The sequence below is a fragment of the Schistocerca gregaria genome, unplaced genomic scaffold, assembly GCF_023897955.1.
Source record: "Schistocerca gregaria isolate iqSchGreg1 unplaced genomic scaffold, iqSchGreg1.2 ptg000378l, whole genome shotgun sequence".
Classification (NCBI taxonomy): Eukaryota; Metazoa; Arthropoda; class Insecta; order Orthoptera; family Acrididae; genus Schistocerca; species Schistocerca gregaria.
This window is the reverse complement of record NW_026061824.1, coordinates 12,022,508-12,166,686: the sequence shown is the minus strand read 5'-3', so window position 1 is coordinate 12,166,686 and position 144,179 is coordinate 12,022,508.

The window sequence follows — 144,179 nt, the reverse complement described above, 5'->3', positions numbered from 1 at the left end:
TGTAGTAAAAACCTGAGAAATCCGTCCGTTTTCCTCATTTGTTATCGAATCGACTTAAAGCCAGATCGTCACATTGGCTGCTCTTCTCTCTGAAACGGTTGTACTTATCGTCTGCAAGCTATGTCGCGTGATGCGGTATGCGGAGACACTAAAAGCACCATAGTAGAACACAGATGAAGCTTCTAAGTTGATGTAATAGCCAGTAAGAAGTAGTACACTTCAAGTTTTAGGTATCGATTATTGACTTTTTAGCTGGCTTTGGTGCCTTGGACATGAGCTATAACCTTAAAATTCGGCATGAAAGGAGGACTAGCAGCCGAGTTGCACGGGAGAATGTGAAAAGTGTTCATATGTAGTAAAAACCTGAGAAATCCGTCCGTATTCGTCATTTGTTATCGAATCGACTTAAAGCCAGATCGTCACATTGGCCACTCTTCTCTCTGAAACGGTTGTACTTATCGTGTGCAGAGCTATGTCGCGTGCTGCGCTATGCAGAGACACTAAAAGCACCATAGTAGAACACAGATGACACTTCCAAGTTGATGTAATAGCCAGTAAGAAGTAGTACAATTCAAGTTTTAGTTACTGATTTATGACTTTTTAGCTGGCTTTGGTGCCTTGGACATGAGCTAGGACCTTAAGATTCTGCATGAAAAGAGGACTAGCAGCCGAGTTACACAGGAGAATGTGAAAAGTGTTTATATGTAGTAAAAACCTGAGAAATCCGTCCGTTTTCGTCATTTGTTATCAAAACGACTTAAAGCCAATTCGTCACATTGGCTGCTCTTCCCTCCGAAACGGTTGTACTTATCGTCTGCAAAGCTATGTCGCATGCTGCGGTATGCGGAGACACTAAAAGCACCATAGTAGAACACAGATGAAGCTTCTAAGTTGATGTAATAGCCAGTAAGATGTAGTACAATTCAAGTTTTAGCTACTGATTATCGACTTTTTAGCTGGCCTTGGAGCCTTGGACATGAGCTAGGACCTTAAGATTCTGCATGAAAGGAGGACTAGCAGCCGAGTTACACAGGAGAATGTGAAAAGTGTTTATATGTAGTAAAAACCTGAGAAATCCGTCCGTTTTCGTCATTTGTTATCGAATCGACTTAACGCCAGATCGTGACATTGGCCGCTCTTCTCTCTGAAACGGTTGTACTTATCGTCTTCAAAGCTATGTCGCGTGCTGCGGTATGCGGAGACACTAAAAGCACCATAGTAGGACACAGTGAAGCTTCTAAGTTGATGTGATAGCCAGTAAGAAGTAGTACAATTCAAGTTTTAGGTATTGATTATTGACTTTTAAGCTGGCTTTGATGCCTTGGACATGAGCTACGACCTTCAGAATCTGCATGAAAGGAGGATTAGCAGCCGAGTTGCACGGGAGAATGTGAAAAGTGTTCATATGTAGTAAAAACCTGAGAAATCCGTCCGTTTTCGTCATTTGTTATCGAATCGACTTAAAGCCAGATCTTCACATTGGCCGCTCTTCTCTCTGAAACGGTTGTACTTATCGTCTTCAAAGCTATGTCGCGTGCTGCGGTATGCGGAGACACTAAAAGCACCATAGTGGAACACAGATGAACCTTCTAAGTTGATGTAATAGCCAGTAAGAAGTAGTACAATTCAAGTTTTAGGTATCGATTATTGATTTTTTAGCTGGCTTTGGTGCCTTGAACATGAGCTAGGATCTTAAGATTCTGCATGAAAGGAGGACTAGCAGCCGAGTTGCACGGGAGAATGTGAAAAGTGTTCATATGTAGTAAAAACCTGAGAAATCCGTCCGTTTTCGTCAATTGTTATCGACTCGCCAGATCGTCACATTGGCCGCTCTTCTCTCTGCAACTGTTGTACTTATCGTCTGCAAAGCTATGGCGCGTGCTGCGGTATGCGGAGACACTAAAAGCACCATAGTAGAACACAGATGAAGCTTCTATTATGATGTAATAGCCAGTAAGAAGTAGTACAATTCAAGTTTTAGGTATCGATTATTGACTTTTTAGCTGGCTTTGGTGCCTTGGACATGAGCTGTTACCTTAAGATTCTGCATGGAAGGAGGACTAGCAGCCGAGTTGCACGGGAGAATGTGAAAAGTGTTCATATGTAGTAAAAACCTGAGAAATCCGTCCGTTTTCGTCATTTGTTATCGAATCGACTTAAAGCCAGATCGTCACATTGGCTGCTCTTCTCTCTGAAACGGTTGTACTTATCGTCTGCAAAGCTATGTCGCGTGATGCGGTATGCGGAGACACTAAAAGCACCATAGTAGAACACAGATGAAGCTTCTAAGTTGATGTAATAGCCAGTAAGAAGTAGTACACTTCAAGTTTTAGGTATCGATTATTGACTTTTTAGCTGGCTTTGGTGCCTTGGACATGAGCTAGGACCTTAAGATTCGGCATGAAAGGAGGACTAGCAGCGGAGTTGCACGGGAGAATGTGAAAAGTGTTCATATGTAGTAAAAACCTGAGAAATCCGTCCGTTTTCGTCATTTGTTATCGAATCGACTTAAAGCCAGATCGTCACATTGGCCACTCTTCTCTCTGAAACGGTTGTAGTTATCGTGTGCAGAGCTATGTCGCGTGCTGCGCTATGCAGAGACACTAAAAGCTGCATAGTAGAACACAGATGACACTTCCAAGTTGATGTAATAGCCAGTAAGAAGTAGTACAATTCAAGTTTTAGTTACTGATTATTGACTTTTTAGCTGGCTTTGGTGCCTTGGACATGAGCTAGGACCTTAAGATTCTGCATGAAAAGAGGACTAGCAGCCGAGTTACACAGGAGAATGTGAAAAGTGTTTATATGTAGTAAAAACCTGAGAAATCCGTCCGTTTTCGTCATTTGTTATCGAATCGACTTAAAGCCAATTCGTCACATTGGCTGCTCTTCCCTCCGAAACGGTTGTACTTATCGTCTGCAAAGCTATGTCGCATGCTGTGGTATGCGGAGACACTAAAAGCACCATAGTAGAACACAGATGAAGCTTCTAAGTTGATGTAATAGCCAGTAAGATGTAGTACAATTCAAGTTTTAGCTACTGATTATCGACTTTTTAGCTGGCATTGGAGCCTTGGACATGAGCTAGGACCTTAAGATTCTGCATGAAAGGAGGACTAGCAGCCGAGTTACACAGGAGAATGTGAAAAGTGTTTATATGTAGTAAAAACCTGAGAAATCCGTCCGTTTTCGTCATTTGTTATCGAATCGACTTAAAGCCAGATCGTCACATTGGCCGCTCATCTCTCTGAAACGGTTGTACTTATCGTCTGCAAAGCTATGTCGCGTGCTGCGGCATGCGGGGACACTAAAATCACCCTAGTGGAACACAGATGAAGCTTCTAAGTTGATGTAATAGCCAGTAAGAAGTAGTACAATTCAAGTTTTAGGTATCGAATGTTGACTTTTTAGCTGGCTTTGATGCCTTGGTCATGAACTAGGACCTTAAGATTCTGCATGAAAGGAGGACTAGCAGCCGAGTTGCACGGGAGAATTTGAAAAGTGTTCATATGTAGTAAAAACCTGAGAAATCCGTCCGTTTTCGTCATTTGTTATCGAATCGACTTAAAGCCAGATTGTCACATTGGCCGCTCTTCTCTCTGCAACGGTTGTACTTATCGTCTGCAATGCTATGTCGCGTGCTGCGCTATGCGGAGACACTAAAAGCACCATAGTAGAACACAGATGAAGCTTCTAAGTTGATGTAATAGCCAGTAAGAAGTAGTACAATTCAAGTTTTAGGTATCGATTATTGACTTTTTAGCTGGCTTTGGTGCCTTGGACATGAGGTAGGACCGTAAGATTCTGCAAGAAAGGAGGACAAGCAGCCGAGTTGCACGGGAGAATGTGAAAAGTGTTCAAATAGAGTAAAAACCTGAGAAATCCGTCCATTTTCGTCACTTTTATCGAATCGACTTAAAGCCAAATCGTCACATTGGCCGCTCTGCTCTCTGAAACGGTTGTATTTATCGTCTGCAAAACTATGTCGCGTGCTGCGGTATGCGGAGACACTAAAAGCACCATAGTAGAACACAGATGAAACTTCTAAGTTGATGTAATAGCCAGTAAGAAGTAGTACAATTCAAGTTTTGGGTATCGATTATTGACTTTTAAGCTGGCTTTGATGCCTTGGATATGAGCTAGGACCTTAAGATTCTACACGGAAGGAGGACTAGCAGCCGAGTTGCACGGGAGAATGTGAGAAGTGTTCATATGTAGTAAAAACCTGAGAAATCCGTCCGTTTTCGTCATTTGTTATCGAATCGACTTAAAGCCGGATCGTCACATTGGCCGCTCTTCTCTCTGAAACGGTTGTACTTATCGTCTGCAAAGCTATGTCGCGTGATGCGGTATGCGGACACACTAAAAGCACCATAGTAGAACATAGATGAAGCTTCTAAGTTGATGTAATAGCCAGTAAGAAGTAGTACAATTCAAGTTTTAGGTATCGATTATTAACTTTTTAGCTGGCTTTGGTGCCTTGGACATGAGCTAGGACCTTAAGATTCTGCATGAAAGGAGGACTAGCAGCCGAGTTGCATGGGAGAATGTGAAAAGAGTTCATATGTAGTAAAATCCTGAGAAATCCGTCCGTTTTCGTCATTTGTTATCGAATCGACTTAAAGCCAGATCGTCACATTGGCCGCTCTTCTCTCTGAAACGGTTGTACTTATCGTCTGCAAAGCTATGTCGTATGCTGCGGTAGGCGGAGACACTAAAACCACCACAGTAGAACACAGATGAAGCTTCTAATTTGATGTAATAGCCAGTAAGAAGTATTACAATTCAAGTTTTAGTTGTCGATTTTCATTTTTTAGCCGGCTTTGGTAACTTGGACATGACCTAGGACCTTAAGATTTTGCATGAAAGGAGGACTAGCAGCCGCGTTGCACGGGAGAATGTGAAAAGTGTTCATATGTAGTAAAAACCTGAGAAATCCGTCCGTTTTCGTCATTTGTTATCGAATCGACTTAAAGCCAGATCGTGACATTGGCCGCTCTTCTCTCTGAAACGGTTGTACTTATCGTCTTGAAAGCTATGTCGCGTGCTGCGGTATGCGGAGACACTAAAAGCACCATAGTAGGACACAGTGAAGCTTCTAAGTTGATGTGATAGCCAGTAAGAAGTAGTACAATTCAAGTTTTAGGTATTGATTATTGACTTTTAAGCTGGCTTTGATGCCTTGGACATGAGCAAGGACCTTAAGAATCTGCATGAAAGGAGGATTAGCAGCCGAGTTGCACGGGAGAATGTGAAAAGTGTTCATTTGTTATCGAATCGACTTAAAGCCGGATCGTCACATTGGCCGCTCTTCTCTCTGAAACGGTTGTACTTATCGTCTGCAAAGCTATGTCGCGTGATGCGGTATGCGGACACACTAAAAGCACCATAGTAGAACATAGATGAAGCTTCTAAGTTGATGTAATAGCCAGTAAGAAGTAGTACAATTCAAGTTTTAGGTATCGATTATTAACTTTTTAGCTGGCTTTGGTGCCTTGGACATGAGCTAGGACCTTAAGATTCTGCATGAAAGGAGGACTAGCAACCGAGTTGCATGGGAGAATGTGAAAAGAGTTCATATGTAGTAAAAACCTGAGAAATCCGTCCGTTTTCGTCATTTGTTATCGAATCGACTTAAAGCCAATTCGTCACATTGGCTGCTCTTCCCTCCGAAACGGTTGTACTTATCGTCTGCAAAGCTATGTCGCATGCTGTGGTATGCGGAGACACTAAAAGCACCATAGTAGAACACAGATGAAGCTTCTAAGTTGATGTAATAGCCAGTAAGATGTAGTACAATTCAAGTTTTAGCTACTGATTATCGACTTTTTAGCTGGCCTTGGAGCCTTGGACATGAGCTAGGACCTTAAGATTCTGCATGAAAGGAGGACTAGCAGCCGAGTTACACAGGAGAATGTGAAAAGTGTTTATATGTAGTAAAAACCTGAGAAATCCGTCCGTTTTCGTCATTTGTTATCGAATCGACTTAAAGCCAGATCGTCACATTGGCCGCTCATCTCTCTGAAACGGTTGTACTTATCGTCTGCAAAGCTATGTCGCGTGCTGCGGCATGCGGGGACACTAAAATCACCCTAGTGGAACACAGATGAAGCTTCTAAGTTGATGTAATAGCCAGTAAGAAGTAGTACAATTCAAGTTTTAGGTATCGATTATTGACTTTTTAGCTGGCTTTGATGCCTTGGACATGAACTAGGACCTTAAGATTCTGCATGAAAGGAGGACTAGCAGCCGAGTTGCACGGGAGAATTTGAAAAGTGTTCATATGTAGTAAAAACCTGAGAAATCCGTCCGTTTTCGTCATTTGTTATCGAATCGACTTAAAGCCAGATTGTCACATTGGCCGCTCTTCTCTCTGCAATGGTTGTACTTATCGTCTGCAATGCTATGTCGCGTGCTGCGCTATGCGGAGACACTAAAAGCACCATAGTAGAACACAGATGAAGCTTCTAAGTTGATGTAATAGCCAGTAAGAAGTAGTACAATTCAAGTTTTAGGTATCGATTATTGACTTTTTAGCTGGCTTTGGTGCCTTGGACATGAGGTAGGACCGTAAGATTCTGCAAGAAAGGAGGACAAGCAGCCGAGTTGCACGGGAGAATGTGAAAAGTGTTCAAATAGAGTAAAAACCTGAGAAATCCGTCCGTTTTCGTCACTTTTATCGAATCGACTTAAAGCCAAATCGTCACATTGGCCGCTCTGCTCTCTGAAACGGTTGTATTTATCGTCTGCAAAACTATGTCGCGTGCTGCGGTATGCGGAGACACTAAAAGCACCATAGTAGAACACAGATGAAACTTCTAAGTTGATGTAATAGCCAGTAAGAAGTAGTACAATTCAAGTTTTGGGTATCGATTATTGACTTTTAAGCTGGCTTTGATGCCTTGGATATGAGCTAGGACCTTAAGATTCTACACGGAAGGGGGACTAGCAGCCGAGTTGCACGGGAGAATGTGAGAAGTGTTCATATGTAGTAAAAACCTGAGAAATCCGTCCGTTTTCGTCATTTGTTATCGAATCGACTTAAAGCCGGATCGTCACATTGGCCGCTCTTCTCTCTGAAACGGTTGTACTTATCGTCTGCAAAGCTATGTCGCGTGATGCGGTATGCGGACACACTAAAAGCACCATAGTAGAACATAGATGAAGCTTCTAAGTTGATGTAATAGCCAGTAAGAAGTAGTACAATTCAAGTTTTAGGTATCGATTATTAACTTTTTAGCTGGCTTTGGTGCCTTGGACATGAGCTAGGACCTTAAGATTCTGCATGAAAGGAGGACTAGCAGCCGAGTTGCATGGGAGAATGTGAAAAGAGTTCATATGTAGTAAAAACCTGAGAAATCCGACCGTTTTCGTCATTTGTTATCGAATCGACTTAAAGCCAGATCGTCACATTGGCCGCTCTTCTCTCTGAAACGGTTGTACTTATCGTCTGCAAAGCTATGTCGTATGCTGCGGTAGGCGGAGACACTAAAACCACCACAGTAGAACACAGATGAAGCTTCTAATTTGATGTAATAGCCAGTAAGAAGTAGTACAATTCAAGTTTTAGTTGTCGATTTTCATTTTTTAGCCGGCTTGGTGACTTGGACATGACCTAGGACCTTAAGATTTTGCATGAAAGGAGGACTAGCAGCCGCGTTGCACGGGAGAATGTGAAAAGTGTTCATATGTAGTAAAAATCTGAGAAATCCGTCCGTTTTCGTCATTTGTTATCGAATCGACTTAAAGCCAGATCGTGACATTGGCCGCTCTTCTCTCTGAAACGGTTGTACTTATCGTCTTGAAAGCTATGTCGCGTGCTGCGGTATGCGGAGACACTAAAAGCACCATAGTAGGACACAGTGAAGCTTCTAAGTTGATGTGATAGCCAGTAAGAAGTAGTACAATTCAAGTTTTAGGTATTGATTATTGAATTTTTAAGCTGGCTTTGATGCCTTGGACATGAGCTAGGACCTTAAGAATCTGCATGAAAGGAGGATTAGCAGCCGAGTTGCACGGGAGAATGTGAAAAGTGTTCATATGTAGTAAAAACCTGAGAAATCCGTCCGTTTTCGTCATTTGTTATCGAATCGACTTAAAGCCAGATCTTCACATTGGCCGCTCTTCTCTCTGAAACGGTTGTACTTATCGTCTTCAAAGCTATGTCGCGTGCTGCGGTATGCGGAGACACTAAAAGCACCATAGTGGAACACAGATGAACCTTCTAAGTTGATGTAATAGCCAGTAAGAAGTAGTACAATTCAAGTTTTAGGTATCGATTATTGATTTTTTAGCTGGCTTTGGTGCCTTGAACATGAGCTAGGATCTTAAGATTCTGCATGAAAGGAGGACTAGCAGCCGAGTTGCACGGGAGAATGTGAAAAGTGTTCATATGTAGTAAAAACCTGAGAAATCCGTCCGTTTTCGTCAATTGTTATCGACTCGCCAGATCGTCACATTGTCCGCTCTTCTATCTGAAACTGTTGTACTTATCGTCTGCAAAGCTATGGCGCGTGCTGCGGTATGCGGAGACACTAAAAGCACCATAGTAGAACACAGAATAAGCTTCTATGATGATGTAATAGCCAGTAAGAAGTAGTACAATTCAAGTTTTAGGTATCGATTATTGACTTTTTAGCTGGCTTTGGTGCCTTGGACATGAGCTGTTACCTTAAGATTCTGCATGGAAGGAGGACTAGCAGCCGAGTTGCACGGGAGAATGTGAAAAGTGTTCATATGTAGTAAAAACCTGAGAAATCCGTCCGTTTTCCTCATTTGTTATCGAATCGACTTAAAACCAGATCGTCACATTGGCTGCTCTTCTCTCTGAAACGGTTGTACTTATCGTCTGCAAAGCTATGTCGCGTGATGCGGTATGCGGAGACACTAAAAGCACCATAGTAGAACACAGATGAAGCTTCTAAGTTGATGTAATAGCCAGTAAGAAGTAGTACAATTCAAGTTTTAGTTACTGATTATTGACTTTTTAGATGGCTTTGGTGCCTTGGACATGAGCTAGGACCTTAAGATTCTGCATGAAAAGAGGACTAGCAGCCGACTTACACAGGAGAATGTGAAAAGTGTTTATATGTAGTAAAAACCTGAGAAATCCGTCCGTTTTCGTCATTTGTTATCGAATCGACTTAAAGCCAGATCGTCACATTGGCTGCTCTTCCCTCCGAAACGGTTGTACTTATCGTCTGCAAAGCTATGTCGCATGCTGCGGTATGCGGAGACACTAAAAGCACCATAGTAGAACACAGATGAAGCTTCTAAGTTGATGTAATAGCCAGTAAGATGTAGTACAATTCAAGTTTTAGCTACTGATTATTGACTTTTTAGCTGGCCTTGGAGCCTTGGACATGAGCTAGGACCTTAAGATTCTGCATGAAAGGAGGACTAGCAGCCGAGTTACACAGGAGAATGTGAAAAGTGTTTATATGTAGTAAAAACCTGAGAAATCCGTCCGTTTTCGTCATTTGTTATCGAATCGACTTAAAGCAAGATCGTCACATTGGCCGCTCTTCTCCCTGAAACGGTTGTACTTATCGTCTGCAAAGCTATGTCGCGTGCTGCGGCATGCGGGGACACTAAAATCACCCTAGTGGAACACAGATGAAGCTTCTAAGTTGATGTAATAGCCAGTAAGAAGTAGTACAATTCAAGTTTTAGGTATCGATTATTGACTTTTTAGCTGGCTTTGATGCCTTGGACATGAACTAGGACCTTAAGATTCTGCATGAAAGGAGGACTAGCAGCCGAGTTGCACGGGAGAATTTGAAAAGGGTTCATATGTAGTAAAAACCTGAGAAATCCGTCCGTTTTCGTCATTTGTTATCGAATCGACTTAAAGCCAGATTGTCACATTGGCCGCTCTTCTCTCTGCAACGGTTGTACTTATCGTCTGCAATGCTATGTCGCGTGCTGCGCTATGCGGAGACACTAAAAGCACCATAGTAGAACACAGATGAAGCTTCTAAGTTGATGTAATAGCCAGTAAGAAGTAGTACAATTCAAGTTTTAGGTATCGATTATTGACTTTTTAGCTGGCTTTGGTGCCTTGGACATGAGCTAGGACCTTAAGATTCTGCATGAAAGGAGGACAACCAGCCGAGTTGCACGGGAGAATGTGAAAAGTGTTCAAATAGAGTAAAAACCTGAGAAATCCGTCCGTTTTCGTCATTTTATCGAATCGACTTAAAGCCAAATCGTCACATTGGCCGCTCTGCTCTCTGAAACGGTTGTATTTATCGTCTGCAAAACTATGTCGCGTACTGCGGTATTCGGAGACACTAAAAGCACCATAGTAGAACACAGATGTAGCTTCTAAGATGATGTAATAGCCAGTAAGAAATAGTACAATTCAAGTTTTAGGAATCGGTTATTGACTTTTTACCCTTGTTTGGTGCCTTGGACATGAGCTAGGAACTTAAGATTTTACATGCAGGAGGACTAGCAGCCGAGTTGCACGGGAGAATGTGTAAAGTGTTCATATGTAGTAAAAACCTGAGAAATCCGTTCGTTTTCGTCATTTGTTATCGAATCGACTTAAAGCCAGATCGTCACATTGGCCGCTCTTCTCTCTGAAACGGTTGTACTTATCGTCTGCAAAGCTATGTCGCGTGCTGCGGTATGCGGAAACACTAAAAGCACCATAGTAGAACACATATGAAGCTTCTAAGATGATGTAATAGCCAGTAAGAAGTAGGACAGTTCAAGTTTTAGGTATCGATTATTGACTTTTTAGCTGGCTTTGGTGCCTTGGAGATGAAGTAGGACCTTAAGATTCTGGATGAAAGGAGGAGTAGCAGCCGAGTTGCACGGGAGAATGTGAAAAGTGTTCATATGTAGTAAAAACCTGAGAAATCCGTCCGTTTTCGTCATTTGTTATCGAATCGACTTAAAGCCTGATTGTCACATTGGCCGCTCTTCTCTCTGAAACGGTTGTAATTATCGTCTGCAAAGCTGTGTCGCGTGCTGCGCTATGCGGAGAAACTAAAAGCACCATAGTAGAACACAGATGAAGCTTCTAAGTTGATATAATAGCCAGTAAGAAGTAGTACAATTCAAGTTTTAGGTATCGCCTATTGACTTTTTAGCTGGCTTTGGTGCCTTGGACATGAGCTAGGACCTTGAGATTCTGCATGAAAGGAGGACTAGCAGCCGCGTTGCACGGGAGAATGTGAAAAGTGTTCATATGTAGTAAAAACCAACCTGAGAAATCCGTCCGTTTTCGTCATTTGTTATCGAATTGACTTAAAGCCAGATCGTCACATTGGCCGCTCTTCTCTCTGAAACGGTTGTACTTATCGTCTGCAAAGCTATGTCGCGTGCTGCGGTACGCGGAGACACTAAAAGCACCATAGTAGAACACATATGAAGCTTCTAAGATGATGTAATAGCCAGTAAGAAGTAGGACAGTTCAGTTTTAGGTATCGATTATTGACTTTGTAGCTGGCTTTGGTGCCTTGGAGATGAGCTTGGACCTTAAGATTCTGGATGAAAGGAGGAGTAGCAGCCGAGTTGCACGGGAGAATGTGAAAAGTGTTCATATGTAGTAAAAACCTGAGAAATCCGTCCCTTTTCGTCATTTGTTATCGAATCGACTTAAAGCCGGATCGTCACATTGGCCGCTCTTCTCTCTGAAGCGGTTGTACTTATCGTCTGCAAAGCTATGTCGCGTGCTGCGGTATGCGGGCACACCAAAAGCACCATAGTAGAACATAGATGAAGCTTCTAAGTTGATGTAATAGCCAGTAAGAAGTAGTACAATTCAAGTTTTAGTTGTCGATTTTCATTTTTTAGCCGGCTTTGGTGACTTGGACATGACCTAGGACCTTAAGATTTTGCATGAAAGGAGGACTAGCAGCCGCGTTGCACGGGAGAATGTGAAAAGTGTTCATATGTAGTAAAAACCTGAGAAATCCGTCCGTTTTCGTCATTTGTTATCGAATCGACTTAAAGCCAGATCGTGATATTGGCCGCTCTTCTCTCTGAAACGGTTGTACTTATCGTCTTCAAAGCTATGTCGCGTGCTGCGGTATGCGGAGACACTAAAAGCACCATAGTAGGACACAGTGAAGCTTCTAAGTTGATGTGATAGCCAGTAAGAAGTAGTACAAGTCAAGTTTTAGGTATCGATTATTGATTTTTTAGCTGGCTTTGATGCCTTGGACATGAGCTACGACCTTAAGAATCTGCATGAAAGGAGGATTAGCAGCCGAGTCGCATGGGAGAATGTGAAAAGTGTTCATATGTAGTAAAAACCTGAGAAATCCGTCTGTTTTTGTCAATTGTTATCGACTCGCCAGATCGTCACATTGGCCGCTCTTCTCTCTGAAACTGTTGTACTTATCGTCTGCAAAGCTATGGCGCGTGCTGCGGTATGCGGTGACACTAAAAGCACCATAGTAGAACACAGATGAAGCTTCTATGATGATGTAATAGCCAGTAAGAAGTAGTACAATTCAGGTTTTAGTTACTGATTATTGACTTTTTAGCTGGCTTTGGTGCCTTGGACAAGAGGTAGGACCGTAAGATTCTGCATGAAAAGAGGACTAGCAGCCGAGTTACACAGGAGAATGTGAAAAGTGTTTATATGTAGTAAAAACCTGAGAAATCCGTCCGTTTTCGTCATTTGTTATCGAATCGACTTAAAGCCAGATCGTCACATTGGCTGCTCTTCCCTCCGAAACGGTTGTACTTATCGTCTGCAAAGCTATGTCGCATGCTGCGGTATGCGGAGACACTAAAAGCACCATAGTAGAACACAGATGAAGCTTCTAAGTTGATGTAATAGCCAGTAAGATGTAGTACAATTCAAGTTTTAGCTACTGATTATTGACTTTTTAGCTGGCCTTGGAGCCTTGGACATGAGCTAGGACCTAAGGATTCTGCATGAAAGGAGGACTAGCAGCCGAGTTACACAAGAGAATGTGAAAAGTGTTCATATGTAGTAAAAACCTGAGAAATCCGTCCGTTTTCGTCATTTGTTATCGAATCGACTTAATGCCAGATTGTCACATTGGCCGCTCTTCTCTCTGCAACGGTTGTACTTATCGTCTGCAATGCTATGTCGCGTGCTGCGCTATGCGGAGACACTAAAAGCACCATAGTAGAACACAGATGAAGCTTCTAAGTTGATGTAATAGCCAGTTAGAAGTAGTACAATTCAAGTTTTAGGTATCGATTATTGACTTTTTAGCTGGCTTTGGTGCCATGGACATGAGCTAGGACCTTAAGATTCCGCATGAAAGGAGGACAAGCAGCCGAGTTGCACGGGAGAATGTGAAAAGTGTTGAAATAGAGTAAAAACCTGAGAAATCCGTCCGTTTTCGTCATTTTTATCGAATCGACTTAAAGCCTGACTGTCACATTGGCCGCTCTGCTCTCTGAAACGGTTGTATTTATCGTCTGCAAAACTATGTCGCGTACTGCGGTATTCGGAGACACTAAAAGCACCATAGTAGAACACAGATGTAGCTTCTAAGATGATGTAATAGCCAGTAAGAAATAGTACAATTCAAGTTTTAGGAATCGGTTATTGACTTTTTACCCTTGTTTGGTGCCTTGGGCATGAGCTAGGAACTTAAGATTTTACATGCAGGAGGACTAGCAGCCGAGTTGCACGGGAGAATGTGTAAAGTGTTCATATGTAGTAAAAACCTGAGAAATCCGTTCGTTTTCGTCATTTGTTATCGAATCGACTTAAAGCCAGATCGTCACATTGGTCGCTCTTCTCTCTGAAACGGTTGTACTTATCGTCTGCAAAGCTATGTCGCGCGCTGCGGTATGCGGAAACACTAAAAGCACCATAGTAGAACACATATGAAGCTTCTAAGATGATGTAATAGCCAGTAAGAAGTAGGACAGTTCAAGTTTTAGGTATCGATTATTGACTTTTTAGCTGGCTTTAGTGCCTTGGAGATGAAGTAAGACCTTAAGATTCTGGATGAAAGGAGGAGTAGCAGCCGAGTTGCACGGGAGAATGTGAAAAGTGTTCATATGTAGTAAAAACCTGAGAAATTCGTCCGTTTTCGTCATTTGTTATCGAATCGACTTAAAGCCTGATTGTCACATTGGCCGCTCTTCTCTCTGAAACGGTTGTAATTATCGTCTGCAAAGCTGTGTCGCGTGCTGCGCTATGCGGAGAAACTAAAAGCACCATAGTAGAACACAGATGAAGCTTCTAAGTTGATATAATAGCCAGTAAGAAGTAGTACAATTCAAGTTTTATGTATCGTTTATTGACTTTTTAGCTGGCTTTGGTGCCTTGGACATGAGCTAGGACCTTAAGATTCTGCATGAAAGGAGGACTAGCAGCCGCGTTGCACGGGAGAATGTGAAAAGTGTTCATATGTAGTAAAAACCAACCTGAGAAATCCGTCCGTTTTCGTCATTTGTTATCGAATTGACTTAAAGCCAGATCGTCACATTGGCCGCTCTTCTCTCTGAAACGGTTGTACTTATCGTCTGCAAAGCTATGTCGCGTGCTGCGGTATGCGGAGACACTAAAAGCACCATAGTAGAACACATATGAAGCTTCTAAGATGATGTAATAGCCAGTAAGAAGTAGGACGGTTCAGTTTTAGGTATCGATTATTGACTTTGTAGCTGGCTTTGGTGCCTTGGAGATGAGCTTGGACCTTAAGATTCTGGATTAAAGGAGGAGTAGCAGCCGAGTTGCACGGGAGAATGTGAAAAGTGTTCATATGTAGTAAAAACCTGAGAAATCCGTCCGTTTTCGTCATTTGTTATCGAATCGACTTAAAGCCAGATCGTCACATTGGCCGCTCTTCTCTCTGAAACGGTTGTACTTATCGTCTGCAAAGCAATGTCGCGTGCTGCGGTATGCGGAGACACTAAAAGCACCATAGTAGAACACAGATGAAACTTCTAAGTTGATGTAATAGCCAGTAAGAAGTAGTACAATTCTAGTTAAATGTATCGATTATTGACTTTTAAGCTGTCTTTGATGCCTTGGATATGAGCTAGGACCTTAAGATTCTACATGGAAGGAGGTCTAGCAGCCGAGTTGCACGGGAGAATGTGAGAAGTGTTCATATGTAGTAAAAACCTGAGAAATCCGTCCGTATTCGTCATTTGTTATCGAATCGACTTAAATCCGGATCGTCATATTGGCCGCTCTTCTCTCTGAAACGGTTGTACTTATCGTCTGCAAAGCTATGTCGCGTGATGCGGTATGCGGACACACTAAAAGCACCATAGTAGAACTTAGATGAAGCTTCTAAGTTGATGTAATAGCCAGTAAGAAGTAGTACAATTCAAGTTTTAGGTATCGATTATTAACTTTTTAGCTGGCTTTGGTGCCTTGGACATGAGCTAGGACCTTAAGATTCTGCATGAAAGGAGGACTAGCAGCCGAGTTGCATGGGAGAATGTGAAAAGTGTTCATATGTAGTAAAAACCTGAGAAATCCGTCCGTTTTCGTCATTTGTTATCGAATCGACTTAAAGCCAGATCGTCACATTGGCCGCTCTTCTCTCTGAAACGGTTGTACTTATCGTCTGCAAAGCTATGTCGTATGCTGCGGTAGGCGGAGACACCAAAACCACCACAGTAGAACACAGATGAAGCTTCTAATTTGACGTAATAGCCAGTAAGAAGTAGTAAAATTCAAGATTTAGTTGTCGATTTTCATTTTTTAGCCGGCTTTGGTGACTTGGACATGACCTAGGACCTTAAGATTTTGCATGAAAGGAGGACTAGCAGCCGCGTTGCACGGGAGAATGTGAAAAGTGTTCATATGTAGTAAAAACCTGAGAAATCCATCCGTTTTCGTCATTTGTTATCGAATCGACTTAAAGCCAGATCGTGACATTGGCCGCTCTTCTCTCTGAAACGGTTGTACTTATCGTCTTCAAAGCTATGTCGCATGCTGCGGTATGCGGAAACACTACAAGCACCATAGTAGAACACATATGAAGCTTCTAAGATGATGTAATAGCCAGTAAGAAGTAGGACAGTTCAAGTTTTAGGTATCGATTATTGACTTTTTAGCTGGCTTTGGTGCCTTGGAGATGAAGTAGGACCTTAAGATTCTGGATGAAAGGAGGAGTAGCAGCCGAGTTGCACGGGAGAATGTGAAAAGTGTTCATATGTAGTAAAAACCTGAGAAATCCGTCCGTTTTCGTCATTTGTTATCGAATCGACTTAAAGCCTGATTGTCACATTGGCCGCTCTTCTCTCTGAAACGGTTGTAATTATCGTCTGCAACGCTGTGTCGCGTGCTGCGCTTTGCGGAGAAACTAAAAGCATCATAGTAGAACACAGATGAAGCTTCTAAGTTGATATAATAGCCAGTAAGAAGTAGTACAATTCAAGTTTTAGGTATCGATTATTGACTTTTTACCTGGCTTTGGTGCCTTGGACATGAGCTAGGACCTTAAGATTCTGCATGAAAGGAGGGCTAGCAGCCGCGTTGCACGGGAGAATGTGAAAAGTGTTCATATGTAGTAAAAACCAACCTGAGAAATCCGTCCGTTTTCGTCATTTGTTATCGAATCGACTTAAAGCCAGATCGTCACATTGGCCGCTCTTCTCTCTGCAACGGTTGTACTTATCGTCTGCAATGCTATGTCTCGTGCTGCGTTATGCGGAGACACTAAAAGCACCATAGTAGAACACAGATGAAGCTTCTAAGTTGATGTAATAGCCAGTAAGAAGTAGTACAATTGAAGTTTTAGGTATCGATTATTGACTTTTTAGCTGGCTTTGGTGCCTTGGACATGAGCTAGGACCTTAAGATTCTGCATGAAAGGAGGACAAGCAGCCGAGTTGCACGGGAGAATGTGAAAAGTGTTCAAATAGAGTAAAAACCTGAGAAATCCGTCCGTTATCGTCATTTTTATCGAATCGACTTAAAGCCAAATCGTCACATTGGCCGCTCTGCTCCCTGAAACGGTTGTATTTATCGTCTGCAAAACTATGTCGCGTACTGCGGTATTCGGAGACACTAAAAGCACCATAGTAGAACACAGATGTAGCTTCTAAGATGATGTAAAAACCAGTAAGAAATAGTACAATTCAAGTTTTAGGAATCGGTTATTGACTTTTTACCCTTGTTTGGTGCCTTGGACATGAGCTAGGAACTTAAGATTTTACATGCAGGAGGACTAGCAGCCGAGTTGCACGGGAGAATGTGTAAAGTGTTCATATCTAGTAAAAACCTGAGAAATCCGTTCGTTTTCGTCATTTGTTATCGAATCGACTTAAAGCCAGATCGTCACATTGGCCGCTCTTCTCTCTGAAACGGTTGTACTTATCGTCTGCAAAGCTATGTCGCGTGCTGCGGTATGCGGAAACACTAAAAGCATCATAGTAGAACACATATGAAGCTTCTAAGATGATGTAATAGCCAGTAAGAAGTAGGACAGTTCAAGTTTTAGGTATCGATAATTGACTTTTTAGCTGGCTTTGGTGCCTTGGAGATGAGAGTAGGACCTTAAGATTCTGCATGAAAGGAGGACTAGCAGCCGAGTTGCACGGGAGAATGTGAAAAGTGTTCATATGTAGTAAAAACCTGAGAAATCCGTCCGTTTTCGTCATTTGTTATCGAATCGACTTAAAGCCTGATTGTCACATTGGCCGCTCTTCTCTCTGAAACGGTTGTAATTATCGTCTGCAAAGCTGTGTCGCGTGCTGCGCTATGCGGAGAAACTAAAAGCACCATAGTAGAACACAGATGAAGCTTCTAAGTTGATATAATAGCCAGTAAGAAGTAGTACAATTCAAGTTTTAGGTATCGTTTATTGACTTTTTAGCTGGCTTTGGTGCCTTGGACATGAGCTAGGACCTTAAGATTCTGCATGAAAGGAGGACTAGCAGCCGCGTTGCACGGGAGAATGTGAAAAGTGTTCATATGTAGTAAAAACCAACCTGAGAAATCCGTCCGTTTTCGTCATTTGTTATCGAATTGACTTAAAGCCAGATCGTCACATTGGCCGCTCTTCTCTCTGAAACGGTTGTACTTATCGTCTGCAAAGCTATGTCGCGTGCTGCGGTATGCGGAGAAACTAAAAGCACCATAGTAGAACACATATGAAGCTTCTAAGATGATGTAATAGCCAGTAAGAAGTAGGACAGTTCAGTTTTAGGTATCGATTATTGACTTTGTAGCTGGCTTTGGTGCCTTGGAGATGAGCTTGGACCTTAAGATTCTGGATGAAAGGAGGAGTAGCAGCCGAGTTGCACGGGAGAATGTGAAAAGTGTTCATATGTAGTAAAAACCTGAGAAATCCGTCCGTTTTCGTCATTTGTTATCGAATCGACTTAAAGCCAGATCGTCACAATGGCCGCTCTTCTCTCTGAAACGGTTGTACTTATCGTCTGCAAAGCAATGTCGCGTGCTGCGGTATGCGGAGACACTAAAAGCACCATTGTAGAACGCAGATGAAACTTCTAAGTTGATGTAATAGCCAGTAAGAAGTAGTACAATTCAAGTTAAATGTATCGATTATTGACTTTTAAGCTGGCTTTGATGCCTTGGATATGAGCTAGGACCTTAAGATTCTACATGGAAGGAGGACTAGCAGCCGAGTTGCACGGGAGAATGTGAGTAGTTTTCATATGTAGTAAAAACCTGAGAAATCCGTCCGTTTTCGTCATTTGTTATCGTATCGACTTAAAGCCGGATCGTCACATTGGCCGCTCTTCTCTCTGAAACGGTTGTACTTATCGTCTGCAAAGCTATGTCGCCTGATGCGGTATGCGGACACACTAAAAGCACCATAGTAGAACATAGATGAAGCTTCTAAGTTGATGTAATAGCCAGTAAGAAGTAGTACAATTCAAGTTTTAGGTATCGATTATTAACTTTTTAGCTGGCTTTGGTGCCTTGGACATGAGCTAGGACCTTAAGATTCTGCATGAAAGGAGGACTAGCAGCTGAGTTGCATGGGAGAATGTGAAAAGTGTTCATATGTAGTAAAAACCTGAGAAATCCGTCATTTTCGTCATTTGTTATCGAATCGACTTAAAGCCAGATCGTCACATTGGCCGCTCTTCTCTCTGAAACGGTTGTACTTATCGCCTGCAAAGCTATGTTTTATGCTGCGGTAGGCGGAGACACTAAAACCACCACAGTAGAACACAGATGAAGCTTCTAATTTGATGTAATAGCCAGTAAGAAGTAGTACAATTCAAGTTTTAGTTGTCGATTTTCATTTTTTAGCCGGCTTTGGTGACTTGGATATGACCTAGGACCTTAAGATTTTGCATGAAAGGAGGACTAGCAACCGCGTTGCACGGGAGAATGTGAAAAGTGTTCATATGTAGTAAAAACCTGAGAAATCCGTCCGTTTTCGTCATTTGTTATCGAATCGACTTAAAGCCAGATCGTGACATTGGCCGCTCTTCTCTCTGAAACGGTTGTACTTATCGTCTTCAAAGCTATGTCGCGTGCTGCGGTATGCGGAGACACTAAAAGCACCATAGTAGGACACAGTGAAGCTTCTAAGTTGATGTGATAGCCAGTAAGAAGTAGTACAATTCAAGTTTTAGGTATTGATTATTGACTTTTAATCTGGCTTTGATGCCTTGGACATGAGCTAGGACCTTAAGAATCTGCATGAAAGGAGGATTAGCAGCCGAGTTGCACGGGAGAATGTGAAAAGTGTTCATATGTAGTAAAAACCTGAGAAATCCGTCCGTTTTCGTCATTTGTTATCGAATCGACTTAAAGCCAGATCTTCACATTGGCCGCTCTTCTCTCTGAATCGGGTGGACTTATCGTCTTCAAAGCTATGTCGCGTGCTGCGGTATGCGGAGACACTAAAAGCACCATAGTGGAACACAGATGAACCTTCTAAGTTGATGTAATAGCCAGTAAGAAGTAGTACAATTCAAGTTTTAGGTATCGATTATTGATTTTTTAGCTGGCTTTGGTGCCTTGAACATGAGCTAGGATCTTAAGATTCTGCATCAAAAGGAGGACTAGCAGCCGAGTTGCACGGGACAATGTGAAAAGTGTTCATACGTAGTAAAAACCTAAGAAATCCGTCCCTTTTCGTCATTTGTTATCGAATCGACTTAAAGCCAGATCGTCACATTGGCCGCTCTTCTCTCTGAAACGGTTGTACTTATCGTCTTCAAAGCTATGTCGCGTGCTGCGGTATGCGGAGACACTAAAAGCACCATAGTAGAACACAGATGAAGCTTCTAAGTTGATGTGATAGCCAGTAAGAAGTAGTACAATTCAAGTTTTAGGTATGGATTATTGACTTTTTAGCTGGCTTTGGTGTCTTGGACATGAGCTAGGACCATAAGATTCTGCATGAAAGGAGGTCTAGCAGCCGCGTTGTACGGGAGAATGTGAAATGTGTTCATATGTAGTAAAAACCTGAGAAATCCGTCCGTTTTCGTCATTTGTTATCAAATCGACTTAAAGCCAGATCGTCACATTGGCTGCTCTTCTCTCTGAAACGGTTGCACTTATCGTCTGGAAAGCTTTGTCGCGTGCTGCGGTATGCGGAGACACTAAAAGCACCATAGTAGAACACAGATGAAGCTTCTAAGATGATGTAATAGCCAGTAAGAAGTAGTACAATTCAAGTTTTAGGTATCGATTATTGACTTTTTAGCTGGCTTTGGTGCTTTGGACATGAGCTAGGACCTTAAGATTCTGCATGAAAGGAGGACTAGCAGCCGAGTTGCACGGGAGAATGTGAGAAGTGTTCATATGTAGTAAAAACCTGAGAAATCCGTCCGTTTTCGTCATTTGTTATCGAATCGACTTAAAGCCAGATCGTCACATTGGCCGCTCTTCTCTCTGAAACGGTTGTACTTATCGTCTGCAAAGCTATGTCGCGTGCTGCGGTATGCGGAGACACTAAACGCACCATAGTAGAACACATATGAAGCTTCTATGATGATGTAATAGCCAGTAAGAAGTAGTACAATTCAAGTTTAAGGTATCGATTATCGACTTCTTAGATGGATTTGGTGCCTTGGACATGAGCTACGACTTTAAGATTCTGCATGAAAAGAGGACTAGCTGCCGAGTTGCATGGGACAATATGAAAAGTGTTCATATATAGTAAAAACCTGAGAAATCCGTCCGTTTTCGTCATTTGTTATCGAATCGCCTTAAAGCCAGATCGTCACTTGGCCGCTCTTCTCTCTGAAACGGTTGTACTTATCGTCTGCAAAGCTATGTCGCGTGCTGCGGTATGCGGACACACTGAAAGCACCATAGTAGAACACAGATTAAGCTTCTAAGTTGATGTAATAGCCAGTAAGAAGTAGTACAATTCAAGTTTTAGGTATCTATTATTGACTTTTTAGCTGGCTTTGGTGCCTTGGACATGAGCTAGGACCTTAAGATTCAGCATGAAAGGAGGACTAGCAGCCGAGTTGCACGGGAGAATGTGAAAAGTGTTCATATGCAGTAAAAACCTGAGAAATCCGTCCGTTTTCGTCATTTGTTATCGAATCGACTTAAAGCCAGATCGTCTTATTGGCCGCTCTTCTCTCTGAAACGGTTGTACTTATCGTCTGCAAAGGTATGTCGTATGCTGCGGTAGGCGGAGACACTAAAACCACCACAGTAGAGCACAGATGAAGCTTCTAATTTAATGTAATAGCCAGTAAGAAGTAGTACAATTCAAGTTTTAGGTATCGATTATTGATTTTTTAGCTGGCTTTGGTGCCTTGGACATGAGCTAGGATCTTAAGATTCTGCATCAAAAGGAGGACTAGCAGCGGAGTTGCACGGGACAATGTGAGAAGTGTTCATACGTAGTAAAAACCTGAGAAATACGTCCGTTTTCGTCATTTGTTATCAAATCGACTTAAAGCCAGATCGTCACATTGGCTGCTCTTCTCTCTGAAACGGTTGTACTTATCGTCTGGAAAGCTTTGTCGCGTGCTGCGGTATGCGGAGACACTAAAAGCACCATAGTAGAACACAGATGAAGCTTCTAAGATGATGTAATAGCCGGTAAGAAGTAGTACAATTCAAGTTTTAGGTATCGATTATTGACTTTTTTGCTGGCTTTGGTGCCTTGTACATGAGCTAGGACCTTAAGATTCTGCATGAAAGGGGGACTAGCAGCCGAGTTGCACGGGAGAATGTGAAAAGTGTTCATATGTATTAAAAACCTGAGAAATCCGTCCGTTTTCGTCATTTGTTATCGAATCGACTTAAAGCCAGATCGTCACATTGGCCGCTCTTCTCTCTGAAACGGTTCTACTTATCGTCTGCAAAGCTATGTCGCGTGCTGCGGTATGCGGAGACACTAAAAGCACCATAGTAGAACACAGATGAAGCTTCTAAGTTGATGTAATAGCTAGTAAGAAGTAGTACAATTCAAGTTTTAGGTATCGATTATTGACTTTTTAGCTGGCTTTGGTGCCTTGGACATGAGCTAGGACCTTAAGATTCTGCATGAAAGGAGGACTAGCAGCCGAGGTGCACGGGAGAATGTGAGAAGTGTTCATATGTAGTAAAAACCTGAGAAATCCGTCCGTTTTCGTCATTTGTTATCGAATCGACTTAAAGCCAGATCGTCACATTGGCCGCTCTTCCCACTGAAACGGTTGTAGTTATCGTCTGCAAAGCTATGTCGCGTGCTGCGGTATGCGGAGACACTAAACGCACCATAGTAGAACACATATGAAGCTTCTATGATGATGTAATAGCCAGTAAGAAGTAGTACAATTCAAGTTTAAGGTATCGATTATCGACTTCTTAGATGGATTTGGTGCCTTGGACATGAGCTACGACTTTAAGATTCTGCATGAAAAGAGGACTAGCTGCCGAGTTGCATGTGACAATATGAAAAGTGTTCATATATAGTAAAAACCTGAGAAATCCGTCCGTTTTCGTCATTTGTTATCGAATCGCCTTAAAGCCAGATCGTCACTTGGCCGCTCTTCTCTCTGAAACGGTTGTACTTATCGTCTGCAAAGCTATGTCGCGTGCTGCGGTATGCGGACACACTGAAAGCACCATAGTAGAACACAGATTAAGCTTCTAAGTTGATGTAATAGCCAGTAAGAAGTAGTACAATTCAAGTTTTAGGTATCTATTATTGACTTTTTAGCTGGCTTTGGTGCCTTGGACATGAGCTAGGACCTTAAGATTCAGCATGAAAGGAGGACTAGCAGCCGAGTTGCACGGGAGAATGTGAAAAGTGTTCATATGCAGTAAAAACCTGAGAAATCCGTCCGTTTTCGTCATTTGTTATCGAATCGACTTAAAGCCAGATCGTCATATTGGCCGCTCTTCTCTCTGAAACGGTTGTACTTATCGTCTGCAAAGCTATGTCGTATGCTGCGGTAGGCGGAGACACTAAAACCACCACAGTAGAGCACAGATGAAGCTTCTAATTTGATGTAATAGCCAGTAAGAAGTAGTACAATTCAAGTTTTAGGTATCGATTATTGATTTTTTAGCTGGCTTTGGTGCCTTGGACATGAGCTAGGATCTTAAGATTCTGCATCAAAAGGAGGACTAGCAGCCGAGTTGCACGGGACAATGTGAGAAGTGTTCATACGTAGTAAAAACCTGAGAAATACGTCCCTTTTCGTCATTTGTTATCGAATCGACTTAAAGCCAGATCGTCACATTGGCCGCTCTTCTCTCTGAAACGGTTGTACTTATCGTCTTCAAAGCTATGTCGCGTGCTGCGGTATGCGGAGACACTAAACGCACCATAGTAGAACACAGATGAACCTTCTAAGTTGATGTAATAGCCACTAAGAAGTAGTACAATTCAAGTTTTAGGTATTGATTATGACTTTTTAGCTGGCTTTGTTGCCTTGGACATGAGCTAGGACCTTAAGATTCTGCATGAAAGGAAGACTAGCAGCCGCGTTGTACGGGAGAATGTGAAATGTGTTCATATGTAGTAAAAACCTGAGAAATCCGTCCGTTTTCGTCATTTGTTATCAAATCGACTTAAAGCCAGATCGTCACATTGGCTGCTCTTCTCTCTGAAACGGTTGTACTTATCGTCTGGAAAGCATTGTCGCGTGCTGCGGTATGCGGAGACACTAAAAGCACCATAGTAGAACACAGATGAAGCTTCTAAGATGATGTAATAGCCAGTAAGAAGTAGTACAATTCAAGTTTTAGTTATCGATTATTGACTTTTTAGCTGGCTTTGGTGCCTTGGACATGAGCTAGGACCTTAAGATTCCACATGAAAGGAGGACTAGCAGCCGAGTTGCAGGGGAGAATGTGAAAAGTGTTCATATGTAGTAAAAACCTGAGAAATCCGTCCGTTTTCGTCATTTGTTATCGAATCGACATAAAGCCAGATCGTCACATTGGCCGCTCTTCTCTCTGAAACGGTTGTACTTATCGTCTTCAAAGCTATGTCGCGTGCTGCGGTATGCGGAGACACTAAAAGCACCATAGTAGAACACAGATGAAGCTTCTAAGTTGATGTAATAGCCAGTAAGAAGTAGTACAATTCAAGTTTTAGGTATGTATTATTGACTTCTTAGCTGGCTTTGGTGCCTTGGACATGAGCTAGGACCTTAAGATTCTGCATGAAAGGAGGACTAGCAGCCGAGTTGCACGGGAGAATGTGAAAAGTGTTCATATGTATTAAAAACCAGAGAAATCCGCCCGTTTTCGTCATTTGTTATCGAATCGACTTAAAGCCAGATCGTCACATTGGCCGCTCTTCTCTCTGAAACGGTTCTACTTATCGTCTGCAAAGCTATGTCGCGTGCTGCGGTATGCGGAGACACTAAAAGCACCATAGTAGAACACAGATGAAGCTTCTAAGTTGATGTAATAGCCAGTAAGAAGTAGTACAATTCAAGTTTTAGGTATCGATTATTGATTTTTTAGCTGTCTTTGGTGCCTTGGACATGAGCTAGGACCTTAAGATTCTGCATGAAAGGAGGACTAGCAGCCGCGTTGGATGGGAGAATGTGAAATGTGTTCATATGTAGTAGAAACCTGAGATGATCCGTCCGTTTTCGTCATTTGTTATCGAATCGACTTAAAGCCCGATCGTCACATTGGCCGCACTTCTCTCTGAAACGGTTGTACTTATCGTCTGCAAAGCTATGTCGCGTGCTGCGGTATGCGGAGACAATAAAATCACCATACTAGAACACAGATGAAGCTTCTAAGTCGATGTAATAGCCAGTAAGAAGTAGTACAATTCAAGTTTTAGGTATCGATTATTGACTTCTTAGATGGATTTGGTGCCTTGGACATGAGCGAGGACCTTAAGATTCTGCATAAAAGGAGGACTAGCAGCCGAGTTGCACGGGACAATATGAAAAGTGTTCATATGTAGTAAAAACCTGAGAAATCCGTCCGTTTTCGTCATTTGTTATCGAATCGCCTTAAAGCCAGATCGTCACATTGGCCGCTCTTCTCTCTGAAACGGTTGTACTTATCGTCTGCAAAGCTATGTTGCGTGCTGCGGTATGCGGAGACACTAAAAGCACCATAGTAGAACACAGATGAAGCTTCTATGATGATGTAATAGCCAGTAAGAAGTAGTACAATTCAAGTTTGAGGTATCGATTATTGACATTTTAGCTGGCTTTGGTGCCTTGGACATGAGCTAGGACCTTAAGATTCTGCATGGAAGGAGGACTAGCAGCCGAGTTGCACGGGAGAATGTGAAAAGTGTTCATATGTAGTAAAAACCTGAGAAAACCGTCCGTTTTCGTCATTTGTTATCGAATCGACTTAAAGCCAAATCGTCACATTGGCCGCTCTTCTCTCTGAAACGGTTGTACTTATCGTCTGCAAAGCTATGTCGCGTGCTGCGGTATGCGGAGACACTAAAAGCACCATAGTGGAACACAGATGAAGCTTCTAAGTTGATGTAATAGCCAGTAATAAGAAGTACAATTCAAGTTTTAGGTATTGGTTATTGACTTTTTAGCTGGCTTTGGTGCCTTGGATATGAGCTAGGACCTTAAGATTCTGCATGAAAGGAGGACTAGCAGCCGAGTTGCACGGGAGCATGTGAAAAGTGTTCATATGTAGTAAAAACCTGAGAAATCCGTCCGTTTTCGTCATTTGTTATCGAATCGACTTAAAGCCAGATCGTCACATTGGCCGCTCTTCTCTCTGAAACGGTTGTACTTATCGTCTGCAAAGCTATGTCGTATGCTGCGGTAGGCGGAGACACTAAAACCACCACAATTGAACACAGATGATGCTTCTAATTTGATGTAATAGCCAGTAAAAATTAGTACAATTCAAGTTTTAGGTATCGATTATTGAATTCTTAGCTGGCTTTGGTGCCTTGGACATGAGCTAGGACCTTAAGATTCTGCATGAAAGGAGGACTAGCAGCCGAGTTGCACGGGAGAATGTGAAAAGTATTCATATGTAGATAAAAATTGAGAAATCCGTCCGTTTTCGTCATTTGTTATCGAATCGACTTAAATCCAGATCGTCACATTGGCTGCTCTTCTCTCTGAAACGGTTGTACTTATCGTCTGGAAAGCTTTGTCGCGTGCTGCGGTATGCGGAGACACTAAAAGCACCATAGTAGAACACAGATGAAGCTTCTAAGATGATGTAATAGCCAGTAAGAAGTAGTAGAATTCAAGTTTTAGGTATCGATTATTGACTTTTTAGCTGGCTTTGGTGCCTTGGACATGAGCTAGGACCTTACGATTCTGCATGAAAGGAGGACTAGCAGCCGAGTTGCAGGGGAGAATGTGAAAAGTGTTCATATGTAGTAAAAACCTGAGAAATCCGTCCGTTTTCGTCATTTGTTATCGAATCGACTTAAAGCCAGATCGTCACATTGGCCGCTCTTCTCTCTGAAACGGTTGTACTTATCGTCTTCAAAGCTATGTCGCGTGCTGCGGTATGCGGAGACACTAAAAGCACCATAGTAGAACACAGATGAAGCTTCTAAGTTGATGTAATAGCCAGTAAGAAGTAGTACAATTCAAGTTTTAGGTATGTATTATTGACTTCTTAGCTGGCTTTGGTGCCTTGGACATGAGCTAGGACCTTAAGATTCTGCATGAAAGGAGGACTAGCAGCCGAGTTGCAGGGGAGAATGTGAAAAGTGTTCATATGTAGTAAAAACCTGAGAAATCCGTCCGTTTTCGTCATTTGTTATCGAATCGACATAAAGCCAGATCGTCACATTGGCCGCTCTTCTCTCTGAAACGGTTGTACTTATCGTCTGCAAAGCTATGTCGTATGCTGCGGTATGCGGAGACACTAAAACCACCACAATTGAACACAGATGATGCTTCTAATTTGATGTAATAGCCAGTAAAAATTAGTACAATTCAAGTTTTAGGTATCGATTATTGACTTTTTAGCTGGCTTTGGTGCCTTGGACATGAGCTAGGACCTTAAGATTCTGCATGAAAGGAGGACTAGCAGCCGAGTTGCAGGGGAGAATGTGAAAAGTGTTCATATGTATTAAAAACCTGAGAAATCCGTCCGTTTTCGTCATTTGTTATCGAATCGACTTAAAGCCAGATCGTCACATTGGCCGCTCTTCTCTCTGAAACGGTTCTACTTATCGTCTGCAAAGCTATGTCGCGTGCTGCGGTATGCGGAGACACTAAAAGCACCATAGTAGAACACAGATGAAGCTTCTAAGTTGATGTAATAGCCAGTAAGAAGTAGTACAATTCAAGTTTTAGGTATCGATTATTGATTTTTTAGCTGTCTTTGGTGCCTTGGACATGAGCTAGGACCTTAAGATTCTGCATGAAAGGAGGACTAGCAGCCGCGTTGGATGGGAGAATGTGAAATGTGTTCATATGTAGTAGAAACCTGAGAAATCCGTCCGTTTTCGTCATTTGTTATCGAATCGACTTAAAGCCCGATCGTCACATTGGCCGCTCTTCTCTCTGAAACGGTTGTACTTATCGTCTGCAAAGCTATGTCGCGTGCTTCGGTATGCGGAGACAATAAAATCACCATACTAGAACACAGATGAAGCTTCTAAGTCGATGTAATAGCCCGTAAGAAGTAGTACAATTCAAGTTTTAGGTATCGATTATTGACTTCTTAGATGGATTTGGTGCCGTGGACATGAGCGAGGACCTTAAGATTCTGCATGAAAGGAGGACAAGCAGTCGAGTTGCACGGGACAATATGAAAAGTGTTCATATGTAGTAAAAACCTGAGAAATCCGTCCGTTTTCGTCATTTGTTATCGAATCGCCTTAAAGCCAGATCGTCACTTGGCCGCTCTTCTCTCTGAAACGGTTGTACTTATCGTCTGCAAAGCTATGTTGCGTGCTGCGGTATGCGGAGACACTAAAAGCACCATAGTAGAACACAGATGAAGCTTCTATGATGATGTAATAGCCAGTAAGAAGTAGTACAATTCAAGTTTGAGGTATCGATTATTGACTTTTTAGCTGGCTTTGGTGCCTTGGACATGAGCTAGGACCTTAAGATTCTGCATGGAAGGAGGACTAGCAGCCGAGTTGCACGGGAGAATGTGAAAAGTGTTCATATGTAGTAAAAACCTGAGAAAACCGTCCGTTTTCGTCATTTGTTATCGAATCGACTTAAAGCCAGATCGTCACATTGGCCGCTCTTCTCTCTGAAACGGTTGTACTTATCGTCTGCAAAGCTATGTCGCGTGCTGCGGTATGCGGAGACACTAAAAGCACCATAGTAGAACACAGATGAAGCTTCTAAGTTGATGTAATAGCCAGTAAGAAGTAGTACAATTCAAGTTTTAGGTATCGGTTATTGACTTTTTAGCTGGCTTTGGTGCCTTGGATATGAGCTAGGACCTTAAGATTCTGCATGAAAGGAGGACTAGCAGCCGAGTGGCACGGGAGCATGTGAAAAGTGTTCATATGTAGTAAAAACCTGAGAAATCCGTCCGTTTTCGTCATTTGTTATCGAATCGACTTAAAGCCAGATCGTCACATTGGCCGCTCTTCTCTCTGAAACGGTTGTACTTATCGTCTGCAAAGCTATGTCGCGTGCTGCGGTAGGCGGAGACACTAAAACCACCACAATTGAACACAGATGATGCTTCTAATTTGATGTAATAGCCAGTAAAAATTAGTACAATTCAAGTTTTAGGTATCGATTATTGAATTTTTAGCTGGCTTTGGTGCCTTGGACATGAGCTAGGACCTTAAGATTCTGCATGAAAGGAGGACTAGCAGCCGAGTTGCACGGGAGAATGTGAAAAGTATTCATATGTAGATAAAAATTGAGAAATCCGTCCGTTTTCGTCATTTGTTATCGAATCGACTTAAAGCCAGATCGTCACATTGGCCGCTCTTCTCTCGGAAACGGTTTTACTTATCGTCTTCAAAGCTATGTCGCGTGCTGCGGTATGCGGAGACACTAAAAGCACCATAGTAGAACACAGATGAAGCTTCTAAGTTGATGTAATAGCCAGTAAGAAGTAGTACAATTCAAGTTTTAGGTATCGATTATTGATTTTTTAGCTGGCTTTGGTGCCTTGGACATAAGCTACGACCTTAAGATTCTGCATGAAAGGAGGACTAGCAGCCGCGTTGCACGGGAGAATGTGAAAAGTGTTCATGTGTAGTAGAAACCTGAGATATCCGTCCGTTTTCGTCATTTGTTATCGAATCGACTTAAAGCCCGATCGTCACATTGGCCGCTCTTCTCTCTGAAACGGTAGTACTTATCGTCTGCAAAGCTATGTCGCGTGCTGCGGTATGCAGAGACAATAAAATCACCATAGCAGAACACAGATGAAGCTTCTAATTTGATGTAATAGCCAGTAAGAAGTAGTACAATTCAAGTTTTAGGTATTGATTATTGACTATTAAGCTGGCTTTGATGCCTTGGACATGAGCTAGGACCTTAAGAATCTGCATGAAAGGAGGATTAGCAGCCGAGTTGCAACGGAGAATGTGAAAAGTGTTCATATGTAGTAAAAACCTGAGAAATCCGTCCGTTTTCCTCATTTGTTATCGAATCGACTTAAAGCCAGATCGTCACATTGGCCGCTTTTCTCTCTGAAACGGTTGTACTTATCGTCTTCAAAGCTATGTCGCGTGCTGCGGTATGCGGAGACACTAAAAGCACCATGGTAGAACACAGATGAAGCTTCTAAGTTGATGTAATAGCCAGTAAGAAGTAGTACAATTCAATTTTTTTGGTATCGATTATTGATTTTTTAGCTGGCTTTGGTGCCTTGGACATGAGCTAGGACCTAAAGATTCTGCATCAAAAGGAGGACTAGCAGCCGAGTTTGAACGGGACAATGTGAAAAGTGTTCATATGTAGTAAAAACCTGAGAAATCCGTCCGTTTTCGTCATTTGTTATCGAATCGACTTAAAGCCAGATCGTCACATTGGCCGCTCTTCTCTCTGAAACGGTTGTACTTATCGTCTGCAAAGCTACGTCGTATGCTGCGGTAGGCGGAGACACTAAAACCACCACAATTGAACACAGATGAAGCTTCTAATTTGATTTAATAGCCAATAAGAAGTAGTACAATTCAAGTTTTAGGTATCGATTATTGACTTTTTAGCTGGCTTTGGTGCCTTGGACATGAGCTAGGAACTTAAGATTCTGCATTAAAGGAGGACTAGCAGCCGAGTTGCACGGGAGAATGTGAAAAGTATTCATATGTAGTAAAAACCTGAGAAATCCGTCCGTTTTCGTCATTTGTTATCGAATCGACTTAAAGCCAGATCGTCACATTGGCCGCTCTTCTCTCTGAAACGGTTGTACTTATCGTCTGCAAAGCTATGTCGCGTCCTGCGGTATGCGGAGACACTAAAAGCACCATAGTAGAACACAGATGAAGCTTCTAAGTTGATGTAAGAGCCAGTAAGAAGTAGTACAATTCAAGTTTGTGGTACTGATTATTGACTTTTTAGCTGGCTTTGGTGCCTTGGACATGAGCTATTACCTTAAGATTCTGCATGAAAGGAGGAATAGCAGCCGAGTTGCACGGGAGAATGTGAAAAGTGTTCTTATGTAGTAAAAACCTGAGAAATCCGTCCGTTTTCGTCATTTGTTATGGAATCGACTTAAAGCCAGATCGTCACATTGGCCGCTCTTCTCTCTGAAACGGTTGTACTTATCGTCTGCAAAGCTATGTCGTATGCTGCGGTAGGCGGAGACACTAAAACCACCACAATTGAACACAGATGATGCTTCTAATTTGATGTAATAGCCAGTAAAAATTAGTACAATTCAAGTCTTAGGTATCGATTATTGAATTTTTAGCTGGCTTTGGTGCCTTGGACATGAGCTAGGACCTTAAGATTCAGCATGAAAGGAGGACTAGCAGCCGAGTTGCACGGGAGAATGTGAAAAGTATTCATATGTAGATAAAAATTGAGAAATCCGTCCGTTTTCGTCATTTGTTATCGAATCGCCTTAAAGCCAGATCGTCACTTGGCCGCTCTTCTCTCTGAAACGGTTGTACTTATCGTCTGCAAAGCTATGTTGCGTGCTGCGGTATGCTGAGACACTAAAAGCACCATAGTAGAACACAGATGAAGCTTCTATGATGATGTAATAGCCAGTAAGAAGTAGTACAATTCAAGTTTGAGGTATCGATTATTGAATTTTTAGCTGGCTTTGGTGCCTTGGACATGAGCTAGGACCTTAAGAATCTGCATGGAAGGAGGACTAGCAGCCGAGTTGCACGGGAGAATGTGAAAAGTGTTCATATGTAGTAAAAACCTGAGAAAACCGTCCGTTTTCGTCATTTGTTATCGAATCGACTTAAAGCCAGATCGTCACATTGGCCGCTCTTCTCTCTGAAACGGTTGTACTTATCGTCTGCAAAGCTATGTCGCGTGCTGCGGTATGCGGAGACACTAAAAGCACCATAGTAGAACACAGATGAAGCTTCTAAGTTGATGTAATAGCCAGTAAGAAGTAGTACAATTCAAGTTTTAGGTATCGGTTATTGAGTTTTTAGCTGGCTTTGGTGCCTTGGATATGAGCTAGGACCTTAAGATTCTGCATGAAAGGAGGACTAGCAGCCGAGTTGCACGGGAGAATGTGAAAAGTGTTCATATGTAGTAAAAACCTGAGAAATCCGTCCGTTTTCGTCATTTGTTATCGAATCGACTTAAAGCCAGATCGTCACATTGGCCGCCCTTCTCTCTGAAACGGTTGTACTTATCGTCTGCAAAGCTATGTCGTATGCTGCGGTAGGCGGGGACACTAAAACCACCACAATTGAACACAGATGATGCTTCTAATTTGATGTAATAGCCAGTAAAAATTAGTACAATTCAAGTTTTAGGTATCGATTATTGAGTTTTTAGCTGGCTTTGGTGCCTTGGACATGAGCTAGGACCTTAAGATTCTGCATGAAAGGAGGACTAGCAGCCGAGTTGCACGGGAGAATGTGAAAAGTATTCATATGTAGATAAAAATTGAGAAATCCGTCCGTTTTCGTCATTTGTTATCGAATCGACTTAAAGCCAGATCGTCATATTGGCCGCTCTTCTCTCGGAAACGGTTGTACTTATCGTCTTCAAAGCTATGTCGCGTGCTGCGGTATGCGGAGACACTAAAAGCACCATAGTAGAACACAGATTAAGCTTCTAAGTTGATGTAATAGCCAGTAAGAAGTAGTACAATTCAAGTTTTAGGTATCGATTATTGATTTTTTAGCTGGCTTTGGTGCCTTGGACATAAGCTACGACCTTAAGATTCTGCATGAAAGGAGGACTAGCAGCCGCGTTGCACGGGAGAATGTGAAAAGTGTTCATGTGTAGTAGAAACCTGAGATATCCGTCCGTTTTCGTCATTTGTTATCGAATCGACTTAAAGCCCGATCGTCACATTGGCCGCTCTTCTCTCTGAAACGGTAGTACTTATCGTCTGCAAAGCTATGTCGCGTGCTGCGGTATGCAGAGACAATAAAATCACCATAGCAGAACACAGATGAAGCTTCTAATTTGATGTAATAGCCAGTAAGAAGTAGTACAATTCAAGTTTTAGGTATTGATTATTGACTATTAAGCTGGCTTTGATGCCTTGGACATGAGCTAGGACCTTAAGAATCTGCATGAAAGGAGGATTAGCAGCCGAGTTGCAACGGAGAATGTGAAAAGTGTTCATATGTAGTAAAAACCTGAGATATCCGTCCGTTTTCCTCATTTGTTATCGAATCGACTTAAAGCCAGATCGTCACATTGGCCGCTTTTCTCTCTGAAACGGTTGTACTTATCGTCTTCAAAGCTATGTCGCGTGCTGCGGTATGCGGAGACACTAAAAGCACCATGGTAGAACACAGATGAAGCTTCTAAGTTGATGTAATAGCCAGTAAGAAGTAGTACAATTCAATTTTTTTGGTATCGATTATTGATTTTTTAGCTGGCTTTGGTGCCTTGGACATGAGCTAGGACCTTAAGATTCTGCATCAAAAGGAGGACTAGCAGCCGAGTTTGAACGGGACAATGTGAAAAGTGTTCATATGTAGTAAAAACCTGAGAAATCCGTCCGTTTTCGTCATTTGTTATCGAATCGACTTAAAGCCAGATCGTCACATTGGCCGCTCTTCTCTCTGAAACGGTTGTACTTATCGTCTGCAAAGCTATGTCGTATGCTGCGGTAGGCGGAGACACTAAAACCACCACAATTGAACACAGATGAAGCTTCTAATTTGATGTAATAGCCAATAAGAAGTAGTACAATTCAAGTTTTAGGTATCGATTATTGACGTTTTAGCTGGCTTTGGTGCCTTGGACATGAGCTAGGAACTTAAGATTCTGCATTAAAGGAGGACTAGCAGCCGAGTTGCACGGGAGAATGTGAAAAGTATTCATATGTAGTAAAAACCTGAGAAATCCGTCCGTTTTCGTCATTTGTTATCGAATCGACTTAAAGCCAGATCGTCACATTGGCCGCTCTTCTCTCTGAAACGGTTGTACTTATCGTCTGCAAAGCTATGTCGCGTCCTGCGGTATTCGGAGACACTAAAAGCACCATAGTAGAACACAGATGAAGCTTCTAAGTTGATGTAAGAGCCAGTAAGAAGTAGTACAATTCAAGTTTGTGGTACTGATTATTGACTTTTTAGCTGGCTTTGGTGCCTTGGACATGAGCTATTACCTTAAGATTCTGCATGAAAGGAGGAATAGCAGCCGAGTTGCACGGGAGAATGTGAAAAGTGTTCTTATGTAGTAAAAACCTGAGAAATCCGTCCGTTTTCGTCATTTGTTATCGAATCGACTTAAAGCCAGATCGTCACATTGGCCGCTCTTCTCTCTGAAACGGTTGTACTTATCGTCTGCAAAGCTATGTCGTATGCTGCGGTAGGCGGAGACACTAAAACCACCACAATTGAACACAGATGATGCTTCTAAGTTGATGTAATAGCCAGTAAGAAGTAGTACAATTCAAGTTTTAGGTATTGATTATTGACTTTTAAGCTGGCTTTGATGCCTTGGACATGAGCTAGGACCTTAAGAATCTGCATGAAAGGAGGATTAGCAGCCGAGTTGCACGGGAGAATGTGAAAAGTGTTCATATGTAGTAAAAACCTGAGAAATCCGTCCGTTTTCGTCATTTGTTATCGAATCGACTTAAAGCCAGATCGTCACATTGGCCGCTCATCTCTCTGAAACGGTTGTACTTATCGTCTGCAAAGCTATGTCGCGTGCTGCGGCATGCGGGGACACTAAAAGCACCATAGTAGAACACAGATGAAGCTTCTAAGTTGATGTAATAGCCAGTAAGAAGTAGTACAATTCAAGTTTTAGGTATCGATTATTGATTTTTTAGCTGGCTTTGGTGCCTTGGACATGAGCTACGACCTTAAGATTCTGCATGAAAGGAGGACTAGCAGCCACGTTGCACGGGAGAATGTGAAAAGTGTTCATGTGTAGTAGAAACCTGAGATATCCGTCCGTTTTCCTCATTTGTTATCGAATCGACTTAAAGCCCGATCGTCACATTGGCCGCTCTTCTCTCTGATACGGTAGTACTTATCGTCTGCAAAGCTATGTCGCGTGCTGCGGTATGCAGAGACAATAAAATCACCATAGCAGAACACAGATGAAGCTTCTAATTTGATGTAATAGCCAGTAAGAAGTAGTACAATTCAAGTTTTAGGTATTGATTATTGACTATTAAGCTGGCTTTGATGCCTTGGACATGAGCTAGGACCTTAAGAATCTGCATGAAAGGAGGATTAGCAGCCGAGTTGCAACGGAGAATGTGAAAAGTGTTCATATGTAGTAAAAACCTGAGATATCCGTCCGTTTTCCTCATTTGTTATCGAATCGACTTAAAGCCAGATCGTCACATTGGCCGCTTTTCTCTCTGAAACGGTTGTACTTATCGTCTTCAAAGCTATGTCGCGTGCTGCGGTATGCGGAGACACTAAAAGCACCATGGTAGAACACAGATGAAGCTTCTAAGTTGATGTAATAGCCAGTAAGAAGTAGTACAATTCAATTTTTTTGGTATCGATTATTGATTTTTTAGCTGGCTTTGGTGCCTTGGACATGAGCTAGGACCTTAAGATTCTGCATCAAAAGGAGGACTAGCAGCCGAGTTTGAACGGGACAATGTGAAAAGTGTTCATATGTAGTAAAAACCTGAGAAATCCGTCCGTTTTCGTCATTTGTTATCGAATCGACTTAAAGCCAGATCGTCACATTGGCCGCTCTTCTCTCTGAAACGGTTGTACTTATCGTCTGCAAAGCTATGTCGTATGCTGCGGTAGGCGGAGACACTAAAACCACCACAATTGAACACAGATGAAGCTTCTAATTTGATGTAATAGCCAATAAGAAGTAGTACAATTCAAGTTTTAGGTATCGATTATTGACGTTTTAGCTGGCTTTGGTGCCTTGGACATGAGCTAGGAACTTAAGATTCTGCATTAAAGGAGGACTAGCAGCCGAGTTGCACGGGAGAATGTGAAAAGTATTCATATGTAGTAAAAACCTGAAAAAACCGTCCGTTTTCGTCATTTGTTATCGAATCGACTTAAAGCCAGATCGTCACATTGGCCGCTCTTCTCTCTGAAACGGTTGTACTTATCGTCTGCAAAGCTATGTCGCGTCCTGCGGTATTCGGAGACACTAAAAGCACCATAGTAGAACACAGATGAAGCTTCTAAGTTGATGTAAGAGCCAGTAAGAAGTAGTACAATTCAAGTTTGTGGTACTGATTATTGACTTTTTAGCTGGCTTTGGTGCCTTGGACATGAGCTATTACCTTAAGATTCTGCATGAAAGGAGGAATAGCAGCCGAGTTGCACGGGAGAATGTGAAAAGTGTTCTTATGTAGTAAAAACCTGAGAAATCCGTCCGTTTTCGTCATTTGTTATCGAATCGACTTAAAGCCAGATCGTCACATTGGCCGCTCTTCTCTCTGAAACGGTTGTACTTATCGTCTGCAAAGCTACGTCGTATGCTGCGGTAGGCGGAGACACTAAAACCACCACAATTGAACACAGATGAAGCTTCTAATTTGATTTAATAGCCAATAAGAAGTAGTACAATTCAAGTTTTAGGTATCGATTATTGACTTTTTAGCTGGCTTTGGTGCCTTGGACATGAGCTAGGAACTTAAGATTCTGCATTAAAGGAGGACTAGCAGCCGAGTTGCACGGGAGAATGTGAAAAGTATTCATATGTAGTAAAAACCTGAGAAATCCGTCCGTTTTCGTCATTTGTTATCGAATCGACTTAAAGCCAGATCGTCACATTGGCCGCTCTTCTCTCTGAAACGGTTGTACTTATCGTCTGCAAAGCTATGTCGCGTCCTGCGGTATGCGGAGACACTAAAAGCACCATAGTAGAACACAGATGAAGCTTCTAAGTTGATGTAAGAGCCAGTAAGAAGTAGTACAATTCAAGTTTGTGGTACTGATTATTGACTTTTTAGCTGGCTTTGGTGCCTTGGACATGAGCTATTACCTTAAGATTCTGCATGAAAGGAGGAATAGCAGCCGAGTTGCACGGGAGAATGTGAAAAGTGTTCTTATGTAGTAAAAACCTGAGAAATCCGTCCGTTTTCGTCATTTGTTATGGAATCGACTTAAAGCCAGATCGTCACATTGGCCGCTCTTCTCTCTGAAACGGTTGTACTTATCGTCTGCAAAGCTATGTCGTATGCTGCGGTAGGCGGAGACACTAAAACCACCACAATTGAACACAGATGATGCTTCTAATTTGATGTAATAGCCAGTAAAAATTAGTACAATTCAAGTCTTAGGTATCGATTATTGAATTTTTAGCTGGCTTTGGTGCCTTGGACATGAGCTAGGACCTTAAGATTCAGCATGAAAGGAGGACTAGCAGCCGAGTTGCACGGGAGAATGTGAAAAGTATTCATATGTAGATAAAAATTGAGAAATCCGTCCGTTTTCGTCATTTGTTATCGAATCGCCTTAAAGCCAGATCGTCACTTGGCCGCTCTTCTCTCTGAAACGGTTGTACTTATCGTCTGCAAAGCTATGTTGCGTGCTGCGGTATGCTGAGACACTAAAAGCACCATAGTAGAACACAGATGAAGCTTCTATGATGATGTAATAGCCAGTAAGAAGTAGTACAATTCAAGTTTGAGGTATCGATTATTGAATTTTTAGCTGGCTTTGGTGCCTTGGACATGAGCTAGGACCTTAAGAATCTGCATGGAAGGAGGACTAGCAGCCGAGTTGCACGGGAGAATGTGAAAAGTGTTCATATGTAGTAAAAACCTGAGAAAACCGTCCGTTTTCGTCATTTGTTATCGAATCGACTTAAAGCCAGATCGTCACATTGGCCGCTCTTCTCTCTGAAACGGTTGTACTTATCGTCTGCAAAGCTATGTCGCGTGCTGCGGTATGCGGAGACACTAAAAGCACCATAGTAGAACACAGATGAAGCTTCTAAGTTGATGTAATAGCCAGTAAGAAGTAGTACAATTCAAGTTTTAGGTATCGGTTATTGAGTTTTTAGCTGGCTTTGGTGCCTTGGATATGAGCTAGGACCTTAAGATTCTGCATGAAAGGAGGACTAGCAGCCGAGTTGCACGGGAGAATGTGAAAAGTGTTCATATGTAGTAAAAACCTGAGAAATCCGTCCGTTTTCGTCATTTGTTATCGAATCGACTTAAAGCCAGATCGTCACATTGGCCGCCCTTCTCTCTGAAACGGTTGTACTTATCGTCTGCAAAGCTATGTCGTATGCTGCGGTAGGCGGGGACACTAAAACCACCACAATTGAACACAGATGATGCTTCTAATTTGATGTAATAGCCAGTAAAAATTAGTACAATTCAAGTTTTAGGTATCGATTATTGAGTTTTTAGCTGGCTTTGGTGCCTTGGACATGAGCTAGGACCTTAAGATTCTGCATGAAAGGAGGACTAGCAGCCGAGTTGCACGGGAGAATGTGAAAAGTATTCATATGTAGATAAAAATTGAGAAATCCGTCCGTTTTCGTCATTTGTTATCGAATCGACTTAAAGCCAGATCGTCATATTGGCCGCTCTTCTCTCGGAAACGGTTGTACTTATCGTCTTCAAAGCTATGTCGCGTGCTGCGGTATGCGGAGACACTAAAAGCACCATAGTAGAACACAGATTAAGCTTCTAAGTTGATGTAATAGCCAGTAAGAAGTAGTACAATTCAAGTTTTAGGTATCGATTATTGATTTTTTAGCTGGCTTTGGTGCCTTGGACATAAGCTACGACCTTAAGATTCTGCATGAAAGGAGGACTAGCAGCCGCGTTGCACGGGAGAATGTGAAAAGTGTTCATGTGTAGTAGAAACCTGAGATATCCGTCCGTTTTCGTCATTTGTTATCGAATCGACTTAAAGCCCGATCGTCACATTGGCCGCTCTTCTCTCTGAAACGGTAGTACTTATCGTCTGCAAAGCTATGTCGCGTGCTGCGGTATGCAGAGACAATAAAATCACCATAGCAGAACACAGATGAAGCTTCTAATTTGATGTAATAGCCAGTAAGAAGTAGTACAATTCAAGTTTTAGGTATTGATTATTGACTATTAAGCTGGCTTTGATGCCTTGGACATGAGCTAGGACCTTAAGAATCTGCATGAAAGGAGGATTAGCAGCCGAGTTGCAACGGAGAATGTGAAAAGTGTTCATATGTAGTAAAAACCTGAGATATCCGTCCGTTTTCCTCATTTGTTATCGAATCGACTTAAAGCCAGATCGTCACATTGGCCGCTTTTCTCTCTGAAACGGTTGTACTTATCGTCTTCAAAGCTATGTCGCGTGCTGCGGTATGCGGAGACACTAAAAGCACCATGGTAGAACACAGATGAAGCTTCTAAGTTGATGTAATAGCCAGTAAGAAGTAGTACAATTCAATTTTTTTGGTATCGATTATTGATTTTTTAGCTGGCTTTGGTGCCTTGGACATGAGCTAGGACCTTAAGATTCTGCATCAAAAGGAGGACTAGCAGCCGAGTTTGAACGGGACAATGTGAAAAGTGTTCATATGTAGTAAAAACCTGAGAAATCCGTCCGTTTTCGTCATTTGTTATCGAATCGACTTAAAGCCAGATCGTCACATTGGCCGCTCTTCTCTCTGAAACGGTTGTACTTATCGTCTGCAAAGCTATGTCGTATGCTGCGGTAGGCGGAGACACTAAAACCACCACAATTGAACACAGATGAAGCTTCTAATTTGATGTAATAGCCAATAAGAAGTAGTACAATTCAAGTTTTAGGTATCGATTATTGACGTTTTAGCTGGCTTTGGTGCCTTGGACATGAGCTAGGAACTTAAGATTCTGCATTAAAGGAGGACTAGCAGCCGAGTTGCACGGGAGAATGTGAAAAGTATTCATATGTAGTAAAAACCTGAGAAATCCGTCCGTTTTCGTCATTTGTTATCGAATCGACTTAAAGCCAGATCGTCACATTGGCCGCTCTTCTCTCTGAAACGGTTGTACTTATCGTCTGCAAAGCTATGTCGCGTCCTGCGGTATTCGGAGACACTAAAAGCACCATAGTAGAACACAGATGAAGCTTCTAAGTTGATGTAAGAGCCAGTAAGAAGTAGTACAATTCAAGTTTGTGGTACTGATTATTGACTTTTTAGCTGGCTTTGGTGCCTTGGACATGAGCTATTACCTTAAGATTCTGCATGAAAGGAGGAATAGCAGCCGAGTTGCACGGGAGAATGTGAAAAGTGTTCTTATGTAGTAAAAACCTGAGAAATCCGTCCGTTTTCGTCATTTGTTATCGAATCGACTTAAAGCCAGATCGTCACATTGGCCGCTCTTCTCTCTGAAACGGTTGTACTTATCGTCTGCAAAGCTATGTCGTATGCTGCGGTAGGCGGAGACACTAAAACCACCACAATTGAACACAGATGATGCTTCTAAGTTGATGTAATAGCCAGTAAGAAGTAGTACAATTCAAGTTTTAGGTATTGATTATTGACTTTTAAGCTGGCTTTGATGCCTTGGACATGAGCTAGGACCTTAAGAATCTGCATGAAAGGAGGATTAGCAGCCGAGTTGCACGGGAGAATGTGAAAAGTGTTCATATGTAGTAAAAACCTGAGAAATCCGTCCGTTTTCGTCATTTGTTATCGAATCGACTTAAAGCCAGATCGTCACATTGGCCGCTCATCTCTCTGAAACGGTTGTACTTATCGTCTGCAAAGCTATGTCGCGTGCTGCGGCATGCGGGGACACTAAAAGCACCATAGTAGAACACAGATGAAGCTTCTAAGTTGATGTAATAGCCAGTAAGAAGTAGTACAATTCAAGTTTTAGGTATCGATTATTGATTTTTTAGCTGGCTTTGGTGCCTTGGACATGAGCTACGACCTTAAGATTCTGCATGAAAGGAGGACTAGCAGCCACGTTGCACGGGAGAATGTGAAAAGTGTTCATGTGTAGTAGAAACCTGAGATATCCGTCCGTTTTCCTCATTTGTTATCGAATCGACTTAAAGCCCGATCGTCACATTGGCCGCTCTTCTCTCTGATACGGTAGTACTTATCGTCTGCAAAGCTATGTCGCGTGCTGCGGTATGCAGAGACAATAAAATCACCATAGCAGAACACAGATGAAGCTTCTAATTTGATGTAATAGCCAGTAAGAAGTAGTACAATTCAAGTTTTAGGTATTGATTATTGACTATTAAGCTGGCTTTGATGCCTTGGACATGAGCTAGGACCTTAAGAATCTGCATGAAAGGAGGATTAGCAGCCGAGTTGCAACGGAGAATGTGAAAAGTGTTCATATGTAGTAAAAACCTGAGATATCCGTCCGTTTTCCTCATTTGTTATCGAATCGACTTAAAGCCAGATCGTCACATTGGCCGCTTTTCTCTCTGAAACGGTTGTACTTATCGTCTTCAAAGCTATGTCGCGTGCTGCGGTATGCGGAGACACTAAAAGCACCATGGTAGAACACAGATGAAGCTTCTAAGTTGATGTAATAGCCAGTAAGAAGTAGTACAATTCAATTTTTTTGGTATCGATTATTGATTTTTTAGCTGGCTTTGGTGCCTTGGACATGAGCTAGGACCTTAAGATTCTGCATCAAAAGGAGGACTAGCAGCCGAGTTTGAACGGGACAATGTGAAAAGTGTTCATATGTAGTAAAAACCTGAGAAATCCGTCCGTTTTCGTCATTTGTTATCGAATCGACTTAAAGCCAGATCGTCACATTGGCCGCTCTTCTCTCTGAAACGGTTGTACTTATCGTCTGCAAAGCTATGTCGTATGCTGCGGTAGGCGGAGACACTAAAACCACCACAATTGAACACAGATGAAGCTTCTAATTTGATGTAATAGCCAATAAGAAGTAGTACAATTCAAGTTTTAGGTATCGATTATTGACGTTTTAGCTGGCTTTGGTGCCTTGGACATGAGCTAGGAACTTAAGATTCTGCATTAAAGGAGGACTAGCAGCCGAGTTGCACGGGAGAATGTGAAAAGTATTCATATGTAGTAAAAACCTGAAAAAACCGTCCGTTTTCGTCATTTGTTATCGAATCGACTTAAAGCCAGATCGTCACATTGGCCGCTCTTCTCTCTGAAACGGTTGTACTTATCGTCTGCAAAGCTATGTCGCGTCCTGCGGTATTCGGAGACACTAAAAGCACCATAGTAGAACACAGATGAAGCTTCTAAGTTGATGTAAGAGCCAGTAAGAAGTAGTACAATTCAAGTTTGTGGTACTGATTATTGACTTTTTAGCTGGCTTTGGTGCCTTGGACATGAGCTATTACCTTAAGATTCTGCATGAAAGGAGGAATAGCAGCCGAGTTGCACGGGAGAATGTGAAAAGTGTTCTTATGTAGTAAAAACCTGAGAAATCCGTCCGTTTTCGTCATTTGTTATCGAATCGACTTAAAGCCAGATCGTCACATTGGCCGCTCTTCTCTCTGAAACGGTTGTACTTATCGTCTGCAAAGCTATGTCGTATGCTGCGGTAGGCGGAGACACTAAAACCACCACAATTGAACACAGATGATGCTTCTAAGTTGATGTAATAGCCAGTAAGAAGTAGTACAATTCAAGTTTTAGGTATTGATTATTGACTTTTAAGCTGGCTTTGATGCCTTGGACATGAGCTAGGACCTTAAGAATCTGCATGAAAGGAGGATTAGCAGCCGAGTTGCACGGGAGAATGTGAAAAGTGTTCATATGTAGTAAAAACCTGAGAAATCCGTCCGTTTTCGTCATTTGTTATCGAATCGACTTAAAGCCAGATCGTCACATTGGCCGCTCATCTCTCTGAAACGGTTGTACTTATCGTCTGCAAAGCTATGTCGCGTGCTGCGGCATGCGGGGACACTAAAAGCATCATAGTAGAACACAGATGAAGCTTCTAAGTTGATGTAATAGCCAGTAAGAAGTAGTACAATTCAAGTTTTAGGTATCGATTATTGATTTTTTAGCTGGCTTTGGTGCCTTGGACATGAGCTACGACCTTAAGATTCTGCATGAAAGGAGGACTAGCAGCCACGTTGCACGGGAGAATGTGAAAAGTGTTCATGTGTAGTAGAAACCTGAGATATCCGTCCGTTTTCCTCATTTGTTATCGAATCGACTTAAAGCCCGATCGTCACATTGGCCGCTCTTCTCTCTGATACGGAAGTACTTATCGTCTGCAAAGCTACGTCGCGTGCTGCGGTATGCAGAGACAATAAAATCACCATAGCAGAACACAGATGAAGCTTCTAATTTGATGTAATAGCCAGTAAGAAGTAGTACAATTCAAGTTTTAGGTATTGATTATTGACTTTTAAGCTGGCTTTGATGCCTTGGACATGAGCTAGGACCTTAAGAATCTGCATGAAAGGAGGATTAGCAGCCGAGTTGCACGGGAGAATGTGAAAAGTGTTCATATGTAGTAAAAACCTGAGAAATCCGTCCGTTTTCGTCATTTGTTATCGAATCGACTTAAAGCCAGATCGTCACATTGGCCGCTCTTCTCTCGGAAACGGTTGTACTTATCGTCTGCAAAGCTATGTCGCGTGCTGCGGTATGCGGAGACACTAAAAGCACCATGGTAGAACACAGATGAAGCTTCTAAGTTGATGCAATAGCCAGTAAGAAGTAGTACAATTCAATTTTTTTGGTATCGATTATTGATTTTTTAGCTGGCTTTGGTGCCTTGGACATGAGCTAGGACCTTAAGATTCTGCATCAAAAGGAGGACTAGCAGCCGAGTTTGAACGGGAGAATGTGAAAAGTATTCATATGTAGTAAAAACCTGAGAAATCCGTCCGTTTTCGTCATTTGTTATCGAATCGACTTAAAGCCAGATCGTCACATTGGCCGCTCTTCTCTCTGAAACGGTTGTACTTATCGTCTGCAAAGCTATGTCGCGTCCTGCGGTATGCGGAGACACTAAAAGCAGCATAGTAGAACACAGATGAAGCTTCTAAGTTGATGTAAGAGCCAGTAAGAAGTAGTACAATTCAAGTTTGAGGTACTGATTATTGACTTTTTAGCTGGCTTTGGTGCCTTGGACATGAGCTATTACCTTAAGATTCTGCATGAAAGGAGGAATAGCAGCCGAGTTGCACGGGAGAATGTGAAAAGTGTTCATGTGTAGTAGAAACCTGAGATATCCGTCCGTTTTCGTCATTTGTTATCGAATCGACTTAAAGCCAGATCGTCACATTGGCCGCTCTTCTCTCTGAAACGGTTGTACTTATCGTCTGCAAAGCTATGTCGCGTGCTGCGGTATGCGGAGACACTAAAAGCACCATAGTAGAACACAGATGAAGCTTCTAAGTTGATGTAATAGCCAGTAAGAAGTAGTACAATTCAAGTTTTAGGTATCGGTTATTGAGTTTTTAGCTGGCTTTGGTGCCTTGGATATGAGCTAGGACCTTAAGATTCTGCATGAAAGGAGGACTAGCAGCCGAGTTGCACGGGAGAATGTGAAAAGTGTTCATATGTAGTAAAAACCTGAGAAATCCGTCCGTTTTCGTCATTTGTTATCGAATCGACTTAAAGCCAGATCGTCACATTGGCCGCCCTTCTCTCTGAAACGGTTGTACTTATCGTCTGCAAAGCTATGTCGTATGCTGCGGTAGGCGGGGACACTAAAACCACCACAATTGAACACAGATGATGCTTCTAATTTGATGTAATAGCCAGTAAAAATTAGTACAATTCAAGTTTTAGGTATCGATTATTGAGTTTTTAGCTGGCTTTGGTGCCTTGGACATGAGCTAGAACCTTAAGATTCTGCATGAAAGGAGGACTAGCAGCCGAGTTGCACGGGAGAATGTGAAAAGTATTCATATGTAGATAAAAATTGAGAAATCCGTCCGTTTTCGTCATTTGTTATCGAATCGACTTAAAGCCAGATCGTCATATTGGCCGCTCTTCTCTCGGAAACGGTTGTACTTATCGTCTTCAAAGCTATGTCGCGTGCTGCGGTATGCGGAGACACTAAAAGCACCATAGTAGAACACAGATGAAGCTTCTAAGTTGATGTAATAGCCAGTAAGAAGTAGTACAATTCAAGTTTTAGGTATCGATTATTGATTTTTTAGCTGGCTTTGGTGCCTTGGACATAAGCTACGACCTTAAGATTCTGCATGAAAGGAGGACTAGCAGCCGCGTTGCACGGGAGAATGTGAAAAGTGTTCATGTGTAGTAGAAACCTGAGATATCCGTCCGTTTTCGTCATTTGTTATCGAATCGACTTAAAGCCCGATCGTCACATTGGCCGCTCTTCTCTCTGAAACGGTAGTACTTATCGTCTGCAAAGCTATGTCGCGTGCTGCGGTATGCAGAGACAATAAAATCACCATAGCAGAACACAGATGAAGCTTCTAATTTGATGTAATAGCCAGTAAGAAGTAGTACAATTCAAGTTTTAGGTATTGATTATTGACTATTAAGCTGGCTTTGATGCCTTGGACATGAGCTAGGACCTTAAGAATCTGCATGAAAGGAGGATTAGCAGCCGAGTTGCAACGGAGAATGTGAAAAGTGTTCATATGTAGTAAAAACCTGAGATATCCGTCCGTTTTCCTCATTTGTTATCGAATCGACTTAAAGCCAGATCGTCACATTGGCCGCTTTTCTCTCTGAAACGGTTGTACTTATCGTCTTCAAAGCTATGTCGCGTGCTGCGGTATGCGGAGACACTAAAAGCACCATGGTAGAACACAGATGAAGCTTCTAAGTTGATGTAATAGCCAGTAAGAAGTAGTACAATTCAAGTTTTAGGTATCGATTATTGATTTTTTAGCTGGCTTTGGTGCCTTGGACATGAGCTAGGACCTTAAGATTCTGCATCAAAAGGAGGACTAGCAGCCGAGTTTGAACGGGACAATGTGAAAAGTGTTCATATGTAGTAAAAACCTGAGAAATCCGTCCGTTTTCGTCATTTGTTATCGAATCGACTTAAAGCCAGATCGTCACATTGGCCGCTCTTCTCTCTGAAACGGTTGTACTTATCGTCTGCAAAGCTATGTCGTATGCTGCGGTAGGCGGAGACACTAAAACCACCACAATTGAACACAGATGAAGCTTCTAATTTGATGTAATAGCCAATAAGAAGTAGTACAATTCAAGTTTTAGGTATCGATTATTGACGTTTTAGCTGGCTTTGGTGCCTTGGACATGAGCTAGGAACTTAAGATTCTGCATTAAAGGAGGACTAGCAGCCGAGTTGCACGGGAGAATGTGAAAAGTATTCATATGTAGTAAAAACCTGAGAAATCCGTCCGTTTTCGTCATTTGTTATCGAATCGACTTAAAGCCAGATCGTCACATTGGCCGCTCTTCTCTCTGAAACGGTTGTACTTATCGTCTGCAAAGCTATGTCGCGTCCTGCGGTATTCGGAGACACTAAAAGCACCATAGTAGAACACAGATGAAGCTTCTAAGTTGATGTAAGAGCCAGTAAGAAGTAGTACAATTCAAGTTTGTGGTACTGATTATTGACTTTTTAGCTGGCTTTGGTGCCTTGGACATGAGCTATTACCTTAAGATTCTGCATGAAAGGAGGAATAGCAGCCGAGTTGCACGGGAGAATGTGAAAAGTGTTCTTATGTAGTAAAAACCTGAGAAATCCGTCCGTTTTCGTCATTTGTTATCGAATCGACTTAAAGCCAGATCGTCACATTGGCCGCTCTTCTCTCTGAAACGGTTGTACTTATCGTCTGCAAAGCTATGTCGTATGCTGCGGTAGGCGGAGACACTAAAACCACCACAATTGAACACAGATGATGCTTCTAAGTTGATGTAATAGCCAGTAAGAAGTAGTACAATTCAAGTTTTAGGTATTGATTATTGACTTTTAAGCTGGCTTTGATGCCTTGGACATGAGCTAGGACCTTAAGAATCTGCATGAAAGGAGGATTAGCAGCCGAGTTGCACGGGAGAATGTGAAAAGTGTTCATATGTAGTAAAAACCTGAGAAATCCGTCCGTTTTCGTCATTTGTTATCGAATCGACTTAAAGCCAGATCGTCACATTGGCCGCTCATCTCTCTGAAACGGTTGTACTTATCGTCTGCAAAGCTATGTCGCGTGCTGCGGCATGCGGGGACACTAAAAGCACCATAGTAGAACACAGATGAAGCTTCTAAGTTGATGTAATAGCCAGTAAGAAGTAGTACAATTCAAGTTTTAGGTATCGATTATTGATTTTTTAGCTGGCTTTGGTGCCTTGGACATGAGCTACGACCTTAAGATTCTGCATGAAAGGAGGACTAGCAGCCACGTTGCACGGGAGAATGTGAAAAGTGTTCATGTGTAGTAGAAACCTGAGATATCCGTCCGTTTTCCTCATTTGTTATCGAATCGACTTAAAGCCCGATCGTCACATTGGCCGCTCTTCTCTCTGATACGGTAGTACTTATCGTCTGCAAAGCTATGTCGCGTGCTGCGGTATGCAGAGACAATAAAATCACCATAGCAGAACACAGATGAAGCTTCTAATTTGATGTAATAGCCAGTAAGAAGTAGTACAATTCAAGTTTTAGGTATTGATTATTGACTATTAAGCTGGCTTTGATGCCTTGGACATGAGCTAGGACCTTAAGAATCTGCATGAAAGGAGGATTAGCAGCCGAGTTGCAACGGAGAATGTGAAAAGTGTTCATATGTAGTAAAAACCTGAGATATCCGTCCGTTTTCCTCATTTGTTATCGAATCGACTTAAAGCCAGATCGTCACATTGGCCGCTTTTCTCTCTGAAACGGTTGTACTTATCGTCTTCAAAGCTATGTCGCGTGCTGCGGTATGCGGAGACACTAAAAGCACCATGGTAGAACACAGATGAAGCTTCTAAGTTGATGTAATAGCCAGTAAGAAGTAGTACAATTCAATTTTTTTGGTATCGATTATTGATTTTTTAGCTGGCTTTGGTGCCTTGGACATGAGCTAGGACCTTAAGATTCTGCATCAAAAGGAGGACTAGCAGCCGAGTTTGAACGGGACAATGTGAAAAGTGTTCATATGTAGTAAAAACCTGAGAAATCCGTCCGTTTTCGTCATTTGTTATCGAATCGACTTAAAGCCAGATCGTCACATTGGCCGCTCTTCTCTCTGAAACGGTTGTACTTATCGTCTGCAAAGCTATGTCGTATGCTGCGGTAGGCGGAGACACTAAAACCACCACAATTGAACACAGATGAAGCTTCTAATTTGATGTAATAGCCAATAAGAAGTAGTACAATTCAAGTTTTAGGTATCGATTATTGACGTTTTAGCTGGCTTTGGTGCCTTGGACATGAGCTAGGAACTTAAGATTCTGCATTAAAGGAGGACTAGCAGCCGAGTTGCACGGGAGAATGTGAAAAGTATTCATATGTAGTAAAAACCTGAGAAATCCGTCCGTTTTCGTCATTTGTTATCGAATCGACTTAAAGCCAGATCGTCACATTGGCCGCTCTTCTCTCTGAAACGGTTGTACTTATCGTCTGCAAAGCTATGTCGCGTCCTGCGGTATTCGGAGACACTAAAAGCACCATAGTAGAACACAGATGAAGCTTCTAAGTTGATGTAAGAGCCAGTAAGAAGTAGTACAATTCAAGTTTGTGGTACTGATTATTGACTTTTTAGCTGGCTTTGGTGCCTTGGACATGAGCTATTACCTTAAGATTCTGCATGAAAGGAGGAATAGCAGCCGAGTTGCACGGGAGAATGTGAAAAGTGTTCTTATGTAGTAAAAACCTGAGAAATCCGTCCGTTTTCGTCATTTGTTATCGAATCGACTTAAAGCCAGATCGTCACATTGGCCGCTCTTCTCTCTGAAACGGTTGTACTTATCGTCTGCAAAGCTATGTCGTATGCTGCGGTAGGCGGAGACACTAAAACCACCACAATTGAACACAGATGATGCTTCTAAGTTGATGTAATAGCCAGTAAGAAGTAGTACAATTCAAGTTTTAGGTATTGATTATTGACTTTTAAGCTGGCTTTGATGCCTTGGACATGAGCTAGGACCTTAAGAATCAGCATGAAAGGAGGATTAGCAGCCGAGTTGCACGGGAGAATGTGAAAAGTGTTCATATGTAGTAAAAACCTGAGAAATCCGTCCGTTTTCGTCATTTGTTATCGAATCGACTTAAAGCCAGATCGTCACATTGGCCGCTCATCTCTCTGAAACGGTTGTACTTATCGTCTGCAAAGCTATGTCGCGTGCTGCGGCATGCGGGGACACTAAAAGCATCATAGTAGAACACAGATGAAGCTTCTAAGTTGATGTAATAGCCAGTAAGAAGTAGTACAATTCAAGTTTTAGGTATCGATTATTGATTTTTTAGCTGGCTTTGGTGCCTTGGACATGAGCTACGACCTTAAGATTCTGCATGAAAGGAGGACTAGCAGCCACGTTGCACGGGAGAATGTGAAAAGTGTTCATGTGTAGTAGAAACCTGAGATATCCGTCCGTTTTCCTCATTTGTTATCGAATCGACTTAAAGCCCGATCGTCACATTGGCCGCTCTTCTCTCTGATACGGTAGTACTTATCGTCTGCAAAGCTACGTCGCGTGCTGCGGTATGCAGAGACAATAAAATCACCATAGCAGAACACAGATGAAGCTTCTAATTTGATGTAATAGCCAGTAAGAAGTAGTACAATTCAAGTTTTAGGTATTGATTATTGACTTTTAAGCTGGCTTTGATGCCTTGGACATGAGCTAGGACCTTAAGAATCTGCATGAAAGGAGGATTAGCAGCCGAGTTGCACGGGAGAATGTGAAAAGTGTTCATATGTAGTAAAAACCTGAGAAATCCGTCCGTTTTCGTCATTTGTTATCGAATCGACTTAAAGCCAGATCGTCACATTGGCCGCTCTTCTCTCGGAAACGGTTGTACTTATCGTCTGCAAAGCTATGTCGCGTGCTGCGGTATGCGGAGACACTAAAAGCACCATGGTAGAACACAGATGAAGCTTCTAAGTTGATGCAATAGCCAGTAAGAAGTAGTACAATTCAATTTTTTTGGTATCGATTATTGATTTTTTAGCTGGCTTTGGTGCCTTGGACATGAGCTAGGACCTTAAGATTCTGCATCAAAAGGAGGACTAGCAGCCGAGTTTGAACGGGAGAATGTGAAAAGATTTCATATGTAGTAAAAACCTGAGAAATCCGTCCGTTTTCGTCATTTGTTATCGAATCGACTTAAAGCCAGATCGTCACATTGGCCGCTCTTCTCTCTGAAACGGTTGTACTTATCGTCTGCAAAGCTATGTCGCGTCCTGCGGTATGCGGAGACACTAAAAGCAGCATAGTAGAACACAGATGAAGCTTCTAAGTTGATGTAAGAGCCAGTAAGAAGTAGTACAATTCAAGTTTGAGGTACTGATTATTGACTTTTTAGCTGGCTTTGGTGCCTTGGACATGAGCTATTACCTTAAGATTCTGCATGAAAGGAGGAATAGCAGCCGAGTTGCACGGGAGAATGTGAAAAGTGTTCTTATGTAGTAAAAACCTGAGAAATCCGTCCGTTTTCGTCATTTGTTATCGAATCGACTTAAAGCCAGGTCGACACATTGGCCGCTCTTCTCTCTGAAACGGTTGTACTTATCGTCTGCAAAGCTATGTCGTATGCTGCGGTAGGCGGAGACACTAAAACCACCACAGTAGAACACAGATGAAGCTTCTAATTTGATGTAATAGCCAGTAAGAAGTAGTACAATTCAAGTTTAGGTATTGATTATTGACTTTTAAGCTGGCTTTGATGCCTTGGACATGAGCTAGGACCTTAAGAATCTGCATGAAAGGAGGATTAGCAGCCGAGTTGCACGGGAGAATGTGAAAAGTGTTCATATGTAGTAAAAACCTGAGAAATCCGTCCGTTTTCGTCATTTGTTATCGAATCGACTTAAAGCCAGATCGTCACATTGGCCGCTCTTCTCTCTGAAACGGTTGTACTTATCGTCTTCAAAGCTATGTCGCGTGCTGCGGTATGCGGAGACACTAAAAGCACCATAGTAGAACACAGATGAAGCTTCTAAGTTGATGTAATAGCCAGTAAGAAGTAGTACAATTCAAGTTTTAGGTATCGATTATTGATTTTTTAGCTGGCTTTGATGCCTTGGACATGAGCTAGGACCTTAAGATTCTGCATCAAAAGGAGGACTAGCAGCCGAGTTGCACGGGACAATGTGAAAAGTGTTCATATGTAGTAAAAACCTGAGAAATCTGTCCGTTTTCGTCATTTGTTATCGAATCGACTTAAAGCCAGATCGTCACATTGGCCGCTCTTCTCTCTGAAACGGTTGTACTTATCGTCTGCAAAGCTATGTCGTATGCTGCGGTAGGCGGAGACACTAAAACCACCACAATTGAACACAGATGAAGCTTCTAATTTGATGTAATAGCCAGTAAGAAGTAGTACAATTCAAGTTTTAGGTATCGATTATTGACATTTTAGCTGGCTTTGGTGCCTTGGACATGGGCTAGGACCATAAGATTCTGCATTAAAGGAGGACTAGCAGCCGAGTTGCACGGGAGAATGTGAAAAGTATTCATATGTAGTAAAAACCTGAGAAATCTGTCCGTTTTCGTCATTTGTTATCGAATCGACTTAAAGCCAGATCGTCACATTGGCCGCTCTTCTCTCTGAAACGGTTGTACTTATCGTCTTCAAAGCTATGTCGCGTGCTGCGGTATGCGGAGACACTAAAAGCACCATAGTAGAACACAGATGAAGCTTCTATGTTGATGTAATAGCCAGTAAGAAGTAGTACAATTCAAGTTTTAGGTATCGATTATTGATTTTTTAGCTGGCTGTGGTGCCTTGGACATGAGCTACGACCTTAAGATTCTGCATCAAAAGGAGGACTAGCAGCCGAGTTGCACGGGACAATGTGAAAAGTGTTCATATGTAGTAAAAACCTGAGAAATCCGTCCGTTTTCGTCATTTGTTATCGAATCGACTTAAAGCCAGATCGTCACATTGGCTCCTCTTTTCTCTGATACGGTTGTACTTATCGTCTGCAAACCTATGTCGCGTGCTGCGGTGTGCGGAGACACTAAAAGCACCATGGCAGAATACAGATGAAGCTTCTAAGTTGATGTAATAGCCAGTAAGAAGTAGTACAATTCAAGTTTTAGGTATCGATTATTGATTTTTTAGCTGGCTTTGGTGCCTTGGACATGAGCTAGGACCTTAAGATTCTGCATGAAAGGAGGACTAGCAGTCGCGTTGCACGGGAGAATGTGAAATGTGTTCATATGTAGTAGAAACCTGAGAAATCCGTCCGTTTTCGTCATTTGTTATCGAATCGACTTAAAGCCCGATCGTCACATTGGCCGCTCTTCTCTCTGAAACGGTTGTACTTATCGTCTTCAAAGCTATGTCGCGTGCTGCGGTATGCGGAGACACTAAAAGCACCATAGTAGAACACAGATGAAGCTTCTAAGTTGATGTAATAGCCAGTAAGAAGTAGTACAATTCAAGTTTTAGGTATTGATTATTGACTTTTTAGCTGGCTTTGGTGCCTTGGACATGAGCTAGGACCTTAAGATTCTGCATGAAAGGAAGACTAGCAGCCGCGTTGTACGGGAGAATGTGAAATGTGTTCATATGTAGTAAAAACCTGAGAAATCCGTCCGTTTTCGTCATTTGTTATCAAATCGACTTAAAGCCAGATCGTCACATTGGCTGCTCTTCTCTCTGAAACGGTTGTACTTATCGTCTGGATAGCTTTGTCGCGTGCTGCGGTATGCGGAGACACTAAAAGCACCATAGTAGAACACAGATGAAGCTTCTAAGTTGATGTAATAGCCAGTAAGAAGTAGTACAATTCAAGTTTTAGGTATCGATTATTGATTTTTTAGCTGGCTTTGGTGCCTTGGACATGAGCTAGGACCTTAAGATTCAGCATTAAAGGAGGACTAGCAGCCGAGTTGCACGGGAGAATGTGAAAAGTGTTCATATGCAGTAAAAACCTGAGAAATCCGTCCGTTTTCGTCATTTGTTATCGAATCGACTTAAAGCCAGATCGTCATATTGGCCGCTCTTCTCTCTGAAACGGTTGTACTTATCGTCTGCAAAGCTATGTCGTATGTTGCGGTAGGCGGAGACACTAAAACCACCACAGTAGAGCACAGATGAAGCTTCTAATTTGATGTAATAGCCAGTAAGAAGTAGTACAATTCAAGTTTTAGGTATCGATTATTGATTTTTTATCTGGCTTTGGTGCCTTGGACATGAGCTAGGACCTTAAGATTCTGCATGAAAGGAGGACTAGCAGCCGCGTTGGATGGGAGAATGTGAAATGTGTTCATATGTAGTAGAAACCTGAGAAATCCGTCCGTTTTCGTGATTTGTTATCGAATCGACTTAAAGCCCGATCGTCACATTGGCCGCTCTTTTCTCTGAAACGGTTGTACTTATCGTCTGCAAAGCTATGTCGCGTGCTGCGGTATGCGGAGACAATAAAATCACCATACTAGAACACAGATGAAGCTTCTAAGTCGATGTAATAGCCCGTAAGAAGTAGTACAATTCAAGTTTTAGGTATCGATTATTGACTTCTTAGATGGATTTGGTGCCGTGGACATGAGCGAGGACCTTAAGATTCTGCATGAAAGGAGGACTAGCAGCCGAGTTGCACGGGACAATATGAAAAGTGTTCATATGTAGTAAAAACCTGAGAAATCCGTCCGTTTTCGTCATTTGTTATCGAATCGCCTTAAAGCCAGGTCGTCACTTGGCCGCTCTTCTCTCTGAAACGGTTGTACTTATCGTCTGCAAAGCTATGTTGTGTGCTGCGGTATGCGGAGACACTAAAAGCACCATAGTAGAAGACAGATGAAGCTTCTATGATGATGTAATAGCCAGTAAGAAGTAGTACAATTCAAGTTTGAGGTATCGATTATTGACTTTTTAGCTGGCTTTGGTGCCTTGGACATGAGCTAGGACCTTAAGATTCTGCATGAAAGGAGGACTAGCAGCCGAGTTGCACGGGAGAATGTGAAAAGTGTTCATATGTAGTAAAAACCTGAGAAATCCGTCCGTTTTCGTCATTTGTTATCGAATCGACTTAAAGCCAGATCGTCACATTGGCCGCTCTTCTCTCTGAAACGGTTGTACTAATCGTCTGCAAAGCTATGTCGCCTGCTGCGGTATGCGGAGACACTAAAAGCACCATAGTAGAACACAGATGAAGCTTCTAAGTTGATGTAATAGCCAGTAAGAAGTAGTACAATTCAAGTTTTAGGTATCGATTATTGACTTTTTAGCTGGCTTTTGTGCCTTGGATATGAGCTAGGACCTTAAGATTCTGCATGAAAGGAGGACTAGCAGCCGAGTTGCACGGGAGCATGTGAAAAGTGTTCATATGTAGTAAAAACCTGAGAAATCCGTCCGTTTTCGTCATTTGTTATCGAATCGACTTGAAGCCAGATCGTTACATTGGCCGCTCTTCTCTCTGAAACGGTTGTACTTATCGTCTGCAAAGCTATGTCGTATGCTGCGGTAGGCGGAGACACTAAAACCACCACAATTGAACACAGATGATGCTTCTAATTTGATGTAATAGCCAGTAAAAAGTAGTACAATTCAAGTTTTAGGTATCGATTATTGATTTTTTAGCTGGCTTTGGTGCCTTGGACATGAGCTAGGACCTTAAGATTCTGCATGAAAGGAGGACTAGCAGCCGAGTTGCACGGGAGAATGTGAAGAGTATTCATATGTAGTAAAAAATTGAGAAATCCGTCCGTTTTCGTCATTTGTTATCGAATCGACTTAAAGCCAGATCGTCACATTGGCCGCTCTTCTCTCTGAAACGGTTGTACTTATCGTCTTCAAAGCTATGTCGCGTGCTGCGGTATGCGGAGACACTAAAAGCACCATAGTAGAACACAGATGAAGCTTCTAAGTTGATGTAATAGCCAGTAAGAAGTAGTACAATTCAAGTTTTAGGTATCGATTATTGATTTTTTAGCTGGCTTTGGTGCCTTGGACATGAGCTACGACCTTAAGATTCTGCATGAAAGGAGGACTAGCAGCCGCGTTGCACGGGAGAATGTGAAAAGTGTTCATGTGTAGTAGAAACCTGAGATATCCGTCCGTTTTCGTCATTTGTTATCGAATCGACTTAAAGCCCGATCGTCACATTGGCCGCTCTTCTCTCTGAAACGGTAGTACTTATCGTCTGCAAAGCTATGTCGCGTGCTGCGGTATGCAGAGACAATAAAATCACCATAGCAAAACACAGATGAAGCTTCTAATTTGATGTAATAGCCAGTAAGAAGTAGTACAATTCAAGTTTTAGGTATTGATTATTGACTTTTAAGCTGGCTTTGATGCCTTGGACATGATCTAGGACCATAAGAATCTGCATGAAAGGAGGATTAGCAGCCGAGTTGCACGGGAGAATGTGAAAAGTGCTCATATGTAGTAAGAACCTTAGAAATCCGTCCGTTTTCGTCATTTGTTATCGAATCGACTTAAAGCCCGATCGTCACATTGGCCGCTCTTCTCTCTGAAACGGTTGTACTTATCGTCTTCAAAGCTATGTCGCGTGCTGCGGTATGCGGAGACACTAAAAGCACCATAGTAGAACACAGATGAAGCTTCTAAGTTGATGTAATAGCCAGTAAGAAGTAGTACAATTCAAGTTTTAGGTATTGATTATTGACTTTTTAGCTGGCTTTGGTGCCTTGGACATGAGCTAGGACCTTAAGATTCTGCATGAAAGGAAGACTAGCAGCCGCGTTGTACGGGAGAATGTGAAATGTGTTCATATGTAGTAAAAACCTGAGAAATCCGTCCGTTTTCGTCATTTGTTATCAAATCGACTTAAAGCCAGATCGTCACATTGGCTGCTCTTCTCTCTGAAACGGTTGTACTTATCGTCTGGAAAGCTTTGTCGCGTGCTGCGGTATGCGGAGACACTAAAAGCACCATAGTAGAACACAGATGAAGCTTCTAAGTTGATGTAATAGCCAGTAAGAAGTAGTACAATTCAAGTTTTAGGTATCGATTATTGATTTTTTAGCTGGCTTTGGTGCCTTGGACATGAGCTAGGACCTTAAGATTCAGCATTAAAGGAGGACTAGCAGCCGAGTTGCACGGGAGAATGTGAAAAGTGTTCATATGCAGTAAAAACCTGAGAAATCCGTCTGTTTTCGTCATTTGTTATCGAATCGACTTAAAGCCAGATCGTCATATTGGCCGCTCTTCTCTCTGAAACGGTTGTACTTATCGTCTGCAAAGCTATGTCGTATGTTGCGGTAGGCGGAGACACTAAAACCACCACAGTAGAGCACAGATGAAGCTTCTAATTTGATGTAATAGCCAGTAAGAAGTAGTACAATTCAAGTTTTAGGTATCGATTATTGATTTTTTATCTGGCTTTGGTGCCTTGGACATGAGCTAGGATCTTAAGATTCTGCATCAAAAGGAGGACTAGCAGCCGAGTTGCACGGGACAATGTGAGAAGTGTTCATACGTAGTAAAAACCTGAGAAACACGTCCCTTTTCGTCATTTGTTATCGAATCGACTTAAAGCCAGATCGTCACATTGGCCGCTCTTCTCTCTGAAACGGTTGTACTTATCGTCTTCAAAGCTATGTCGCGTGCTGCGGTATGCGGAGACACTAAAAGCACCATAGTAGAACACAGATGAAGCTTCTAAGATGATGTAATAGCCAGTAAGAAGTAGTACAATTCAAGTTTTAGGTATCGATTATTGACTTTTTAGCTGGCTTTGGTGCCTTGGACATGAGCTAGGACCTTAAGATTCTGCATGAAAGGAGGACTAGCAGCCGAGTTGCAGGGGAGAATGTAAAAAGTGTTCATATGTAGTAAAAACCTGAGAAATCCGTCCGTTTTCGTCATTTGTTATCGAATCGACTTAAAGCCAGATCGTCACATTGGCCGCTCTTCTCTCTGAAACGGTTGTACTTATCGTCTTCAAAGCTATGTCGCGTGCTGCGGTATGCGGAGACACTAAAAGCACCATAGTAGAACACAGATGAAGCTTCTAAGTTGATGTAATAGCCAGTAAGAAGTAGTACAATTCAAGTTTTAGGTATCGATTATTGACTTCTTAGCTGGCTTTGGTGCCTTGGACATGAGCTAGGACCTTAAGATTCTGCATGAAAGGAGGACTAGCAGCCGAGTTGCACGGGAGAATGTGAAAAGTGTTCATATGTATTAAAAACCTGAGAAATCCGTCCGTTTTCGTCATTTGTTATCGAATCGACTTAAAGCCAGATCGTCACATTGGCCGCTCTTCTCTCTGAAACGGTTGTACTTATCGTCTGCAAAGGTATGTCGCGTGCTGCGGTATGCGGAGACACTAAAAGCACCATAGTAGAACACAGATGAAGCTTCTAAGTTGATGTAATAGCCAGTAAGAAGTAGTACAATTCAAGTTTTAGGTATCGATTATTGACTTTTTAGCTGTCTTTGGTGCCTTGGACATGAGCTAGGACCTTAAGATTCTGCATGAAAGGAGGACTAGCAGCCGCGTTGGATGGGAGAATGTGAAATGTGTTCATATGTAGTAGAAACCTGAGAAATCCGTCCGTTTTCGTCATTTGTTATCGAATCGACTTAAAGCCAGATCGTCTCACTGGCCGCTCTTCTCTCTGAAACGGTTGTACTTATCGTCTGCAAAGCTATGTCGTATGCTGCGGTAGGCGGAGACACTAAAACCACCACAATTGAACACAGATGAAGCTTCTAATTTGATGTAATAGCCAGTAGGAAGTAGTACAATTCAAGTTTTAGGTATCGATTATTGACTTTTTAGCTGGCTTTGGTGCCTTGGACATGAGCTAGGACCTTAAGATTGTGCATTAAAGGAGGACTAGCAGCCGAGTTGCACGGGAGAATGTGAAAAGTATTCATATGTAGTAAAAACCTGAGAAATCCGTCCGTTTTCGTCATTTGTTATCGAATCGACTTAAAGCCAGATCGTCACATTGGCCGCTCTTCTCTCTGAAACGGTTGTACTTATCGTCTGCAAAGCTATGTCGCGTCCTGCGGTATGCGGAGACACTAAAACCACCACAGTAGAACACAGATGAAGCTTCTAATTTGATGTAATAGCCAGTAAGAAGTAGTACAATTCAAGTTTAGGTATTGATTATTGACTTTTAAGCTGGCTTTGATGCCTTGGACATGAGCTAGGACCTTAAGAATCTGCATGAAAGGAGGATTAGCAGCCGAGTTGTACGGGAGAATGTGAAAAGTGTTCATATGTAGTAAAAACCTGAGAAATCCGTCCGTTTTCGTCATTTGTTATCGAATCGACTTAAAGCCAGATCGTCACATTGGCCGCTCTTCTCTCTGAAACGGTTGTACTTATCGTCTTCAAAGCTATGTCGCGTGCTGCGGTATGCGGAGACACTAAAAGCACCATAGTAGAACACAGATGAAGCTTCTAAGTTGATGTAATAGCCAGTAAGAAGTAGTACAATTCAATTTTTTTGGTATCGATTATTGATTTTTTAGCTGGCTTTGGTGCCTTGGACATGAGCTAGGACCTTAAGATTTTGCATCAAAAGGAGGACTAGCAGCCGAGTTTGAACGGGACAATGTGAAAAGTGTTCATATGTAGTAAAAACCTGAGAAATCCGTCCGTTTTCGTCATTTGTTATCGAATCGACTTAAAGCCAGATCGTCACACTGACCGCTCTTCTCTCTGAAACGGTTGTACTTATCGTCTGCAAAGCTATGTCGTATGCTGCGGTAGGCGGAGACACTAAAACCACCACAATTGAACACAGATGAAGCTTCTAATTTGATGTAATAGCCAGTAAGAAGTAGTACAATTCAAGTTTTAGGTATCGATTATTGACTTTTTAGCTGGCTTTGGTGCCTTGGACATGAGCTAGGACCTTAAGATTCTGCATTAAAGGAGGACTAGTACCCGAGTTGCACGGGAGAATGTGAAAAGTATTCATATGTAGTAAAAACCTGAGAAATCCGTCCGTTTTCGTCATTTGTTATCGAATCGACTTAAAGCCAGATCGTCACATTGGCCGCTCTTCACTCTGAAACGGTTGTACTTATCGTCTGCAAAGCTATGTCGCGTCCTGCGGTATGCGGAGACACTAAAACCACCACAGTAGAACACAGACGAAGCTTCTAATTTGATGTAATAGCCAGTAAGAAGTAGTACAATTCACGTTTAGGTATTGATTATTGACTTTTAAGCTGGCTTTGATGCCTTGGACATGAGCTAGGACCTCAAGAATCTGCATGAAAGGAGGATTAGCAGCCGAGTTGCACGGGAGAATGTGAAAAGTGTTCATATGTAGTAAAAACCTGAGAAATCCGTCCGTTTTCGTCATTTGTTATCGAATCGACTTAAAGCCAGATCGTCACATTGGCCGCTCTTCATTCTGAAACGGTTGTACTTATCGGTTGCAAAGCTATGTCGCGTGCTGCGGTATGCGGAGACACTAAAAGCACCATAGTAGAACACAGATGAAGCTTCTAAGTTGATGTAATAGCCAGTAAGAAGTAGTACAATTCAAGTTTTAGGTATCGATTATTGACTTTTTAGCTGGCTTTGGTGCCTTGGACATGAGCTAGGACCTTAAGATTCTGCATGAAAGGAGGACTAGCAGCCGCGTTGTACGGGAGAATGTGCTAAGTGTTCATATGTAGTAAAAACCTGAGAAATCCGTCCGTTTTCGTCATTTGATATCGAATCGACTTAAAGCCAGATCGTCACATTGGCTGCTCTTCTCTCTGAAACGGTTGTACTTATCGTCTGGAAAGCTTTTTCGCGTGCTGCGGTATGCGGAGACACTAAAAGCACCATAGTAGAACACAGATGAAGCTTCTAAGATGATGTAATAGCCAGTAAGAAGTAGTACAATTCAAGTTTTAGGTATCGATTATTGACTTTTTAGCTGGCTTTGGTGCCTTGGACATGAGCTAGGACCTTAAGATTCTGCATGAAAGGAGGACTAGCAGCCGAGTTGCACGGGACAATGTGAAAAGTGTTCATGTGTAGTAACAACCTGAGAAATCCGTCCGTTTTCGTCATTTGTTATCGAATCGACTTAAAGCCAGATCGTCAAATTGGCCCCTCTTTTCTCTGATACGGTTGTACTTATCGTCTGCAAAGCTATGTCGCGTGCTGCGGTGTGCGGAGACACTAAAAGCACCATGGCAGAATACAGATGAAGCTTCTAAGTTGATGTAATAGCCAGTAAGAAGTAGTACAATTCAAGTTTTAGGTATCGATTATTGACTTTTTAGCTGGCTTTGGTGCCTTGGACATGAGCTAGGACCTTAAGATTCTGCATGAAAGGAGGACTAGCAGCCGCGTTGTGTGGGAGAATGTGAAAAGTGTTCATATGTAGTAAAAACCTGAGAAATCCGTCCGTTTTCGTCATTTGTTATCGAATCGCCTTAAAGCCAGATCGTCACATTGGCAGCTTTTCTCTCTGAAACGGTTGTACATATCGCCTGCAAAGCTTTGTCGCGTGCTGCGGTATGCGGAGACACTCAAAGCACCATAGTAGAAGACAGATGAAGCTTCTAAGTTGATGTAATAGCCAGTAAGAAGTAGTACAATTCAAGTTTTAGGTATCGGTTATTGACTATTTAGCTGGCTTTGGTGCCTTGGACATGAGCTAGGACCTTAAGATTCTGCATGAAAGGAGGACTAGCAGCCGAGTTGCACGGGATAATGTGAAAAGTATTCATATGTTGTAAAAACCTGAGAAATCCGTCCGTTTTTGTCATTTGTTATCGAATCGACTTAAAGCCAGATCGTCACATTGGCCGCTCTTCTCTCTGAAAGGGTTGTACTTATCGTCTTCATAGCTATGTCCCGTGCTGCGGTATGCGGAGACACTAAAAGCACCATAGTAGAACACAGATGAAGCTTCTAAGTTGATGTAATAGCCAGTAAGAAGTAGTACAATTCAAGTTTTAGGTATCGATTATTGATTTTTTAGCTGGCTGTGGTGCCTTGGACATGAGCTACGACCTTAAGATTCTGCATCAAAAGGAGGACTAGCAGCCGAGTTGCACGGGACAATGTGAAAAGTGTTCATATGTAGTAAAAACCTGAGAAATCCGTCCGTTTTCGTCATTTGTTATCGAATTGACTTAAAGCCAGATCGTCACATTGGCCGCTCTCTTTCTCTGAAACGGTTGTACTTATCGTCTGCAAAGCTATGTCGCGTGCTGCGGTATGCGGAGACACTAAAATCAACATAGTAGAACACAGATGAAGCTTCTAAGTTGATGTAATAGACAATAAGAAGTAGTACAATTCAAGTTTTAGGTATGGATTATTGACTTTTTAGCTGGCTTTGGTGCCTTGGACATGAGCTAGGACCTTAAGATTCTGCATGAAAGGAGGACTAGCAGCCGCGTTGGATGGGAGAATGTGAAAAGTGTTCATATGTAGTAAAAACCTGAGAAATCCGTCTGTTTTCGTCATTTGTTATCGAATCGACTTAAAGCCAGATCGTCACATTGGCAGCTCTTCTCTCTGAAACGGTTGTACTTATCGCCTGCAAAGCTTTGTCGCGTGATGAGGTATGCGGAGACACTAAAAGCACCATAGTAGAAGACAGATGAAGCTTCTAAGTTGATGTAATAGCCAGTAAGAAGTAGTACAATTCAAGTTTTAGGTATCGATTATTGACTTTTTAGCTGGCTTTGGTGCCTTGGACATGAGCTAGGACCTTAAGATTCTGCATTAAAGGAGAACTAGCAGCCGAATTGCACGGGATAATGTGAAAAGTATTCATATGTTGTAAAAACCTGAGAAATCCGTCCGTTTTCGTCATTTGTTATCGAATCGACTTAATGCCAGATCGGCACATTGGCCGCTCTTCTCTCTGAAAGGGTTGTACTTATCGTCTTCATAGCTATGTCCCGTGCTGCGGTATGCGGAGACACTAAAAGCACCATAGTAGAACACAGATGAAGCTTCTAAGTTGATGTAATAGCCAGTAAGAAGTAGTACAATTCAAGTTTTACGTATCGATTATTGATTTTTTAGCTGGCTGTGGTGCCTTTGACATGAGCTACGACCTTAAGATTCTGCATCAAAAGGAGGACTAGCAGCCGAGTTGCACGGGACAATGTGAAAAGTGTTCATATGTAGTAAAAACCTGAGAAATCCGTCCGTTTTCGTCATTTGTTATCGAATCGACTTAAAGCCAGATCGTCACATTGGCCGCTCTTCTCTCTGAAACGGTTGTACTTATCGTCTGCAAAGCTATGTCGCGTGCTGCGGTATGCGGAGACACTAAAAGCACCATAGTAGAACACAGATGAAGCTTCTATGATGATGTAATAGCCAGTAAGAAGTAGTACAATTCAAGTTTTAGGTATCGATTATTGACTTTTTAGCTGGCTTTGGTGATTTGGACATGAGCTAGGACCTTAAGATTCTGCATGAAAGGAGGACTAGCAGCCGCGTTGGATAGGAGAATGTGAAAAGTGTTCATATGTAGTAAAAACCTGAGAAATCCGACCGTTTTCGTCATTTGTTATCGAATCGACTTAAAGCCAGATCGTCACATTGGCCGCTCATCTCTCTGAAACGGTTGTACTTATCGTCTTCAAAGCTATGTCGCGTGCTGCGGTATGCGGAGACACTAAAAGCACCATAGTAGAACACAGACGAAGCTTCTAAGTTAATGTAATAGCTAGTAAGAAGTAGTACAATTCAAGTTTTAGGTATCGATTATTGATTTTTTAGCTGGCTTTGGTGCCTTGGACATGAGCTAGGACCTTAAGATTCTGCATCAAAAGGAGGACTAGCAGCCGAGTTGCACGGGACAATGTGAAAAGTGTTCATATGTAGTAAAAACCTGAGAAATCCGTCCGTTTTCGTCATTTGTTATCGAATCGACTTCAAGCCAGATCGTCACATTGGCTGCTCTTCTCTCTGAAACGGTTGTACTTATCGTCTGGAAAGCTTTGTCGCGTGCTGCGGTATGCGGAGACACTAAAAGCACCATAGTAGAACACAGATGAAGCTTCTAAGATGATGTAATAGCCAGTAAGAAGTAGTACATTTCAAGTTTTAGGTATCGATTATTGACTTTTTAGATGGCTTTTGTGCCTTGGACATGAGCTAGGACCTTAAGATTCTGCATGAAAGGAGGACTAGCAACCGAGTTGCAGGGGAGAATGTCAAAAGTGTTCATATGTAGTAAAAACCTGAGAAATCCGTCCGATTTCGTCATTTGTTATCGAATCGACTTAAAGCCAGATCGTCACATTGGCCGCTCTTCTCTCTGAAAGGGTTGTACTTATCGTCTTCATAGCTATGTCCCGTGCTGCGGTATGCGGAGACACTAAAAGCACCATAGTAGAACACAGATGAAGCTTCTAAGATGATGTAATAGCCAGTAAGAAGTAGTACAATTCAAGTTTTAGGTATCGATTATTGACTTTTTAGATGGCTTTGGTGCCTTGGACATGAGCTAGGACCTTAAGATTCTGCATGAAAGGAGGACTAGCAGCCGAGTTGCAGGGGAGAATGTGAAAAGTGTTCATATGTAGTAAAAACCTGAGAAATCCGTCCGTTTTCGTCATTTGTTATCGAATCGACTTAAAGCCAGATCGTCACATTGGCCGCTCTTCTCTCTGAAAGGGTTGTACTTATCGTCTTCATAGCTATGTCCCGTGCTGCGGTATGCGGAGACACTAAAAGCACCATAGTAGAACACAGATGAAGCTTCTAAGTTGATGTAATAGCCAGTAAGAAGTAGTACAATTCAAGTTTTAGGTATCGATTATTGATTTTTTTGCTGGCTGTGGTGCCTTGGACATGAGCTACGACCTTAAGATTCTGCATCAAAAGGAGGACTAGCAGCCGAGTTGCACGGGACAATGTGAAAAGTGTTCATATGTAGTAAAAACCTGAGAAATCCGTCCGTTTTCGTCATTTGTTATCGAATCGACTTAAAGCCAGATCGTCACATTGGCCGCTCATCTCTCTGAAACGGTTGTCCTTATCGTCTTCAAAGCTATGTCGCGTGCTGCGGTATGCGGAGACACTAAAAGCACCATAGTAGAACACAGATGAAGCTTCTAAGTTAATGTAATAGCTAGTAAGAAGTAGTACAATTCAAGTTTTAGGTATTGATTATTGACTTTTTAGCTGGCTTTGGTGCCTTGGACATGAGCTAGGACCTTAAGAATCTGCATCAAAAGGAGGACTAGCAGCCGAGTTGCACGGGACAATGTGAAAAGTGTTCATATGTAGTAAAAACCTGAGAAATCCGTCCGTTTTCGTCATTTGTTATCGAATCGACTTCAAGCCAGATCGTCACATTGGCTGCTCTTCTCCCTGAAACGGTTGTACTTATCGTCTGGAAAGCTTTGTCGCGTGCTGCGGTATGCGGAGACACTAAAAGCACCATAGTAGAACACAGATGAAGCTTCTAAGATGATGTAATAGCCAGTAAGACGTAGTACAATTCAAGTTTTAGGTATCGATTATTGACTTTTTAGATGGCTTTGTTGCCTTGGACATGAGCTAGGACCTTAAGATTCTGCATGAAAGGAGGACTAGCAGCCGAGTTGCAGGGGAGAATGTGAAAAGTGTTCATATGTAGTAAAAACCTGAGAAATCCGTCCGTTTTCGTCATTTGTTATCGAATCGACTTAAAGCCAGATCGTCACATTGGCCGCTCTTCTCTCTGAAACGGTTGTACTTATCGTCTGCAAAGCTATGTCGCGTGCTGCGGTATGCGGAGACACTAAAATCAACATAGTAGAACACAGATGAAGCTTCTAAGTTGATGTAATAGACAATAAGGAGTAGTACAATTCAAGTTTTAGGTATGGATTATTGATTTTTTAGCTGGCTTTGGTGCCTTGGGCATGAGCTAGGACCTTAAGATTCTGCATGAAAGGAGGACTAGCAGCCGCGTTGGATGGGAGAATGTGAAAAGTGTTCATATGTAGTAAAAACCTGAGAAATCCGTCCGTTTTCGTCATTTGTTATCGAATCGACTTAAAGCCAGATCGTCACATTGGCAGCTCTTCTCTCTGAAACGGTTGTACTTATCGCCTGCAAAGCTTTGTCGCGTGATGAGGTATGCGGAGACACTAAAAGCACCATAGTAGAAGACAGATGAAGCTTCTAAGTTGATGTAATAGCCAGTAAGAAGTAGTACAATTCAAGTTTTAGGTATCGATTATTGACTTTTTAGCTGGCTTTGGTGCCTTGGACATGAGCTAGGACCTTAAGATTCTGCATTAAAGGAGAACTAGCAGCCGAATTGCACGGGATAATGTGAAAAGTATTCATATGTTGTAAAAACCTGAGAAATCCGTCCGTTTTCGTCATTTGTTATCGAATCGACTTAAAGCCAGATCGTCACATTGGCCGCTCTTCTCTCTGAAAGGGTTGTACTTATCGTCTTCATAGCTATGTCCCGTGCTGCGGTATGCGGAGACACTAAAAGCACCATAGTAGAACACAGATGAAGCTTCTAAGTTGATGTAATAGCCAGTAAGAAGTAGTACAATTCAAGTTTTACGTATCGATTATTGATTTTTTAGCTGGCTGTGGTGCCTTTGACATGAGCTACGACCTTAAGATTCTGCATCAAAAGGAGGACTAGCAGCCGAGTTGCACGGGACAATGTGAAAAGTGTTCATATGTAGTAAAAACCTGAGAAATCCGTCCGTTTTCGTCATTTGTTATCGAATCGACTTAAAGCCAGATCGTCACATTGGCCGCTCTTCTCTCTGAAACGGTTGTACTTATCGTCTGCAAAGCTATGTCGCGTGCTGCGGTATGCGGAGACACTAAAAGCACCATAGTAGAACACAGATGAAGCTTCTATGATGATGTAATAGCCAGTAAGAAGTAGTACAATTCAAGTTTTAGGTATCGATTATTGACTTTTTAGCTGGCTTTGGTGATTTGGACATGAGCTAGGACCTTAAGATTCTGCATGAAAGGAGGACTAGCAGCCGCGTTGGATAGGAGAATGTGAAAAGTGTTCATATGTAGTAAAAACCTGAGAAATCCGACCGTTTTCGTCATTTGTTATCGAATCGACTTAAAGCCAGATCGTCACATTGGTCGCTCATCTCTTTGAAACGGTTGTACTTATCGTCTTCAAAGCTATGTCGCGTGCTGCGGTATGCGGAGACACTAAAAGCACCATAGTAGAACACAGATGAAGCTTCTAAGTTAATGTAATAGCTAGTAAGAAGTAGTACAATTCAAGTTTTAGGTATCGATTATTGATTTTTTAGCTGGCTTTGGTGCCTTGGACATGAGCTAGGACCTTAAGATTCTGCATCAAAAGGAGGACTAGCAGCCGAGTTGCACGGGACAATGTGAAAAGTGTTCATATGTAGTAAAAACCTGAGAAATCCGTCCGTTTTCGTCATTTGTTATCGAATCGACTTCAAGCCAGATCGTCACATTGGCTGCTCTTCTCTCTGAAACGGTTGTACTTATCGTCTGGAAAGCTTTGTCGCGTGCTGCGGTATGCGGAGACACTAAAAGCACCATAGTAGAACACAGATGAAGCTTCTAAGATGATGTAATAGCCAGTAAGAAGTAGTACAATTCAAGTTTTAGGTATCGATTATTGACTTTTTAGATGGCTTTTGTGCCTTGGACATGAGCTAGGACCTTAAGATTCTGCATGAAAGGAGGACTAGCAACCGAGTTGCAGGGGAGAATGTCAAAAGTGTTCATATGTAGTAAAAACCTGAGAAATCCGTCCGATTTCGTCATTTGTTATCGAATCGACTTAAAGCCAGATCGTCACATTGGCCGCTCTTCTCTCTGAAAGGGTTGTACTTATCGTCTTCATAGCTATGTCCCGTGCTGCGGTATGCGGAGACACTAAAAGCACCATAGTAGAACACAGATGAAGCTTCTAAGATGATGTAATAGCCAGTAAGAAGTAGTACAATTCAAGTTTTAGGTATCGATTATTGACTTTTTAGATGGCTTTGGTGCCTTGGACATGAGCTAGGACCTTACGATTCTGCATGAAAGGAGGACTAGCAGCCGAGTTGCAGGGGAGAATGTGAAAAGTGTTCATATGTAGTAAAAACCTGAGAAATCCGTCCGTTTTCGTCATTTGTTATCGAATCGACTTAAAGCCAGATCGTCACATTGGCCGCTCTTCTCTCTGAAAGGGTTGTACTTATCGTCTTCATAGCTATGTCCCGTGCTGCTGTATGCGGAGACACTAAAACCACCATAGTAGAACACAGATGAAGCTTCTAAGTTGATGTAATAGCCAGTAAGAAGTAGTACAATTCAAGTTTTAGGTATCGATTATTGATTTTTTTGCTGGCTGTGGTGCCTTGGACATGAGCTACGACCTTAAGATTCTGCATCAAAAGGAGGACTAGCAGCCGAGTTGCACGGGACAATGTGAAAAGTGTTCATATGTAGTAAAAACCTGAGAAATCCGTCCGTTTTCGTCATTTGTTATCGAATCGACTTAAAGCCAGATCGTCACATTGGCCGCTCATCTCTCTGAAACGGTTGTACTTATCGTCTTCAAAGCTATGTCGCGTGCTGCGGTATGCGGAGACACTAAAAGCACCATAGTAGAACACAGATGAAGCTTCTAAGTTAATGTAATAGCTAGTAAGAAGTAGTACAATTCAAGTTTTAGGTATCGATTATTGATTTTTTAGCTGGCTTTGGTGCCTTGGACATGAGCTAGGACCTTAAGATTCTGCATCAAAAGGAGGACTAGCAGCCGAGTTGCACGGGACAATGTGAAAAGTGTTCATATGTAGTAAAAACCTGAGAAATCCGTCCGTTTTCGTCATTTGTTATCGAATCGACTTCAAGCCAGATCGTCACATTGGCTGCTCTTCTCCCTGAAACGGTTGTACTTATCGTCTGGAAAGCTTTGTCGCGTGCTGCGGTATGCGGAGACACTAAAAGCATCATAGTAGAACACAGATGAAGCTTCTAAGATGATGTAATAGCCAGTAAGACGTAGTACAATTCAAGTTTTAGGTATCGATTATTGACTTTTTAGATGGCTTTGGTGCCTTTGACATGAGCTAGGACCTTAAGATTCTGCATGAAAGGAGGACTAGCAGCCGAGTTGCAGGGGAGAATGTGAAAAGTGTTCATATGTAGTAAAAACCTGAGAAATCCGTCCGTTTTCGTCATTTGTTATCGAATCGACTTAAAGCCAGATCGTCACATTGGCCGCTCTTCTCTCTGAAACGGTTGTACTTATCGTCTGCAAAGCTATGTCGCGTGCTGCGGTATGCGGAGACACTAAAATCAACATAGTAGAACACAGATGAAGCTTCTAAGTTGATGTAATAGACAATAAGGAGTAGTACAATTCAAGTTTTAGGTATGGATTATTGATTTTTTAGCTGGCTTTGGTGCCTTGGGCATGAGCTAGGACCTTAAGATTCTGCATGAAAGGAGGACTAGCAGCCGCGTTGGATGGGAGAATGTGAAAAGTGTTCATATGTAGTAAAAACCTGAGAAATCCGTCCGTTTTCGTCATTTGTTATCGAATCGACTTAAAGCCAGATCGTCACATTGGCAGCTCTTCTCTCTGAAACGGTTGTACTTATCGCCTGCAAAGCTTTGTCGCGTGATGAGGTATGCGGAGACACTAAAAGCACCATAGTAGAAGACAGATGAAGCTTCTAAGTTGATGTAATAGCCAGTAAGAAGTAGTACAATTCAAGTTTTAGGTATCGATTATTGACTTTTTAGCTGGCTTTGGTGCCTTGGACATGAGCTAGGACCTTAAGATTCTGCATTAAAGGAGAACTAGCAGCCGAATTGCACGGGATAATGTGAAAAGTATTCATATGTTGTAAAAACCTGAGAAATCCGTCCGTTTTCGTCATTTGTTATCGAATCGACTTAAAGCCAGATCGTCACATTGGCCGCTCTTCTCTCTGAAAGGGTTGTACTTATCGTCTTCATAGCTATGTCCCGTGCTGCGGTATGCGGAGACACTAAAAGCACCATAGTAGAACACAGATGAAGCTTCTAAGTTGATGTAATAGCCAGTAAGAAGTAGTACAATTCAAGTTTTACGTATCGATTATTGATTTTTTAGCTGGCTGTGGTGCCTTTGACATGAGCTACGACCTTAAGATTCTGCATCAAAAGGAGGACTAGCAGCCGAGTTGCACGGGACAATGTGAAAAGTGTTCATATGTAGTAAAAACCTGAGAAATCCGTCCGTTTTCGTCATTTGTTATCGAATCGACTTAAAGCCAGATCGTCACATTGGCCGCTCTTCTCTCTGAAACGGTTGTACTTATCGTCTGCAAAGCTATGTCGCGTGCTGCGGTATGCGGAGACACTAAAAGCACCATAGTAGAACACAGATGAAGCTTCTATGATGATGTAATAGCCAGTAAGAAGTAGTACAATTCAAGTTTTAGGTATCGATTATTGACTTTTTAGCTGGCTTTGGTGATTTGGACATGAGCTAGGACCTTAAGATTCTGCATGAAAGGAGGACTAGCAGCCGCGTTGGATAGGAGAATGTGAAAAGTGTTCATATGTAGTAAAAACCTGAGAAATCCGACCGTTTTCGTCATTTGTTATCGAATCGACTTAAAGCCAGATCGTCACATTGGCCGCTCATCTCTCTGAAACGGTTGTACTTATCGTCTTCAAAGCTATGTCGCGTGCTGCGGTATGCGGAGACACTAAAAGCACCATAGTAGAACACAGATGAAGCTTCTAAGTTAATGTAATAGCTAGTAAGAAGTAGTACAATTCAAGTTTTAGGTATCGATTATTGATTTTTTAGCTGGCTTTGGTGCCTTGGACATGAGCTAGGACCTTAAGATTCTGCATCAAATGGAGGACTAGCAGCCGAGTTGCACGGGACAATGTGAAAAGTGTTCATATGTAGTAAAAACCTGAGAAATCCGTCCGTTTTCGTCATTTGTTATCGAATCGACTTCAAGCCAGATCGTCACATTGGCTGCTCTTCTCTCTGAAACGGTTGTACTTATCGTCTGGAAAGCTTTGTCGCGTGCTGCGGTATGCGGAGACACTAAAAGCACCATAGTAGAACACAGATGAAGCTTCTAAGATGATGTAATAGCCAGTAAGAAGTAGTACAATTCAAGTTTTAGGTATCGATTATTGACTTTTTAGATGGCTTTTGTGCCTTGGACATGAGCTAGGACCTTAAGATTCTGCATGAAAGGAGGACTAGCAACCGAGTAGCAGGGGAGAATGTCAAAAGTGTTCATATGTAGTAAAAACCTGAGAAATCCGTCCGATTTCGTCATTTGTTATCGAATCGACTTAAAGCCAGATCGTCACATTGGCCGCTCTTCTCTCTGAAAGGGTTGTACTTATCGTCTTCATAGCTATGTCCCGTGCTGCGGTATGCGGAGACACTAAAAGCACCATAGTAGAACACAGATGAAGCTTCTAAGATGATGTAATAGCCAGTAAGAAGTAGTACAATTCAAGTTTTAGGTATCGATTATTGACTTTTTAGATGGCTTTGGTGCCTTGGACATGAGCTAGGACCTTAAGATTCTGCATGAAAGGAGGACTAGCAGCCGAGTTGCAGGGGAGAATGTGAAAAGTGTTCATATGTAGTAAAAACCTGAGAAATCCGTCCGTTTTCGTCATTTGTTATCGAATCGACTTAAAGCCAGATCGTCACATTGGCCGCTCTTCTCTCTGAAAGGGTTGTACTTATCGTCTTCATAGCTATGTCCCGTGCTGCGGTATGCGGAGACACTAAAAGCACCATAGTAGAACACAGATGAAGCTTCTAAGTTGATGTAATAGCCAGTAAGAAGTAGTACAATTCAAGTTTTAGGTATCGATTATTGATTTTTTTGCTGGCTGTGGTGCCTTGGACATGAGCTACGACCTTAAGATTCTGCATCAAAAGGAGGACTAGCAGCCGAGTTGCACGGGACAATGTGAAAAGTGTTCATATGTAGTAAAAACCTGAGAAATCCGTCCGTTTTCGTCATTTGTTATCGAATCGACTTAAAGCCAGATCCTCACATTGGCCGCTCATCTCTCTGAAACGGTTGTACTTATCGTCTTCAAAGCTATGTCGCGTGCTGCGGTATGCGGAGACACTAAAAGCACCATAGTAGAACACAGATGAAGCTTCTAAGTTAATGTAATAGCTAGTAAGAAGTAGTACAATTCAAGTTTTAGGTATCGATTATTGATTTTTTAGCTGGCTTTGGTGCCTTGGACATGAGCTAGGACCTTAAGATTTTGCATCAAAAGGAGGACTAGCAGCCGAGTTGCACGGGACAATGTGAAAAGTGTTCATATGTAGTAAAAACCTGAGAAATCCGTCCGTTTTCGTCATTTGTTATCGAATCGACTTCAAGCCAGATCGTCACATTGGCTGCTCTTCTCCCTGAAACGGTTGTACTTATCGTCTGGAAAGCTTTGTCGCGTGCTGCGGTATGCGGAGACACTAAAAACACCATAGTAGAACACAGATGAAGCTTCTAAGATGATGTAATAGCCAGTAAGACGTAGTACAATTCAAGTTTTAGGTATCGATTATTGACTTTTTAGATGGCTTTGGTGCCTTGGACATGAGCTAGGACCTTAAGATTCTGCATGAAAGGAGGACTAGCAGCCGAGTTGCAGGGGAGAATGTGAAAAGTGTTCATATGTAGTAAAAACCTGAGAAATCCGTCCGTTTTCGTCATTTGTTATCGAATCGACTTAAAGCCAGATCGTCACATTGGCCGCTCTTCTCTCTGAAACGGTTGTACTTATCGTCTGCAAAGCTATGTCGCGTGCTGCGGTATGCGGAGACACTAAAATCAACATAGTAGAACACAGATGAAGCTTCTAAGTTGATGTAATAGACAATAAGGAGTAGTACAATTCAAGTTTTAGGTATGGATTATTGATTTTTTAGCTGGCTTTGGTGCCTTGGGCATGAGCTAGGACCTTAAGATTCTGCATGAAAGGAGGACTAGCAGCCGAGTTGCACGGGAGAATGTGAAAGGTGTTCATATGTAGTAAAAACCTGAGAAATCCGTCCGTTTTCGTCATTTGTTATCGAATCGACTTAAAGCCAGATCGTCACATTGGCCGCTCTTCTCTCTGAAACGGTTGTACTTATCGTCTGCAAAGCTATGTCGCGTGCTGCGGTATGCGGAGACACTAAAAGCACCATAGTAGAACACAGATAAAGCTTCTATGATGATGTAATAGCCAGTAGGAAGTAGTACAATTCAAGTTTTAGGTATCGATTATTGACTTTTTAGCTGGCTTTGGTGCCTTGGACATGAGCTAGGACCTTAAGATTCTGCATGAAAGGAGGACTAGCAGCCGCGTTGGATGGGAGAATGTGAAAAGTGTTCATATGTAGTAAAAACCTGAGAAATCCGTCCGTTTTCGTCATTTGTTATCGAATCGACTTAAAGCCAGATCGTCACATTGGCCGCTCTTCTCTCTGAAACGGTTGTACTTATCGTCTGGAAAGCTACGTCGCGTGCTGCGGTATGCGGAGACACTAAACGCACCATAGTAGAACACAGATGAAGCTTCTAAGTTGATGTAATAACCAGTAAGAAGTAGTACAATTCAAGTTTTAGGTATCGATTATTGACTTTTTAGCTGGCTTTGGTGCCTTGGACATGAGCTAGGACCTTAAGATTCTGCATTAAAGGAGGACTAGCAGCCGAGTTGCACGGGAGAATGTGAAAAGTCTTCATATGTAGTAAAAACCTGAGAAATCCGTCCGTTTTCGTCATTTGTTATCGAATCGACTTAAAGCCAGATCGTCACATTGGCCGCTCTTCTCTCTGAAACGGTTGTACTTATCGTCTTCAAAGCTATGTCGCGTGCTGCGGTATGCGGAGACACTAAAAGCACCATAGTAGAACACAGATGAAGCTTCTAAGTTGATGTAATAGCCAGTAAGAAGTAGTACAATTCAAGTTTTAGGTACCGATTATTGATTTTTTAGCTGGCTTTGGTGCCTTGGACATGAGCTAGGACCTTAAGATTCTGCATCAAAAGGAGGACTAGCAGCCGAGTTGCACGGGACAATGTGAAAAGTGTTCATATGTAGTAAAAACCTGAGAAATCCGTCCGTTTTCGTCATTTGTTATCGAATCGACTTAAAGCCAGATCGTCACATTGGCTGCTCTTCTCTCTGAAACGGTTGTACTTATCGTCTGGAAAGCTTTGTCGCGTGCTGCGGTATGCGGAGACACTAAAAGCACCATAGTAGAACACAGATGAAGGTTCTAAGATGATGTAATAGCCAGTAAGAAGTAGTACAATTCAAGTTTTAGGTATCGATTATTGACTTTTTAGCTGGCTTTGGTGCATTGGACATCAGCGAGGACCTTAAGATTCTGCATGAAAGGAGGACTAGCAGCCGATTTGCAGGGGATAATGTGAAAAGTGTTCATATGTAGTAAAAACCTGAGAAATCCGTCCGTTTTCGTCATTTGTTATCGAATCGACTTAAAGCCAGATCGTCATATTGGCCGCTCTTCTCTCTGAAACGGTTGTACTTATCGTCTGCAAAGCTATGTCGCGTGCTGCGGTATGCGGAGACACTAAAAGCACCATAGTAGAACACAGATGAAGCTTCTATGATGATGTAATAGCCAGTAAGAAGTAGTACAATTCAAGTTTTAGGTATCGATTATTGACTTTTCAGCTGGCTTTGGTGCTTTGGACATGAGCTAGGACCTTAAGATTCTGCATGAAAGGAGGACTAGCAGCCGCGTTGGATGGGAGAATGTGAAAAGTGTTCATATGTAGTAAAAACCTGAGAAATCCGTCCGTTTTCGTCATTTGTTATCGAATCGACTTAAAGCCAGATCGTCACATTGGCCGCTCTTCTCTCTGAAACGGTTGTACTTATCGTCTTCAAAGCTATGTCGCGTGCTGCGGTATGCGGAGACACTAAAAGCACCATAGTAGAACACAGATGAAGCTTCTAAGTTGATGTAATAGCCAGTAAGAAGTAGTACAATTCAAGTTTTAGGTATCGATTATTGACTTTTTAGCTGGCTTTGGTGCCTTGGACATGAGCTAGGACCTTAAGATTCTGCATCAAAAGGAGGACTAGCAGCCGAGTTGCACGGGACAATGTGAAAAGTGTTCATATGTAGTAAAAACATGAGAAATCCGTCCGTTTTCGTCATTTGTTATCGAATCGACTTAAAGCCAGATCGTCACATTGGCTGCTCTTCTCTCTGAAACGGTTGTACTTATCGTCTGGAAAGCTTTGTCGCGTGCTGCGGTATGCGGAGACACTAAAAGCACCATAGTAGAACACAGATGAAGCTTCTAAGATGATGTAATAGCCAGTAAGAAGTAGTACAATTCAAGTTTTAGGTATCGATTATTGACTTTTTAGCTGGCTTTGGTGCCTTGGACATGAGCTAGGACCTTAAGATTCTGCATGAAAGGAGGACTAGCAGCCGAGTTGCACGGGAGAATGTGAAAGGTGTTCATATGTAGTAAAAACCTGAGAAATCCGTCCGTTTTCGTCATTTGTTATCGAATCGACTTAAAGCCAGATCGTCACATTGGCCGCTCTTCTCTCTGAAACGGTTGTACTTATCGCCTGCAAAGCTATGTCGCGTGATGCGGTATGCGGAGACACTAAAAGCACCATAGTAGAACACAGATGAAGCTTCTAAGTTGATGTAATAGCCAGTAAGAAGTAGTACAATTCAAGTTTTAGGTATCGATTATATACTTTTTAGTTGGCTTTGGTGCCTTGGACATGAGCTAGGACCTTAAGATTCTGCATGAAAGGAGGACTAGCAGCCGCGTTGTACAGGAGAATGTGAAATGTGTTCATATGTAGTAAAAACCTGAGATATACGTCCGTTTTCGTCATTTGTTATCGAATCGACTTAAAGCCAGATCGTCACATTGGCCGCTCTTCTCTCTGAAACGGTTGTACTTATCGTCTGCAAAGCTATGTCGCGTGCTGCGGAATGCGGAGACTCTAAAAGCACCATAGTAGAACACAGATGAAGCTTCTAAGTTGATGTAATAGCCAGTAAGAAGTAGTACAATTCAAGTTTTAGGTACTGATTATTTACTTTTTAGCTGGCTTTGGTGCCTTGTACATGAGCTAGGACCTTAAGATTCTGCATGAAAGGAGGACTAGCAGCCGAGTTGCACGGGAGAATGTGAAAAGTGTTCATGCGTAGTAAAAACCTGAGAAATCCGTCCGTTTTCGTCATTTGTTATCGAATCGACTTAAAGCCGATGGATGGGAGAATGTGAAAATTGTTCATATGTAGTAAAAACCTGAGAAATCCGTCCGTTTTCGTCATTTGTTATCGAATCGACTTAAAGCCAGATCGTCACATTGGCCGCTCTTCTCTCTGAAACGGTTGTACTTATCGTCTTCAAAGCTATGTCGCGTGATGCGGTATGCGGAGACACTAAAAGCACCATAGTAGAACACAGATGAAGCTTCTAAGTTGATGTAATAGCCAGTAAGAAGTAGTACAGTTCAAGTTTTAGGTATCGATTATTGACTTTTTAGCTGGCTTTGGTGCCTTGGACATGAGCTAGGATCTTAAGATTCTGCATGAAAGGAGGACTAGCAGCCGCGTTGGATAGGAGAATGTGAAAAGTATTCATATGTAGTAAAAACCTTAAAAATCCGTCCGTTTTCGTCATTTGTTATCGAATCGACTTAAAGCCAGATCGTCGCATTGGCTGCTCTTCTCTCTGATACCGTTGTACTTATCGTCTGGAAAGCTTTGTCGCGTGCTGCGGTATGCGGAGACACTAAAAGCACCATAGTAGAACACAGATGAAGCTTCTAAGTTGATGTAATAGCCAGTAAGAAGTAGTACAATTCAAGTTTTAGGTATCGATTATTGATTTTTTAGCTGGCTTTGGTGCCTTGGACATGAGCTAGGACCTTAAGATTCTGCATTAAAGGAGGACTAGCAGCCGAGTTGCACGGGAGAATGTGAAAAGTATTCATATGTAGTAAAAACCTGAGAAATCCGTCCGTTTTCGTCATTTGTTATCGAATCGACTTAAAGCCAGATCGTCACATTGGCCACTCTTCTCTCTGAAACGGTTGTACTTATCGTCTTCAAAGCTATGTCGCGTGTTGCGCTATGCGGAGACACTAAAAGCACCATAGTAGAACACAGATGAAGCTTCTAAGTTGATGTAATAGCCAGTAAGAAGTAGTACAATTCAAGTTTTGGGTACTGATTATTTACTTTTTAGCTGGCTTTGGTGCCTTGGACATGAGCTAGGACCTTAAGATTCTGCATCAAAAGGAGGACTAGCAGCCGAGTTGCACGGGACAATGTGAAAAGTGTTCATATGTAGTAAAAACCTGAGAAATCCGTCGGTTTTCGTCATTTGTTATCGAATCGACTTAAAGTCAGATCATCACATTGGCTGCTCTTCTCTCTGAAACGGTTGTACTTATCGTCTGGAAAGCTTTGTCGCGTGCTGCGGTATGCGGAGACACTAAAAGCACCATAGTAGAACACAGATGAAGCTTCTAAGATGATGTAATAGCCAGTAAGAAGTAGTACAATTCAAGTTTTAGGTATCGATTATTGACTTTTTAGCTGGCTTTGGTGCCTTGGACATGAGCTAGGACCTTAAGATTCTGAATGAAAGGAGGACTAGCAGCCGATTTGCAGGGGATAATGTGAAAAGTGTTCATATGTAGTAAAAACCTGAGAAATCCGTCCGTTTTCGTCATTTGTTATCGAATCGACTTAAAGCCAGATCGTCACATTGGCCGCTCTTCTCTCTGAAACGGTTGTACTTATTGTCTGCAAAGCAATGTCGCGTGCTGCGGTATGCGGAGACACTAAAATCAACATAGTAGAACACAGATGAAGCTTCTAAGTTGATGTAATAGACAATAAGAAGTAGTACAATTCAAGTTTTAGGTATGGATTATTGACTTTTTAGCTGGCTTTGGTGCCTTGGGCATGAGCTAGGACCTTAAGATTCTGCATGAAAGGAGGACTAGCAGCTGAGTTGCACGGGAGAATGTGAAAGGTGTTCATATGTAGTAAAAACCTGTAAAATCCGTCCGTTTTCGTCATTTGTTATCGAATCGACTTAAAGCCAGATCGTCACATTGGCCGCTCTTCTCTCTGAAACGGTTGTACTTATCGTCTGCAAAGCTATGTCGCGTGCTGCGGTATGCGGAGACTCTATAAACACCATAGCAGAACACAGATGAAGCTTCTAAGTTGATGTAATAGCCAGTAAGAAGTAGTACAATTCAAGTTTTAGGTACTGATTATTTACTTTTTAGCTGGCTTTGGTGCCTTGGACATGAGCTAGGACCTTAAGATTCTGCATGAAAGGAGGACTAGCAGCCGAGTTGCACGGGAGAATGTGAAAAGTGTTCATATGTAGTAAAAACCAGAGAAATCCGTCCGTTTTCGTCATTTGTTATCGAATCGACTTAAAGCCGATGGATGGGAGAATGTGAAAATTGTTCATATGTAGTAAAAACCTGAGAAATCCGTCCGTTTTCGTCATTTGTTATCGAATCGACTTAAAGCCAGATCGTCACATTGGCCGCTCTTCTCTCTGAAACGGTTGTACTTATCGCCTGCAAAGCTATGTCGCGTGATGCGGTATGCAGAGACACTAAAAGCACCATAGTAGAACACAGATGAAGCTTCTAAGTTGATGTATTAGCCAGTAAGAAGTAGTACAATTCCAGTTTTAGGTATTGATTATTGACTTTTTAGCTGGCTTTGGTGCCTTGGACATGAGCTAGGACCTTAAGATTCTGCATGAAAGGAGGACTAGCAGCCGAGTTGCACGGGAGAATGTGAAAAGTATTCATATGTAGTAAAAACCTGAGAAATCCGTCCGTTTTCGTCATTTGTTATCGAATCGACTTAAAGCCAGATCGTCACTTTGGCCGCTCTTCTCTCTGAAACGGTTGTTCTTATCGTCTTCAAAGCTATGTCGCGTGCTGCGGTATGCGGAGACACTAAAAGCACCATAGTAGAATACAAATGAAGCTTCTAAGTTGATGTAATAGCCAGTAAGAAGTAGTACAATTCAAGTTTTAGGTATCGATTATTGACTTTTTAGCTGGCTTTGGTGCCTTGGACATGAGCTAGGATCTTAAGATTCTGCATGAAAGGAGGACTAGCAGCCGCGTTGGATACGAGAATGTGAAAAGTATTCATATGTAGTAAAAACCTGAGAAATCCGTCCGTTTTCGTCATTTGTTATCGAATCGACTTAAAGCCAGATCGTCGCATTGGCTGCTCCTCTCTCTGAAACCGTTGTACTTATCGTCTGGAAAGCTTTGTCGCGTGCTGCGGTATGCGGAGACACTAAAAGCACCATAGTAGAACACAGATGAAGCTTCTAAGTTGATGTAATAGCCAGTAAGAAGTAGTACAATTCAAGTTTTAGGTATCGATTATTGATTTTTTAGCTGGCTTTGGTGCCTTGGACATGAGCTAGGACCTTAAGATTCTGCATCAAAAGGAGGACTAGCAGCCGAGTTGCACGGGACAATGTGAAAAGTGTTCATATGTAGTAAAAAAATGAGAAATCCGTCCGTTTTCGTCATTTGTTATCGAATCGCCTTAAAGCCAGATCGTCACTTGGCCGCTCTTCTCTCTGAAACGGTTGTACTTATCGTCTGCAAAGCTATGTCGCGTGCTGCGGTATGCGGAGACTCTAAAAGCACCATAGTAGAACACAGATGAAGCTTCTATGTTGATGTAATAGCCAGTAAGAAGTAGTACAATTCAAGTTTTAGGTATCGATTATTGACTTTTTAGCTGGCTTTGATGTCTTGGACATGAGCTAGGACCTTAAGAATCTGCATGAAAGGAGGACTAGCAGCCGAGTTGCAGGGAAGAATGTGAAAAGTGTTCATATGTAGTAAAACCCTGAGAAATCCGTCCGTTTTCGTCATTTGTTATCGAATCGACTTAAAGCCAGATCGTCACATTGGCCGCTCTTCTCTCTGAAACGGTTGTACTTATCGTCTGCAAAGCTATGTCGCGTGCTGCGGTATGCGGAGACTCTAAAAGCACCATAGTAGAACACAGATGAAGCTTCTATGTTGATGTAATAGCCAGTAAGAAGTAGTACAATTCAAGTTTTAGGTACTGATTATTTACTTTTTAACTGGCTTTGGAGCCTTGGACATGAGCTACGACCTTAAGATTCTGCATGAAAGGAGGACTAGCAGCCGCGTTGCACGGGAGAATGTGAAATGTGTTCATATGTAGTAAAAACCTGAGAAATCCGTCCGTTTTCGTCATTTGTTATCGAATCGACTTAAAGCCCGATCGTCACATTGGCCGCTCTTCTCTCTGAAACGGTTGTACTTATCGCCTGCAAAGCTATGTCGCTTGATGCGGTATGCGGAGACACTAAAAGCACCATAGTAGAACACAGATGAAGCTTCTAAGTTGATGTAATAGCCAGTAAGAAGTAGTACAATTCAAGTTTTAGGTATCGATTATTGACTTTTTAGCTGGCTTTGGTGCCTTGGACATGAGCTAGGACCTTAAGATTCTGCATGAAAGGAGGACTAGCAGCCGCGTTGTACGGGAGAATGTGAAATGTGTTCATATGTAGTAAAAGCCTGAGAAATACGTCCGTTTTCGTCATTTGTTATCGAATCGACTTAAAGCCAGATCGTCACATTGGCCGCTCTTCTCTCTGAAACGGTTGTACTTATCGTCTGCAAAGCTATGTCGCGTGCTGCGGTATGCGGAGACTCTATAAGCACCATAGCAGAACACAGATGAAGCTTCTAAGTTGATGTAATAGCCAGTAAGAAGTAGTACAATTCAAGTTTTACGTATCGATTATTGACTTCTTAGCGGGCTTTGGTGCCTTGGACATGAGCTAGGACCTTAAGATTCTGCATGAAAGGAGGACTAGCAGCCGAGTTGCACGGGAGAATGTGAAAAGTGTACATATGTAGTAAAAACCTGAGAAATCCGTCCGTTTTCGTCATTTGTTATCGAATCGACTTAAAGCCAGATCGTCACATTGGCCCCTCTTTTCTCTGAAACGGTTGTACGTATCGTCTGCAAAGCTATGTCGCGTACTGCGGTGTGCGGAGACACTAAAAGCACCATGGTAGAACACAGATGAAGCTTCTAAGTTGATGTACTAGCCAGTAAGAAGTAGTACAATTCAAGTTTTAGGTATCGATTATTGACTTTTTAGCTGGCTTTGGTGCCTTGGACATGAGCTAGGACCTTAAGATTCTGCATTAAAGGAGGACTAGCAGCCGCGTTGCACGGGAGAATGTGAAATGTGTTCATATGTAGTAAAAACCTGAGAAATTCGTACGTTTTCGTCACTTGTTATCGAATTGACTTAAAGCCCGATCGTCACATTGGCCGCTCTTCTCTCTGAAACGGTTGTACTTATCGTCTGCAAAGCTATGTCGCGTGCTGCGGTATGCGGAGACAATAAAATCACCATAGTAGAACACAGATGAAGCTTCTAAGTCGATGTAATAGCCAGTAAGAAATAGTACAAATCAAGTTTTAGGTACTGATTATTCACTTTTTAGCTAGCTTTGGTGCCTTGGACATGAGCTAGGACCTTAAGATTCTGCATGAAAGGAGGACTAGCAGCCGAGTTGCACGGGAGAATGTGAAAAGTGTTCATATGTAGTAAAAACCTGAGAAATCCGTCCGTTTTCGTCATTTGTTATCGAATCGACTTAAAGCCAGATCGTCACATTGGCCGCTCTTCTCTCTGAAACGGTTGTACTTATCGTCTGCTAAGCTATGTCGCGTGCTGCGGTATGCGGAGACACTAAAAGCACCATAGTAGAACACAGATGAAGCTTCTAATTTGATGTAATAGCCAGTAAGAAGTAGTACAATTCAAGTTTTAGGTACTGATTATTTACTTTTTAGCTGGCTTTTGAGCCTTGGACATGAGCTAGGACCTTAAGATTCTGCATGAAAGGAGGACTAGCAGCCGCGTTGCACGGGAGAATGTGAAATGTGTTCATATGTAGTAAAAACCTGAGAAATCCGTCCGTTTTCGTCATTTGTTATCGAATCGACTTAAAGCCAGATCGTCACATTGGCTGCTCTTGTCTCTGAAACGGTTGTACTTATCGACTGGAAAGCTTTGTCGCGTGCTGCGGTATGCGGAGACACTAAAAGCACCATAGTAGAACACAGAAGAAGCTTCTAAGATGATGTAATAGCCAGTATGAAGTAGTACAATTCAAGTTTTAGGTATCGATTATTGATTTTTTAGCTGGATTTGGTGATTTGGACATGAGCTAGGACCTTAAGATTCTGCATCAAAAGGAGGACTAGCAGCCGAGTTGCACGGGACAATTGTGAAAAGTGTTCATATGTAGTAAAAACCTGAGAAATCCGTCCGTTTTCGTCATTTGTTATCGAATCGACTTAAAGCCAGATCGTCACATTGGCCGCTCTTCTCTCTGAAACGGTTGTACTTATCGTCTTCAAGGCTATGTCGCGTGCTGCGGTATGCGGAGACACTAAAAGCACCATAGTAGAACACAGATGAAGCTTCTAAGTTGATGTAATAGCCAGTAAGATGTAGTACAATTCAAGTTTTAGGTATCGATTATTGACTTTTTAGCTGGCTTTGGTGCCTTGGACATGAGCTAGGACCTTAAGATTCTGCATTAAAGGAGGACTAGCAGCCGAGTTGCACGGGAGAATGTGAAAAGTATTCATATGTAGTAAAAACCTGAGAAATCCGTCCGTTTTCGTCATTTGTTATCGAATCGACTTAAAGCCGATGGATGGGAGAATGTGAAAATTGTTCATATGTAGTAAAAACCTGAGAAATCCGTCCGTTTTCGTCATTTGTTATCGAATCGACTTAAAGCCAGATCGTCACATTGGCCGCTCTTCTCTCTGAAACGGTTGTACTTATCGTCTTCAAAGCTATGTCGCGTGCTGCGGTATGCGGAGACACTAAAAGCACCATAGTAGAATACAGATGAAGCTTCTAAGTTGATGTAATAGCCAGTAAGAAGTAGTACAATTCAAGTTTTAGGTATTGATTATTGACTTTTTAGCTGGCTTTGGTGCCTTGGACATGAGCTTGGACCTTAAGATTCTGCATGAAAGGAGGACTAGCAGCCGAGTTGCACGGGAGAATGTGAAAAGTATTCATATGTAGTAAAAACCTGAGAAATCCGTCCGTTTTCGTCATTTGTTATCGAATCGACTTAAAGCCAGATCGTCACATTGGCCGCTCTTCTCTCTGAAACGGTTGTACTTATCGTCTTCAAAGCTATGTCGCGTGCTGCGGTATGCGGAGACACTAAAAGCACCATAGTAGAATACAGATGAAGCTTCTAAGTTGATGTAATAGCCAGTAAGAAGTAGTACAATTCAAGTTTTAGGTATTGATTATTGACTTTTTAGCTGGCTTTGGTGCCTTGGACATGAGCTAGGACCTTAAGATTCTGCATGAAAGGAGGACTAGCAGCCGAGTTGCACGGGAGAATGTGAAAAGTGTTCATATGTAGTAAAAACCTGAGAAATCCGTCCGTTTTCGTCATTTGTTATCGAATCGACTTAAAGCCAGATCGTCACATTGGCCGCTCTTCTCTCTGAAACGGTTGTACTTATCGTCTTCAAAGCTATGTCGCGTGCTGCGGTATGCGGAGACACTAAAATCAACATAGTAGAACACAGATGAAGCTTCTAAGTTGATGTAATAGACAATAAGAAGTAGTACAATTCAAGTTTTAGGTATGGATTATTGACTTTTTAGCTGGCTTTGGTGCCTTGGGCATGAGCTAGGACCTTAAGATTCTGCATGAAAGGAGGACTAGCAGCCGAGTTGCACGGGAGAATGTGAAAGGTGTTCATATGTAGTAAAAACCTGAGAAATCCGTCCGTTTTCGTAATTTGTTATCGAATCGACTTAAAGCCAGATCGTCACATTGGCCGCTCTTCTTTCTGAAACGGTTGTACTTATCGCCTGCAAAGCTATGTCGCGTGATGCGGTATGCGGAGACACTAAAAGCACCATAGTAGAACACAGATGAAGCTTCTAAGTTGATGTAATAGCCAGTAAGAAGTAGTACAATTCAAGTTTTAGGTACTGATTATTTACTTTTTAGCTGGCTTTGGTGCCTTGGACATGAGCTAGGACCTTAAGATTCTGCATGAAAGGAGGACTAGCAGCCGAGTTGCACGGGAGAATGTGAAAAGTGTTCATATGTAGTAAAAACCTGAGAAATCCGTCCGTTTTCGTCATTTGTTATGGAATCGACTTAAAGCCGATGGATGGGAGAATGTGAAAATTGTTCATATGTAGTAAAAACCTGAGAAATCCGTCCGTTTTCGTCATTTGTTATCGAATCGACTTAAAGCCAGATGGTCACATTGGCCGCTCTTCTCTCTGAAACGGTTGTACTTATCGCCTGCAAAGCTATGTCGCGTGATGCGGTATGCGGAGACACTAAAAGCACCATAGTAGAACACAGATGAAGCTTCTAAGTTGATGTATTAGCCAGTAAGAAGTAGTACAATTCAAGTTTTAGGTATTGATTCTTGACTTTTTAGCTGGCTTTGGTGCCTTGGACATGAGCTAGGACCTTAAGATTCTGCATGAAAGGAGGACTAGCAGCCGAGTTGCACGGGAGAATGTGAAAAGTATTCATATGTAGTAAAAACCTGAGAAATCCGTCCGTTTTCGTCATTTGTTATCGAATCGACTTAAAGCCAGATCGTCACATTGGCCGCTCTTCTCTCTGAAACGGTTGTACTTATCGTCTTCAAAGCTATGTTGCGTGCTGCGGTATGCGGAGACACTAAAAGCACCATAGTAGAATACAGATGAAGCTTCTAAGTTGATGTAATAGCCAGTAAGAAGTAGTACAATTCAAGTTTTAGGTATTGATTATTGACTTTTTAGCTGGCTTTGGTGCCTTGGACATGAGCTAGGACCTTAAGATTCTGCATGAAAGGAGGACTAGCAGCCGAGTTGCACGGGAGAATGTGAAAAGTGTTCATATGTAGTAAAAACCTGAGAAATCCGTCCGTTTTCGTCATTTGTTATCGAATCGACTTAAAGCCAGATCGTCACATTGGCCGCTCTTCTCTCTGAAACGGTTGTACTTATCGTCTTCAAGGCTATGTCGCGTGCTGCGGTATGCGGAGACACTAAAAGCACCATAGTAGAACACAGATGAAGCTTCTAAGTTGATGTAATAGCCAGTAAGATGTAGTACAATTCAAGTTTTAGGTATCGATTATTGACTTTTTAGCTGGCTTTGGTGCCTTGGACATGAGCTAGGACCTTAAGATTCTGCATTAAAGGAGGACTAGCAGCCGAGTTGCACGGGAGAATGTGAAAAGTATTCATATGTAGTAAAAACCTGAGAAATCCGTCCGTTTTCGTCATTTGTTATCGAATCGACATAAAGGCAGATCGTCACATTGGTCGCTCTTCTCTCTGAAACGGTTGTACTTATCGTCTTCAAGGCTATGTCGCGTGCTGCGGTATGCGGAGACACTAAAAGCACCATAGTAGAACACAGATGAAGCTTCTAAGTTGATGTATTAGCCAGTAAGAAGTAGTACAATTCAAGTTTTAGGTATTGATTATTGACTTTTTAGCTGGCTTTGGTGCCTTGGACATGAGCTAGGACCTTAAGATTCTGCATGAAAGGAGGACTAGCAGCCGAGTTGCACGGGAGTATGTGAAAAGTATTCATATGTAGTAAAAACCTGAGAAATCCGTCCGTTTTCGTCATTTGTTATCGAATCGCCTTAAAGCCAGATCGTCACTTGGCCGCTCTTCTCTCTGAAACGGTTGTACTTATCGTCTGCAAAGCTGTGTCGCGTGCTGCGGTATGCGGAGACTCTAAAAGCACCATAGTAGAACACAGATGAAGCTTCTAAGTTGATGTAATAGCCAGTAAGAAGTAGTACAATTCAAGTTTTAGGTATCGATTATTGACTTTTTAGCTGGCTTTGATGCCTTGGACATGAGCTAGGACCTTAAGATTCTGCATGAAAGGAGGACTAGCAGCCGCGTTGCACGGGAGAATGTGAAATGTGTTCATATGTAGTAAAAACCTGAGAAATCCGTCCGTTTTCGTCATTTGTTATCGAATCGACTTAAAGCCCGATCGTCACATTGGCCGCTCTTCTCTCTGAAACGGTTGTACTTATCGCCTGCAAAGCTATGTCGTATGCTGCGGTAGGCGGAGACACTGAAAGCACCATAGTAGAACACAGATGAAGCTTCTAAGATGATGTAATAGCCAGTAAGAAGTAGTACAATTCAAGTTTTAGGTATCGATTATTGACTTTTTAGCTGGCTTTGGTGCCTTGGACATGAGCTAGGACCTTAAGATTCTGCATGAAAGGAGGACTAGCAGCCGAGTTGCACGGGAGAATGTGAAAATTGTTCATATGTAGTAAAAACCTGAGAAATCCGTCCGTTTTCGTCATTTGTTATCGAATCGACTTAAAGCCGATGGGTGGGAGAATGTGAAAATTGTTCATATGTAGTAAAAACCTGAGAAATCCGTCCGTTTTCGTCATATGTTATCGAATCGACTTAAAGCCAGATCGTCACATTGGCCGCTCTTCTCTCTGAAACGGTTGTACTTATCGCCTGCAAAGCTATGTCGCGTGATGCGGTATGCGGAGACACTAAAAGCACCATAGTAGAACACAGATGAAGCTTCTAAGTTGATGTATTAGCCAGTAAGAAGTAGTACAATTCAAGTTTTAGGTATTGATTCTTGACTTTTTAGCTGGCTTTGGTGCCTTGGACATGAGCTAGGACCTTAAGATTCTGCATGAAAGGAGGACTAGCAGCCGAGTTGCACGGGAGAATGTGAAAAGTATTCATATGTAGTAAAAACCTGAGAAATCCGTCCGTTTTCGTCATTTGTTATCGAATCGACTTAAAGCCAGATCGTCACATTGGCCGCTCTTCTCTCTGAAACGGTTGTACTTATCGTCTTCAAAGCTATGTCGCGTGCTGCGGTATGCGGAGACACTAAAAGCACCATAGTAGAATACAGATGAAGCTTCTAAGTTGATGTAATAGCCAGTAAGAAGTAGTACAATTCAAGTTTTAGGTATCGATTATTGACTTTTTAGCTGGCTTTGGTGCCTTGGACATGAGCTAGGACCTTAAGATTCTGCATGAAAGGAGGACTAGCAGCCGATTTGCAGGGGATAATGTGAAAAGTGTTCATATGTAGTAAAAACCTGAGAAATCCGTCCGTTTTCGTCATTTGTTATCGAATCGACTTAAAGCCAGATCGTCACATTGGCCGCTCTTCTCTCTGAAACGGTTGTACTTATTGTCTGCAAAGCAATGTCGCGTGCTGCGGTATGCGGAGACACTAAAATCAACATAGTAGAACACAGATGAAGCTTCTAAGTTGATGTAATAGACAATAAGAAGTAGTACAATTCAAGTTTTAGGTATGGATTATTGACTTTTTAGCTGGCTTTGGTGCCTTGGGCATGAGCTAGGACCTTAAGATTCTGCATGAAAGGAGGACTAGCAGCCGAGTTGCACGGGAGAATGTGAAAGGTGTTCATATGTAGTAAAAACCTGAGAAATCCGTCCGTTTTCGTAATTTGTTATCGAATCGACTTAAAGCCAGATCGTCACATTGGCCGCTCTTCTTTCTGAAACGGTTGTACTTATCGCCTGCAAAGCTATGTCGCGTGATGCGGTATGCGGAGACACTAAAAGCACCATAGTAGAACATAGATGAAGCTTCTAAGTTGATGTAATAGCCAGTAAGAAGTAGTACAATTCAAGTTTTAGGTACTGATTATTTACTTTTTAGCTGGCTTTGGTGCCTTGGACATGAGCTAGGACCTTAAGATTCTGCATGAAAGGAGGACTAGCAGCCGAGTTGCACGGGAGAATGTGAAAAGTGTTCATATGTAGTAAAAACCTGAGAAATCCGTCCGTTTTCGTCATTTGTTATCGAATCGACTTAAAGCCGATGGATGGGAGAATGTGAAAATTGTTCATATGTAGTAAAAACCTGAGAAATCCGTCCGTTTTCGTCATTTGTTATCGAATCGACTTAAAGCCAGATCGTCACATTGGCCGCTCTTCTCTCTGAAACGGTTGTACTTATCGCCTGCAAAGCTATGTCGCGTGATGCGGTATGCGGAGACACTAAAAGCACCATAGTAGAACACAGATGAAGCTTCTAAGTTGATGTATTAGCCAGTAAGAAGTAGTACAATTCAAGTTTTAGGTATTGATTCTTGACTTTTTAGCTGGCTTTGGTGCCTTGGACATGAGCTAGGACCTTAAGATTCTGCATGAAAGGAGGACTAGCAGCCGAGTTGCACGGGAGAATGTGAAAAGTATTCATATGTAGTAAAAACCTGAGAAATCCGTCCGTTTTCGTCATTTGTTATCGAATCGACTTAAAGCCAGATCGTCACATTGGCCGCTCTTCTCTCTGAAACGGTTGTACTTATCGTCTTCAAAGCTATGTCGCGTGCTGCGGTATGCGGAGACACTAAAAGCACCATAGTAGAATACAGATGAAGCTTCTAAGTTGATGTAATAGCCAGTAAGATGTAGTACAATTCAAGTTTTAGGTATCGATTATTGACTTTTTAGCTGGCTTTGGTGCCTTGGACATGAGCTAGGACCTTAAGATTCTGCATTAAAGGAGGACTAGCAGCCGAGTTGCACGGGAGAATGTGAAAAGTATTCATATGTAGTAAAAACCTGAGAAATCCGTCCGTTTTCGTCATTTGTTATCGAATCGACATAAAGGCAGATCGTCACATTGGTCGCTCTTCTCTCTGAAACGGTTGTACTTATCGTCTTCAAGGCTATGTCGCGTGCTGCGGTATGCGGAGACACTAAAAGCACCATAGTAGAACACAGATGAAGCTTCTAAGTTGATGTATTAGCCAGTAAGAAGTAGTACAATTCAAGTTTTAGGTATTGATTATTGACTTTTTAGCTGGCTTTGGTGCCTTGGACATGAGCTAGGACCTTAAGATTCTGCATGAAAGGAGGACTAGCAGCCGAGTTGCACGGGAGTATGTGAAAAGTATTCATATGTAGTAAAAACCTGAGAAATCCGTCCGTTTTCGTCATTTGTTATCGAATCGCCTTAAAGCCAGATCGTCACTTGGCCGCTCTTCTCTCTGAAACGGTTGTACTTATCGTCTGCAAAGCTGTGTCGCGTGCTGCGGTATGCGGAGACTCTAAAAGCACCATAGTAGAACACAGATGAAGCTTCTAAGTTGATGTAATAGCCAGTAAGAAGTAGTACAATTCAAGTTTTAGGTATCGATTATTGACTTTTTAGCTGGCTTTGATGCCTTGGACATGAGCTAGGACCTTAAGATTCTGCATGAAAGGAGGACTAGCAGCCGCGTTGCACGGGAGAATGTGAAATGTGTTCATATGTAGTAAAAACCTGAGAAATCCGTCCGTTTTCGTCATTTGTTATCGAATCGACTTAAAGCCCGATCGTCACATTGGCCGCTCTTCTCTCTGAAACGGTTGTACTTATCGCCTGCAAAGCTATGTCGTATGCTGCGGTAGGCGGAGACACTGAAAGCACCATAGTAGAACACAGATGAAGCTTCTAAGATGATGTAATAGCCAGTAAGAAGTAGTACAATTCAAGTTTTAGGTATCGATTATTGACTTTTTAGCTGGCTTTGGTGCCTTGGACATGAGCTAGGACCTTAAGATTCTGCATGAAAGGAGGACTAGCAGCCGAGTTGCACGGGAGAATGTGAAAATTGTTCATATGTAGTAAAAACCTGAGAAATCCGTCCGTTTTCGTCATTTGTTATCGAATCGACTTAAAGCCGATGGGTGGGAGAATGTGAAAATTGTTCATATGTAGTAAAAACCTGAGAAATCCGTCCGTTTTCGTCATATGTTATCGAATCGACTTAAAGCCAGATCGTCACATTGGCCGCTCTTCTCTCTGAAACGGTTGTACTTATCGCCTGCAAAGCTATGTCGCGTGATGCGGTATGCGGAGACACTAAAAGCACCATAGTAGAACACAGATGAAGCTTCTAAGTTGATGTATTAGCCAGTAAGAAGTAGTACAATTCAAGTTTTAGGTATTGATTCTTGACTTTTTAGCTGGCTTTGGTGCCTTGGACATGAGCTAGGACCTTAAGATTCTGCATGAAAGGAGGACTAGCAGCCGAGTTGCACGGGAGAATGTGAAAAGTATTCATATGTAGTAAAAACCTGAGAAATCCGTCCGTTTTCGTCATTTGTTATCGAATCGACTTAAAGCCAGATCGTCACATTGGCCGCTCTTCTCTCTGAAACGGTTGTACTTATCGTCTTCAAAGCTATGTCGCGTGCTGCGGTATGCGGAGACACTAAAAGCACCATAGTAGAATACAGATGAAGCTTCTAAGTTGATGTAATAGCCAAGAAGAAGTAGTACAATTCAAGTTTTAGGTATCGATTATTGACTTTTTAGCTGGCTTTGGTGCCTTGGACATGAGCTAGGACCTTAAGATTCTGCATGAAAGGAGGACTAGCAGCCGATTTGCAGGGGATAATGTGAAAAGTGTTCATATGTAGTAAAAACCTGAGAAATCCGTCCGTTTTCGTCATTTGTTATCGAATCGACTTAAAGCCAGATCGTCACATTGGCCGCTCTTCTCTCTGAAACGGTTGTACTTATTGTCTGCAAAGCAATGTCGCGTGCTGCGGTATGCGGAGACACTAAAATCAACATAGTAGAACACAGATGAAGCTTCTAAGTTGATGTAATAGACAATAAGAAGTAGTACAATTCAAGTTTTAGGTATGGATTATTGACTTTTTAGCTGGCTTTGGTGCCTTGGGCATGAGCTAGGACCTTAAGATTCTGCATGAAAGGAGGACTAGCAGCCGAGTTGCACGGGAGAATGTGAAAGGTGTTCATATGTAGTAAAAACCTGAGAAATCCGTCCGTTTTCGTAATTTGTTATCGAATCGACTTAAAGCCAGATCGTCACATTGGCCGCTCTTCTTTCTGAAACGGTTGTACTTATCGCCTGCAAAGCTATGTCGCGTGATGCGGTATGCGGAGACACTAAAAGCACCATAGTAGAACATAGATGAAGCTTCTAAGTTGATGTAATAGCCAGTAAGAAGTAGTACAATTCAAGTTTTAGGTACTGATTATTTACTTTTTAGCTGGCTTTGGTGCCTTGGACATGAGCTAGGACCTTAAGATTCTGCATGAAAGGAGGACTAGCAGCCGAGTTGCACGGGAGAATGTGAAAAGTGTTCATATGTAGTAAAAACCTGAGAAATCCGTCCGTTTTCGTCATTTGTTATCGAATCGACTTAAAGCCGATGGATGGGAGAATGTGAAAATTGTTCATATGTAGTAAAAACCTGAGAAATCCGTCCGTTTTCGTCATTTGTTATCGAATCGACTTAAAGCCAGATCGTCACATTGGCCGCTCTTCTCTCTGAAACGGTTGTACTTATCGCCTGCAAAGCTATGTCGCGTGATGCGGTATGCGGAGACACTAAAAGCACCATAGTAGAACACAGATGAAGCTTCTAAGTTGATGTATTAGCCAGTAAGAAGTAGTACAATTCAAGTTTTAGGTATTGATTCTTGACTTTTTAGCTGGCTTTGGTGCCTTGGACATGAGCTAGGACCTTAAGATTCTGCATGAAAGGAGGACTAGCAGCCGAGTTGCACGGGAGAATGTGAAAAGTATTCATATGTAGTAAAAACCTGAGAAATCCGTCCGTTTTCGTCATTTGTTATCGAATCGACTTAAAGCCAGATCGTCACATTGGCCGCTCTTCTCTCTGAAACGGTTGTACTTATCGTCTTCAAAGCTATGTCGCGTGCTGCGGTATGCGGAGACACTAAAAGCACCATAGTAGAATACAGATGAAGCTTCTAAGTTGATGTAATAGCCAGTAAGAAGTAGTACAATTCAAGTTTTAGGTATTGATTATTGACTTTTTAGCTGGCTTTGGTGCCTTGGACATGAGCTAGGACCTTAAGATTCTGCATGAAAGGAGGACTAGCAGCCGAGTTGCACGGGAGAATGTGAAAAGTGTTCATATGTAGTAAAAACCTGAGAAATCCGTCCGTTTTCGTCATTTGTTATCGAATCGACTTAAAGCCAGATCGTCACATTGGCCGCTCTTCTCTCTGAAACGGTTGTACTTATCGTCTTCAAGGCTATGTCGCGTGCTGCGGTATGCGGAGACACTAAAAGCACCATAGTAGAACACAGATGAAGCTTCTAAGTTGATGTAATAGCCAGTAAGAAGTAGTACAATTCAAGTTTTAGGTATCGATTATTGATTTTTTAGCTGGCTTTGGTGCCTTGGACATGAGCTAGGACCTTAAGATTCTGCATCAAAAGGAGGACTAGCAGCCGAGTTGCACGGGACAATGTGAAAAGTGTTCGTATGTAGTAAAAACCTGAGAAATCCGTCCGTTTTCGTCATTTGTTATCGAATCGACTTAAAGCCAGATCGTCACATTGGCTGCTCTTCTCTCTGAAACGGTTGTACTTATCGTCTGGAAAGCTATGTCGCGTGCTGCGGTATGCGGAGACACTAAAAGCACCATGGTAGAACACAGATGAAGCTTCTAAGTTGATGTATTAGCCAGTAAGAAGTAGTACAATTCAAGTTTTAGGTATTGATTATTGACTTTTTAGCTGGCTTTGGTGCCTTGGACATGAGCTAGGACCTTAAGATTCTGCATGAAAGGAGGACTAGCAGCCGAGTTGCACGGGAGTATGTGAAAAGTATTCATATGTAGTAAAAACCTGAGAAATCCGTCCGTTTTCGTCATTTGTTATCGAATCGCCTTAAAGCCAGATCGTCACTTGGCCGCTCTTCTCTCTGAAACGGTTGTACTTATCGTCTGCAAAGCTGTGTCGCGTGCTGCGGTATGCGGAGACTCTAAAAGCACCATAGTAGAACACAGATGAAGCTTCTAAGTTGATGTAATAGCCAGTAAGAAGTAGTACAATTCAAGTTTTAGGTATCGATTATTGACTTTTTAGCTGGCTTTGATGCCTTGGACATGAGCTAGGACCTTAAGATTCTGCATGAAAGGAGGACTAGCAGCCGCGTTGCACGGGAGAATGTGAAATGTGTTCATATGTAGTAAAAACCTGAGAAATCCGTCCGTTTTCGTCATTTGTTATCGAATCGACTTAAAGCCCGATCGTCACATTGGCCGCTCTTCTCTCTGAAACGGTTGTACTTATCGCCTGCAAAGCTATGTCGTATGCTGCGGTAGGCGGAGACACTGAAAGCACCATAGTAGAACACAGATGAAGCTTCTAAGATGATGTAATAGCCAGTAAGAAGTAGTACAATTCAAGTTTTAGGTATCGATTATTGACTTTTTAGCTGGCTTTGGTGCCTTGGACATGAGCTAGGACCTTAAGATTCTGCATGAAAGGAGGACTAGCAGCCGAGTTGCACGGGAGAATGTGAAAAGTGTTCATATGTAGTAAAAACCTGAGAAATCCGTCCGTTTTCGTCATATGTTATCGAATCGACTTAAAGCCAGATCGTCACATTGGCCCCTCTTTTCTCTGAAACGGTTGTACGTATCGTCTGCAAAGCTATGTCGCGTACTGCGGTGTGCGGAGACACTAAAAGCACCATGGTAGAACACAGATGAAGCTTATAAGTTGATGTACTAGCCGGTAAGAAGTAGTACAATTCAAGTTTTAGGTATCGATTATTGACTTTTTAGCTGGCTTTGGTGCCTTCGACATGAGCTAGGACCTAAAGATTCTGCATTAAAGGAGGACTAGCAGCCGCGTTGCACGGGAGAATGTGAAATGTGTTCATATGTAGTAGAAACCTGAGAAATCCGTCCGTTTTCGTCACTTGTTATCGAATTGACTTAAAGCCCGATCGTCACATTGGCCGCTCTTCTCTCTGAATCGGTTGTACTAATCGTCTGCAAAGCTATGTCGCGTGCTGCGGTATGCGGAGACAATAAAATCACCATAGTAGAACACAGATGAAGCTTCTAAGTCGATGTAATAGCCAGTAAGAAGTAGTACAATTCAAGTTTTAGGTACTGATTATTGACTTTTTAGCTGGCTTTGGTGCCTTGGACATGAGCTGGGACCTTAAGATTCTGCATGAAAGGAGGACTAGCAGCCGAGTTGCACGGGAGAATGTGAAAAGTGTTCATATGTAGTAAAAACCTGAGAAATCCGTCCGTTTTCGTCATTTGTTATCGAATCGACTTAAAGCCAGATCGTCACATTGGCCGCTCTTCTCTCTGAAACGGTTGTACTTATCGTCTGCTAAGCTATGTCGCGTGCTGCGGTATGCGGAGACACTAAAAGCACCATAGTAGAACAGAGATGAAGCTTCTAAGTTGATGTAATAGCCAGTAAGAAGTAGTACAATTCAAGTTTTAGGTATCGATTATTGACTTTTTAGCTGGCTTTGGTGCCTTGGACATGAGCTAGGTCCTTAAGATTCTGCATTAAAGGAGGACTAGCAGCCGAGTTGCACGGGAGAATGTGAAAAGTATTCATATGTAGTAAAAACCTGAGAAATCCGTCCGTTTTCGTCATTTGTTATCGAATCGACATAAAGGCAGATCGTCACATTGGCCGCTCTTCTCTCTGAAACGGTTGTACTTATCGTCTTCAAGGCTATGTCGCGTGCTGCGGTATGCGGAGACACTAAAAGCACCATAGTAGAACACAGATGAAGCTTCTAAGTTGATGTAATAGCCAGTAAGAAGTAGTACAATTCAAGTTTTAGGTATCGATTATTGATTTTTTAGCTGGCTTTGGTGCCTTTGACATGAGCTAGGTCCTTAAGATTCTGCATCAAAAGGAGGACTAGCAGCCGAGTTGCACGGGACAATGTGAAAAGTGTTCATATGTAGTAAAAACCTGAGAAATCCGTCCGTTTTCGTCATTTGTTATCGAATCGACTTAAAGCCAGATCGCCACATTGGCTGCTCTTCTCTCTAAAACGGTTGTACTTATCGTCTGGAAAGCTTTGTCGCGTGCTGCGGTATGCGGAGACACTAAAAGCACCATGGTAGAACACAGATGAAGCTTCTAAGTAGATGTATTAGCCAGTAAGAAGTAGTACAATTCAAGTTTTAGGTATTGATTATTGACTTTTTAGCTGGCTTTGGTGCCTTGGACATGAGCTAGGACCTTAAGATTCTGCATGAAAGGAGGACTAGCAGCCGAGTTGCACGGTAGTATGTGAAAAGTATTCATATGTAGTAAAAACCTGAGAAATCCGTCCGTTTTCGTCATTTGTTATCGAATCGACTTAAAGCCAGATCGTCACATTGGCCGCTCTTCTCTCTGAAACGGTTGTACTTATCGTCTTCAAAGCTATGTCGCGTGCTGCGGTATGCGGAGACAGTAAAAGCACCATAGTAGAACACAGATGAAGCTTCTAAGTTGATGTAATAGCCAGTAAGAAGTAGTACAATTCAAGTTTTAGGTATCGATTATTGATTTTTTAGCTGGCTTTGGTGCCTTGGACATGAGCTAGGACCTTAAGATTCTGCATCAAAAGGCGGACTAGCAGCCGAGTTGCACGGGACAATGTGAAAAGTGTTCATATGTAGTAAAAACCTGAGAAATCCGTCCGTTTTCGTCATTTGTTATCGAATCGACTTAAAGCCAGATCGTCACATTGGCTGCTCTTGTCTCTGAAACGGTTGTACTTATCGACTGGAAAGCTTTGTCGCGTGCTGCGGTATGCGGAGACACTAAAAGCACCATAGTAGAACACAGAAGAAGCTTCTAAGATGATGTAATAGCCAGTAAGAAGTAGTACAATTCAAGTTTTAGGTATCGATTATTGACTTTTTAGCTGGCTTTGGTGCCTTGGACATGAGCTAGGACCTTAAGATTCTGCATGAAAGGAGGACTAGCAGCCGAGTTGCAGGGGAGAATGTGAAAAGTGTTCATATGTAGTAAAAACCTGAGAAATCCGTCCGTTTTTGTCATTTGTTATCGAATCGACTTAAAGCCAGATCGTCACATTGACCGCTCTTCTCTCTGAAACGGTTGTACTTATCGTCTTCAAAGCTATGTCGCGTGCTGCGGTATGCGGAGACACTAAAAGCACCATAGTAGAACACAGATGAAGCTTCTAAGTTGATGTAATAGCCAGTAAGAAGTAGTACAATTCAAGTTTTAGTTATCGATTATTGACTTCTTAGCTGGCTTTGGTGCCTTGGACATGAGCTAGGACCTTAAGATTCTGCATGAAAGGAGGACTAGCAGCCGAGTTGCACGGGAGAATGTGAAAAGTGTTCATATGTAGTAAAAACCTGAGAAATCCGTCCGTTTTCGTCATTTGTTATCGAATCGACTTAAAGCCAGATCGTCACATTGGCCGCTCTTCTCTCTGAAACGGTTGTACTTATCGTCTTCAAAGCTATGTCGCGTGCTGCGGTATGCGGAGACACTAAAAGCACCATAGTAGAACACAGATGAAGCTTCTAAGTTGATGTAATAGCCAGTAAGAAGTAGTTCAATTCAAGTTTTAGGTACTGTTATTTACTTTTTAGCTGGCTTTGGTGCCTTGGACATGAGCTAGGACCTTAAGATTCTGCATGAAAGGAGGACTAGCAGCCGAGTTGCACGGGAGAATGTGAAAAGTGTTCATATGTAGTAAGAACCTGAGAAATCCGTCCGTTTTCGTCATTTGTTATCGAATCGACTTAAAGCCAGAACGTCACTTTGGCCGCTCTTCTCTCTGAAACGGTTGTACTTATCGTCTGCAAAGCTATGTCGCGTGCTGCGGTATGCGGAGACAATAAAATCACCATAGTAGAACACAGATGAAGCTTCTATGTCGATGTAATAGCCAGTAAGAAGTAGTACAATTCAAGTTTTAGGTATCGATTATTGACTTCTTAGATGGATTTGGTGCCTTGGACATGAGCTAGGAAGTTAAGATTCTGCATGAAAGGAGGACTAGCAGCCGAGTTGCACGGGACAATATGAAAAGTGTTCATATGTAGTAAAAAAATGAGAAATCCGTCCGTTTTCGTCATTTGTTATCGAATCGCCTTAAAGCCAGATCGTCACTTGGCCGCTCTTCTCTCTGAAACGGTTGTACTTATCGTCTGCAAAGCTATGTCGCGTGCTGCGGTATGTGGAGACTCTAAAAGCACCATAGTAGAACACAGATGAAGCTTCTAAGTTGATGTAATAGCCAGTAAGAAGTAGTACAATTCAAGTTTTAGGTATCGATTATTGACTTTTTAGCTGGCTTTGATGCCTTGGACATGAGCTAGGACCTTAAGAATCTGCATGAAAGGAGGACTAGCAGCCGAGTTGCAGGGAAGAATGTGAAAAGTGTTCATATGTAGTAAAAACCTGAGAAATCCGTCCGTTTTCGTAATTTGTTATCGAATCGACTTAAAGCCAGATCGTCACATTGGCCGCTCTTCTCTCTGAAACGGTTGTACTTATCGTCTGCAAAGCTATGTCGCGTGCTGCGGTATGCGGAGACTCTAAAAGCACTACAGTAGAACACAGATGAAGCTTCTAAGTTGATGTAATAGCCAGTAAGAAGTAGTACAATTCAAGTTTTAGGTACTGATTATTTACTTTTTAGCTGGCTTTGGAGCCTTGGACATGAGCTAGGACCTTAAGATTCTGCATGAAAGGAGGACTAGCAGCCGCGTTGCACGGGAGAATGTGAAATGTGTTCATATGTAGTAAAAACCTGAGAAATCCGTCCGTTTTCGTCATTTGTTATCGAATCGACTTAAAGCCCGATCGTCACATTGGCCGCTCTTCTCTCTGAAACGGTTGTACTTATCGCCTGCAAAGCTATGTCGCTTGATGCGGTATGTGGAGACACTAAAAGCACCATAGTAGAACACAGATGAAGCTTCTAAGTTGATGTAATAGCCAGTAAGAAGTAGTACAATTCAAGTTTTAGGTATCGATTATTGACTTTTTAGCTGGCTTTGGTGCCTTGGACATCAGCTAGGACCTTAAGATTCTGCATGAAAGGAGGACTAGCAGCCGCGTTGTACGGGAGAATGTGAAATGTGTTCATATGTAGTAAAAACCTGAGAAATCCGTCCGTTTTCGTCATTTGTTATCGAATCGACTTAAAGCCAGATCGTATCATTGGCTGCTCTTGTCTCTGAAACGGTTGTACTTATCGACTGGAAAGCTTTGTCGCGTGCTGCGGTATGCGGAGACACTAAAAGCACCATAGTAGAACACAGAAGAAGCTTCTAAGATGATGTAATAGCCAGTAAGAAGTAGTACAATTCAAGTTTTAGGTATCGATTATTGACTTTTTAGCTGGCTTTGGTGCCTTGGACATGAGCTAGGACCTTAAGATTCTGCATGAAAGGAGGACTAGCAGCCGAGTTGCAGGGGAGAATGTGAAAAGTGTTCATATGTAGTAAAAACCTGAGAAATCCGTCCGTTTTTGTCATTTGTTATCGAATCGACTTAAAGCCAGATCGTCACATTGGCCGCTCTTCTCTCTGAAACGGTTGTACTTATCGTCTTCAAAGCTATGTCGGGTGCTGCGGTATGCGGAGACACTAAAAGCACCATAGTAGAACACAGATGAAGCTTCTAAGTTGATGTAATAGCCAGTAAGAAGTAGTACAATTCAAGTTTTAATTATCGATTATTGACTTCTTAGCTGGCTTTGGTGCCTTGGACATGAGCTAGGACCTTAAGATTCTGCATGAAAGGAGGACTAGCAGCCGAGTTGCACGGGAGAATGTGAAAAGTGTTCATATGTAGTAAAAACCTGAGAAATCCGTCCGTTTTCGTCATTTGTTATCGAATCGACTTAAAGCCAGATCGTCACATTGGCCGCTCTTCTCTCTGAAACGGTTGTACTTATCGTCTTCAAAGCTATGTCGCGTGCTGCGGTATGCGGAGACACTAAAAGCACCATAGTAGAACACAGATGAAGCTTCTAAGTCGATGTAATAGCCAGTAAGAAGTAGTACAATTCAAGTTTTAGGTATCGATTATTGACTTTTTAGCTGGCTTTGATGCCTTGGACATGAGCTAGGACCTTAAGAATCTGCATGAAAGGAGGACTAGCAGCCGAGTTGCAGGGAAGAATGGGAAAAGTGTTCATATGTAGTAAAAACCTGAGAAATCCGTCCGTTTTCGTAATTTGTTATCGAATCGACTTAAAGCCAGATCGTCACATTGGCCGCTCTTCTCTCTGAAACGGTTGTACTTATCGTCTGCAAAGCTATGTCGCGTGCTGCGGTATGCGGAGACTCTAAAAGCACCATAGTAGAACACAGATGAAGCTTCTAAGTTGATGTAATAGCCAGTAAGAAGTAGTACAATTCAAGTTTTAGGTACTGATTATTTACTTTTTAGCTGGCTTTGGAGCCTTGGACATGAGCTAGGACCTTAAGATTCTGCATGAAAGGAGGACTAGCAGCCGCGTTGCACGGGAGAATGTGAAATGTGTTCATATGTAGTAAGAACCTGAGAAATCCGTCCGTTTTCGTCATTTGTTATCGAATCGACTTAAAGCCAGAACGTCACTTTGGCCGCTCTTCTCTCTGAAACGGTTGTACTTATCGTCTGCAAAGCTATGTCGCGTGCTGCGGTATGCGGAGACAATAAAATCACCATAGTAGAACACAGATGAAGCTTCTAAGTCGATGTAATAGCCAGTAAGAAGTAGTACAATTCAAGTTTTAGGTATCGATTATTGACTTCTTAGATGGATTTGGTGCCTTGGACATGAGCTAGGAAGTTAAGATTCTGCATGAAAGGAGGACTAGCAGCCGGGTTGCACGGGACAATATGAAAAGTGTTCATATGTAGTAAAAAAATGAGAAATCCGTCCGTTTTCGTCATTTGTTATCGAATCGCCTTAAAGCCAGATCGTCACTTGGCCGCTCTTCTCTCTGAAACGGTTGTACTTATCGTCTGCAAAGCTATGTCGCGTGCTGCGGTATGCGGAGACTCTAAACGCACCATAGTAGAACACAGATGAAGCTTCTAAGTTGATGTAATAGCCAGTAAGAAGTAGTACAATTCAAGTTTTAGGTATCGATTATTGACTTTTTAGCTGGCTTTGATGCCTTGGACATGAGCTAGGACCTTAAGAATCTGCATGAAAGGAGGACTAGCAGCCGAGTTGCAGGGAAGAATGTGAAAAGTGTTCATATGTAGTAAAAACCTGAGAAATCCGTCCGTTTTCGTAATTTGTTATCGAATCGACTTAAAGCCAGATCGTCACATTGGCCGCTCTTCTCTCTGAAACGGTTGTACTTATCGTCTGCAAAGCTATGTCGCGTGCTGCGGTATGCGGAGACTCTAAAAGCACCATAGTAGAACACAGATGAAGCTTCTAAGTTGATGTAATAGCCAGTAAGAAGTAGTACAATTCAAGTTTTAGGTACTGATTATTTACTATTTAGCTGGCTTTGGAGCCTTGGACATGAGCTAGGACCTTAAGATTCTGCATGAAAGGAGGACTAGCAGCCGAGTTGCACGGGAGAATGTGAAATGTGTTCATATGTAGTAAAAACCTAGAAATCCGTCCGTTTTCGTCATTTGTTATCGAATCGACTTAAAGCCCGATCGTCACATTGGCCGCTCTTCTCTCTGAAACGGTTGTACTTATCGCCTGCAAAGCTATGTCGCTTGATGCGGTATGTGGAGACACTAAAAGCACCATAGTAGAACACAGATGAAGCTTCTAAGTTGATGTAATAGCCAGTAAGAAGTAGTACAATTCAAGTTTTAGGTATGGATTATTGACTTTTTAGCTGGCTTTGGTGCCTTGGACATGAGCTAGGACCTTAAGATTCTGCATGAAAGGAGGACTAGCAGCCGCGTTGTACGGGAGAATGTGAAATGTGTTCATATGTAGTAAAAACCTGAGAAATCCGTCCGTTTTCGTCATTTGTTATCGAATCGACTTAAAGCCAGATCGTATTATTGGCTGCTCTTGTCTCTGAAACGGTTGTACTTATCGACTGGAAAGCTTTGTCGCGTGCTGCGGTATGCGGAGACACTAAAAGCACCATAGTAGAACACAGAAGAAGCTTCTAAGATGATGTAATAGCCAGTAAGAAGTAGTACAATTCAAGTTTTAGGTATCGATTATTGACTTTTTAGCTGGCTTTGGTGCCTTGGACATGAGCTAGGACCTTAAGATTCTGCATGAAAGGAGGACTAGCAGCCGAGTTGCAGGGGAGAATGTGAAAAGTGTTCATATGTAGTAAAAACCTGAGAAATCAGTCCGTTTTTGTCATTTGTTATCGAATCGACTTAAAGCCAGATCGTCACATTGGCCGCTCTTCTCTCTGAAACGGTTGTACTTATCGTCTTCAAAGCTATGTCGGGTGCTGCGGTATGCGGAGACACTAAAAGCACCATAGTAGAACACAGATGAAGCTTCTAAGTTGATGTAATAGCCAGTAAGAAGTAGTACAATTCAAGTTTTAATTATCGATTATTGACTTCTTAGCTGGCTTTGGTGCCTTGGACATGAGCTAGGACCTTAAGATTCTGCATGAAAGGAGGACTAGCAGCCGAGTTGCACGGGAGAATGTGAAAAGTGTTCATATGTAGTAAAAACCTGAGAAATCCGTCCGTTTTCGTCATTTGTTATCGAATCGACTTAAAGCCAGATCGTCACATTGGCCGCTCTTCTCTCTGAAACGGTTGTACTTATCGTCTTCAAAGCTATGTCGCGTGCTGCGGTATGCGGAGACACTAAAAGCACCATAGTAGAACACAGATGAAGCTTCTAAGTCGATGTAATAGCCAGTAAGAAGTAGTACAATTCAAGTTTTAGGTATCGATTATTGACTTTTTAGCTGGCTTTGATGCCTTGGACATGAGCTAGGACCTTAAGAATCTGCATGAAAGGAGGACTAGCAGCCGAGTTGCAGGGAAGAATGGGAAAAGTGTTCATATGTAGTAAAAACCTGAGAAATCCGTCCGTTTTCGTAATTTGTTATCGAATCGACTTAAAGCCAGATCGTCACATTGGCCGCTCTTCTCTCTGAAACGGTTGTACTTATCGTCTGCAAAGCTATGTCGCGTGCTGCGGTATGCGGAGACTCTAAAAGCACCATAGTAGAACACAGATGAAGCTTCTAAGTTGATGTAATAGCCAGTAAGAAGTAGTACAATTCAAGTTTTAGGTACTGATTATTTACTTTTTAGCTGGCTTTGGAGCCTTGGACATGAGCTAGGACCTTAAGATTCTGCATGAAAGGAGGACTAGCAGCCGCGTTGCACGGGAGAATGTGAAATGTGTTCATATGTAGTAAGAACCTGAGAAATCCGTCCGTTTTCGTAATTTGTTATCGAATCGACTTAAAGCCAGATCGTCACATTGGCCGCTCTTCTCTCTGAAACGGTTGTACTTATCGTCTGCAAAGCTATGTCGCGTGCTGCGGTATGCGGAGACTCTAAAAGCACCATAGTAGAACACAGATGAAGCTTCTAAGTTGATGTAATAGCCAGTAAGAAGTAGTACAATTCAAGTTTTAGGTACTGATTATTTACTATTTAGCTGGCTTTGGAGCCTTGGACATGAGCTAGGACCTTAAGATTCTGCATGAAAGGAGGACTAGCAGCCGAGTTGCACGGGAGAATGTGAAATGTGTTCATATGTAGTAAAAACCTAGAAATCCGTCCGTTTTCGTCATTTGTTATCGAATCGACTTAAAGCCCGATCGTCACATTGGCCGCTCTTCTCGCTGAAACGGTTGTACTTATCGCCTGCACAGCTATGTCGCTTGATGCGGTATGTGGAGACACTAAAAGCACCATAGTAGAACACAGATGAAGCTTCTAAGTTGATGTAATAGCCAGTAAGAAGTAGTACAATTCAAGTTTTAGGTATCGATTATTGACTTTTTAGCTGGCTTTGGTGCCTTGGACATGAGCTAGGACCTTAAGATTCTGCATGAAAGGAGGACTAGCAGCCGCGTTGTACGGGAGAATGTGAAATGTGTTCATATGTAGTAAAAGCCTGAGAAATACGTCCGTTTTCGTCATTTGTTATCGAATCGACTTAAAGCCAGATCGTCACATTGGATGCTCCTCTGTCTGAAACGGTTGTACTTATCGTCTGGAAAGCTTTGTCGCGTGCTGCGGTATGCGGAGACACTGAAAGCACCATAGTAGAACACAGATGAAGCTTCTAAGATGATGTAATAGCCAGTAAGAAGTAGTACAATTCAAGTTTTAGGTATCGATTATTGACTTTTTAGCTGGCTTTGGTGCCTTGGACATGAGCTAGGACCTTAAGATTCTGCATGAAAGGAGGACTAGCAGCCGAGTTGCACGGGAGAATGTGAAAAGTGTTCATATGTAGTAAAAACCTGAGAAATCCGTCCGTTTTCGTCATTTGTTATCGAATCGACTTAAAGCCAGATCGTCACATTGGCCCCTCTTTTCTCTGAAACGGTTGTACTTATCGTCTGCAAAGCTATGTCGCGTGCTGCGGTATGCGGAGACAATAAAATCACCATAGTAGAACACAGATGAAGCTTCTAAGTCGATGTAATAGCCAGTAAGAAGTAGTACAATTCAAGTTTTAGGTACTGATTATTGACTTTTTAGCTGGCTTTGGTGCCTTGGACATGAGCTAGGACCTTAAGATTCTGCATGAAAGGAGGACTAGCAGCCGAGTTGCACGGGAGAATGTGAAAAGTGTTCATATGTAGTAAAAACCTGAGAAATCCGTCCGTTTTCGTCATTTGTTATCGAATCGACTTAAAGCCAGATCGTCACATTGGCCGCTCTTCTCTCTGAAACGGTTGTACTTATCGTCTGCTAAGCTATGTCGCGTGCTGCGGTATGCGGAGACACTAAAAGCACCATAGTAGAACACAGATGAAGCTTCTAAGTTGATGTAATAGCCAGTAAGAAGTAGTACAATTCAAGTTTTAGGTATCGATTATTGACTTCTTAGCTGGCTTTGGTGCCTTGGACATGAGCTAGGACCTTAAGATTCTGCATGAAAGGAGGACTAGCAGCCGAGTTGCACGGGAGAATGTGAAAAGTGTTCATATGTAGTAAAAACCTGAGAAATCCGTCCGTTTTTGTCATTTGTTATCGAATCGACTTAAAGCCAGATCGTCACATTGGCCGCTCTTCTCTCTGAAACGGTTCTACTTATCGTCTGCAAAGCTATGTCGCGTGCTGCGGTATGCGGAGACACTATAAGCACCATAGTAGAACACAGATGAAGCTTCTAAGTTGATGTAATAGCCAGTAAGAAGTAGTACAATTCAAGTTTTAGGTACTGATTATTTACTTTTTAGCTGGCTTTTGTGCCTTGGACATGAGCTAGGACCTTAAGATTCTGCATGAAAGGAGGACTAGCAGCCGAGTTGCACGGGAGAATGTGAAAAGTGTTCATAAGTAGTAAAAACCTGAGAAATCCGTCCGTTTTCGTCATTTGTTATCGAATCGACTTAAAGCCAGATCGTCACTTGGCCGCTCTTCTCTCTGAAACGGCTGTACTTATCGTCTGCAAAGCTATGTCGCGTGCTGCGGTATGCGGATACACTAAAAGCACCATAGTAGAACACAGATGAAGCTTCTAAGTTGATGTAATAGCCAGTAAGAAGTAGTACAATTCAAGTTTTAGGTATCGATTATTGATTTTTTAGCTGGCTTTGGTGCCTTGGACATGAGCTAGGACATTAAGATTCTGCATGAAAGGAGGACTAGCAGCGGCGTTGGATAGGAGAATGTGAAAAGTGTTCATATGTAGTAAAAACCTGAGAAATCCGTCCGTTTTCGTCATTTGTTATCGAATCGACTTAAAGCCAGATCGTCACATTGGCCGCTCTTCTCTCTGAAACGGTTGTACTTATCGTCTGCAAAGCTATGTCGCGTGCTGCGGTATGCGGAGACACTAAAAGCACCATAGTAGAACACAGATGAAGCTTCTATGATGATGTAATAGCCAGTAAGAAGTAGTGCAATTCAAGTTTTAGGTATCGATTATTGACTTTTTAGCTGGCTTTGGTGCCTTGGACATGAGCTAGGACCTTAAGATTCTGCATTAAAGGAGGACTAGCAGCCGCGTTGGATGGGAGAATGTGAATAGTGTTCATATGTAGTAAAAACCTGAGAAATCCGTCCGTTTTCGTCATTTGTTATCGAATCGACTTAAAGCCAGATCGTCATATTGGCCGCTCTTCTCTCTGAAACGGTTGTCCTTATCGCCTGTAAAGCTATGTCGCGTGATGCGGTATGCGGAGACACTAAAAGCACCATAGTAGAACACAGATGAAGCTTCTAAGTTGATGTAATAGCCAGTAAGAAGTAGAATAATTCAAGTTTTTGGTATCGATTATTGACTTTTTAGCTGGCTTTGGTGCCTTGGACATGAGATAGGACCTTAAGATTCTGCATGAAAGGAAGTCTAGCAGCCGAGGTGCACGGGAGAATGTGAAAAGTGTTCATAAGTAGTAAAAACCTGAGAAATCCGTCCGTTTTCGTCATTTCTTATCGAATCGACTTAAAGCCAGATCGTCACATTGGCCGCTCTTCTCTCTGAAACGGTTGTACTTATCGTCTGCAAAGCTATGTCGTATGCTGCAGTAGGCGGAGACACTGAAACCACCACAGTAGAACACAGATGAAGCTTCTAATTTGATGTAATAGCCAGTAAGAAGTAGTACAATTCAAGTTTTAGGTATCGATTATTGACTTTTTAGATGGCTTTGGTGCCTTGGACATGAGCTAGGACCTTAAGATTCTGCATGAAACGAGGACTAGCAGCCGAGTTGCACGGGAGAATGTGAAAAGTGTTCATATGTAGTAAAAACCTGAGAAATCCGTCCGTATTCGGCATTTGTTATCGAATCGACTTAAAGCCAGATCGTCACATTGGCCCCTCTTTTCTCTGAAACGGTTGTACGTATCGTCTGCAAAGCTATGTCGCGTACTGCGGTGTGCGGAGACACTAAAAGCACCATGGTAGAACACAGATGAAGCTTATAAGTTGATGTACTAGCCAGTAAGAAGTAGTACAATTCAAGTTTTAGGTATCGATTATTGACTTTTTAGCTGGCTTTGGTGCCTTGGACATGAGCTAGGACCTTAAGATTCTGCATTAAAGGAGGACTAGCAGCCGTGTTGCACGGGAGAATGTGAAAAGTGTTCATATGTAGTAAAAACCTGAGAAATCCGTCCGTTTTCGTCATTTCTTATCGAATCGACTTAAAGCCAGATCGTCACATTGGCCCCTCTTTTCTCTGAAACGGTTGTACTTATCGTCTGCAAAGCTATGTCGCGTGCTGCGGTATGCGGAGACAATAAAATCACCATAGTAGAACACAGATGAAGCTTCTAAGTCGATGTAATAGCCAGTAAGAAGTAGTACAATTCAAGTTTTAGGTACTGATTATTGACTTTTTAGCTGGCTTTGGTGCCTTGGACATGAGCTAGGACCTTAAGATTCTGCATGAAAGGAGGACTAGCAGCCGAGTTGCACGGGAGAATGTGAAAAGTGTTCATATGTAGTAAAAACCTGAGAAATCCGTCCGTTTTCGTCATTTGTTATCGAATCGACTTAAAGCCAGATCGTCACATTGGCCGCTCTTCTCTCTGAAACGGTTGTACTTATCGTCTGCTAAGCTATGTCGCGTGCTGCGGTATGCGGAGACACTAAAAGCACCATAGTAGAACACAGATGAAGCTTCTAAGTTGATGTAATAGCCAGTAAGAAGTAGTACAATTCAAGTTTTAGGTATCGATTATTGACTTCTTAGCTGGCTTTGGTGCCTTGGACATGAGCTAGGACCTTAAGATTCTGCATGAAAGGAGGACTAGCAGCCGAGTTGCACGGGAGAATGTGAAAAGTGTTCATAAGTAGTAAAAACCTGAGAAATCCGTCCGTTTTTGTCATTTGTTATCGAATCGACTTAAAGCCAGATCGTCACATTGGCCGCTCTTCTCTCTGAAACGGTTCTACTTATCGTCTGCAAAGCTATGTCGCGTGCTGCGGTATGCGGAGACACTATAAGCACCATAGTAGAACACAGATGAAGCTTCTAAGTTGATGTAATAGCCAGTAAGAAGTAGTACAATTCAAGTTTTAGGTACTGATTATTTACTTTTTAGCTGGCTTTGGTGCCTTGGACATGAGCTAGGACCTTAAGATTCTGCATGAAAGGAGGACTAGCAGCCGAGTTGCACGGGAGAATGTGAAAAGTGTTCATAAGTAGTAAAAACCTGAGAAATCCGTCCGTTTTCGTCATTTGTTATCGAATCGACTTAAAGCCAGATCGTCACTTGGCCGCTCTTCTCTCTGAAACGGCTGTACTTATCGTCTGCAAAGCTATGTCGCGTGCTGCGGTATGCGGATACACTAAAAGCACCATAGTAGAACACAGATGAAGCTTCTAAGTTGATGTAATAGCCAGTAAGAAGTAGTACAATTCAAGTTTTAGGTATCGATTATTGATTTTTTAGCTGGCTTTGGTGCATTGTTCATGAGCTAGGACATTAAGATTCTGCATGAAAGGAGGACTAGCAGCGGCGTTGGATAGGAGAATGTGAAAAGTGTTCATATGTAGTAAAAACCTGAGAAATCCGTCCGTTTTCGTCATTTGTTATCGAATCGACTTAAAGCCAGATCGTCACATTGGCCGCTCTTCTCTCTGAAACGGTTGTACTTATCGTCTGCAAAGCTATGTCGCGTGCTGCGGTATGCGGAGACACTAAAAGCACCATAGTAGAACACAGATGAAGCTTCTATGATGATGTAATAGCCAGTAAGAAGTAGTGCAATTCAAGTTTTAGGTATCGATTATTGACTTTTTAGCTGGCTTTGGTGCCTTGGACATGAGCTAGGACCTTAAGATTCTGCATGAAAGGAGGACTAGCAGCCGCGTTGGATGGGAGAATGTGAATAGTGTTCATATGTAGTAAAAACCTGAGAAATCCGTCCGTTTTCGTCATTTGTTATCGAATCGACTTAAAGCCAGATCGTCATATTGGCCGCTCTTCTCTCTGAAACGGTTGTCCTTATCGCCTGTAAAGCTATGTCGCGTGATGCGGTATGCGGAGACACTAAAAGCACCATAGTAGAACACAGATGAAGCTTCTAAGTTGATGTAATAGCCAGTAAGAAGTAGTATAATTCAAGTTTTTGGTATCGATTATTGACTTTTTAGCTGGCTTTGGTGCCTTGGACATGAGATAGGACCTTAAGATTCTGCATGAAAGGAGGACTAGCAGCCGAGGTGCACGGGAGAATGTGAAAAGTGTTCATAAGTAGTAAAAACCTGAGAATTCCGTCCGTTTTCGTCATTTCTTATCGAATCGACTTAAAGCCAGATCGTCACATTGGCCGCTCTTCTCTCTGAAACGGTTGTACTTATCGTCTGCAAAGCTATGTCGTATGCTGCGGTAGGCGGAGACACTGAAACCACCACAGTAGAACACAGATGAAGCTTCTAATTTGATGTAATAGCCAGTAAGACGTAGTACAATTCAAGTTTTAGGTATCGATTATTGACTTTTTAGATGGCTTTGGTGCCTTGGACATGAGCTAGGACCTTAAGATTCTGCATGAAACGAGGACTAGCAGCCGAGTTGCACGGGAGAATGTGAAAAGTGTTCATATGTAGTAAAAACCTGAGAAATCCGTCCGTATTCGGCATTTGTTATCGAATCGACTTAAAGCCAGATCGTCACATTGGCCCCTCTTTTCTCTGAAACGGTTGTACGTATCGTCTGCAAAGCTATGTCGCGTACTGCGGTGTGCGGAGACACTAAAAGCACCATGGTAGAACACAGATGAAGCTTATAAGTTGATGTACTAGCCAGTAAGAAGTAGTACAATTCAAGTTTTAGGTATCGATTATTGACTTTTTAGCTGGCTTTGGTGCCTTGGACATGAGCTAGGACCTTAAGATTCTGCATTAAAGGAGGACTAGCAGCCGCGTTGCACGGGAGAATGTGAAATGTGTTCATATGTAGTAGAAACCTGAGAAATCCGTCCGTTTTCGTCACTTGTTATCGAATTGACTTAAAGCCCGATCGTCACATTGGCCGCTCTTCTCTCTGAATCGGTTGTACTTATCGTCTGCAAAGCTATGTCGCGTGCTGCGGTATGCGGAGACAATAAAATCACCATAGTAGAACACAGATGAAGCTTCTAAGTCGATGTAATAGCCAGTAAGAAGTAGTACAATTCAAGTTTTAGGTACTGATTATTGACTTTTTAGCTGGCTTTGGTGCCTTGGACATGAGCTAGGACCTTAAGATTCTGCATGAAAGGAGGACTAGCAGCCGAGTTGCACGGGAGTATGTGAAAAGTATTCATATGTAGTAAAAACCTGAGAAATCCGTCCGTTTTCGTCATTTGTTATCGAATCGACTTAAAGCCAGATCGTCACATTGGCCGCTCTTCTCTCTGAAACGGTTGTACTTATCGTCTTCAAAGCTATGTCGCGTGCAGCGGTATGCGGAGACAGTAAAAGCACCATAGTAGAACACAGATGAAGCTTCTAAGTTGATGTAATAGCCAGTAAGAAGTAGTACGATTCAAGTTTTAGGTATCGATTATTGATTTTTTAGCTGGCTTTGGTGCCTTGCACATGAGCTAGGACCTTAAGATTCTGCATCAAAAGGCGGACTAGCAGCCGAGTTGCACGGGACAATGTGAAAAGTGTTCATATGTAGTAAAAACCTGAGAAATCCGTCCGTTTTCGTCATTTGTTATCGAATCGACTTAAAGCCAGATCGTCACATTGGCTGCTCTTCTCTCTGAAACGGTTGTACTTATCGTCTGGAAAGCTTTGTCGCGTGCTGCGGTATGCGGAGACACTAAAAGCACCATGGTAGAACACAGATGAAGCTTCTAAGTTGATGTATTAGCCAGTAAGAAGTAGTACAATTCAAGTTTTAGGTATTGATTATTGACTTTTTAGCTGGCTTTGGTGCCTTGGACATGAGCTAGGACCTTTAGATTCTGCATGAAAGGAGGACTAGCAGCCGAGTTGCACGGGAGTATGTGAAAAGTATTCATATGTAGTAAAAACCTGAGAAATCCGTCCGTTTTCGTCATTTGTTATCGAATCGACTTAAAGCCAGACCGTCACATTGGCCGCTCTTCTCTCTGAAACGGTTGTACTTATCGTCTTCAAAGCTATGTCGCGTGCTGCGGTATGCGGAGACAGTAAAAGCACCATAGTAGAACACAGATGAAGCTTCTAAGTTGATGTAATAGCCAGTAAGAAGTAGTACAATTCAAGTTTTAGGTATCGATTGTTGATTTTTTAGCTGGCTTTGGTGCCTTGGACATGAGCTAGGACCTTAAGATTCTGCATCAAAAGGTGGACTAGCAGCCGAGTTGCACGGGACAATGTGAAAAGTGTTCATATGTAGTAAAAACCTGAGAAATCCGTCCGTTTTCGTCATTTGTTATCGAATCGACTTAAAGCCAGATCGTCACATTGGCTGCTCTTGTCTCTGAAACGGTTGTACTTATCGACTGGAAAGCTTTGTCGCGTGCTGCGGTATGCGAAGACACTAAAAGCACCATAGTAGAACACAGAAGAAGCTTCTAAGATGATGCAATAGCCAGTAAGAAGTAGTACAATTCAAGTTTTAGGTATCGATTATTGACTTTTTAGCTGGCTTTGTTGCCTTGGACATGAGCTAGGACCTTAAGATTCTGCATGAAAGGAGGACTAGCAGCCGAGTTGCACGGGAGTATGTGAAAAGTATTCATATGTAGTAAAAACCTGAGAAATCCGTCCGTTTTCCTCATTTGTTATCGAATCGACTTAAAGCCAGATCGTCACTTTGGCCGCTCTTCTCTCTGAAACGGTTGTACTTATCGTCTGCAAAGCTATGTCGCGTGCTGCGGTATGCGGAGACAATAAAATCACCATAGTAGAACACAGATGAAGCTTCTAAGTCGATGTAATAGCCAGTAAGAAGTAGTACAATTCAAGTTTTAGGTATCGATTATTGACTTCTTAGATGGATTTGGTGCCTTGGACATGAGCTAGGAAGTTAAGAATCTCCATGAAAGGAGGACTAGCAGCCGAGTTGCACGGGACAATATGAAAAGTGTTCATATGTAGTAAAAAAATGAGAAATCCGTCCGTTTTCGTCATTTGTTATCGAATCGCCTTAAAGCCAGATCGTCACTTGGCCGCTCTTCTCTCTGAAACGGTTGTACTTATCGTCTGCAAAGCTATGTCGCGTGCTGCGGTATGCGGAGACTCTAAAAGCTCCATAGTAGAACACAGATGAAGCTTCTAAGTTGATGTAATAGCCAGTAAGAAGTAGTACAATTCAAGTTTTAGGTATCGATTATTGACTTTTTAGCTGGCTTTGATGCCTTGGACATGAGCTAGGACCTTAAGAATCTGCATGAAAGGAGGACTAGCAGCCGAGTTGCAGGGAAGAATGTGAAAAGTGTTCATATGTAGTAAAAACCTGAGAAATCCGTCCGTTTTCGTCATTTGTTATAAAATCGACTTAAAGCCAGATCGTCACATTGGCCGCTCTTCTCTCTGAAACGGTTGTACTTATCGTCTGCAAAGCTATGTCGCGTGCTGCGGTATGCGGAGACTCTAAAGGCACCATAGTAGAACACAGATGAAGCTTCTAAGTTGATGTAATAGCCAGTAAGGAGTAGTACAATTCAAGTTTTAGGTACTGATTATTTACTTTTTAGCTGGCTTTGGAGCCTTGGACATGAGCTAGGACCTTAAGATTCTGCATGAAAATAGGACTAGCAGCCGCATTGCACGGGAGAATGTGAAATGTGTTCATATGTAGTAAAAACCTGAGAAATCCGTCCGTTTTCGTCATTTGTTATCGAATCGACTTAAAGCCCGATCGTCACATTGGCCGCTCTTCTCTCTGAAACGGTTGTACTTATCGTCTGCAAAGCTATGTCGCGTGCTGCGGTATGCGGAGACTCTAAAAGCACCATAGTAGAACACAGATGAAGCTTCTAAGTTGATGTAATAGCCAGTAAGAAGTAGTACAATTCAAGTTTTAGGTATCGATTATTGACTTTTTAGCTGGCTTTGGTGCCTTGGACATGAGCTAGGACCTTAAGATTCTGCATGAAAGGAGGACTAGCAGCCGCGTTGTACGGGAGAATGTGAAATGTGTTCATATGTAGTAAAAGCCTGAGAAATACGTCCGTTTTCGTCATTTGTTATCGAATCGACTTTTAAGCCAGATCGTCACATTGGATGCTCCTCTGTCTGAAACGGTTGTACTTATCGTCTGGAAAGCTATGTCGCGTACTGCGGTGTGCGGAGACACTAAAAGCACCATGGTAGAACACAGATGAAGCTTATAAGTTGATGTACTAGCCAGTAAGAAGTAGTACAATTCAAGTTTTAGGTATCGATTATTGACTTTTTAGCTGGCTTTGGTGCCTTGGACATGAGCTAGGACCTTAAGATTCTGCATTAAAGGAGGACTAGCAGCCGCGTTGCACGGGAGAATGTGCAATGTGTTCATATGTAGTAGAAACCTGAGAAATCCGTCCGTTTTCGTCATTTGTTATCGAATCGACTTAAAGCCAGATCGTCACTTTGGCCGCTCTTCTCTCTGAAACGGTTGTACTTATCGTCTGCAAAGCTATGTCGCGTGCTGCGGTATGCGGAGACAATAAAATCACCATAGTAGTACACAGATGAAGCTTCTAAGTCGATGTAATAGCCAGTAAGAAGTAGTACAATTCAAGTTTTAGGTACTGATTATTGACTTTTTAGCTGGCTTTGGTGCCTTGGACATGAGCTAGGACCTTAAGATTCTGCATGAAAGGAGGACTAGCAGCCGAGTTGCACGGGAGAATGTGAAAAGTGTTCATATGTAGTAAAAACCTGAGAAATCCGTCCGTTTTCGTCATTTGTTATCGAATCGACTTAAAGCCAGATCGTCACATTGGCCGCTCTTCTCTCTGAAACGGTTGTACTTATCGTCTGCTAAGCTATGTCGCGTGCTGCGGTATGCGGAGACACTAAAAGCACCATAGTAGAACACAGATGAAGCTTCTAAGTTGATGTAATAGCCAGTAAGATGTAGTACAATTCAAGTTTTAGGTATCGATTATTGACTTCTTAGCTGGCTTTGGTGCCTTGGACATGAGCTAGGACCTTAAGATTCTGCATGAAAGGAGGACTAGCAGCCGAGTTGCACGGGAGAATGTGAAAAGTGTTCATATGTAGTAAAATCCTGAGAAATCTGTCCGTTTTTGTCATTTGTTATCGAATCGACTTAAAGCCAGATCGTCACATTGGACGCTCTTCTCTCTGAAACGGTTCTACTTATCGTCTGCAAAGCTATGTCGCGTGCTGCGGTATGCGGAGACACTATAAGCACCATAGTAGAACACAGATGAAGCTTCTAAGTTGATGTAATAGCCAGTAAGAAGTAGTAAATTCAAGTTTTAGGTACTGATTATTTACTTTTTAGCTGGCTTTGGTGCCTTGGACATGAGCTAGGACCTTAAGATTCTGCATGAAAGGAGGACTAGCAGCCGAGTTGCACGGGAGAATGTGAAAAGTGTTCATAAGTAGTAAAAACCTGAGAAATCCGTCCGTTTTCGTCATTTGTTATCGATTCGACTTAAAGCCAGATCGTCACATTGGCCGCTCTTCTCTCTGAAACGGTTGTACTTATCGTCTGCAAAGCTATGTCGCGTGCTGCGGTATGCGGAGACAATAAAATCACCATAGTAGAACACAGATGAAGCTTGTAAGTCGATGTAATAGCTAGTAAGAAGTAGTACAATTCAAGTTTTAGGTATCGATTATTGACTTCTTAGATGGATTTGGTGCCTTGGACATGGGCTAGGATGTTAAGATTCTGCATGAAAGGAGGACTAGCAGCCGAGTTGCACGGGACAATATGAAAAGTGTTCATATGTAGTAAAAACCTGAGAAATCCGTCCGTTTTCGTCATTTGTTATCGAATCGCCTTAAAGCCAGATCGTCACTTGGCCGCTCTTCTCTCTGAAACGGCTGTACTTATCGTCTGCAAAGCTATGTCGCGTGCTGCGGTATGCGGAGACACTAAAAGCACCATAGTAGAACACAGATGAAGCTTCTAAGTTGATGTAATAGCCAGTAAGAAGTAGTACAATTCAAGTTTTAGGTACTGATTATTTACTTTTTAGCTGGCTTTGGTGCCTTGGACATGAGCTAGGACCTTAAGATTCTGCATGAAAGGAGGACTAGCAGCCGCGTTGCACGGGAGAATGTGAAATGTGTTCATATGTAGTAAAAACTTGAGAAATCCGTCTGTTTCCGTCATTTGTTATCGAATCGACTTAAAGCCCGATCGTCACATTGGCCGCTCTTCTCTCTTAAACGTTTGTACTTATCGTCTGCAAAGCTATGTCGCGTGCTGCGGTATGCGGAGACACTAAACGCACCATAGTAGAACACAGATGAAGCTTCTATGATGATGTAATAGCCAGTAAGAAGTAGTACAATTCAAGTTTTAGGTATCGATTATTGACTTTTTAGCTGGCTTTGGTGCCTTGGACATGAGCTAGAACCTTAAGATTCTGCATGAAAGGAGGACTAGCAGCCGAGTTGCACGGGAGAATGTGAAAAGTGTTCATATGTAGTAAAAACCTGAGAAATCCGTCCGTTTTCGTCATTTGTTATCGAATCGACTTAAAGCCAGATCGTCACATCGGCCGCTCTTCTCTCTGAAACGTTTGTACTTATCGCCTGCAAAGCTATGTCGCGTGATGCGGTATGCGGTGACACTAAAAGCACCATAGTAGAACACAGATGAAGCTTCTAAGTTGATGTAATAGCCAGTAAGAAGTATTACAATTCAAGTTTTAGGTATCGATTATTGACTTTTTAGCTGGCTTTGGTGCCTTGGACATGAGCTAGGACCTTAAGATTCTGCAAGAAAGGGGACTAGCAGCCGAGTTGCAGGGGAGAATGTGAAAAGTGTTCATATGTAGTAAAAACCTGAGAAATCCGTCCGTTTTCGTCATTTGTTATCGAATCGACTTAAAGCCAGATCGTCACATTGGCCGCTCTTCTCTCTGAAACGGTTGTACTTATCGTCTGCAAAGCTATGTCGCGTGCTGCGGTATGCGGAGACTCTAAAAGCACCATAGTAGAACACAGATGAAGCTTCTAAGTTGATGTAATAGCCAGTAAGAAGTAGTACAATTCAAGTTTTAGGTACTGATTATTTACTTTTTAGCTGGCTTTGGTGCCTTGGACATGAGCTAGGACCTTAAGATTCTGCATGAAAGGAGGACTAGAAGCCGCGTTGCACGGGAGAATGTGAAATGTGTTCATATGTAGTAAAAACCTGAGAAATCCGTCTGTTTTCGTCATTTGTTATCGAATCGACTTAAAGCCCGATCGTCACATTGGCCGCTCTTCTCTCTGAAACGGTTGTACTTATCGCCTGCAAAGCTATGTTGCTTGATGCGGTATGCGGAGACAATAAAAGCACCATAGTAGAACACAGGTGAAGCTTCTAAGTTGATGTAATAGCCAGTAAGAAGTAGTACAATTCAAGTTTTAGGTATCGATTATTGACTTTTTAGCTGGCTTTGGTGCCTTGAACATGAGTTAGGACCTTAAGATTCTGCATGAAAGGAGGACTAGCAGCCGAGTTGCACGGGAGAATGTGAAAAGTGTTCATATATAGTAAAAACCTGAGAAATCCGTCCGTTTTCGTCATTTGTTATCGAATCGACTTAAAGCCAGATCGTCACATTGGCCCCTCTTTTCTCTGAAACGGTTGTACTTATCGTCTGCAAAGCTATGTCGCGTACTGCGGTGTGCGGAAACACTAAAAGCACCATGGTAGAACACAGATGAAGCTTATAAGTTGATGTAATAGACAGTAAGAAGTAGTACAATTCAAGTTTTAGGTATCGATTATTGACTTTTTAGCTGGCTTTGGTGCCTTGGACATGAGCTAGGACCTTAAGATTCTGCATTAAAGGAGGACTAGCAGCCGCGTTGCACGGGAGAATGTGAAATGTGTTCATATGTAGTAGAAACCTGAGAAATCCGTCCGTTTTCGTCATTTGTTATCGAATCGACTTAAAGCCAGATCGTCACATTGGCCGCTCTTCTCTCTGAAACGGATGTACTTATCGTCTGCAAAGCTATGTCGCGTGCTGCGGTATGCGGAGACAATAAAATCACCATAGTAGAACACAGATGAAGCTTCTAAGTCGATGTAATAGCCAGTAAGAAGTAGTACAATTCAAGTTTTAGGTACTGATTATTGACTTTTTAGCTGGCTTTGGTGCCTTGGACATGAGCTAGGACCTTAAGATTCTGCATGAAAGGAGGACTAGCAGCCGTGTTGCATGGGAGAATGTGAAAGGTGTTCATATGTAGTAAAAACCTGAGAAATCTGTCCGTTTTCGTCATTTGTTATCGAATCGACTTAAAGCCAGATCGTCACATTGGCCGCTCTTCTCTCTGAAACGGTTGTACTTATCGTCTGCAATGCTATGTCGCGTGCTGCGGTATGCGGAGACACTAAAAGCACCATAGTAGAACACATATGAAGCTTCTATGATGATGTAATAGCCAGTAAGAAGTAGTACAATTCAAGTTTAAGGTATCGATTATTGACTTTTTAGCTGGCTTTGGTGCCTTGGACATGAGCTAGGACCTTAAGATTCTGCATGAAAGGAGGACTAGCAGCCGAGTTGCACGGGAGAATGTGAAAAGTGTTCATGTGTAGTAAAAACCTGAGAAATCCGTCCGTTTTCGTCATTTGTTATCGAATCGACTTAAAGCCAGATCGTCACATTGGCCCCTCTTTTCTCTGTAACGGTTGTACTTATGGTCTGCAAAGCTATGTCGCGTACTGCGGTGTGCGGAGACACTAAAAGCACCATGGTAGAACACAGATGAAGCTTCTAAGTTGATGTAATAGCCAGTAAGAAGTAGTACAATTCAAGTTTTAGGTATCGATTATTGAATTTTTAGCTGCCTTTGGTGCCTTGGACATGAGCTAGGACCTTAAGATTCTGCATTAAAGGAGGACTAGCAGCCGCGTTGCACGGGAGAATGTGAAATGTGTTCATATGTACTAGAAACCTGAGAAATCCGTCCGTTTTCGTCATTTGTTATCGAATCGACTTAAAGCCAGATCGTCACATTGGCCGCTCTTCTCTCTGAAACGGTTGTACTTATCGTCTGCAAAGCTATGTCGCGTGCTGCGGTATGCGGAGACAATAAAATCACCATAGTAGAACACAGATGAAGCTTCTAAGTCGGTGTAATAGCCAGTAAGAAGTAGTACAATTCAAGTTTTAGGTACTGATTATTGACTTTTTAGCTGGCTTTGGTGCCTTGGACATGAGCTAGGACCTTAAGATTCTGCATGAAAGAAGGACTAGCAGCCGAGTTGCACAAGAGAATGTGAAAAGTGTTCATATGTAGTAAAAACCTGAGAAATCCGTCCGTTTTCGTCATTTGTTATCGAATCTACTTAAAGCCAGATCGTCACATTGGCCGCTCTTCTCTCTGAAACGGTTGTACTTATCGTCTGCAAAGCTATGTCGCGTGCTGCGGTATGCGGAGACACTAAAAGCACCATAGTAGAACACAGATGAAGCTTCTATGATGATGTAATAGCCAGTAAGAAGTAGTACAATTCAAGTTTTAGGTATCGATTATTGACTTTTTAGCGGCTTTGGTGCCTTGGACATGAGCTAGGACCTTAAGATTCTGCATGAAAGGAGGACTAGCAGCCGCGTTGGATAGGAGAATGTGAAAAGTGTTCATATGTAGTAAAAACCTGAGAAATCCGTCCGTTTTCGTCATTTGTTATCGAATCGACTTAAAGCCAGATCGTCACTTGGCCGCTCTTCTCTCTGAAACGGTTCTACTTATCGTCTGCAAAGCTATGTCGCGTGCTGCGGTATGCGGAGACACTAAAAGCACCATAGTAGAACACAGATGAAGCTTCTAAGTTGATGTAATAGCCAGTAAGAAGTAGTACAATTCAAGTTTTAGGTACTGATTATTTACTTTTTAGCTGGCTTTGGTGCCTTGGACATGAGCTAGGACCTTAAGATTCTGCATGAAAGGAGGACTAGCAGCCGCGTTGCACGGGAGAATGTGAAATGTGTTCATATGTAGTAAAAACTTGAGAAATCCGTCTGTTTCCGTCATTTGTTATCGAATCGACTTAAAGCCCGATCGTCACATTGGCCGCTCTTCTCTCTTAAACGTTTGTACTTATCGTCTGCAAAGCTATGTCGCGTGCTGCGGTATGCGGAGACACTAAACGCACCATAGTAGAACACAGATGAAGCTTCTATGATGATGTAATAGCCAGTAAGAAGTAGTACAATTCAAGTTTTAGGTATCGATTATTGACTTTTTAGCTGGCTTTGGTGCCTTGGACATGAGCTAGAACCTTAAGATTCTGCATGAAAGGAGGACTAGCAGCCGAGTTGCACGGGAGAATGTGAAAAGTGTTCATATGTAGTAAAAACCTGAGAAATCGGTCCGTTTTCGTCATTTGTTATCGAATCGACTTAAAGCCAGATCGTCACATCGGCCGCTCTTCTCTCTGAAACGTTTGTACTTATCGCCTGCAAAGCTATGTCGCGTGATGCGGTATGCGGTGACACTAAAAGCACCATAGTAGAACACAGATGAAGCTTCTAAGTTGATGTAATAGCCAGTAAGAAGTATTACAATTCAAGTTTTAGGTATCGATTATTGACTTTTTAGCTGGCTTTGGTGCCTTGGACCTGAGCTAATACCTTAAGATTCTGCAAGAAAGGGGACTAGCAGCCGAGTTGCAGGGGAGAATGTGAAAAGTGTTCATATGTAGTAAAAACCTGAGAAATCCGTCCGTCTTCGTCATTTGTTATCGAATCGACTTAAAGCCAGATCGTCACATTGGCCGCTCTTCCCTCTGAAACGGTTGTACTTATCGTCTTCAAAGCTATGTCGCGTGCTGCGGTATGCGGAGACACTAAAAGCACCATAGTAGAACACAGATGAAGCTTCTAAGTTGATGTAATAGCCAGTAAGAAGTAGTACAATTCAAGTTTTAGGTACTGATTATTTACTTTTTAGCTGGCTTTGGTGCCTTGGACATGAGCTAGGACCTTAAGATTCTGCATGAAAGGAGGACTAGCAGCCGAGTTGCACGGGAGAATGTGAAAAGTGTTCATATGTAGTAAAAACCTGAGAAATCCGTTCGTTTTCGTCAATTGTTATCGAATCGACGTAAAGCCAGATCGTCACATTGGCCGCTCTTCTCTCTGAAACGGTTCTACTTATCGTCTGCAAAGCTATGTCGCGTGCTGCGGTATGCGAAGACACTAAAAGCACCATAGTAGAACACAGATGAAGCTTCTACGTTGATGTAATAGCCAGTAAGAAGTAGTGCAATTCAAGTTTTGGGTATCGATTATTGACTTTTTAGCTGGCTTTGGTGCCTTGGGCATGAGCTAGGACCTTAAGATTTTGCATGAAAGGAGGACTAGCAGCCGAGTTGCACGGGAGAATGTGAAAAGTGTTCATATGTAGTAAAAACCTGAGAAATCCGTCCGTTTTCGTCATTTGTTATCGAATCGACTTAAAGCCAGATCGTCACATTGGCCGCTCTTCTCTCTGAAACGGTTGTACTTATCGTCTGCAAAGCTATGTCGCGTGCTGCGGAATGCGCAGACAGTAAAAGCACCATAGTATAAAACAGATGAAGCTTCTAAGTTGATGTAATAGATAGTAAGAAGTAGTACAACTCAAGTTTTAGGTATCGATTATTGACTTTTTAGGTGGCTTTGGTGCCTTGGACATGAGCTAGGACTTTCAGATTCTGCATGAAAGGAGGACTAGCAGCCGCGTTGCACGGGAGAATGTGAAATGTGTTCATATGTAGTAGAAACCTGAGAAATCCGTCCGTTTTCGTCATTTGTTATCGAATCGACTTAAAGCCCGATCGTCACATTGGCCGCTCTTCTCTCTGAAACGGTTGTAGTTATCGTCTGCAAAGCTAAGTCCCGTGCTGCGGTATGCGGAGACATAAAAATCACCATAGTAGAACACAGATGAAGCTTCTAAGTCGATGTAATAGCCAGTAAGAAGTAGTACAATTCAAGTTTTAGGTATCGATTATTGACTTCTTAGATGGATTAGGTGCCTTGGACATGAGCTAGGACCTTAAGATTCTGCATGAAAGGAGGACTAGCAGCCGAGTTGCACGGGACAATATGAAAAGTGTTCATAAGTAGTAAAATCTTCAGAAATCCGTCCGTTTCCGTCATTTGTTATCGAATCGCCTTAAAGCCAGATCGTCACTTGGCCGCTCTTCTCTCTGAAACGGCTGTACTTATCGTCTGCAAAGCTATGTGGCGTGCTGCGGTATGCGGAGACACTAAAAGCACCATAGTAGAACACAGATTAAGCTTCTAAGTTGATGTAATAGCCAGTAAGAAGTAGTACAATTCAAGTTTTAGGTACTGATTACTGACTTTTTAGCTGGCTTTGGTGCCTTGGACATGAGCTAGGACCTTAAGATTCTGCATGAAAGGAGGACTAGCGGCCGAGTTGCACGGGAGAATGTGAAAAGTGTTCATATGTAGTAAAAACCTGAGAAATCCGTCCGTTTTCGTCATTTGTTATCGAATCGACTTAAAGCCAGATCGTCACATTGGCCGCTCTTCTCTCTGAAACGGTTGTACTTATCGTCTGCAAAGCTATGTCGCGTGCTGCGGTATGCGGAGACACTAAAAGCACCATAGTAGAACACAGATGAAGCTTCAATGATGATGTAATAGCCAGTAAGAAGTAGTACAATTAAAGTTTTAGGTATCGATTATTGACTTTTTAGCTGGCTTTGGTGCCTTGGACATGACCTAGGACCTTAAGATTCTGCATGAAAGGAGGACTAGCAGCCGCGTTGCACGGGAGAATGTGAAAAGTGTTCATATGTAGTAAAAACCTGAGAAATCCGTCCGTTTTCGTCATTTGTTATCGAATCGACTTAAAGCCAGATCGTCACATTGGCCGCTCTTCTCTCTGAAACAGTTGTACTTATCGCCTGCAAAGCTATGTCGCGTGATGCGGTATGCGGAGACACTAAAAGCACCATAGTAGAACACAGATGAAGCTTCTAAGTTGATGTAATAGCCAGTAAGAAGTAGTACAATTCAAGTTTTAGGTATGGATTATTGACTTTTTAGCTGGCTTTGGTGCCTTGGACATGAGCTAGGAACTTAAGATTCTGCATAAAAGGAGGACTAGCAGCCGAGTTGCCCGGGAGAATGTGAAAAGTGTTCATATGTAGTAAAAACCTGAGAAATCAGTCCGTTTTCGTCATTTGTTATCGAATCGGCTTAAAGCCAGATCGTCACATTGGCCGCTCTTCTCTCTGAAACGGTTGTACTTATCGTCTGCAAAGCTATGTCGTATGCTGCGGTAGGCGGAGACACTGAAACCATTACAGTAGAACACAGATGAAGCTTCTAATTTGATGTAATAGCCAGTAAGAAATAGTACAATTCACGTTTTAGGTATCTATTATTGACTTTTTAGCTGGCTTTGATGCCTTGGACATGAGCTAGGACCTTAAGAATCTGCATGAAAGGAGGACTAGCAGCCGAGTTGCAGGGAAGAATGTGAAAAGTGCTCATATGTAGTAAAAACCTGAGAAATCCGTCCGTTTTCGTCATTTGTTATCGAATCGACTTAAAGCCAGATCGTCACATTGGCCGCTCTTCTCTCTGAAACGGTTGTACTTATCGTCTGCAAAGCTATGTCGCGTGCTGCGGTATGCGGAGACTCTAAAAGCACCATAGTAGAACACAGATGAAGCTTCTAAGTTGATGTAATAGCCAGTAAGAAGTAGTACAATTCAAGTTTTAGGTACTGATTATTTACTTTTTAGCTGGCTTTGGTGCCTTGGACATGAGCTAGGACATTAAGATTCTGCATAAAAGGAGGACTAGCAGTCGCGTTGCACGGGAGAATGTGAAATGTGTTCATATGTAGTAAAAACCTGAGAAATCCGTCCGTTTTCCTCATTTGTTTTCGAATCGACTTAAAGCCCGATCGTCACATTGGCCGCTCCTCTCTCTGAAACGGTTGTACTTATCGTCTGCAAAGCTATGTCGCGTGCTGCGGTTTGCGGAGACACTAAAATCACCATAATAGAACACAGATTAAGCTTCTAAGATGATGTAATAGACAATAAGAAGTAGTACAATTCAAGTTTTAGGTATGGATTATTGACTTTTTAGCTGGCTTTGGTACCTTGGGCATGAGCTAGGACCTTAAGATTCTGCATGAAAGGAGGACTAGCAGCCGAGTTGCACGGGAGAATCTGAAAAGTGTTCATATGTAGTAAAGACCTGAGAAATCCGTCCGTTTTCGTCATTTGTTATCGAATCGACTTAAAGCCAGATCGTCACATTGGCCGCTCTTCGCTCTGAAACGGTTGTACTTATCGTCTGCAAAGCTAAGTCGCGTGCTGCGGTATGCGGCGACACTGAAAGCACCATAGTATAAAACAGATGAAGCTTCTAAGTTGATGTAATAGCCAGTAAGAAGTAGTACAACTGAAGTTTTAGGTATCGATTATTGACTTTTTAGCTGGCTTTGGTGCCTTGGACATGAGCTAGGACCTTAAGATTCTGCATGATAGGAGGACTAGCAGCCGCGTTGCACGGGAGAATGTGAAATGTGTTCATATGTAGTAGAAACCTGAGAAATCCGTCCGTTTTCGTCATTTGTTATCGAATCGACTTAAAGCCCGATCGTCACATTGGCCGCTCTTCTCTCTGAAACGGTTGTACTTATCGTCTGCAAAGCTATGTCGCGTGCTGCGGTATGCGGAGACACTAGACGCACCATAGTAGAACACAGATGAAGCTTCTAAGTTGATGTAATAGCCAGTAAGAAGTAGTACAATTCAAGTTTTAGGTATGGATTATTGACTTTTTAGCTGGCTTTGGTGCCTTGGACATGAGCTAGGACCTTAAGATTCTGCATGATAGGTGGACTAGCAGCCGAGTTGCACGGGAGAATGTGAAAAGTGTTCATATGTAATAAAAACCTGAGAAATCCGTCCGTTTTCGTCAATTGTTATCGAATCGACTTAAAGCCAGATCGTCACATTGGCCGCTCTTCTCTCTGAAACGGTTCTACTTATCGTCTGCAAAGCTATGTCGCGTGCTGCGGTATGCGGGGACACTAAAAGCACCATAGTAGAACACAGATGAAGCTTCTAAGTTGATGTAATAGCCAGTAAGAAGTAGTACAATTCAAGTTTTAGGTACTGATTATTGACTTTTTAGCTGGCTTTGGTGCCTTGGACATGAGCTAGGACCTTAAGATTCTGCATGAAAGGAGGACTAGCAGCCGCGTTGCACGGGAGAATGTGAAATGTGTTCATATGTAGTAGAAACCTGAGAAATCCGTCCGTTTTCGTCATTTGTTATCGAATCGACTTAAAGCCCGATCGTCACATTGGCCGCTCTTCTCTCTGAAACGGTTGTACTTATCGTCTGCAAAGCTAAGTCCCGTGCTGCGGTATGCGGAGACAATAAAATCACCATAGTAGAACACAGATGAAGCTTCTAAGTTGATGTAATAGCCAGTAAGAAGTAGTACAATTCAAGTTTTAGGTACTGATTATTGACTTCTTAGATGGCTTTGACGCCTTGGACATGAGCTAGGACCTTAAGATTCTGCATGAAAGGAGGACTAGCAGCCGAGTTGCACGGGAGAATGTGAAAAGTGTTCATATGTAGTAAAAACCTGAGAAATCCGGCCGTTTTCGTCATTTGTTATCGAATCGACTTAAAGCCAGATCGTCACATTGGCCGCTCTTCTCTCTGAAACGGTTGTACTTATCGTCTGCAAAGCTATGTCGCGTGCTGCGGTATGCGGAGACACTAAAAGCACCATAGTAGAACACAGATGAAGCTTCTATGATGATGTAATAGCCAGTAAGAAGTAGTACAATTAAAGTTTTAGGTATCGATTATTGACTTTTTAGCTGGCTTCGGTGCCTTGGACATGACTTAGGACCTTAAGATTCTGCATGAAAGGAGGACTAGCAGCCGCGTTGCACGGGAGAATGTGAAAAGTGTTCATATGTAGTAAAAACCTGAGAAATCCGTCCGTTTTCGTCATTTGTTATCGAATCGACTTAAGGCCAGATCGTCACATTGGCCGCTCTTCTCTCTGAGACAGTTGTACTTATCGCCTGCAAAGCTATGTCGCGTGATGCGGTATGCGGAGACACTAAAAGCACCATAGTAGAACTCAGATGAAGCTTCTAAGTTGATGTAATAGCCAGTAAGAAGTAGTACAATTCAAGTTTTAGGTATGGATTATTGACTTTTTAGCTGGCTTTGGTGCCTTGGACATGAGCTAGGACCTTAAGATTCTGCATGAAAGGAGGACTAACAGCCGAGTTGCACGGGAGAATGTGAAAAGTGTTCATATGTAGTAAAAACCTGAGAAATCAGTCCGTTTTCGTCATTTGTTATCGAATCGGCTTAAAGCCAGATCGTCACATTGGCCGCTCTTCTCTCTGAAACGGTTGTACTTACCGTCTGCAAAGCTATGTCGTATGCTGCGGTAGGCGGAGACACTGAAACCACCACAGTAGAACACAGATGAAGCTTCTAATTTGATGTAATAGCCAGTAAGAAATAGTACGATTCAAGTTTTAGGTATCGATTATTGACTTTTTAGCTGGCTTTGATGCCTTGGACATGAGCTAGGACCTTAAGAATCTGCATGAAAGGAGGACTAGCAGCCGAGTTGCAGGGAAGAATGTGAAAAGTGTTCATATGTAGTAAAAACCTGAGAAATCCGTCCGTTTTCGTCATTTGTTATCGAATCGACTTAAAGCCAGATCGTCACATTGGCCGCTCTTCTCTCTGAAACGGTTGTACTTATCGTCTGCAAAGCTATGTCGCGTGCTGCGGTATGCGGAGACTCTAAAAGCACCCTAGTAGAACACAGATGAAGCTTCTAAGTTGATGTAATAGCCAGTAAGAAGTAGTACAATTCAAGTTTTAGGTACTGATTATTTACTTTTTTGCTGGCTTTGGTGCCTTGGACATGAGCTAGGACATTAAGATTCTGCATAAAAGGAGGACTAGCAGCCGCGTTGCACGGGAGAATGTGAAATGTGTTCATATGTAGTAAAAACCTGAGAAATCCGTCCGTTTTCGTCATTTGTTTTCGAATCGACTTAAAGCCCGATCGTCACATTGGCCGCTCTTCTCTCTGAAACGGTTGTACTTATCGTCTGCAAAGCTATGTCGCGTGCTGCGGTATTCGGAGACTCTAAAATCACCATAGTAGAACACAGATGAAGCTTCTAAGATGATGTAATAGACAATAAGAAGTAGTACAATTCAAGTTTTATGTATGGATTATTGACTTTTTAGCTGGCTTTGGTGCCTTGGGCATGAGCTAGGACCTTAAGATTCTGCATGAAAGGAGGACTAGCAGCCGAGTTGCACGGGAGAATCTGAAAAGTGTTCATATGTAGTAAAGACCTGAGAAATCCGTCCGTTTTCGTCATTTGTTATCGAATCGACTTAAAGCCAGATCGTCACATTGGCCGCTCTTCTCTCTGAAACGGTTGTACTTATCGTCTGCAAAGCTAAGTCGCGTGCTGCGGTATGCGGCGACACTGAAAGCACCATAGTATAAAACAGATGAAGCTTCTAAGTTGATGTAATAGCCAGTAAGAAGTAGTACAACTGAAGTTTTAGGTATCGATTATTGACTTTGTAGCTGGCTTTGGTGCCTTGGACATGAGCTAGGACCTTAAGATTCTGCATGATAGGAGGACTAGCAGCCGAGTTGCACGGGAGAATGTGAAATGTGTTCATATGTAGTAGAAACCTGAGAAATCCGTCCGTTTTCGTCATTTGTTATCGAATCGACTTAAAGCCCGATCGTCACATTGGCCGCTCTTCTCTCTGAAACGGTTGTACTTATCGTCTGCAAAGCTATGTCGCGTGCTGCGGTATGCGGAGACACTAAAAGCACCATAGTAGAACACAGATGAAGCTTCTAAGTTGATGTAATAGCCAGTAAGAAGTAGTACAATTCAAGTTTTAGGTATCGATTATTGACTTTTTAGCTGGCTTTGGTGCCTTGGACATGAGCTAGGACCTTAAGATTCTGCATGAAAGGTGGACTAGCAGCCGAGTTCCACGGGAGAATGTGAAAAGTGTTCATATGTAGTAAAAACCTGAGAAATCCGTCCGTTTTCGTCAATTGTTATCGAATCGACTTAAAGCCAGATCGTCACATTGGCCGCTCTTCTCTCTGAAACGGTTCTACTTATCGTCTGCAAAGCTATGTCGCGTGCTGCGGTATGCGGGGACACTAAAAGCACCATAGTAGAACACAGATGAAGCTTCTAAGTTGATGTAATAGCCAGTAAGAAGTAGTACAATTCAAGTTTTAGGTACTGATTATTTACTTTTTAGCTGGCTTTGGTGCCTTGGGCATGAGCTAGGACCTTAAGTTTCTGCATGAAAGGAGGACTAGCAGCCGAGTTGCACGGGAGAATGTGAAAAGTGTTCATATGCAGTAAAAACCTGAGAAATCCGTCCGTTTTCGTCATTTGTTATCGAATCGACTTAAAGCCAGATCGTCACATTGGCCGCTCTTCCCTCTGAAACTGTTGTACTTATCGTCTGCAAAGCTATGTCGCGTGCTGCGGTATGCGCAGACACTAAAAGCACCATAGTATAAAACAGATGAAGCTTCTAAGTTGATGTAATAGCCAGTAAGAAGTAGTACAACTCAAGTTTTAGGTATCTATTATTGACTTTTTAGCTGGCTTTGGTGCCTTGGATATGAGCTAGGACCTTAAGATTCTGCATGAAAGGAGGACTAGCAGCCGCGTTGCACGGGAGAATGTGAAATGTGTTCATATGTAGTAGAAACCTGAGAAATCCGTCCGTTTTCGTCATTTGTTATCGAATCGACTTAAAGCCCGATCGTCACATTGGCCGCTCTTCTCTCTGAAACGGTTGTACTTATCGTCTGCAAAGCTAAGTCGCGTGCTGCGGTATGCGGAGACAATAAAATCACCATAGTAGAACACAGATGAAGCTTCTAAGTCGATGTAATAGCCAGTAAGAAGTAGTACAATTCAAGTTTTAGGTATCGATTATTGAATTCTTAGATGGATTTGGTGCCTTGGACATGACCTAGGACCTTAAGATTCTGCATGAAAGGAGGACTAGCAGCCGACTTGCACGGGACAATATGAAAAGTGTTCATATGTAGTAAAAACCTGAGAAATCCGTCCGTTTTCGTCATTTGTTATCGATGCGCCTTAAAGCCAGATCGTCACTTGGCCGCTCTTCTCTCTGAAATGGCTGTACTTATCGTCAGCAAAGCTATGTGGCGTGTTGCGGTATGCGGAGACACTAAAAGCACCATAGTAGAACACAGATTAAGCTTCTAAGTTGATGTAATAGCCAATAAGAAGTAGTACAATTCAAGTTTTAGGTACTGATTATTGACTTTTTAGCTGGCTTTGGTGCCTTGGACATGAGCTAGGACCTTAAGATTCTGCATGAAAGGAGGACTAGCAGCCGAGTTGCGGGGAAGAATGTGAAAAGTGTTCATATGTAGTAAAAACCTGAGAAATCCGTCCGTTTTCGTCATTTGTTATCGAATCGACTTAAAGCCAGATTGTCACATTAACCGCTCTTCTCTCTGAAACGGTTGTACTTATCGTCTGCAAAGCTATGTCGCGTGCTGCGGTATGCGGAGACTCTAAAAGCACCATAGTAGAACACAGATGAAGCTTCTAAGTTGATGTAATAGCCAGTAAGAAGTAGTACAATTCAAGTTTTAGGTACTGATTATTTACTTTTTAGCTGGCTTTGGTGCCTTGGACATGAGCTAGGACATTAAGATTCTGCATAAAAGGAGGACTAGCAGCCGCGTTGCACGGGAGAATGTGAAATGTGTTCATATGTAGTAAAAACCTGAGAAATCCGTCCGTTTTCGTCATTTGTTTTCGAATCGACTTAAAGCCCGATCGTCACATTGGCCGCTCTTCTCTGTGAAACGGTTGTACTTATCGTCTGCAAAGCTATGTCGCGTGCTGCGGTATGCGGAGACACTAAAATCACCATAGTAGAACACAGATGAAGCTTCTAAGATGATGTAATAGACAATAAGATGTAGTACAATTCAAGTTTTAGGTATGGATTATTGACTTTTTAGCTGGCATTGGTACCTTGGGCATGAGCTAGGACCTTAAGATTCTGCATGAAAGGAGGACTAGCAGCCGAGTTGCACGGGAGAATCTGAAAAGTGTTCATATGTAGTAAAGACCTGAGAAATCCGTCCGTTTTCGTCATTTGTTATCGAATCGACTTAAAGCCAGATCGTCACATTGGCCGCTCTTCTCTCTGAAACGGTTGTACTTATCGTCTGCAAAGCTAAGTCCCGTGCTGCGGTATGCGGAGACAATAAAATCACCATAGTAGAACACAGATGAAGCTTCTAAGTCGATGTAATAGCCAGTAAGAAGTAGTACAATTCAAGTTTTAGGTATCGATTATTGACTTCTTAGATGGATTTGGTGCCTTGGACATGAGCTAGGACCTTAACATTCTGCATGAAAGGAGGACTAGCAGCCGAGTTGCACGGGACAATATGAAAAGTGTTCATATATAGTAAAAACCTGAGAAATCCGTCCGTTTTCGTCATTTGTTATCGAATCGCCTTAAAGCCAGATCGTCACTTGGCCGCTCTTCTCTCTGAAACGGCTGTACTTATCGTCTGCAAAGCTATGTGGCGTGCTGCGGTATGCGGAGACACTAAAAGCACCATAGTAGAACACAGATGAAGCTTCTATGATGATGTAATAGCCAGTAAGAAGTAGTACAATTAAAGTTTTAGGTATCGATTATTGACTTTTTAGCTGGCTTTGGTGCCTTGGACATGACCTAGGACCTTAAGATTCTGCATGAAAGGAGGACTAGCAGCCGCGTTGCACGGGAGAATGTGAAAAGTGTTCATATGTAGTAAAAACCTGAGAAATCCGTCCGTTTTCGTCATTTGTTATCGAATCGACTTAAGGCCAGATCGTCACATTGACCGCTCTTCTCTCTGAAACAGTTGTACTTATCGCCTGCAAAGCTATGTCGCGTGATGCGGTATGCGGAGACACTAAAAGCACCATAGTAGAACTCAGATGAAGCTTCTAAGTTGATGTAATAGCCAGTAAGAAGTAGTACAATTCAAGTTTTAGGTATGGATTATTGACTTTTTAGCTGGCTTTGGTGCCTTGGACATGAGCTAGGACCTTAAGATTCTGCATGAAAGGAGGACTAGCAGCCGAGTTGCACGGGAGAATGTGAAAAGTGTTCATATGTAGTAAAAACCTGAGAAATCAGTCCGTTTTCGTCATTTGTTATCGAATCGGCTTAAAGCCAGATCGTCAAATTGGACGCTCTTCTCTCTGAAACGGTTGTACTTATCGTCTGCAAAGCTATGTCGTATGCTGCGGTAGGCGGAGACACTGAAACCACCACAGTAGAACACAGATGAAGCTTCTAATTTGATGTAATAGCCAGTAAGAAGTAGTACAATTCAAGTTTTAGGTACTGATTATTTACTTTTTAGCTGGCTTTGGTGCCTTGGACATGAGCTAGGACCTTGAGATTCTGCATGAAAGGAGGACTAGCAGCCGCGTTGCACGGGAGAATGTGAAATGTGTTCATATGTAGTAAAAACCTGAGAAATCCGTCCGTTTTCGTCATTTGTTTTCGAATCGACTTAAAGCCCGATCGTCATATTGGCCGCTCTTCTCTCTGAAACGGTTGTACTTATCGTCTGCAAAGCTATGTCGCGTGCTGCGGTATGCGGAGATACTAAAATCACCATACTAGAACACAGATGAAGCTTCTAAGATGATGTAATAGACGATAAGAAGTAGTACAATTCAAGTTTTAGGTACTGATTATTGACTTTTTAGCTGGCTTTGGTGCCTTGGACATGAGCTAGGACCTTAAGATTCTGCATGAAAGGAGGACTAGCAGCCGCGTTGCACGGGAGAATGTGAAATGTGTTCATATGTAGTAGAAACCTGAGAAATCCGTCCGTTTTCGTCATTTGTTATCGAATCGACTTAAAGCCCGATCGTCACATTGGCCGCTCTTCTCTCTGAAACGGTTGTACTTATCGTCTGCAAAGCTAAGTCCCGTGCTGCGGTATGCGGAGACAATAAAATCACCATAGTAGAACACAGATGAAGCTTCTAAGTCGATGTAATAGCCAGTAAGAAGTAGTACAATTCAAGTTTTAGGTATCGATTATTGACTTCTTAGATGGATTTGGTGCCTTGGACATGAGCTAGGACCTTAAGATTCTGCATGAAAGGAGGACTAGCAGCCGAGTTGCACGGGACAATATGAAAAGTGTTCATATATAGTAAAAACCTGAGAAATCCGTCCGTTTTCGTCATTTGTTATCGAATCGCCTTAAAGCCAGATCGTCACTTGGCCGCTCTTCTCTCTGAAACGGCTGTACTTATCGTCTGCAAAGCTATGTGGCGTGCTGCGGTATGCGGAGACACTAAAAGCACCATAGTAGAACACAGATTAAGCTTCTAAGTTGATGTAATAGCCAGTAAGAAGTAGTACAATTCAAGTTTTAGGTACTGATTATTGACTTTTTAGCTGGCTTTGGTGCCTTGGACATGAGCAAGGACCTTAAGATTCTGCATGAAAGGAGGACTAGCAGCCGAGTTGCACGGGAGAATGTGAAAAGTGTTCATATGTAGTAAAAACCTGAGAAATCCGTCCGTTTTCGTCATTTGTTATCGAATCGACTTAAAGCCAGATCGTCACATTGGCCGCTCTTCTCTCTGAAACAGTTGTACTTATCGTCTGCAAAGCTATGTCGCGTGCTGCGGTATGCGGAGACACTAAAAGCACCATAGTAGAACACAGATGAAGCTTCTATGATGATGTAATAGCCAGTAAGAAGTAGTACAATTAAAGTTTTAGGTATCGATTATTGACTTTTTAGCTGGCTTTGGTGCCTTGGACATGACCTAGGACCTTAAGATTCTGCATGAGAGGAGGACTAGCAGCCGCGTTGCACGGGAGAATGTGAAAAGTGTTCATATGTAGTAAAAACCTGAGAAATCCGTCCGTTTTCGTCATTTGTTATCGAATCGACTTAAGGCCAGATCGTCACATTGGCCGCTCTTCTCTCTGAAACAGTTGTACTTATCGCCTGCAAAGCTATGTCGTGTGATGCGGTATGCGGAGACACTAAAAGCACCATAGTAGAACTCAGAAGAAGCTTCTAAGTTGATGTAATAGCCAGTAAGAAGTAGTACAATTCAAGTTTTAGGTACGGATTATTGACTTTTTAGCTGGCTTTGGTGCCTTGGACATGAGCTAGGACCTTAAGATTCTGCATGAAAGGAGGACTAGCAGCCGAGTTGCACGGGAGAATGTGAAAAGTGTTCATATGTAGTAAAAACCTGAGAAATCAGTCCGTTTTCGTCATTTGTTATCGAATCGCCTTAAAGCCAGATCGTCACATTGGCCGCTCTTCTCTCTGAAACGGTTGTACTTATCGTCTGCAAAGCTATGTCGTATGCTGCGGTAGGCGGAGACACTGAAACCACCACAGTAGAACACAGATGAAGCTTCTAATTTGATGTAATAGCCAGTAAGAAATAGTACAATTCAAGTTTTAGGTATCGATTATAGAGTTTTTAGCTGGCTTTGATGCCTTGGACATGAGCTAGGACCTTAAGATTCTGCATGAAAGGAGGACTAGCAGCCGAGTTGCGGGGAAGAATGTGAAAAGTGTTCATATGTAGTAAAAACCTGAGAAATCCGTCCGTTTTCGTCATTTGTTATCGAATCGACTTAAAGCCAGATCGTCACATTGGCCGCTCTTCTCTCTGAAACGGTTGTACTTATCGTCTGCAAAGCTATGTCGCGTGCTGCGGTATGCGGAGACTCTAAAAGCACCATAGTAGAACACAGATGAAGCTTCTAAGTTGATGTAATAGCCAGTTAGAAGTAGTACAATTCAAGTTTTAGGTACTGATTATTTACTTTTTAGCTGGCTTTGGTGCCTTGGACATGAGCTAGGACATTAAGATTCTGCATAAAAGGAGGACTAGCAGCCGCGTTGCACGGGAGAATGTGATATGTGTTCATATGTAGTAAAAACCTGAGAAATCCGTCCGTTTTCGTCATTTGTTTTCGAATCGACTTAAAGCCCGATCGTCACATTGGCCGCTCTTCTCTGTGAAACGGTTGTACTTATCGTCTGCAAAGCTGTGTCGCGTGCTGCGGTATGCGGAGACACTAAAATCACCATAGTAGAACACAGATGAAGCTTCTAAGATGATGTAATAGACAATAAGAAGTAGTACAATTCAAGTTTTAGGTATGGATTATTGACTTTTTAGCTGGCTTTGGTGCCTTGGGCATGAGCTAGGACCTTAAGATTCTGCATGAAAGGAGGACTAGCAGCCGCGTTGCACGGGAGAATGTGAAATGTGTTCATATGTAGTAGAAACCTGAGAAATCCGTCCGTTTTCGTCATTTGTTATCGAATCGACTTAAAGCCCGATCGTCACATTGGCCGCTCTTCTCTCTGAAACGGTTGTACTTATCGTCTGCAAAGCTAAGTCGCGTGCTGCGGTATGCGGAGACAATAAAATCACCATAGTAGAACACAGATGAAGCTTCTAAGTCGATGTAATAGCCAGTAAGAAGTAGTACAATTCAAGTTTTAGGTATCGATTATTGACTTCTTAGATGGATTTGGTGCCTTGGTCATGAGCTAGGACCTTAAGATTCTACATGAAAGGAGGACTAGCAGCCGAGTTGCACGGGACAATATGAAAAGTGTTCATATGTAGTAAAAACCTGAGAAATCCGTCCGTTTTCGTCATTTGTTATCGAATCGCCTTAAAGCCAGATTGTCACTTGGCCGCTCTTCTCTCTGAAACGGCTGTACTTATCGTCTGCAAGGCTATGTGGCGTGCTGCGGTATGCGGAGACACTAAAAGCAACATAGTAGAACACAGATTAAGCTTCTAAGTTGATGTAATAGCCAGTAAGAAGTAGTACAATTAAAGTTTTAGGTATCGATTATTGATTTTTTAGCTGGTTTTGGTGCCTTGGACATGAGCTAGGACCTTAAGATTCTGCATGAAAGGAGGACTAGCAGCCGAGTTGCAGGGGAGAATGTGATAAGTGTTCATATGTAGTAAAAACCTGAGAAATCCGTCCGTTTTTGTCATTTGTTATCGAATCGACTTAAAGCCAGATCGTCACATTGGCCGCTCTTCTCTCTGAAACGGTTGTACTTATCGCCTGCAAAGCTATGTCGCGTGATGCGGTATGCGGAGACACTAAAAGCACCATAGTAGAACACAGATGAAGCTTCTAAGTTGATGTAATAGCCAGTAAGAAGTAGTACAATTCAAGTTTTAGGTATCGATTATTGACTTTTTAGCTGGCTTTGGTGCCTTGGACATGAGCTAGGACCTTAAGATTTTGCATGAAAGGAGGACTAGCAGCCGAGTTGCACGGGAGAATGTGAAAAGTGTTCATATGTAGTAAAAACCTGAGAAATCCGTCCGTTTTCGTCATTTGTTATCGAATCGGCTTAAAGCCAGATCGTCACATTGGCCGCTCTTCTCTCTGAAACGGTTGTACTTATCGTCTGCAAAGCTATGTCGTATGCTGCGGTAGGCGGAGACACTGAAACCACCACAGTAGAACACAGATGAAGCTTCTAATTTGATGTAATAGCCAGTAAGAAATAGTACAATTCAAGTTTTAGGTATCGATTATGGACTTTTTAGCTGGCTTTGATGCCTTGGACATGAGCTAGGACCTTAAGAATCTGCATGAAAGGAGAACTAGCAGCCGAGTTGCAGGGAAGAATGTGAAAAGTGTTCATATGTAGTAAAAACCTGAGAAATCCGTCCGTTTTCGTCATTTGTTATCGAATCGACTTAAAGCCAGATCGTCACATTGGCCGCTCTTCTCTCTGAAACGGTTGTACCTATCGTCTGCAAACCTATGTCGCGTGCTGCGGTATGCGGAGACTCTAAAAGCACCATAGTAGAACACAGATGAAGCTTCTAAGTTGATGTAATAGCCAGTAAGAAGTAGTACAATTCAAGTTTTAGGTACTGATTATTTACTTTTTAGCTGGCTTTGGTGCCTTGGACATGAGCTAGGACCTTAAGATTCTGCATGAAAGGAGGACTAGCAGCCGCGTTGCACGGGAGAATGTGAAATGTGTTCATATGTAGTAAAAACCTGAGAAATCCGTCCGTTTTCGTCATTTGTTTTCGAATCGACTTAAAGCCCGATCGTCATATTGGCCGCTGTTCTCTCTGAAACGGTTGTACTTATCGTCTGCAAAGCTATGTCGCGTGCTGCGGTATGCGGAGATACTAAAATCACCATACTAGAACACAGATGAAGCTTCTAAGATGATGTAATAGAAGATAAGAAGTAGTACAATTCAAGTTTTAGGTATGGATTATTGACTTTTTAGCTGGCTTTGGTGCCTTGGGCATGAGCTAGGACCTTAAGATTCTGCATGAAAGGAGGACTAGCAGCCGAGTTGCACGGGAGAATCTGAAAAGTGTTCATATGTAGTAAAAACCTGAGAAATCCGTCCGTTTTCGTCAATTGTTATCGAATCGACTTAAAGCCAGATCGTCACATTGGCCGCTCTTCTCTCTGAAACAGTTGTACTTATCGTCTGCAAAGCTATGTCGCGTGCTGCGGTATGCGCAGACACTAAAAGCACCATAGTATAAAACAGATGAAGCTTCTAAGTTGATGTAATAGCCAGTACGAAGTAGTACAACTGAAGTTTTAGGTATCGATTATTGACTTTTTACCTGGCTTTGGTGCCTTGGACATGAGCTAGGACCTTAAGATTCTGCATGATAGGAGGAATAGTAGCCACGTTGCACGGGAGAATGTGAAATGTGTTCATATGTAGTAGAAAGCTGAGAAATCCGTCCGTTTTCGTCATTTGTTATCGAATCGACTTAAAGCCCGATCGTCACTTGGCCGCTCTTCTCTCTGAAACGGCTGTACTTATCGTCTGCAAAGCTACGTCGCGTGCTGCGGTATGCGGAGACAATAAAATCACCATAGTAGAACACAGATGAAGCTTCTACGTCGATGTAATAGCCAGTAAGAAGTAGTACAATTCAAGTTTTAGGTATCGATTATTGACTTCTTCGATGGATTTGGTGCCTTGGACATGAGCTAGGACCTTAGGATTCTGCATGAAAGGAGGACTAGCAGCCGAGTTGCACGGGACAATATGAAAAGTGTTCATATGTAGTAAAAACCTGAAAAATCCGTCCGTTTTCGTCATTTGTTATCGAATCGCCTTAAAGCCAGATCGTCACTTGGCCGCTCTTCTCTCTGAAACGGCTGTACTTATCGTCAGCAAAGCTATGTGGCGTGCTGCGGTATGCGGAGACAATAAAATCACCATAGTAGAACACAGATGAAGCTTCTACGTCGATGTAATAGCCAGTAAGAAGTAGTACAATTCAAGTTTTAGGTATCGATTATTGACTTCTTCGATGGATTTGGTGCCTTGGACATGAGCTAGGACCTTAGGATTCTGCATGAAAGGAGGACTAGCAGCCGAGTTGCACGGGACAATATGAAAAGTGTTCATATGTAGTAAAAACCTGAAAAATCCGTCCGTTTTCGTCATTTGTTATCGAATCGACTTATGGCCAGATTGTCACATTGGCCGCTCTTCTCTCTGAAACGGATGTACTTATCGTCTGCGAAGCTATGTCGTATGCTGCGGTAGGCGGAGACACTGAAACCACCACAGTAGAACACAGATGAAGCTTCTAATTTGATGTAATAGCCAGTAAGAAGTAGTACAATTCAAGTTTTAGGTATCGATTATTGACTTTTTAGCTGGCTTTGGTGCCTTGGACATGAGCTAGGACCTTAAGATTCTGCATGAAAGGAGGACTAGTAGCCGCGTTGCACGGGAGAATGTGAAATGTGTTCATATGTAGTAGAAACCTGAGAAATCCGTACGTTTTCATCATTTGTTATCGAATCGACTTAAAGCCCGATCGTCACATTGGCCGCTTTTCTCTCTGAATCGGTTGTACTTATCGTCTGCAAAGCTATGTCGCGTGCTGCGGTATGTGGAGACAATAAAATCACCATAGTAGAACACAGATGAAGTTTTAATTGATGTAATATCCAGTAAGAAGTAGTACAATTCAAGTTTTAGGTATCGATTATTGACTTTTTAGCTGGCTTTGGTGCCTTGGACATGAGCTATGACCTTAAGATTCTGCATGAAAGGAGGACTAGCAGCCGAGTTGCACGGGAGAATGTGAAAAGTGTTCATATGTAGTAAAAACCTGAGAAATCCGTCAGTTTTCGTCATTTGTGATCGAATCGACTTAAAGCCAGATCGTCACATTGGCCGCTCTTCTCTCTGGAACGGTTGTAGTTATTGTCTGCAAAGCTATGTCGCGTGCTGCGGTATGCGGAGACAATAAAAGCACCATAGTAGAACACGGATGAAGCTTCTAAGTTGATGTAATAGCCTGTAAGAAGTAGTATAATACAAGTTTTAGGTATCGATTATTGACTTTTTACCTGGCTTTCGTGCCTTGGACATGAGCTAGGACCTTAAGATACTACATGAAAGGAGGACTAGCAGCCGACTTGCACGGGAGAATGTGAAAAGTGTTCATATGTAGTAAAAACCTGAGAAATCCGTCCGTTTTCGTCATTTGTTATCGAATCGACTTAAAGCCAGATCGTCACATTGGCCGCTCTTCTCTCTGAAACGGTTGTACGTATCGTCTTCAAAGCTATGTCGCGTGCTGCCGTATGCGGAGACACTAAAAGCACCATAGTAGAACACAGATGAAGCTTCTAACTTGATGTAATAGCCAGTAAGAAATAGTACAATTCAAGTTTTAGGTATCGATTATTGATTTTTTAGCTGGCTTTGGTGCCTTGGACATGAGCTACGACTTTAAGATTCTGCATCAAAAGGAGGACTAGCAGCCGAGTTGCACGGGAGAATGTGAAAAGTGTTCATATGTAGTAAAAACCTGAGAAATCCGTCCGTTTTCGTCATTTGTTATCGAATCGACTTAAAGCCAGATCGTTACATTGGCCGCTCTTCTCTCTGAAACGGTTGTACGTATCATCTTCAAAGCTGTGTCGCGTGCTGCGGTATGCGGAGACACTAAAAGCACCATAGTAGAACACAGATGAAGCTTCTAAGTTGATGTAATAGCCAGTAATATATAGTACAATTGAAGTTTTAGGTATCGATTATTGACTTTTTAGCTGGCTTTGGTGCCTTGGACATGAGCTAGGACCTTACGATTCTGCATAGAAGGAGGACTAGCAGCCGCGTTGCACGGGAGAATGTGAAATGTGTTCATATGTAGTAGAAACCAGAGAAATCCGTTCGTTTTCGTCATTTGTTATCGAATCGACTTAAAGCCCGGTCGTCACATTGGCCGCTCTTCTCTCTGAAACGGTTGAATTTATCGTTTGCAAAGCTATGTCGTATGCTGCGGTATGCGGAGACACTAAAACCACCACAGTAGAACACAGATGAAGCTTCTAAGTTGATGTAATACCCAGTAAGAAGTAGTACAATTCAAGTTTTAGGTATTGATTATTGACTTTTTAGCTGGCTTTGGTGCCTTGGACATGAGCTAGGACCTTAAGAATCTGCATGAAAGGAGGACTAGCAGCCGAGTTGCACGGGAGAATGTAAAAAGTGTTCATATGTAGTAAAAACCTGAGAAATCCGTCCGTTTTCGTCATTTGTGATCGAATCGACTTAAAGCCAGATCGTCACATTGGTCGCTCTTCTCTCTGGAACGGTTGTACTTATCGTCTGCAAAGCTATGTCGCGTGCTGCGGTATGCGGAGACACTAAAAGCACCATAGTAGAACACAGATGAAGCTTCTAAGTTGATGTAATAGCCTGTAAGAAGTAGTACAATACAAGTTTTAGGTATCGATTATTGACGTTTTAGCTGGCTTTCGTGCCTTGGACATGAGCTAGGACCTTAAGATACTACATGAAAGGAGGACTAGCAGCCGCCTTGCACGGGAGAATGTGAAAAGTGTTCATATGTAGTAAAAACCTGAGAAATCCGTCCGCTTTCGTCATTTGTTATCGAATCGACTTAAAGCCAGATCGTCACATTGGCCGCTCTTCTCTCTGAAACGGTTGTACGTATCGTCATCAAAGCTATGTCGCGTGCTGCGGTATGCGGAGACACTAAAAGCACCATAGTAGAACACAGATGAAGCTTCTAAGTTGATGTAATAGCCAGTAAGAAATAGTACAATTCAAGTTTTAGGTATCGATTATTGATTTTTTAGCTGGCTTTGGTGCCTTGGACATGAGCTAGGACTTTAAGATTCTGCGTCAAAAGGAGGACTAGCAGCCGAGTTGCACGGGAGAATGTGAAAAGTGTTCATATGTAGTAAAAACCTGAGAAATCCGTCCGTTTTCGTCATTTGTTATCGAATCGACTTAAAGCCCGATCGTCACATTGGCCGCTCTTCTCTCTGAAACGGTTGTACTTATCGTTTGCAAAGCTATGTCGTATGCTGCGGTATGCGGAGACACTAAAACCACCACAGTAGAACACAGATGAAGCTTCTAAGTTGATGTAATACCCAGTAAGAAGTAGTACAATTCAAGTTTTAGGTATTGATTATTGACTTTTTAGCTGGCTTTGGTGCCTTGGACATGAGCTAGGACCTTGAGATTCTGCATGAAAGGAGGACTAGCAGCCGAGTTGCACGGGAGATTGTGAAAAGTGTTCATTTGTAGTAAAAACCTAAGAAATCCGTCCGTTTTCGTCATTTGTTATCGAATCGACTTAAAGCCAGATCGTCACATTGACCGCTCTTCTCTCTGAAACGGTTGCACTTATCGTCTGCAAAGCTATGTCGCGTGCTGCGGTGTGCGGAGACACTAAAAGCACCATAGTAGAACACAGATGAAGCTTCTAAGTTGATGTAATAGCCAGTAAGAAGTAGTACAATTCAAGTTTTAGGTATCGATTATTGACTTTTTAGCTGGCTTTGGTGCCTTGGACATGAGCTAGGACCTTAAGATTCTGCATAGAAGGAGGACTAGCAGCCGCGTTGCACAGGGGAATGTGAAATGTGTTCATATGTAGTAGAAACCTGAGAAATCCGTTCGTTTTCGTCATTTGTTATCGAATCGACTTAAAGTTCAATCGTCACATTGGCCGCTCTTCTCTCTGAAACGGTTGTACTTGTCGTTTGCAAAGCTATGTCGTATGCTGCGGTATGCGGAGACACTAAAACCACCACAGTAGAACACAGATGAAGCTTCTAAGTTGATGTAATACCCAGTAAGAAGTAGTACAATTCAAGTTTTAGGTATTGATTATTGACTTTTTAGCTGGCTTTGGTGCCTTGGACATGAGCTAGGACCTTAAGAATCTGCATGAAAGGAGGACTAGCAGCCGAGTTGCACGGGAGAATGTAAAAAGTGTTCATATGTAGTAAAAACCTGAGAAATCCGTCCGTTTTCGTCATTTGTTATCGAATCGACTTAAAGCCAGATCGTAACTTTGGCCGCTCTTCTCTCTGAAACGGTTGTACTTATCGTCTGCAAAGCTATTTCGCGTGCTGCGGTACGCGGAGACTCTAAAAGCACCGTAGTAGAACACAGATGAAGCTTCTAAGTTGATGTAATAGCCAGTAAGATGTAGTACAATTCAAGTTTTAGGTATCGATTATTGACTGGTTAGCTAGCTTTGGTGCCTTGGACGTAATCTAGGACCTTAAGATTCTCCATGAAAGGACTAGCTGCCGAGTTGCACGCGAGAATGTGAAACGTGTTCATATGTAGTAAAAACTTGAGAAATCCGTCAGTTTTCGTCATTTGTTATCGAATCGACTTAAAGCCAGATCGTCACTTGGCCGCTCTTATCCCTGAAACGGTTGTACTTATCGTCTGCAAAGCTATGTCGCGTGCTGCGGTGTGCGGAGACACTAAAAGCACCATAGTAGAACACAGATGAAGCTTCTAAGTTGTTGTGATAGCCAGTAAGAAGCAGTACAATTCAAGTTTTAGTTATCGATTACTGACTTTTTAGACGGCTTTGGTGCCTTGGACATGAGCTAGGACGTTAAGATTTTGCATGAGGGAGTTCTAGCAGCCGTCTTTCACGGGGGAATGTGAAATGTGTTCATATGTAGTGTAAACCTGAGAAATCGCCCCGTTTTCGTCATTTGCTATCGAATCGACTAAATACCAGATCGTCATATTGCCCGCTCTTCTCTCTGAAACGGTTACATTTATCGTGTGCAACGCTATGTCGCGTGCTGCGGTATGCGGAGACACTAAACGCACCATAACAGAACACAAAAGAAGCTTCTAAATTGGTGTGATAGCCAGTCCGAAGCAGTACATTTCAAGTTTCAGTTATCGATTATTGACTTTTTAAACGGCTTTGGCGCCTTTGACATGAGCTAGGACCTTAAGATTTTGCATAAAGGTAGGTCTAGTAGCCGCGTTGCACTGTGGAATGTGAAAACTGTTCATACGTTATGAAAACCTGAGAAATCCGCCCGTTTTCGTCATTTGCTATCGAATCGACTTAATGCCAGATCGCCATATTGGCAGCTCTTCACTCTGAAACGGTTACATTTATCGTGTGCAAAGCTATGTCGCGTGCTGTGGAATACGGAGACACTAGAAGCACTATAATAGAACACAGAAAAAGCTTCTAGGTTGATGTGATCGCCAGTACGAAGCAGTACAATTCAAGATTTAGTTACAGATTATTGACTTTTTAGACGATTTTGGTGCCATGTACATGCGCTAGGACCATACGACCTTGCATGATAGGAGTCTAGCAGCCGCGTTGCACGGGGGAATGTAAAAAGAGTTCATATGTAGTGAAAACGTGAGAAATCCGACCGTTTTCGTCATTTGCTATCGAATCGACTAAATGCCAGATCGTCATATTGGCCGCTCTTCTCTCTGAAATGTTTACATTTCTCGTGTGCAAAGCTATGAAAGCTATGTCGCGTGCTGCGGTATGCGGAGACACTAAAAGCTCCATAATAGAACACAGAATGAGCTTCTAAGTTGATGTGATAGCCAGTACGAAGCAGTACAATTCAAGATTTAGTTATCGATTATTGACTTTTTAGACGATATTTGTGCCTTGGACATGCGCTGGGACCTTAAGACCTTGCATGAAAGCAGTCTAGCTGCCACGTTGGACGGGGGAATGTGAAACGTGTTCAAATGTAGTGAAATCCTGAGAAATCCACTCGTTTTCGTCATTTGCTATCGAATCGACTTAATGCCAGATCGTCATATTGGCCTCTCTTCTCTCTTAAACGGTTACATTTATCCTGCGCAAAGCTATGTCGCGTGCTGCGGTATGCAGAGACACTAAACGCACCATAACAGAACACAAAAGAAGCTTCTAAATTGGTGTGATAGCCAGTCCGAAGCAGTACATTTCAAGTTTCAGTTATCGATTATTGACTTTTTAAACGGCTTTGGTGCCTTGGACATGAGCTAGGACCTTAAGATTTTGCATAAAGGGAGGTCTAGCAGCCGCGTTGCACGGGGGAATGTGAAAAGTGTTCATATGTTGTAAAAACCTGAGAAATTCGCCCGTTTTCGTTATTTGCTATGGAATAGACTTTAGCCAGATCGTCATATTGGGCGCTCTTTTCTCTGAAACGGTTACATTTATCGTGTGCAAAGCTTTGTCGCGTGCTGCGGTATGTGGAGACACTAAAAGCACCATAATAGAACACAGAAGAAGCTTCTAAGTTGATATGATAGCCAAAACGAAGCAATACAATTCAATTTTTAGCTATCGATTGTTGACTTTTTAGACGGCTTTGGTGCCTTGGACATGAGCTAGGACCTTAAGATTTTGCTTGAAGGGAGATCTAGGAGCCGCGTTGCACGGGGGAATGTGAAAAGTGTTCATATAAAGTGAAAACCTGTGAAATCCGCCAATTTTCGTCATTTGCTATCGAATCGACTTTTGTCATATCGTCCAATTGGCCGCTCTTCTCTATGAAACGGTTACATTCATCGTGTGCAAAGCTATGTCGCGTGCTGCGGTATGCGGAGACACTAAAAACACCATAATAGAACACAGATGAAGCCTCTAAGTTGATGTGATAGCCAGTAAGAAGCAGTACAATTCAAGTTTGTGTTATCGATTATTGACATTTTAGATGGCTTTGGTGCCTTGGACATAAGCTGGGACCTTAAGATTTTGCATGAGGGAGTTCTAGAAGCCGCGTTGGACGTAGGAATGTGAAAGGTGTTCATATGTAGTGAAAACATGAGAAATCCACCCGTTTTCGTCATTTGCTATCGAATAGACATTTGCCAGATCGTCATATTGGCGGCTCTTCTCTCTGAAACGGTTACATTTATCGTGTGCAAAGCTATGTCGCGTGCTTCGGTATGCGGAGACACTAAAAGCACCATAGTAGAACACAGATGAAGCTTCTAAGTTGTTGTGATAGCCAGTAAGAAGCAGTACAATTCAAGTTTTAGTTATCGATTACTGACTTTTTAGACGGCTTTGGTGCCTTGGACATGAGCTAGGGCGTTAAGATTTTGCATGAGGGAGTTCTAGCAGCCGTCTTTCACGGGGGAATGTGAAATGTGTTCATATGTAGTGTAAACCTGAGAAATCGCCCCGTTTTCGTCATTTGCTATCGAATCGACTAAATGCCAGATCGTCATATTGCCCGTTCTTCTCTCTGAAACGGTTACATTTATAGTGTGCAACGCTATGTCGCGTGCTGCGGTATGCGGAGACACTAAACGCACCATAACAGAACACAAAAGAAGCTTCTAAATTGGTGTGATAGCCAGTCCGAAGCTGTACATTTCAAATTTCAGTTATCGATTATTGACTTTTTAAACGGCTTTGGTGCCTTGGACATGAGCTAGGACCTTAAGATTTTGCATAAAGGTAGGTCTAGTAGCCGCGTTGCACTGTGGAATGTGAAAACTGTTCATACGTTGTGAAAACCTAAGAAATCCGCCCGTTTTCGTCATTTGCTATCGAATCGACTTAATGCCAGATCATCATATTGGCCGGTATTCTCTCTGAAACGGTTACATTTATCGTGTGCAAAGCAATGCCGCTGCTGTGGTATGCGGAGACACTAAAAGCACCATAATAGAACACAGAAGAAGCTTCTAAGTTGATGAGATAGGCAGTACTAAGCAGTAATATTGAAGTTTTAGTTATCGATTATTGACTTTTCAGACGATTTTGGTGACTTGGGCATGAGCTAGGACCTTACGACCTTGCATGACGGGAGGTTTAGCAACCGCGTTGGACGGGGGAATGTGAAAAGTGTTCATATGTAGTGTAAACGTGAGAAATCCGCCCGTTTTCATCATTTGCTATCGAATCGACTTAATGCCAGATCGCCATATTGGCAGCTCTTCGCTCTGAAACGGTTACATTTATCGTGTGCAAAGCTATGTAGCGTGCTGTGGAATACGGAGACACTGGAAGCCCTATAATAGAACACAGAAAAAGCTTCTAGGTTGATGTGATCGCCAGTACGAAGCAGTACAATTCAAGATTTAGTTACAGATTATTGACTTTTTAGACGATTTTGGTGCCATGTACATGCGCTAGGACCTTACGACCTTGCATGAAAGGAGTCTAGCAGCCACGTTGCACGGGGGAATGTGAAAAGTGTTCATATGTAGTGAAATCCTGAGAAATCCGCTCGTTTTCGTCATTTGCTATCGAATCGACTTAATGCCAGATCGTCATATTGGCCGCTCTTCTCTCTGAAATGTTACATTTCTCGTGTGCAAAGCTATGAAAGCTATGTCGCGTGCTGCGGTATGCGGAGACACTAAAAGCTCCATAACAGAACACAGAAGAAGCTTCAAGGTTGATGTGATAGCCAGTAAGAAGCAGTACAATTCAAGTTTGTGTTATCGATTATTGACATTTTAGATGGCTTTGGTGCCTTGGACATAAGCTGGGACCTTAAGATTTTGCATGAGGGAGTTCTAGCAGCCGCGTTGGACGTGGGAATGTGAAAGGTGTTCATATGTAGTGAAAACATGAGAAATCCACCCGTTTTCGTCATTTGCTATCGAATAGACATTTGCCAGATCGTCATATTGGCGACTCTTCTCTCTGAAACGGTTACATTTATCGTGTGCAACGCTATGTCGCGTGCTGCGGTATGTGGAGACACTAAACGCACCATAACAGAACACAAAAGAAGCTTCTAAATTGGTGTGATAGCCAGTCCGAAGCAGTACATTTCAAGTTTCAGTTATCGATTATTGACTTTTTAAACGGCTTTGGTGCCTTGGACATGAGCTAGGACCTTAAGATTTTGCATAAAGGTAGGTCTAGTAGCCGCGTTGCACTGTGGAATGTGAAAACTGTTCATACGTTGTGAAAACCTGAGAAATCCGCCCGTTTTCGTCATTTGCTATCGAATCGACTTAATGCCAGATCATCATATTGGCCGGTATTCTCTCTGAAACGGTTACATTTATCGTGTGCAAAGCAATGCCGCTGCTGTGGTATGCGGAGACACTAAAAGCACCATAATAGAACACAGAAGAAGCTTCTAAGTTGATGAGATAGTCAGTACTAAGCAGTAATATTGAAGTTTTAGTTATCGATTATTGACTTTTCAGACGATTTTGGTGACTTGGGCATGAGCTAGGACCTTACGACCTTGCATGACGGGAGGTTTAGCAACCGCGTTGGACGGGGGAATGTGAAAAGTGTTCATATGTAGTGTAAACGTGAGAAATCCGCCCGTTTTCGTCATTTGCTATCGAATCGACTTAATGCCAGATCGCCATATTGGCAGCTCTTCGCTCTGAAACGGTTACATTTATCGTGTGCAAAGCTATGTAGCGTGCTGTGGAATACGGAGACACTAGAAGCACTATAATATAACACAGAAAAAGCTTCTAGGTTGATGTGATCGCCAGTACGAAGCAGTACAATTCAAGATTTAGTTACAGATTATTGACTTTTTAGACGATTTTGGTGCCATGTACATGCGCTAGGACCTTACGACCTTGCATGAAAGGAGTCTAGCAGCCACGTTGCACGGGGGAATGTGAAAAGTGTTCATATGTAGTGAAATCCTGAGAAATCCGCTCGTTTTCGTCATTTGCTATCGAATCGACTTAATGCCAGATCGTCATATTGGCCGCTCTTCTCTCTGAAATGTTACATTTCTCGTGTGCAAAGCTATGAAAGCTATGTCGCGTGCTGCGGTATGCGGAGACACTAAAAGCTCCATAACAGAACACAGAAGAAGCTTCGAGGTTGATGTGATAGCCAGTAA